Raw genomic sequence first — 121,896 nt, forward strand, 5'->3', positions numbered from 1 at the left:
TCCTCCCATCTTCTTCCCTGGGCTTGCGTGGGGCAGGTTTCCGTTCTGGGGAGCTGAGTGCACCCCATCTTAAGTAGGTCACCCTTTTGGTGTCGAGTCCGAGAACCATTCGCCTTGTCTGTGATGCGAGATTTTATTCTGTGTTGTGTTTTTGCCCTGGAAGCTTATGGCTGCAGGTTCACATTAGGTCCATTGTCTATTTTGAGTTCATCCTTGAATAGGTGTGAGGTTTGGGGGGTTTTGTTCTCTATGGGTCCAGTTCCTCCAGCATTTGTTGAGAGTCTGTCCTTCCTGCCTGGAGTTGCTTTCTCACCGTTAGCAGAAACCAGCTGGGTTTGTTTGAGTGGGTCTCGCCTCTGCTTTAGGATGAGGCGGGGAGGGGGTGGGACCTGCCCAAAGAGGGCCGGGCCGGGCGGGACACACAGGCCCCGTGGAACTAGATCCTGCATCTGGCCCTTTCTCGTCTCTCCCCTCGAACAACACAACAAAGGCACACAGACAGGATCTGTGAGCAGGGGCGCTTATGTGAGTGGGAGAGTGAGCTCACAGCGGCTGTGCCGGGGGCTCCTGGCAGCCTTCCCCCTGCGGACCGCAGTCTTTTCACTCGCGAAGCCAGTGAGCCTCGCCTCACCTGGGCCCAGATTTTCATCCCCTTTCATCTCCTCCCCACCTTTTCCCTTCTCCTTTTTCCTGGAGGTGGCATAAAATGCAAGAAATATTTAAGCTGCTGCTACACCATTCATATTTTTAATTTGACAAGAAAACTGGTGCAATTGCACGGAACATTTATCTTTTTCTGCAAAATGTTGCTCTCCTCTGTGAATAACAAGCAGGCTCTTCAGGCAGCACCACCGGCCCTGCAGCAGGCCCCTCCCCGCGTGGCAGCCCTGCCCGTGCCCTGCTCCGTCTGCTCACGTGCCCGGCACCTCCGGTTGACCCACTCACACTGCGTATGTCCCCAACCAGCAACCTGCATGCAGCGCTTTGTCCTGGAACTAGATCCTGCATCTGGGACACAAAAGTGTGGACAGATGCCAGCTCAGACCTCGGGACTCAAGACACAAGACCAGCACACGTATGGACAAAGCAGCCGCCTGCACAACGGGACATACAGACGCGGGCGCACAAACCTGACTCCTGCCCCGGCTTTGTGGGCCACCCTCGCCACTTTCGCCCCACCCTCGATGGTTGCCTATGGAATGCCCCTCATTCCTCCAGGAATTCTTCTGCCAAAAGCAACTTCTCTAAGAAATAATTGTCCAGATATTCCTGCCCATCCCCACTGACTGGTCCCCTCGCACCAGTGTTTGTGGGCCACTTCTCCTTCGCCCTGCGCTGTGTAGCGCCCCCTCCCAGTCATGACCGCAGCAGTAACAATAACAGCGCCACTCAGAGTGTGCGGCACGGGCATGTCTCATAAGTTATCTCCCCAGGCCTCACACGAATCATGCCCACTCGAGGAGGAAACTGAGGCACCTCCAGGTCAGCAGAGCAGACGGATTATTCAGAAAAAAAGCAGAATGTGAACCCACGACTGCAGAACTCAGCCTTCTCACACGGGGCTAGGCAACGCACCATGAATGGTATTATGGATAACAGAAGCAACCAATTCCATGCCCTGCATTGTAGAATATTTAAAATAAATGAAATGCATTATTCAAGTCTGCAAGCAGGGGAAAGCGTCATGTTATTCCAGGCGTAGCCAGCATCCTAATGAAATGTGCAATTAAAGGAAAGCATCCAATTCCATTTATATCAGGTTGAGCGACGCCCAGAACCGCTCCCTCCATCCCCCCCTCTGCCTCGGGAGATTACAGCTCAGGCCTTTCTGCACCACAAATGTTCAGTGTGAGCTCTTCAGTTCCACCCAGGGGGCATCAGAGCCCCCATTGTCCTTCCAAGGAGCCAAGCATCACTGGGGGCGTCTGATTCGGCTCATGGAGAATGACCCCGATGTACGCAGCCAGCGAATTCCAGGGGAGGCCTTTCCCGCCCGTCTGTCCTTAGTGACGCTTGTCTAAGAAAGACCAAGAAGATGAAGCCCTCCCAACCAGGGAGCAGCCGTGCTGGGAGAGTTACTGCAGCCACGTTTCCCTTCTCTGCTTCGTGGTTAGATAACACTGAGAAGTGAGGCCAGCTGCCCCGAGGCCCGAGAAGTCGGGATTTATCACCAGTGGCGAGACCGGAGGAAAGTGCTGGAAATGTGTGGCAACAAGTCAGTACGAGAAACTGACCAGCAAGTCTGTACCAGGCACCGCCGCGTCTGAGAAGTGAGTCCTCTGACCTGCAGCCGCCACCTGGTCCGCACATCACAGTGAGGACCTGCGCAGGAAGCCGGCCTCCTGGCGACGCCACCTGGCCGAGCTGAGGCGTCAGCACGTGAGGCATGGAGAGCCTTGTCCCAGAGAGGGTGAGGCTTCTGTCCTGAGCTGGCTCATAGATTTGTCACATAAATTAACAGCCCAGCGGCCGTGCTCACTGTGGGACCTGGGACAGCGACACCACTCTGAGACTGGGCTTCGTCATGGTGAGCTGAGCTGGAGCAGGCGAGACCTGCAGCCCGGGCCTGGCACCCCACCCCATGGCACCAGGAAGCAATGCTCTGTGTGTTCCATGCCAGGCAGTTTTTACTGGGAAACCCTTAGGTTTCTGCTCTTGTTCTCCTTGTTGGATTAAATCCCTTCCTGCCAGAGATGCCTGGAAAGGGCAGCTTGTTAGCCGTGAGGAACCCAGTGACCCAGGTCCATCGACACTCAGCGGGTATGTCGTGTCTCCTCCGTCCCTGTCGGGACGCCCTCACAGAAAGCCATGGCCGTGGAGCTGACCACCTGGGTTCATCTGGTGTTGGTTACCCCCGTGGCCTCGGCCTTCTAAACCGCTGAAGGTGGTGATGGGAGACGCTCAGGGAAAGAGTGAGGTAACGTCTGTGAAGCACCTGAAGACCCGCAAAGGAGCATCCTTATTGCTAGAAGCATGGCGACGTGAATATGATGCTGGCCCTATGCTAGGAACATGCTGTAGGGAAGATATAAGCCCTCAACCACTGGGTCACGAGGCAGGGGACAGCAGTGGCCCACGAGAAGCAAGGACAACACTGAGTATCCCAAGGGGGAAGAGGTGATGTGGTTGGAAGAGATGACAGCAGGAGGAAGGCACAGGGACAGGCGGGTCCTGGCATGGAGACCGGCCTAAGGCAAGGTGCCGGGGTCCAACCCCAGCAGGTCCAGGGGTCCCCAAAGGTGTGGACAGAGTTGGCGAAGAAGGAAGGACACGGAGACAGTGTTCAGTTGATCAGCAGCCTAGCCAGGATCTCCAGCCAGGATCTCCAGCCTAGTTCTGGTCTCGATCTCCAGAGAGGTTCTGCTGTTTATTGTCTTGTTACTTCCGTATTTATCCCAGTTGATTTTAATCCTGTCAATTTCTATTACAAAGGTTAGGGCCTTTCTTATCTCCATTCCAGGGAGTAAAGATTATGTAGCTTAAGCATGATTGTTTGTAGTGATTAACTACCCGCCTGGCACTTAGTTAAGGAGTTTCATCCCCTCCCTGACTTCAGGGAAAAATTCCTACCTGGGGAAACAACCTTTCTCGGAGAGGTGACCTTGGTTAAAAACACACAGCGCTAAGGGGAGCAAACATATTAAGAACAGTATGCTATATACGCCAGGTCCCTTGAAACATATGCTATGCAGATCTTTCTTTCCTGCAGCGACTGTGTCAAGCAGCAAGGATGGACTGGCTTCCAGCAGCAAGGCTTGGAAGACAGACGCGAGGGCAGGAGGAGCTGTCACTGGCTGAAGCAGGAACGTGAAGGCGAAGCTGTGGGGTCTGCCAGCTGGCCTGTTGCAATGCCACAAACCACGTGGAAATTTAAGGTTGTAATAACCAACTATTTGTCATGATTCTGTGGCTAGTGAGTAGGTGGCTTGGAAGACTGTGTGGCCATTCGTTGCAGACAACTACATAAAGAATATCCTAGAAGGCGAATAATGTGGTACAGTCCGTGGAAACTTTGAGAGGTGCTGAGTCGAGTTGAGCTGGGCTCCCTGCAGATGTGCATGGGGAGTGCAGGTTGGGAGAGATCAAGGCGCACCAGTCCCAGGCTGCTGCTGGAGTCCCAGCAAGGAATATGAGGGAGCCCAGAATTTCACTCTTGGGTATAAACCAGTGGTCGGCAAACTGCGGCCCCTTGAGTGTGGCTCTTCCACAAAATACCACGTGCGGGCACACACATACAGTGCGATTGAAACTCCGTGGCCACACTCAAGGGGCCAAAGAGCTGCATGTGGCTCGCAAGCTACAGCCCGCCTCCCCCGTCACCCAGCTCCATCTCCAGGAAGCCCGCCTCCCCCGTCACCCAGCTCCATCTCCAGCAGGAAGCCCGCCTCCCCCGTGACCCAGGTCCATCTCCAGGAAGCCCGCCTCCCCCGTCACCCAGCTCCATCTCCAGGAACCCCGCCTCCCCCGTCACCAGCTCCATCTACAGGAAGCCTACCTCCCCCGTCACCCAGGTCCACCTCCAGGAAGCCCACCTCCCCCGTCACCCAGCTCCATCTCCAGCAGGAAGCTCGCCTCCCCCGTCACCCAGCTCCATCTGCAGGAAGACCGCCTCCCCCGTCACCCAGCTCCATCTCCAGGAAGCCTACCTCCCCCGTCACCCAGCTCCACCTCCAGGAAGCTTACCTCCCCCGTCACCCAGCTCCATCTCCAGCAGGAAGCCCGCCTCCCCCATCACCCAGCTCCATCTCCAGCAGGAAGCCCGCCTCCCCCTTCACCCAGCTCCATCTCCAGCAGGAAGCTCGCCTCCCCCGTCACCCAGCTCCATCTCCTGCAGGAAGCCCACCTCCCCCGTCACCCAGCTCCATCTCCAGCAGGAAGCTCACCTCCCCCGTCACCCAGATCCATCTCCAGGAACCCTGCCTCCCCCGTCACCAGCTCCATCTCCAGCAGGAAGCCCGCCTCCCCCGTCACCAGCTCCATCTCCAGGAAGCCCGCCTCCCCATCACCCAGCCCTGTCTCCAGCAGTAGCCGAGCAGCCTTACTGCCAGCAGGAGGAGGAACCATGAATTATCCATGCTCTCAGGAGGAGGTGTCTGACAGGGAAAGCGGGAACGGCTGTAGACAGGTTGCAGGCAGGGGACTCGAGTGCTAATTACTTCTCACTGTCACTTAGCAAAACTGCCACATCTTCTGGGAGGAAGGGCCCTGCCTGTCTTCCTGGTGGAAATGGGAAGGGAGTCAAACAAACAGCCCGGGCTCTGCAGCACACACAGCAGCGAGGTGAGCCAGTGAGTCGCTTTAATCTCAGGGAGGAGACAGTTGTAGCCAAACTCAGACAAAATGCCTGTGAGGACATGGGGCTCCGTGGAAAGGCAGGAGGCTGGGATTCAGGGCAAGTGCCTTTTCAGTCAGCCAACCGGCAGGTTTCCTGACTGGCCTTAGTGCCTCTGCCACTGGTCTCAGCCGTCAGGCCCCACGGGGCCCTCAGTGCCTGTGATGGGGTGGGGCCCGCAGGGCAGAGCTCTCTTAGGAGCCACCACACTGCGGCTTCTGAGACATGTGAGCTTCTGGAGACCGCCCACCTGTGGCTCCAGTGTGCAGTGCCCAGTCCTGATCTCATCCCGAGTGACCAGGCACAGGGCCATCACTCCAGCCAGTGCCCTGGCTGTGGACTGGCGGCTGTTGCAGCACGTTGGCTGCACCTGGGTGGTCCTTTTCAGGTGCATGGACCACCTCGTACGACAGGAGGCGCCTGGACCACCTCATGGTGACAGGAGGCGCATGGACCACCTCATGGTGACAGGAGGCACGAGGACCACCTCATGGTGACAGGAGGCGCATGGACCACCTCATGGTGACAGGATGCACGTGGACCAACTCATGGTGACAGGAGGCACGTGGACCACCTCATGGTGACAGGAGGCGCCTGGACCACCTCATGCGACAGGAGGCGCGTGGACCACCTCATGGTGACAGGAGGCGCGTGGACCACCTCGTGGAGGCAGGAGGTGTATTTTGAGATGTAATATCGTGGCCAGATTTTCATCTCAAGACACTCAATCAGTGTGCAGCTGGAGCGGTGGTCCGGGACTCAGGAAACCCATGGGCTGCTTTATTTGTGTCTTTTGCCCGGAGAGAGATTTCCAGTCAAACAATACAGAGCAGCGTATGCAGAGAGTATCCAACCCGAAAGTATCCAAACCGCCAGGAAATTGGCCTCCAGGACTGTGCCCCTCCTGGCCTTTGAGGTGGGGAGGGCTGGCCCGTGTCTGTGCGACCAGCCGTGTACTTATCTGTCATCACAGCTGAGGTTTGTGGCGCTTTGTGAAGCCTGGGGACACTCCCATAGTCAAGGCCAAGGACGAGCTCTCAGCTGTGCCTTGCTGGTCTCCCTCCCCCAGGGCTCCACCCACATCCCGTCCCATCCTTCCCCACTTTGTCACAAGGCCCCTGGGCCCTCCCAGCTCGGTGTGCTTTTGCTCTAGTCCCTGTGGCAGCCTGTGCTGGGGTCCTGCCCCAGCAGGTCCAGGGGTCCCCAAAGGTGTGGGCGAAGAAGGAATGACACGGAGACAGCGTTCAGTTGATCAGCAGCCTAGCCAGGATCTCTAGCCGCCACGCTGACAGCCAAGTTCTGGTCTAGATCTCCAGTGAAGTTCTGGTTTGGATCTCCAGCCAGGTTCTGTGTCCATGTTCTCTTGCTAGGTTCTCCAGCCAGTTTCTGTCCAGGTTCTCCAGCCAGGTTCAGTCACCAGGTTCTAGTCAGGTTCTCTTGCCATGTTCTATCCAGGTTCTGTAGCCAGGTTCTGTCTCTAGGTTCTGAGGCCAGTTTCTGTCCAGGATCTTTTGCCATGTTCTCTCCAGCGAAGTTCTTCTGTCTCTAGGTTATGTGTAGGTTCTGTGTCTAGGTTCTGTGTGTCCTGTTCTTGTTACATCTGTATTTATACCAGTTGATTCCAATCCTATCAATCTCTATTCTAAAGGTTAGGGCGTTTCTTATCTCCATTCCAGGGAGTAAAGATTATGTAGCTTAAGCATGATTGTTCGTAGTTAAATGATTAATTACCCGCCTGGCACTTAGTTAAGGGGTTTTATTCCCTCCCTAACTTCAGGGGAAAATCCCTACGTGGGGAAACAACCTTTCTCAGAGAGATGACCTTGGTTAAAACACATAGTGCCAAGAAGGTGAGCAAACATATTAAGAACAGTATGCCATATATGCCAGGTCCCTTGAAACAGCAAGGATGGACCGGCTCCCGGCAAGCCTGAGGTTTCCCGAGGCCTTGCCTGCACTTCTTGAGAGCACAGGTGTCCACCCAAGGGATCACGGCCACTGGGTCAGCCTCAGCCAATGACTGACCCCTGTGGGCAATGTGAGCCCCAGTCTGAGAACCCCCTGGCTCCCCTGGAGGGTCCGGCTGGAGCCACCTGTGGGGACTTGCCTGGCTCCCTCGGCCTATCCTGTCCCATGGACCCACTCCCTCCCCAGAGGCTCCTCGGAATGCTCCCTGCTCACACCTGTCACAAGGCCTGGTCACTCCCCTCAGGGAGCATGTGCTGCTCCCAGCCGGTCCCCCTGCCCATCTCTGGGCAGTGAGGGTGGCCCCATTGGGTGCCCCAAAGATAACACCTCCGCTTGCTTCCCTGATCAGCAAAGCACGCCTCAGAACCACAGCGATTTCCCAGTTACAAAGGGGAGACCAGTGGGGAGTTCTCCTTGGGAGTGAGCTGACCTTTATTAATATTCTGCACCTTCCCTCACCTCCCCCGCCACTCAGCGCCCAACAGGGAAAGGCAGACCAGCTCCAGGGTTTCCTTTCAAAAACGTTGAAGTTTTGCTTCTCCTTGTGGGCTAGGGATGGGAAGGGAGGTTTTTGTTTCTTTTCAGAGTTTCCCATGATTTCAACAGGAGGGGTCCAGGAAGAGCATTTCAGAATGACAGTGGGTTATAAGAATCTGTTTCAGGATTTTTGTGAAAATAAAGAGACAGGTTCAAGTTTTTCTCCTTTTTTTTTTTTCTATGAGAATTTATAAAATATTCTCTTCTCATGACAGCTCTCAAAGCAGGGAGCCTGCTTCCCCCAGCCCTAACACTGACGCTTCCGGGGGATGAAACGCTGAAGGTGTGTCACTTGCACCTGGATGACTGTGGCTGCAGGACAAGCTCTTCCTCTTCTGAAGTCACCAGATCACCGCCAAGTGGGTCTGGTCTGTGCGGACCCAGGAAAACTGAGCCCTATGGGTGTGGGGAAGAAAAAATAATTTTCCTCCAAACTTTCTAAATTCTTCTGGCCAGACTAATCATCGAATTTGCATGAGACAGATTAACAGGAGACAATGACAAATGTATGACGTATGCACATACGGCGGGGGGGCGGGGGGAGTGGTCCGTCAGAATTTGGCCCTGAGGACAAACCAGGCAGCTGAGGGCACACTAGTACCTGGCCCTGAGCTAAGGTCGGGGGGATGCTTGTATTTTGGGGACCTCAAAGGGCAGGAAGCAATTCACATGAAGATAGAAAAGCAACCGTTTGTAAACGAACGTTTGCTGGGCCGTATGTCACAGTGGGGCTCAGAGGGAACTTGGAGCAGCGGGGTTTGCTGGGCCCCTCCCTGCCCGTCACTCCTGCTCCCCGTGAAGTAGCTCCTTCCTGGGCGGACCCCCATCGAAGCTCTTGGGCAGCTGGAGGGAAGGCCAGGGTTTCTTCCCGAATCTTTTGTTTAAGAATAATCAGCTTAAAATCATCAGTATCCCAAGAAGGCAGATTCTCGGGTGGCAAATCCTGCTTCCCCTCATGAGGTGTGAGTCACACGTTAACTAGAACAAGATCACTTTCCACCGGGCACTTTAGAAATGACCCTGAAGCCGGGAATGGCCCGCCGTCCTGACACAGGCGCAAACCTGAAGATGAAGGAACACAGCAGCCGCCCCGCAGCAGCACCCGGGCAGGCGCCGTGCCGGGCGGGGCCCGTGCTTCCCACACAGCAGCCTCCCCCAGGACCCATTTCAACCCAGAAATGCTCCCTCCCTGGACCTGCCTCTTCCGCCGGGAGCGCTGACGGTACAGCTGTTTGCAGGAGAGCGAGAGCGCTGGAACAAAACGGAAACAAAGGCAGCGTAGCAAGTGACATTATCCCAGGAGATGCCTACTTTGAGTCTATCTCCATTTTAATGTCATTTTTAAGATCTTTATCAAAATTAGTGGCACATGCTCTGTTTTTAAATGTAAGCGCATTGTTTAGAGTTTCTTTACGCAGGAGGAGGCTCCGCTCCGGTCTTCTTGCTGGTAGCTTTTCTGAATCGCCATCCATCACTTCTCCTCTTCCCTTCTTCACATGTCTGCTCTGCCCTTCAGCAGCAGCTCCTAGAAAATTCCACACAGAAACCCTTTTGACAGGCCCGTGGACAGGTTGCTTGCTTTGATCCATCCCTTGTTGCCTTTAAAAGCATCATGTCACTTTACAATCCACCTCGCGCCTCTCAGCTGTGATGTTTACCTAAAGGCCTTTGAATGCATTTTGCTGGCATCAAAAGTAATTACTCTGCAAAGTTCATTTCCGACTTCAGTGTCTCCTTTGCCACTGAATAAATATTTCATAAGCTGGAGGCTCAGAGGTGTTTGCGTCCCTCCGTTTTGCAAGCCTATTTTTTTAATTAGCCGATCAATATGCCTGCGTTATTCTTTTTCTCTAGATTTCTTCATATCATTGTACCGAATAAGATACTTTTGAAACAAGTCTGAGACTTTCCCCACAGAATAAGGATGTCGTTGCACGGGGGCACGGGCGAGCCGGGCATGTTTGCGTGAGGAAACACCACGCGTGGCGGCCTGCCGTGGAGGGCACTGGAGGCGACTGTTCACACGTTGTTCCTGGGGACGCGGCTGATTAGCTGACTTGGAAACTGAGATCTCAGGCCAAGGTGTGCAGTGCACCATTGGAAAGACTCCCAAACCCCCGACAGTAGCTGCCACCTGCTCCTGTCTGCCCGCCTGGAGGAGGAATATCTGCAGTGGCGGGGGTGATTCTGCAAAATCCCGACTTCAGATAAACACTCGGGGTCAGCGGATTCCAAACTGACAGTCCCTTCTCATTGGGCGGCAGAGGACGGCGGCTTCAGTACCAATGGAGGGCGGCACTGGGTATGGGGGGGGCGGGGGGAGCTGGGAGCCCAGGTCACCGAGGCCTGCAGGGGACATGAGCATTTTGTCTCTGGCATCTGGATTTACTGGGGCCCTCCCTGTGCCCAGGCTCAGGGCATCTCCGTGAAGGCAATCTGCCTGTGCCCAGGCTTGGAGCATCTCCATGAAGGCGATCTGCTCCCTGTGCCCAGGCTCAGGGCATCTCCATGAAGGCGATCTGCTCCCTGTGCCCAGGCTCAGGACCTCTCTGTGAAGGCGATCTGCTCCCTGTGCCCAGGCTCAGGGCATCTCCATGAAGGCGATCTGCCTGTGCCCAGGCTCAGGGCATCTCCATGAAGGCGATCTGTGCCCTGTGCCCAGGCTTGGATCATCTCCATGAAGGCGATCTGCACCCTGTGCCCAAGCTCAGGGCATCTCCGTGAAGGCCATCTGCTCCCTGTGCCCAGGCTCAGGGCATCTCCGTGAAGGCCATCTGCCTGTGCCCAGGCTCAGGGCATCTCCATGAAGGCGATCTGCCTGTGCCCAGGCTCGGGGCATCTCCGTGAAGGCGATCTGCCTGTGCCCAGGCTCAGGGCATCTCCATAAAGGCGATCTGCCTGTGCCCAGGCTCAGGGCATCTCCATGAAGGCGACTCCCTGTGCCCAGGCTCAGGGCATCTCCGTGAAGGCCATCTGCTCCCTTGAGGGACAGGCTGGCTTCTCCAACAGGGTGGGTGGGAAATCCGAAGACGGCAGGTCCCACCTGCTTGATGCCAAGCAGTGCTCTCAGCTGAGCTCTGTGCTGCAGGGGCTCCTGGTTCTGAGCTTTCCGTCCATGCTGTGAACCGGCCTCCCAACAGCCTCCGGTAGACTCCTTTGCTGCTTAAAATACCACAGGTTTCTGTCGCTTGCTGCCAAAGAAGACTAGAAAGCTCAACAGGAACCCAGCCTGGAGCCAGGATCTCCACGCAGCCCAGCACCCGCTTCTCCGCAGGCTGACCACTGCGCACTCACCAGCCTCTCTCCGCAGCCCGGGAGCCCTGGGCGGGATTGCCTGTCCTCCCGGAGTGCCCTTCAGACTCTGGCTGCTTCTTCCAATAGAGATGATGAAAAGGAGGCTCAGGTGAGGTCACGGGGTAAGGTCACAGGGGAAAGGGCACGGGGTAAGGTCATAGGGGAAAGGGCACGGAGACCTGTTTGACGACAAGGTCCTTTTACTCCTGAATTCCAAGCGTCCAGCATTAAGGAGTGAACAAATTGATTTCTCCTTCTTAAATAGTTTAAAGCCGATGTTTTAATTAACAGCTCCTCCCCCTTTGAGTTAATAACAGTCCTTTGGGGTTTCCTCTGCACAAAAATCTTTTTTGGCATCTCAAGTTACCAGATAGCAGAGGAGCGGAAGGGAGGGTGGGGTCTCTCTCTAGCCTGCAAAGGGATCTACAGCCTGCCCCCCCTCCCCCCACCTCCCAAGCCCAGTGGAAACAGTGGCAGAAACCAGCGTTCCAGGCAATTTGGCTTTTTCGTCAATTCAAACAGGACCGCAGTCTCTAACCTGGAAGTTTCTGACATGGGTCCGGAGGAGCTCAGAGCTGCGGCAGGCCTCCCGGAGCCTCTCTCCACATCCCATCAGCTCAGATGTTCCATCCCAGCCCCATCTGACCCGTGTTCCTTAACTGGGAGCTGTTCATCCCCTTCGTGCTTAGGACGCTGCAGACTCCGTGGAAGTGTGCGCTCTCTGGTGTGTCGTAAACCCTGTCTGGAACAGAGCCGCAGGGAGGTGAGTGCACCTGCGCCCGGGAGGAGGGCTGGACAGTGGCCTGGGCACAGGGTCCCCTTGGTCCCCCTCAGCCCAGCCCCGCACCGGGATGGCGCGGACAGGCGAGCCCAGCGCGGTCCATGCATGAGCTTCATTCCTGGAGTCTGTGAGCTCGTAAGGCCTGAGAGACATGGAGTACCCCACGCTTCACCGCGGGCACCCACAGCTCGCTCGGAGCGCCGCGCATCCTGGGCGCCCTGGGAGGCTGCTTCCAATGACGGCTTTTGTGGGTTTCTCTCAGGGGATGTGCATTCTATGAAGGCGCTGCTTTGGCGCTGCACCTGCTTCCATGGAGCTGAGGATTGTGTCCTGCTTCCCCAGACTCAGGCGGCTGCTTACTCCATCTTTGTGCCTCCTGCCCCCTGCCTCCTACCCCCTGCCCCCTGCCCCCTGCCCCCTGCCCCCTGCCTCCTGCCCCCTGCCCCCTACCCCCTGCCCTCTGCCCCCTGCCCCCTGCCCCCTGCCTTCGACCCCCTGCCCCCTGTCCCCTGCCTCCTACCCCCTGCCCCCTGTCCCCTGCTTCCTACCCCCTGCCCCCTGCCCCCTGCTTCCTGCCTCCGCAAATGCCAGGTGCCTGAGCTGTCTCTGGCTGCTGCCAGCTTGGTCCCCACCCCAGCAGGGGTCTGGGGCTGGCAGTGCCCTGACCTCCCCTGCGTTTTCATCAGAGCAGACGCGTCACTTTCGGAGCAGAACCACGATTCAGGGAGAAAACACGAGGCCACTCGGCAGCCACCTTGGAAAGTCAGGCTTGTAGAGCAGGTAGGTTCACTTAGACCTTCGGACCAGATCTCTCTCAGGGGTGGGGCTGGCCTGTGCATGAGGAGTGCTCTGCAGCATCCCTGGCCCCCAGCCCTACCTGCCTGTAGCACACCCCTCCCCTGCAAGGTGTGAGCCCATAATGTCCACAGACATTGCAGAAGTCCCGGGGGGGCACTCCTCAGGGACCTCGGAGCTAGCTGTCCACTTGGTTACGGTGAAGGCCACCTTTCGGGAGCTGGGTTCGGAGTCTAAGCACCAGGAACACTCGCCGGCAAGACTCTGAGACTTCATCAACGCCCACGTCTGTGGCCCAAACTCAAAGCCCATAACAAGAGGCATCGTGACCATTTTCACCCCCCAATTCCACTCAGGGCATTTGTCCAAAGAACTGAAATCGGGATATGAAGAGGCATCTGCACCCCATGCTCATCACGGCCACGTTCACGCAGCCGAGACGGGAAAACAACCCGTGTCCGAGCGCCTCCTGGAGAAGCCAGTGCTGCCGGTGTGTCGCCTGAGGGGACACGGCAGCCTTTGAAAGGAAACCCTGCCACGTGCGACCAGAGCATGAGCCCGGAGGACGTTATTTCAGTGAAATTAACCAGCCACAGAGGGCAAAGGCTGCGAGATTCCTTTTCTATGAGGGACCTGGAGCGGTCAGATTCAGAGGTTGGAAGGAGAATGGTGGAGGCCAGAGGCGGGGTGGGGAAGGGGAGCTGCTGCTGGAGGGGCAGCCCCAGGTTTCAGTTCTGCATAGTGAGCGCTCCTGCACCATGTAGCACCTGGGGTTAGCAGCACAGCCCTGTGCACGAAAAACCGGTCTGAGTGTAGATTGCACATTAATATAAGTAAAGGTCAAGCAGTGTTTCTTAATGGTTAGAGTGTCATGGTGGGGTGGGCTTTGATTCCAGGTCAAGGGCGCATACTTGGTTTGCAGGTTCAATCCCCATCCCAGTTTTGGGGGGGAGGGGCGGCAACCAATAGATGTGTCGAGGGAGGGAGGAAGGGAGGGAGGGAGGGAAGGAAAGGGACGGAGGAAGGGACGGAAGGAGGGAAGAAGGGTGAGCTGAGCTTTTTGAGTCCTAGAAGGGGAACTTGACTGTGCAAATGAAGCCCTCAGGAATCCTCAACAGCCATGACCCCTGGTGCCTCCATTTCCGTGCCCTACCATTTCTAAATAGTCAGCTGTCTAGCCTGAAATACAGGTTATATTGGGTTGTCACATGGATTCTTACGGCAATAACATTTGGAGCCTTTTACTAGGACATAAACTGTAAGCTCAAATGTCACCAGATTTTATTAGACAATCTCAGCTTAATTGCAGGTAAGTTGATGTACTCGTAAAGGCGATGTCAGACTGCTGTGGGAGCAGCCTGGGCTGGCCGCTGCGCCAGGCGGGCCTGGGGCTGACGTGACTTCCACTCCAAGCCACAGCTTGGCGCAAAGCGCAGGAGGGAAGCATGGTGTTGGCAGGAAGCAGCGTTATTAGTTAATAACAACACAGGGACCAGAGCTTGAAAGAGGTCGATGCAAACCATGTTCCAACACCATTTCCTCTGGAATAAAGAGCTCTGAGTCTCTGGTACGGCCCAGGAGACGTCACTGGAAATTAGTGATGGTCTGAATGACAATCTGCTCGCTGGGAGACGGGTTGGTTTTTGAGATGATCAACAAAAAGCATTTGTATGCAAACGTTGGTAGTCTTCTCCTTAAAATTTTTTTTCTTTAAATTTATTATTGATTTTTGAGAGAGAGAAACATCGATTTGTTGTTCCACTTATAGATGCATTCATTGGTTGATTCTTGTATGTGCACTGACCAGGGATCGAACCCACAACCTTAGTGTATGGGGACAACGCTCTAAACAACGGAGCTACCTGGCCAGAACAGCTGGCTCCCTTTTTAAGGGAGGAATATGTTTAATACTGTGAAGAGTTCGTGGTTTGGGTAAGAATCTTGTGTTTTCACCATATGGCTTCAGAAGGATTCAGCCTTAGTAACAACTGCAAGAAAGAAATTTTATGAATATCAAAATGCCCATCAATATACCTGAACAGGCCATATTTCTTAATTATTAATTTATCAGTTATTGATTGGTTTGTCCCAAATTGCAATTCTCTGCAGTTCCTGAATAAACCCATTTTGCTGGCAAAATAACTGGCTGCATTATGTTTAAGTCTGACGGTTCCAATCTTACGAATGAGAAACAGGAGGTGCAGCCAGCTGAAGGCAGTGACCATTTGACAAGACTCTAAGGCCGTGGTTCTCAACCTTGGCTGCACATTAGAATCACCTGGGAATCTTTTTAAAATCCTGATTTTTGAGCCTCATCCTCCGGAAATTCTGTTTCTTTGTTACTAATGTGCCCCCCCCCCCCCATAACAAAGAAACAGAATTTCCAGAGGATGAGGCCCAGAAATCAGCATTTTAAAAAGATTCCCAGGTGATTCTAATGTGCAGCCAAGGTTGAGAACCACTGATCTCAGAGGAAGAGCAGAGGGGAGGCTGGGTGCCTTCAGGGCCACGCCTCCAGCGTGCACACCTGCAGCCTCCCGCCACCGCCAGTGCAGGTGCGTCAGGCCACCCTCCTGCTCCTGCCTGGCCCCACGCAAATCACAGCGAGGGACTGAGGGGCATGCCGGCTTCTGCGGGAAGGAAGGTCCGAGCATGGTTGACTGATGTGGCAAACTTTTCGCCTCCGAGCCTGCGGGGGCAGTAAGCTGCTGCTGCCACAGGGTGTTTTCAGGCAGGTGCGGGCTTCTGTCCTGTGGCTGTCCTCCGTGAAGTTAGCAGCTTCCCTCCACAGGCTTGTTGGCTTAGCAAGTAACTTGGGTCAGAGCATCTCTAAATGTGGCCATTTGGTGCATACGAAGCATTTCATAGCCTCATTCGGAGGTTCCAGGAGTGTGTCGCTGAGCAAACCTATAGATCACTGGGCAATAAATTCAGAGCACTCTCCTCAGCATTTATCTAATTTGGCCATGGTTTTAATTAAGTGTTTCAGCTAATGATTTCCACTTATGCTGAATAAAATTTATAGTGTAAAAATAAGTTATCAAACCCCAATCTACTTGAGTTCTGAGAGCAGCGTGTGCTAGGAGTGACAGTTTCCACGCACCGCCTCACCGAGGCTGAGACAGGCCCTGGGCAGAGTGTGCGCTGTCGCCTTGAAAGCCGTGGACACTGAAGGGGGGAGGCGTGGTTCTGTTGCCTTTGTCTGGGGTTCTGGAGAGCAGCTACAGGGTTTGGACAGGTTCAAGCCTCAGACTAATGCAAGGGCACAGTCCTCTCATTGCCACGTGCAAGTCCCAGCTTGGAGGGCAGGGCCCTCCCAGCACAATTATAGCCAATGGCTATGGTTGTAAACTTGAACCTATGGTCCGAACACGTGGCTCCACGTGCCTGAGTGATGTGGGCTTGATAGAGTTCAGGTGCATGTAGTTGAGTAGGATTGAAACCCAGGAGAATGTTTGTAAACATCTTGACCACGTCCTTACTCTGCCTCGTGGAATCTGCTATAAAATAAAGACAGGGCTGGTAGTCCATGGCGCTGTCTCTCCATCCAGGAGCAGTGTCCCACCCAGACCCAGCTTTTATTCTCTTGTCTGTCTTTTCTCCATCCTTCACCGCCCCTCTCACGGTCACTGAACCTGGCTGAGCTGGTGTGGCACATAAGGCGCCCTGGGGCTGAGTATGCCACAGCCGTGCAGGCTCGCCACATGGGGTGACCCATCCTCTCGCAACTCCACCCCCTGCAAGCCCATGCCCTTTCAAGGCAATCTACCTTTAAATGTGTCAGGACCCCGAGAGCCTTGGGCTCTGCCACACCCCGTCCTAATGGCCAGACCTCTGGTCTTCAGGCTGCCCCCGTGCCCGGGCTGAGGGCCCCGCCCCGCCCCACCCACCACGCCCTGCCCACCCCATCCCTGGGATTGCTGCTGAGGACGGCAAGGCCACGCCCCACCCGGGAAGCCCACACCCAGTGATGGACTGAAGGCCTCTGCTCCCAACAACTCTGAAGTGACCCCCAACCTGAGGGCAGCTTCATCACAGCCTAAGGTCCCCTCAGCCTCACCTCACTGCCTCGACTTCCCCAGATGTGTGGATCCTGAGAACAGCCCACCTCAGCCATCTCAGAGTCCACTTCATGGGGACCCCAAACTGCCACACCCCACGGCCTCCTAACACTCTTGCACCCAGGCTAGATAGCCCACTGCCCGCAGGGCACATGCAAGGCCCCTGCTGTGAGCTTGTGAGGATGGCCACGCCTGCAGTCAGAGGGTGAGGTGTGCGCAGCGTGGGGTGTGTCCACAGCCCCCTCTCCTGAGCTGAGAGGAAGAGGTGCAGCTGCGAGTCGTTCCACGGAAACCCACCAGCCAGGCAGAGTTAAACAAAGTCAAAATAGACATGCACGGTGATGCCTCTTACGTCAAAATAAAACAAAAAATAGGTATCTATATGTAGACAGGTAGGTAGACAGATGCTAGATAGATGATAGATATGTGAATGCTTAGAACATTCTAGAAGACGAACGAAGTGATAACAGTGGCCACCTCTGAGAAAGGTCAGGACGGAGAATGAGTGAAGGAGGAGGGAGGGGAGATTTAATCAGAAAGGACTTCACCCTCAGCTGAAATGGTTTCTTTCTTTTTTTTTTTTTTTTTTACAAAGGAATATATTCACATATTGATAGCTAAATTAAATATTAATCCCTTTTCTGGAAGATGGGGCCATTATGATTTTCACTGAAATGGATGGATGGGACCATTTATGAGGGTGCAGAGGAGGCCAGCACATCAGAAATACGTAGATGTCATTTAAGTGTCCACCTTGCTCCTTAATTAGGGAGGATAATTGGGTTCCTTGTGAAAAGGAAGCAGACTAAGAAACTATGTCATCCACTACACCGCGCTGTTATCAATTTATAAGAATCTTCAAAAAGCATCGCCCTAAGCCTTAGGATTTTCTGATTGAGGATTTCCCATTACACTGGCGGTTGCTAAGAAGCGGATGGAGCTGGGGCGCATCCTTTCAGCTTTCTTGTTCTTGTGAACTGGGGTTTTTCCTTTTCATTCGGTGATTTTTTTATACCAACACAACGAGGCTACGTACTTTAAGAAGAGCACCACGTCCATGACCTGGACCAGGTGCAGGCTGATTTCCAGAGCCCGAGGGGGCAGACAGCGGCGCTCAGAGGTGGGAGGCAGGACTGGAGGCCGCGCTCAGTGTCGGAAAACTTCCACGCAGGCAGAAGGACTGCAGCCAGCAAGGGAGAGCACTGTTCTCGGAGAAGCTGGGGCTGTCCTAGCGGCTCTCGCAGGCCATTGCGGGGCAGGCGTGTGTTTTGCGGACGCGGCTCCATTCCCCTTTTTCCAGGAACAGCCCAGTTTTCATCTGTGACTGGCCACATGACTGATGGGTCTCCAGTGTGAAATGGAAATGTGGGGCTCTTCTGAGCGCTGGGGCAGGCCCGGGTGCACCCCATGAAACCAGTCCTGACTCCCATTCTCCTCCACAAGGTGTGAGCAGAGCCCACCTCCAGCCTAGACTGCAACATGTGACTGTCCTTGCCCTAACCCAACTCTGATCACCTTGGCCTGGCCATGCTGACTGGCTCAGGGGTGAGCATGTGACACAAATCAGAGTGGGCACCCATCGGAGGGAGCTGGGCTTGTGCTGGAAGCTCTCCTCCCACGATGTGGACTTGGGCAGGTAGCCCAGCTGCCACTGGCAGCCTCCCTGTGACCATGAGGGAAGAACCCGTCTGCCAACGAGCCAAGTACGTAGCGCCCAGCAGCGCTGAGCCTGGAGCAGAGACGCCGCTCTGACAGAGCAATGGCAGCAGATCTCCACGGCACGCTTTTGTGTAAACCATTCCGAGTTGGGCTTCCTGTCACTTCCACCCTCTCTCTTGTAAGTTCCCGCAGATCATTAAGAATATACATTTTTCACAACCTTCCCAGGGTGACAATTCGGCGATGCCAATTAATATTTAAAACGTTCGTGCCATTTGTCCCATGAATTCTACTTCTAGGAAGGAATTCATCCTGCAGAAAGCCTCGCCCAATTATGCAAGGACATGGATACATTTTTAATGGTCTTTGCAGCATGGTTCATAGCAGTGAAAAATGGAGAGCACCCAATCTCCACCGACACAGGGCTGGCTAAGCAAGCAATGGCCGTGTCATTGTTTCGAACAGCAGAGAAAAGCAAAAAAAAAGCGAGGTTGGTGTTCAGTTTCCCAGAAAAGTAGCCACAATTTGTTAAGTAAGAAGAGCAAGAGGGACAAGGAGGTTTCAGTCTGCTCTCCGTTTTGTGAAATTAGTTAACATGAGATGCTAGCATGTGTCTGTAGGAGAAAACGCTGCTGGAGGTCTGGGGGAGTCATTGGAGGGGCTTCGACTTTTACAGACACATAGAAATGCAAATGCTGCGGAAATCTAATGAGAATATATTGCTTTCACACTGAAGAAAAAAGGAAGAGGCATTTTCCATTCCAAAGTGCACATTTGTCTTGAGATATTTGGCCATTAGGATCTCTGTGACACTGGCATTAAATAAACACTGCAAGACCCACATCTGCTGCTCCTGCCCAGCAGCTCCTTCATGCAGGTTCTCTACCGGGTGAGGACTGTTTCCAGAATGTTCCAGGATGCATGCGGTGGCCATTCGGTACCATGGATTCACCTGCTGCTGCTGTTAAGACTGGGAGAGGTTGACTTCCTCTTCTGGGATCTCCTCGGGGTTGAGGTACCATTTTCCTGCCCATTTTTACGTCATCACATAACGTGTTTGAAGTGCCTCTAATCTGAGGACTGAATGGAGTGTTGTAAGGCAGGGAGACACCCTCATTTCTCAGGGGAGGAGAAGGTACTTACTGAGCAGCTGCTATGGTCCAAAGACGGAGGAAGCCATGCGAACGGTGTCGGTCCTGGAGCCCAATGCAGGAGCCTCGGGAGAGACGCTGAGCGCTGAGCCACGTGTGCGGGCTGGTGCGGCTTGTGGGGCCACGGAGGCCTCTGGGGAAGCAGTTTCCGGTGAAGCCAGGACAGGACAGGGGTCACCAAGAACATGTGAGCCCCTGGCAGAGGGACTCGCCCGTGTGAAGGCCATGAGCAGGGACAGGAGACACCTTGGGGAGCCCAGTTTGCCACCTGAGCCTGGAGAGGAAGCGCAGCAGGGCGGCCCTCACTCCTGTGGGTCTTTTGTCCTTTCTCCAAGGGAAGTGCGAGCTGAGCTAAGCCAGGGGCTTGTGGCGTACTTGCACCTGCGAGGAGACCCGGCGCTCAGAGGTGCTCGTGCGTGGGAGAGGCCGCGTGGGTCTGGGACACCCCGGAAGCCTTCGGGCAAAGGTGAGGGAGGCGGAGAGTGGAGTTCCCGGGGGAGCAGGGCGAAGCTGTCACCCACCTGGGGTCAGGCGGTAGAATCAGGCTGGCCTAGCAGTGGGCTGGTTTGGGCGGGCTGGGAACCTGGCAGGAGGAGGGGCAATTCTGAGTAAAGCCCCACCACTCACACGAGGTCAATTCCTTGATGCAGGAAGACTGCACAAGCCCTCAGGGCCCATGCACCCTCCACGACATTAGGTGCGTGACCAGAGACGCACCCCACCAGCCAGGGGCAGCAGGAGGTGGGATGCAGGGCCAGCCACAGGTTGCCACCTCCATGCAAAAGGAAAAGTGGGGCTTGTTAAAAAATACTGAGACTCAGTCCAGGACCCGAGCTTCCGCACAGCACAGGGCCCCTCGCGCCTGCGCTCACGCATCACACACACGTGTAGCTCCGGGCGCACTGCGTGGGTCGCCAGCGGTGGGCTCAGCAGCCACACGGGTTACTAGATGAGAACGAACTCACACTGATTATTAGGCACGAAGACGGTGTAACGTGCCCCTATGCGGTTCACGCCCGTGGTTCCTCCAAGCAAATTAATGGTTTCAAGCAGTCGGGGCAAGCTTTCTCCCACTTGGAAAGTAAGCCTCATCAATTTTAAAATGCTTAAAAGCCATAGAAATGCCTTCCTTCCAAGCTAGGAGTGGCTGCTCTAGCAACCTCAAGAGCTATGTCTGCCCATCAGGCTGCCTGGAGAATTCCCAGGCCCCCAGGCTGTAATCCTCTCTCCTGCTGCAGAATTCACAGGCTGTAGCCTCTCTCCCACCTGGAGAATTCCCAGGCCCCCAGGATGTAGCCTCTCTCCTGCTCCAGGGCAATGGGCGGACCTGGCAAGGCACACTCACCTTTGCTTTCATTTTTCTTTGTAACATCATCTCCATTCAGAGTGAATGCCCCCAGGACCTCCACCTCAGAGCAGGAGGCACAGGCAGGGAGTTTCAAACCCGGAGCCTTCTCTGACAAGACGCGGGACTGAACTGGTTCGTGCTTTTGTCACCGGTGCCCTGTGGAGCGTTCTGGAGGGTTTGCTCCACCTGCTCCAATGCATAGGCCTGTGCTGCTTGGAGTTGTTTGGCTTTGTTTGTTAGCACATCGCACGGGGTGTTCCAGGACTGTGTGTGGGACATTCAAGCAGATGCTTCGGTGTCTGCTTTTCGGGGTCCTCAGAGGGGCCAGACGACATCCAGGATCCGATCTTGCTCCACCTGCACGGGGAAGAGCTTGGTTCTCATAGCTCGGGCTGGGCGGCTGTCCCTGTGTCGGACACAAGGAGATGAGAGGACAGGCCCGGGTGGGAGAGGCTGGAAAGAGACGTGTTGCAGAGGGGCCACGTGGCTCCTTCGGGAACAGGGGCTGAGAGCCCTGAGGGTGTGGGAGGGAGATGGTGAGCACGAGGGAAGAGTGACTCCAAGGAGAAGGGTTCGGATCTTCAGACATCAACCCTCTGTTAAACGTAGCAACAGCCGCTGCCAAAAAGGATAGATAAATGCCAAAAACAGATAAGTGTTGGAGGGAGAACTCTGGTTGTTTGGCTCCACTGTATCTTCTACTTCCTCTTGACCATCAAGTCTTCATCATCTCACCCTCTTCTGGCTCCTGATGCTATAAGCAGGGCTCCCCTGCGGCCTCCATGCACCCCCAGGCAGCCAGGGCCTCTCCTATGAGCCTCTCCCAGCCCTCTCATTGGAGTCGTTTCTCAGGCCACTCTGTGGATCACCTCTAGGGGGCACCATGCACACCGGACAGTCCAGTGGGCGTGCCGTGAGCTGGCCTTTCTGACCTCCCTATATGAGGAGCCAGCCTCCCAGCTCTGAGTGAGCCCCTGGGGCCGCCCCCGCGCCTGGCACAGATGAGCCCTCAGGAAAGGAGTGCCAGACAGAGCCGCCAGGGCCCGGAGCTTATGCTGGGCCAGGCACCACGCCCGTCCCCTACTGCAGCCCTCCCTTCGCTCGGGCGGGGGGAGGGAGGACGGCTCTGCGCCACGTTTCAGAGGAGTGGACTAGGCTCAAAGGGACGAGTGGCCTGTCCAGGGTCTACGTCTGTGAGATGGCAACGCGGGGACGGAAGCACAGCCTGTCACGCGCCAGCCCCGCTCTCGCTGCATCTGTGGAAGTTCAGGTGCAGGCACTCACTCCCACCTTCAAGGTCAAGCTCACGGGACCAGCTGCACCCAGGGGTAGCACAGGGCCCTCGCTAGCTCAGGAACAGGCCTTGGGGCTGTGGGCCCTGAGGGGCGTCCTGGCCTTTCAAGCCCCATCCTGGTTTCTCTGGAGGCGGCTTCAGCCTCGCAGCATCCTCTCTGATGACCTGCTGTCTACACCCTCCGCCCCTCCCTGCCATCAGCCTCCACAGAATCCACCTTCTCCCTGAGCGTTACTTTCAAACAAATTTCTTTTGGATTCACAGAGGCAAGAGCAGCCCTTTGATCTCAACAAGGCACATGCCTTTTCCCTTCCCAGCGCATGGAACCATTTTAGACTAATTATTTCTGACAACTTGCAAATGTTTGTAAACTTCCTCAAGGAGGAGGAGGAAGTGGCACAGTTATGTCTTCCTCCCACACGGGAGAGGCGGCTTTCTCTGTGCCTCGTGGACTTGTCTCTCCCAGCAGAATTCCGAAGCCTTGATCTTCTAAGGCGCTCCGATTTCCGCTGAGATACAAAATTAATCAAATTGTCCTCCCAGCCCTTTGAGTTAAATTTAACCACGCAGCTGAAAGCGGTCCGCGGCCCTGGTCCTCGCTCCGCTCCGTGCCCTTTGTGTGGCTTCACCGTGTCTCCGCCATCACTGTACGGCCGGCGGTAAATAAGCCTCTTCATCAGGTAGAACCTGGATTCCTGATCAACTTCGCCATTAAAGGAAATTACCCCAAGTCAGGGCTATTTGCAGTGTGTCTGGAGCAATCGAAAATTAAAGTTCAAAACCATGTAGAATTCCAGCGCGGGGAGGGGAGGCCCAGGCTGGCGCAGCAGCAGCCCGGCGTCCCTCGCGGCCCAGCCACATGCTAATGCCCCTTTATTACTTACCTTTGCTAAGCCCAGTGTATGCACACAGGCAGGTAGAAATATTGCAGAGTAAACCGGCCCTTAATCCTAGCTAATCCCTGGTCAGCTAGCTAGATCCTTCCTTTATTAGAAGGAGAACAAAGACAAAGGCATCTGGCTCCTCTGTTAAAAGCAAAGGCCTTCCCTTCCCTTGAGCCAGGGCACCAGCCTCCAGGCCTGGTCCAGGAAGAGCCACTCTCTCCACTTCCCACAGTCTCTGCCAGCACCCGCCAGGTCTCACTCTTCCCAACGTAAATCTGTCTTGTGGTTTTGGATGAGCAATTCCTTTTCGCCCCTCTGACTATAAGACCGAACTCTTAATACTCCCCGTGAGGAGCCGGCTTCTTTCCAAAGAGGGAACAAAGCTAAACTTCGGTTTTAACTTTTAAAATGCAACCGGAAAAGACACGGACGCAACAAAAATTTCTAACATCACCTCGACACGTGGCTCCCACCTGGGCAGGTGTGCCGGGTGTCTCCAGGCGGTTGGTTTAGGTCACAGTGGTTCTCAACCTTCTGACCTTTTAAATACAGTTCCTCATGTTGTGACCCAGCCATAAAACTATTTTTGTTGCTACTTCATAACTGTAATGTTGCTACTGTTATGAATCGTAATGTAAATATTTGATATGCAGGATGGTCTTAGGCGACCCCTGTGAAAGGGTCGTTCGACCGCCAAAGGGGTTGCGACCCACAGGGTGAGAACCACTGGTTTAGGAGAAGCCCCTCAAACTGGCCTGAGGAGGAGCTTATGGTGAGGGACCTTCTGGAATCCATGAAAAATGACTGGCCAGCCTCTGACAGGTGAGGCAGGAAACAGGAGACCCCCTGCTTGGGCACCTGGACCCCGCCCGCCAGGTCAGGGCCCCACTGAGAGGAGCCAGGAGCGAGGAGCGGGACACAGCACTGGAAGTCCCCCACGCCCCGTCGCCGCAGCTGAGCCATCATTCTGTTGGTCATTCCAGAGCAGTCGTGCACTGGCATCTCAGCTGGCACAGCACCGGCACTGCCACCCTCTTCATCTCTTGTCACTAAATCTGTGATCAGTGAAACGGCTTTAAGGACAAAAGCTAGCCCTGGCGGGAGTGGCTTAGTTGGTTGGGCATTGTCCTGTGCACCGAAAGGTTGCAGGTTCGATTCCTAGTCAGGGCACATCAATATTTATATATATATATCTCTCCCCCCTCTCCCTTCCTGTCACTCTAAAAACCAATTAAAAATATTTTTTAAAAAAGCTATAGCCCCTTTGGGAGGGCAATTTGGCAGTGCCCAACAAAATTACACGCTAACGTTCCCTTGCACCTTGTAGGGAGTGCCATGCCCAGATACGCTCGTGCGTGGGTACGTTAATGTACGGATGAGTTAGTCCCAATCGCTCGGAGTCTGGCAGCAGAAGACCGGAAGCGACGTAACTGTCCACCATTGGAGATGGCTGAATGAACTACGGCATTTACACCGCGGTGTGCTGTGCAGCAGGACAAAGGACGAGGCATACACGGTAGGGCCATCACCGAGGTGTCCTGTCCTGCAGAAAGGGCGCAGACGATCGAAGCCGCTGCCATTCGTGGGGGAAACTAGTGAGGGAGAGTGGGCGCTCCCGCCTGTCATGTTGCATAATTCCTGTGAGCTGCACAGAAGGAAGAGGGTGATGAGATGTGTGTGGGGGGGAGGCAGGGTTAAGGGGCAGAGTTTTCCATGTACCCGGTTCAAGCCAGGAGACGGTCTTCTCTAGCCAAAATAAACAAATCATGAGCTAAAAGGAACTAAGTTGTAAATTTGAAGAATAATCACTCTGACATATGGGATCTGGTACCACTTTCTTTCACTAGGCAGGACCTTGAGGATAAATAAAGCCCACATAGCTGTTGTCAGCTCGTTGGCCCAGGCACCTCGGCAGCTGCCACCGTGGGCCCCTGTCAGAAAGGAGGGAACTGGGTGTGCTGTCGTGGAAGCCATCCAGCACCTGGCCTCTTCGGTGAAGTTTCCAGGTCAGTGAGGCTGAACTTGCTCATCTTATGAGACAACGTCACTCTAAGCCACGCCTGTGAGCCACCAATGCTCACCCTGCACACCCGCATCTGGGCACGCTCAAGCAGCCAGCAACTGCTGGGACCTTTCCCTCCCTCTCTCCCCAGAGGTCAAGTCGCCTCCATGCATTGCGCGCTGACCTGGCCTTTTATGAATGCTGTAGCAGCCGGACACGGCTCCTGAGCCAGGTAACAAGCAGCACGGTAAATGCACAGCAGTCTATTAAGTGTGCCACGGTCCACACTCCCCCGTGCCCTCTCCAAGGTGAACACAAGCAGTGTCAACCACTGGCTTATGGTGGTGTTTCAGAGTAGTGACATGTAAATAATTTATTTTTAGCAGAAGTTAACAATCCATATAATCAGATACAATATATGCTTTTCACAGACAGCTGCCCCTTAGCCCGTCTGACCACAGGTCCTGGGGCTGAAGATGCACAGAAGCCCAGATGTGGCAAGGGATCAGAGCGCCAGGAACCCCTAGAGCCAGAGATGATGTTGGTGGTGTTTGCTCAGAGCCCTCAGAGCAGCCGAGGAGAGCCGCCTGGGAGCCGTGTGGGGGCCGCGTGCCGAGTGGCTCTCCAGCGGGGACAGCACAGGACATTTGATGAGTGGCTCTCTGCTTCCTTTGTGATTCACCTGAAGTTACTCTTGACAAGCAGCTCCGTGAGTGTGAATCTGGAGGCGAATGTCCTACAAATGGAATATTAAACAAATGCTGTACAGCAAGGCTGCCAGGCAAGGGGACACTTGAGTGAGAAAAACAGTTGAAGGATGAATTCTTTCCAGAAGCTGACCTGCTAAAATATCAGGCAGTGTGGGGGAGGCTGCAGCATGGCGTGGCCAGGACACGTGGCTGCTGTGTGATGCTCTGGGCTGTGCACAGGCTGGCCTCCAAGACGGACAGGAGCAGCTGCAGGATCTGGTCCCACTGTGGACACAGTGCACCATTTTGAGGGAGGCACAACTCCTGTCTCTCCAATAGCATACCATAGCCTCGTGTCACTCCCAGGACCCACAAGGGGCACCTTTCCACCCTTGAACAGTCACTACAGCCTTGGGGTCACCAAAAGCTCACCTCAGAGCTGAGGGAGGCTGTCAGTCCAAGTGCACCCCTCCCAGTCACATACGCACACTTCACGAAGCACTCATCATGGGCGGTGATAAATACCACGCTGTAATTCCCGTAGGTGTTCATCACCAGCATTATCATCAGCAGCATGTTGACTGAGGACCTTGCCCGCCCTTTACTGAGAGCTCAGCATGGATGCTTGTGCTTCCCTCCCCATCAGCCCGGGGAGGAACCCGTGAAAGCGTGGCCCCGTGTGGCTAAGGTGACGTGTGAGCCCAGGCCCCACCCCAAGTGCCTGCCTCATGACTGCTTCACCCTGATAGCAACCAGAGCTCAGTTTTCCAGGGGCGTGTTATAGTTCCTCAAGGCACTCGGAACAAAGCCCGACTCTAACAGGTATTCTATATAAAAAAGAGGTGATATGCAAATTGACCCTCACTCCATCATGTTGTCACAAGATGGCTGCACCCACAGCAGAGGCGGGATTCCCGTAATGAGCCGTAACAAGCGATCAGCAGGGACCTGAGGCTGTGCCCCCCACATGGCGGGGCTTGATGGGGGACCTCAGGCCGTGCTCCCTGCCCCAGGCGGGGGGACCTGAGGCCACACCCCCTGCCCCGGAACCAGGCTGGGGGACCTGAGAGTGTGCCGGGGGACCTGAGGCTACACCCCCTGCCTGGAACTGAGCCGGGGGACCTGAGGCTGCGCCCCCCTCCTGGCAGGGCTTGACGGGGGTGGGGCCAGCCGGGTCTGGATCTCGCCCAATGGGGGTGGGGCCGGCCAGGTCTGGGTCTCACGTGATTTCAAGGTGCACATGGGTGGGTGGGGACTTGACTCTGGGTCCCATGGTGTGCCCCAGACTCTGACAGGAGGAAGATTTTCATATACATTTTACTAATTTTCTTTCATCTCTGACACTTCTATTATAGAGAAAAGGCAAATAGCAATATTAAAATATTTCCTCTAATTAATCCCCTTTTAATGTGCACAAGGGGAGGTAGGAGGAGAAGAAAGGGAGGAAGCAATTGCCCACCCTATTGTAAAACCTCTTCCCCACCCTGTGTAGTTTCCGAAGCCCATTAAGAGACTGAGAATAACAATCAGTCTGCAGGGAGAAGCAATTGCCCCACACTGTTAGAAAACCCCTGGCCACACCCTATTGACAGCCTGAGGCTAATCAAGACTGAATAACAGTCATATTGCAGGCAGAGGCAGGTCTCTGGAGGCTTTGAGTCTTTGATCTAATTTGGGAACCTGGGGCTAGGGAAAGCAGACCTTGGTGCACATTTTGGTCCTTTCCAAAAGCCACCCTGTCCCAGCAGAGGGAGCCACAAGCAGTGAATTGCTGATAGCTCCAAACAGGGTACTCAGGCCAGTCACAAACAGCATGTGAGATTTTCTGCACCAGAGATTGGGAGTCATAGCAGATCTACCTAATACATAGACACAAACCCAAACATAAAGCCAAAATGGAGAGAGAGAGAGAAAAAAAAAAAAGCCCCAAATGAAATAAAAAGAAGATTCTCCAGAAGAATAGATAAATGAAATGGAGATGAGAAATTTATCAGATATAGAGTTCAGAAAGTTCAGAATAATCATGGCAAGATGATCAACAGCATGAGAAAAGATATTGCAACTATGAAAAAAGAACAGTTGGAAATAAAGAATGACATAGCAATAATAAAGAACGCATTGGACGACATATACAGTAGACTAGGGGAAGCAGAGGATTAGATCAGTGAGTTCAAAGACAAGGTAGCCCTGACTGGTTTGGCTCAGTGGATAGAGCATCGGCCTGCGGACTGAAGGGTCCCAGGTTCGATTCCAGTCAAGGGCATGTACCTTGGTTGCAGGCATATCCCCAGTGGGGGGTGTGCAGGAGGCAGCTGATCAGTGTTTCTTTCTCATCGTTTCTACCTCTCTATTCCTCTCCCTTCCTCTCTGTACAAAAATCAATAAAATATATTTTAAATTTTTTTTTTTAAAGACAAGGTAGAGAAAGTCACTCAATCATAGAACCAAAAAGAAAAACAATTGAAAAACAGGAGGACAGCTTAGGGGAACTGAGAGACAATATGAAACATAACAATATTCACATCATAGGAGAACCAAGAGGTGAAAAAAGTGAGCAAGGATGAAATAATGGCAGAAAACTTCCCTAACCTGGTGAAGGAAAAAGTCACACAACTCCAGGAGGCACAGAGAGTCCCAAGCATAAGAACCCAAACAGGCCCACGCCCAGACACATCATAAACAAATTGCCGAAAATTAAAGACCAAGATAGAATTTAAAGGCAGCAAGAGAAAAGCAAACTGTTATCTGCAAAGGAGCTCCCATAAGGCTGACACCTGATTTTTCATCAGAAACTCTACAGGCCAGAAGGGAATGGCATGAAGTATTCAAGGTAATGAAAAGCAAGGATCTGAAACCAAGATTACTATATCCAGGAAGGCTATCATTCAAAATAGATGGTGAAATAAAGAGCTTCCCAGACAAAAAACAAAACAAAAACAAACGAAAGTAGTTTATCACCACCAAACCAGCACTATAAAAAATGCGAAAGAGACTGCTGTAATGAGAAGAAATATATATAGAGAGAAACATAGGCATAAAAATTTAAATGACAATAAATAAAAACCTATCAATAATAACCTTAAATGTAAATGGGTTAAATGCTCCAATCAAAAGGTATAGGATAGCTCAATATATATGAACACATGACCCAAATATATGCTGTCTACAAGAGACCCACCTCAGAACAAAAATAAACTCACACAGGATGAGAGTGAAGGGATGAAAAAAAATGTCCATGCAAATGGAAAAAAAAAAAAAGCTGGTATAGCAATACTCATATCTGAAAAAATAGACTTCAAAATGAAGGCCATCACAAAAGACAACAAAGGTCACTGCATAATATTAAAAGGATAAATCCAACAAGAGGTATAACCCTGGTAAACATATATACACCCAATATAGGAGCACCTAAATATATAAAAGAAACTTCTAGAGAACTTTAAGGGAGAAATAGACAACAATACATCATAGTAGGGGATTTTAACACTGCACTGACTTCACTGGATAGATCTTTCTGACAAAGAATTAACAAAGAAACAGTGTCTCTAAAGGACACACTGAATCAGATGGATTTAACTGACATTTATAGAACATTTCATTCCAAAGCTGCAGAATATACATTCTTCTCAAGTGCCCATGGGTCATTCTAAAAGATAGACCACAGGTTAGGACACAAAACAGGTCTCTACAAGTTCAAAAAGACTGAAATCATATCAAGCATTTTCTCAGATTACAATGGCATGAAACTAGAAATCAACTACAATAGAAACACTCAAAAACATTCAAACACATGGAAATTAAATAGCATGTTATTAAACAATGAATGGATTACCAAGGAGATCAAGAAAGAAATAAAAAACTTCCTTGAAACAAATGAAAATGAACACACAACAACCCAAAATCTGTGGGACACAGCAAAAGCAGTCCTGAGAGGGAAGTATATAGTACTACAGGCCTAACTAAAAAACAAAAAACAAAAATAAAACCAAGAAAAATTAATAATAAACTATTTAACCCTACAACTTAAAATAATTAGAAAAAGAACAATAAGAAAAACCCTGAGTAAGTAGAAAGAAGGAAAAAATAAAGATTAGAGCAGAAGTAAATGACATAAAAACAATACAAAAAATCTATGAAACCAAGAGCTGGTTCTTGAAAAGTTAAATAATATTGATGAATCTTTAGCCAGACTCATCAAGAAACAGAGAGCACTCAAATAAATAAAATCAGAAACAAAAGTGGTAAAGTAACAACTGACCCCACAGAAATACAAAGGATTGTAAGAAAATACTGTGAACAACTGTATGCCAACAAGCTGGACAATGTGGATGAAATGGAAAATTCCTAGAAAAATACAATCTCCCAAAACCGAATCAAGAAGAATCAGAAAACCTGAATAGGCCAGTAATAACTGATGAAATTGAGGCAGTAATTAAAAAACTCCAAGCAAACAAAAGCCTAGTCCAGAGTGCTTCACAGGGGAGTTTTAAGAAACATTCAAAGAACTAACATCTGTTCTCCTCAAACTATTCCAAAAAATCAAGAGGAAGGAACACTTCCATCCTCTTTGTATGATGCCAGCATTATCCTGATACCAAAACCAGATAAAGACACCGCAAAGAAAGAGAATTACAGGCCAATATCCCTAATAAGCATAGATGCTAAAACCCTCAACAAAATATTAGCAAGTAGGATTCATTGAGCAATATATTAAAATTATCATACACCATGACCAAGTGAGATTTATTCCAGGGATGCAAGGCTGGTACAATATCCGCAAACCAATAAACGTGATACATCACATAAACAAATCGAGAGATAAAAATCACATGATCATACCAATAGACGCAGAAAAATTCAACACCAATTTTTGATAAAAAAAAACTCTCAGCAAAGTGGGAATAGAGGGAGCATAGCTCAACATGATAAAGGCCATATATGACAAACCTACAGCCAACATCATACTCAATAGGCAAAATCTAAAACCATTTCCCCTAAGAACAGGAACAAGACAGGGATTTCTGCTTTCACCACTCTTATTCAACATAGCACTGGAAATCTAAGCTACAGCAACCAGACAATAAGAAAATATAAAAGGCATCCAAATTTGAAAGGAGGAAGTAAAACACTCATTATTCGCAGATGACATGATATTGTACATAGAAACCCCTAAAGACTCTACAAAAAAAAAAAAACTACTAGATTTCATAAATGAATTTGGCAATGTAGCAGGATACAAAATTAACAGCCAGAAATTGACAGCATTTTTATACACCGATAATGAACTCACAGAAAGAGAAACTAAACAAACAATCTTATTTACCATTGAAACAAAAAAATTAACACACTTAGGAATAAACTTAACTAAGGAGGTAAAAGACTTGCACTCCAAAAACTACAGGACATTAAAAAAAGAGATAGAGGACAGTATAAACAAGTGGAAGAATATACCACTTCATGGATTGGTAGAACTAACATAATTAAAGTGTCCATACAACCCAAAGCAATCTATAGATTCAATGCAGTGGCTATTAAAATACCAACAACATATCTCACAGATCTAGAACAAATACTCAAAAAATTTATAAGGGACCAAAAAAGACCCCGAATAGCCACAGCTATCTTGAAAAAGAGGAACAAAGTGGGAGGAATCACAACACCAGATATCAAGTTATCTACAAAGCCACTGTAATCAAAACAGCCTGTTACTAATACAAGAGCAGGCATATAGATCAATGGAACAAAACAGAGACCCCAGATATTGACGCAAGCCATTATGCGCAATTAATATTTAACAAAGGAGGCAAATGCATACAATAGAGTCAAAACTCTTCAATAAGTGGTGTTGGGAAAATTGGACAGATACATGCAAAAAAATGAAACTAAGCCACCAACTTACACCATACACAAGAATAAACTCAAAATGGATAAAAGACTTAAATGTAAGACATGAAACCATAAAATTCCTAGAAGAAATCATAGGCAGCAAAATCTCAGACATCTCTCATAGCAACATGTTTATGGATCATCTCCTAAGGCAAAGGAAACTAAGGAGAAAATAAACAAATGGGCCAACATCAAAATAAACAGCTTCTGCACAACAAATGAAACTATCAACTAAACGAAAAGGGAGCCCACTGCAACCATACATCTGATAAAGGGTTACTATCCAAAATATATAAGGAGCTCATACAACTTAACAGAAGGAAGACAAACAATCCAATTAAAAAATGGGCAAAGGACCTAAATAGACACTTCTCCAAAGTGGACATACCGATGGCTGAGAGACATATGAAAAAATGTTCAAAGTCACTGATCATCAGGGAGATGCAAATTAAAACGACAATGAGTTATCACCTCACACCTGTCAGGATGATTACCACCAACAAATCAAAAAATGACAAGTGCTGGCGAGGATGTGGAGAAAAGCGAACCCTAGTGCGCTGCTGGTGAGAATACGACTGGTGCAACAATTGTGGAAAACAGTATGGAGTTTCCTCAAAAAATTAAATATGGAACTGCCGTTTCACCCAGTGATCCCACTGCTAGGAAACCTGAAACACCATCCAGAAAGTATGTATGCACCCCTATGTTCATAGCAGCACAATTTACAATAGCTAAGATCTGGAAACAGCCCAAGTGCCCATCAGTAGATGAGTGCATAAGAAAGCTGTGGTACATTTACACCATGGAATGCTATGCAGCAGCAAAGAGAAGGATCTCTTACTCTTTGAGATAGCACAGAGGGACCTAGAGAGTATTATGCTGGGTGAAATAAGTCAGTCAGAGAAAGACAAGTATCACATAATCTCACTCATATGTGGAATCTAATGAACAAAATAAACTGATGAATGGAGTGGATCCAGAGACATGGAAGCAGGGAACAGAGTGCAGAATCTCAGAGGGAAGGGGGGGAGGGTGTGTCAGTGGGAGGTGATCAACCAAAGACCTTGTGGGCAAATATGCATGGCCCATGGACACAGACAATAGGATAGGGAAAGCCTGAGGCGAGGAGGGGGGCATGGAGATGGGCTAGAGAAGGTCAATGGTGGAAAAGGGGAACATATGTAATACTTTCAACAATAAAGATTTAAATTTTAGCCCTGACCAGTTTTCCTCAGTGGATAGAGCATCGGCCTGCAGACTGAGGGGTCCCAGGTTCGATTCCAGTCAAGGGCAAGTACCTTAGTTGTGGGCACATCCCCAGTGGGGTGTATGCAGGAGGCAGCTGATCGGTATTTCTCTCTCATTGATGTTTCTAACTCTCTATCCTTCTCCTTTCCTCTCTGTAAAATATCAATAAAATATATTTTTTAAAAAGATTTAAATTTTAAAGAGTGGTAACTATCTAAGTAAATGTAATATATGATGCTTCTCCTCTTAAGTTTTGTTTTGTTTTGTTTTGTTTTTGTCTTTTGGTTAGTCTTCACTAGATACTTTTTCCATTGATTTTTAGAGAGGGTGGAAGGGAGTGAAAAAAACATTGATGTGAGAGAGACACATTGATTGGTTACCTCCTGCATGTGCCCGACTGGGGCTGGGGATTGGACCTGCAACCCAGCTATGTGTCCTTGCCCGAGAATGGAACCCACAACCCTTCAGTGCATGGGGTGACATTCTAACCACTGAGCAATACTTACCAGGGCTCCTCTTCAATTTAAAAAATGTTTGAGGTTGAGAAATAACAATGACAACTTCTGATGGGTGTCCAGTGCATTTATATATATATATATATATATGGCTAATATATATGGCTAATATGCTCAATGTCCGTCCAACCGGTAGCTATGACACACAAGGACCACCAGGGAGCAGACGCTCAAACAGGAGCTGCGGAGCTGCAGTGAATTGACAGCAGTGATTCTCGGGTGATGCACCCCAAAACTAAAGAGGAGGGAGCCCGATTCCTCATGGGGCAGAGCAATTCCACCTTCGACAATGGGATATGTTGTTGCTGGGGCACTGTTGGCCCAGAATCTGGCTTACTGCAACTTGCATGTGCATTCCACACCCTGTGCAACAGCAACTTTGCAGAGTGCCCTCTTGCACTCTGGGACCCCTTGGGGAATGTCTGAGAGCCGGTTTCAGACTGATCCCCGCAGGCCAGGCCATGCCAAGGGATCCCTCCTGCAGGAGGGATCCCGCTCACTCCACAGACACCCTTCGAACTACGGTGTCACCCCAGGTGTGGCCGGCTGGAGAGAGACTGCAGGAGGTTGGCTCCAGGGGGTGTCTGGCCTGTCTGGCCCAGTCCCACCCCGCCAGCCACTTTCTAATTAATTTCCTTTCAATGTGCACAAATCCATGCACTGGGTCACTAGTAATATACAAAACAACTGGGCGGGGTAAGGAAACCCAGACAATCTTCTGAAGTGTGAGCACGTCACCTGTTCAGCAATGGCTCACCCAAGTATGTAGTAAAGACATTCTACTGCAGGCACGCTGTGCCCCGCCAAAGCCCCATGCTAGGGAACGGGGAAACTGAGGAACCCACAGACGGGTCTGTGAAGGCTCAGAGACCCATCCCTGATGCTGGCCCAGATCCTCCCTGAGGGCATAAAGCCAGTGCTTCCTGATTGGAGCCCTGGGTTTTGGAAGGAATGGCTTTGCCTCTCCCTTTCTCCTACGCACCTTCCCCTAAAACAGCGGTTCTCAACCTGTGGGTCGCGACCCCTTTGGCGGTCGAACGACCCTTTCACAGGGTCACCTAAGACCATCCTGCATACCAGATATTTACATTATGATTCATAACAGTAGCAACATGACAGTTATGAAGTAGCAACGAAAAAAATTTTATGGTTGGGTCACAACATGAGAAACTGTATTTAAAGGGCCAGAAGGTTGAGAACCACGGCCCTAAAAGCAAGCTTGCAGAGCCCTGATGTCACAGGAAGGGTGGGAAGCAGTCATTTTGTTTATGTAGCCCATGGTGTTTTAGCTTTATAGATTCTTGGTCAGAGAGCTTTCCATCTCCCACTCCACATCTCAGACTGATTGATGAGCAAAACATATATAGATAGAGCACACACACACACATAAATACATACACACATGCACGTACACATATACACAGAGACACACACACACTCACACTCACGGCTTGCTGGCACTCATTAGTTTCTCTCCCAGGCTAATGTCGCTGGCACAGCCATCTGGTCCCCCGGAGCCCTGGGACCAAAGTGTTGCACTCACAGCCAGAGCCTCTGCCTCTCTCTCCTGGGGGATTTCTCGCTGAGCCAGCACCAGCAATAAATGATCCGGTTTGCAATCTGTCCCTTTGCTCTTGAGACCATAAGATGCAAAGGGCTGAGCTGTCCCTGGCCTCCCAGCAAGCAGCTGCCGAAGGCTGTAATGCCACCCTCTCCCTCCCATTAAAAGGCAGTTGAAAGTGAACCGAGGAGAAGGAGGGCTGCCTGCAGCCCCAGGACCCTTGAACGCCCTGGTGAGGGGCAGCTGGTGGCCCAAAGGGCCTGTGCTAAAGGACCGGGAGAAAAGAAACCATTTGCAGAATAACAAGCTTGCAGTGACAACAGCTGCAGCCACAATGACAAGCCGTTGAGGGACATTTGTGGGGCATGGGCTCTGTGCTGGGGGCCGCAGGCTCATGACCCGTTGTTCCCGTGAGACCTATTTGCAGTGGGAGAATCCGGCTGAGGTCTAGTGAGTCCCAGTTGGTAAGGCAGGAACCAGGAGATGAGTTGGCTCTCCCCGACTCTAAAGCTTATGCTCAAAACTGCTGTGTCCCTACCGGCGGAGCCTGCAGGGGCCAGAGAGTCACCTGGCATTCCCTTCTTAAGGTGCACAAGGAGCCCAGTTCCTGCTCGTCATCAGCCGGCACCTGCTCCCCTGTCAGCAGGGGACCGTGTCCTCTCCACCACTCCTGCCGGCCGGGCCTCCGGGCCGCCCCTCAGGTCCCACAGATGCTGTCCAGGGAACTCACACCCAGAGCAAGCTCACCGCAGGTGGGGATGCACGCGGGACGGGGGACTCCAGGCAGGGGCAGCTGCAGGGACGAGGGGGGGCAGGGACTGAGGAGCGCACTGACACCCAGAGTCAGACGCAGGAAACGTTAGCAGAGTTGCCAACACTTACAGACTCAGATACATCTCATGTTGCAACCGTGAAGCAGAGGAGAATTTTTTTAAATCAGCAAAAATATCCGAGAATAGCTCAATGAGTGAGAACACAGGTCCAGTCTGCACATGGCTGCCCCAACCTTTCCCTCTGCTCCGAGGAACTCAGCTGGCGAGACTCTCGCCTGTGAATCGAGGGTAAGTACCCACACAGCTCGGTGCATGTTGTGAGGAGTCGACAAAAAGTGGACATAAAATGCCCTGGCCAGGTGGCTCAGTTGGTTGAGTGATGTCTGGTACACCAAAAAGTTGCAGGTTTGATCCCTGGTCAGAGTGCATATGGAAGGCAACTGATTGTTTCTTTCTCCTCTCTCTCTCTCTCTCTCTCAACAATCAATAAAAGCATAGCCTCGGGTGAGGATCTTTAAAAACTGCACATAAAGTGTTCAACACAGGAAATGGGAGGCTTGTGCAGCACCATGAACTCTAGTGGCCCATTCTGGCACCTTCCCCTTTCCTCGCGTCCCAGGCTGGTGAGACGCAGCCCGGTGTCTTGTCCCTAAGGCGGGCGGCCCTGGTGAACTAGTTCACTGTAAGATGCGCATAGCCAGAGGCGACAGGCCGCAGCTGTCTCGCTGAGGCCGCTGAGAAGAGCAGTGTAGACTGCAGAGCCGTGAGCCCAGCAGCCTTCCCCACAGTTCCCCTCGCAGGTGCGCGGTTCGGAAAGAAAGCCACCCACCCTGTTCAGGGCAGAGAGCTGAGGCCCAGGGCGCTGCTTGCTCAAGGTCCCCTAACAAATGCATGGGAGAGGACTGACTACTGGTGCCAGCTGAGGTCCGCCCACCTCATCCCGTTGCCTGGGCGACCCCATTTGTGTTAAGGGAGACTTATCTGTTAAGACTCTTTCTGTTGCAAGTGACAAAACCCAACCTAGACTGGCTTGAGTTTGAAAGAGAAGAACCTGGTGTGCGTTCAGCAAAGTCCAGGAGACCTATCATCAGGACCAGCCGGCTCAGGTGATGCAGCGGGGACACGGCTTGAGGCAGCCCCTGGCAGGACACCGAGGAGAGGACAGAGGCAGCTCCCCGAGATTCAGCAAAAGACAGAATTCGATCCCATTGCTTCTGAGCGGCTTCCGAAGTCACGTGTCCTTCCTGGGCCAGCCATCGTCGCTGCGAGGGGGGGACGGGGGGAGCTCTTGACCGACAGGCTGGGGCATGGCTCAGCCTGTGGATGGTCAGGGTCAGTTCCGGGAAAGCAGCAGCCTGGGTCTTCCTTGCACCTGGCTTCAGGGCAGGCCCTGTGGAGGGGCAGCAGCCTCTGCTGTTTCTCTGAGTCGCTCCTCATGCTCCGGCTCCGCTGCTCTTTCATCACCGGGGAAAAGCCCCGGGACTAAGGAGGTGGCATTGCCCCGACTCCCACCAAGGCCACCTGCTGAGAGGGCGAGAGGAGAGGGTGCGCCCCCCCCCCCCATTCCCGGGTGCCTTTGGCTGGGAAATGGAGCTCCTACTGATGCCGGTGAGAGCCAGGAGGGAAGTGGATCTAAGAGCAAGCGGGCAGGTGGATAGCCCGACAGGGTGGGGTGTGGGTGAGTGGGTCCCCCAAATAAACTGGGGCCCAGCCTAGAGCCAGGAAGCCTGGGCATGGCCTCCTGGTCACACAGAGACCGGAGGCTTGGGAAGGTCCCGGAGCAGGTTCACTGGTGCGCAGAACAGTCAGGGGTCAGCCAGCCCCCGACCTCCAGTGCCGCCAGGGGCGGAAGACTCCTCTCCAAAGCCACCTCTGGAGACACAACCTGAGGTGCCACTTGGGAGCCAAGCGGCCTGAACTCCACCCAAAGACACAGGTGGCCTTGGCGTCCCTCCTGTGGCTTGTCCCACCAGGTTCCGCGCCTCCCCCTCTTGCCTCATTGCGGAGATGATTGAAAGAATGACAGCACAGGTTTCAGTTTGTCATCTGTCTCGCTGATGAAAGGGCACGGTGCTCCATGAACGTCAGTCTGCTGCCAGCGTGGCGATGCCCGCCCACCTCAGAGTCTGACCCAACACCCTGGGCCTCACTGCGCCGGACATATGGCTCCCACCTCCCACGCAGCAGAGCGAGCCTGGCCCTGCAGCTCGGCCTGCCTCCCCTGGCTCCTCTGAGCTCCGGCTCACCCCGCACGCGCATCAGAAAAGCAGCCACATCCAGCTGCGGGCTCCCTGCAGCTGTGCCCGTGCCCGGCCTCCCTTCATCCCTGCAGCCAGCGCACAGGGCTGAGTCGCCACCATGAAAGTCCCCGGGAGAGGGCCCTCCACAGTCCAGAGCACAGGCCTGGCGCCCGAAGGCCCAGGGTCCAGCACCCTCTGTCACCTCCCAGTACGGGGCAAGCCCGGAGACAGCCCGGCCTCCGAGTCCTCTGTACGCTGGCGGGGGTTCCTGCCGCTTGGGGGGCCACCCGAGACCATCGCTATGAGCTCTTAGCTCGGTGCCCCAACAGAGAGCCATCCCTCCGAACAGACTGTCCGGGGAGGTCCCGAGAGCCCCCTGTGCCCGCAGTGAGGCAACCTCATCCAAAAAGTGCCCGACGGCAGACATGAGCACCCACTGGCTGTCGTGCCCCGCCCCGCACACCGGGTGCAGAAGTGGCCTCGGGGCAGCACAAGAGCCAGCCCAGCCTCACAGCTGGTCCCGGCGATCCATCTCACGGCTCACAGCCAGCCCTCCTTGTTTTATTTGGTTAGAGGCCTTGTGAGAGCGCAGTATCGCTCCCCCAGGCCCCCCCCCCGCGCCCAGGCACATGCATGAGTTGCGTGTCCTGATGAGAGGTTCCTCGGGCGACCTCTGCTCGGCCAGTGCTCTTCATTATCGAGTTAGAGTCTCCTGTGAAGCCGAGCCCCTCAAAGGTGAATGGGCATCTAACCCACAGGCCAAGTGCCCTCTGCTGGGGAGCCGGAGCGAGGGTGGTGCCGGGCACTGGCCTCACCTGAGAAGAAGGGTCCCTGCAGGGACATTCCCTGTCCCGTCCTGGCCACGTGGAACCCTGAGGGAGAAATGGGGACGCAGCTGGGTCGGGAGGCTTGGAACTGGAAGGCGCACAGCTCCTGGGTGAGCAGGGCCTGCCACCACGGTGCCAGCACCTGCTGTGTCCCAAGCCTACAGCGGCACCGGGTTCCGGAGATGGGCAAACGTCAGGGATCCCCAACCGGCGCCCAGGAGCCCCAGTCTACCCTCACATGCAGAATAGCTGACTGCTCCCCAGGCCTCGTGGCTGAGCCCGAAGAGCCTGAGAGACTTTCCCCACCCCCCTCCTATCCTGACAGCCCATGCGGGTGCCCGCAGCCCTGGCGCTCGGCTTCTACCCTCAGCCGCTGGGAAGAGGGCGGCTACTAAAAATCACGAGTGCCGCTGAGTCCTGACTTCTCAACCCCCTCGCTGAGTCACGGGGAGGGAAGAATTTGGGCCAGAGGACGAAGTCATCTTCAGTGCGTGAAGGGCCCATCAAGGAGGGAATCTGAGAAGGCTCAGCCCCAATCAGTCTTATCTCGTCACCAGCCCTTCATTCCACATGTGCTCTTTGCAACCCTCAGCGCCTGGTTCCACCCAGACACCCAGAGGACAGTGGCCCACACCTCTGTCTGCCCGACCAGCCAGACCTGCTCTGGAGCCACGGCTGCCACTGCCTCTGTGTCACAGCTCACCATGGCAGGCTGTTGGGTGGGGCCGGTGTCTGCGGGCAGGAGCTGTGGGCACCTCTGCCTCCACCTGGTGAAGTTCCAGACCAAGAGCATCCCCAAAGGACTTCATTTTAATTTATTTTAACAGCCTCAAACGTGTTCTCTAGTTTCTCGAAGACTTGCATTTGATTAGGGCAGAGGAACATGAAAGATGGCTTCTCCCAGGACCTCAGGACCGTACAGGTTAATGAGCTTGGCCCTTGGCTCAGACAGACATGTGCTCCTTCCCTTGCACCTTGAGGGACCGTGGGCAGCTGCGGCTCCCATGCTTCTGGTCCCTCTGCCGTGAGATGGAGATGAGGCAGGGGAGCTTGTGAGGGGCTGAGAATCCTCTTGGACAGGGGGGCCCATCAGTGGAAGCCAGCACCCATGATCCCCTCCTGGGTGGGGGGCATGAGAGCAAATCGCATTTTCTTGTGAGCAATAACCCCTCCTGCTCCTGGCACCCAGCTCAAAACTTAGACCCAGCAGCCGTTCACACGCCTGTGTCTCCCCCACAGCCCCTCCCACCTGCCCAATTCCCATGTGCCATGTGCTACAGTCTCTCGAAGGGTCAAGAAAGTCTTTTTTCTCCCAATCAAATGGGGGGATTCTGATATCTTACGTCTGGACGCCGCCTTGAGAGGTCACCTGCTGTCCATCCTTGACACTTTTCACTGAACCAGACAAACGGGCTTTCTCTCCACATTTGCTTAACGAGGATGTGCCTTTCTCTTTCTTTCTGTGATTTAGAAAGAGCCTGATTTTAACACATCAGAGGAGATATTTAAAGGACGAGCCATGCACAGTCAAAGGTGCCCGTTGCAGCTGCGTGTAACTCATGGTGAGTGGGCCGCATGTACAGGCGACCATCTGGGCCGTGTCTTCACGGATCATAAGGGTCAGCCTTTCTTGTTCTCGATTTTCTAAGTCGGACGCTGATATTCTACGCACGCAGACAGGAACCTGAAGGCGTGGTGGAAGAGATTCGTTAAATGGATCTGTACATGATAATTCTAGGAAAAGGTCTGGGCATTATGGCTTCCTCATCAAAAGCCCGTCACCTGGGCAGCGAGTCCCCCTTCTGCGGATGGCGACCTAAACCCGCGCAGAGCTTTGATCTCATTCCGTGAGTCTCTTTAAAACTCACCCAGTTAAGGGACGCGGCAGCACTGGAGCAGCCAGCCAACAGGAGAGGAGCATTGGCCGAGGTCTGGCACCTGCTTCGAAGGGAGCCCTTTGACCTCTGAGCTGAGGGCCTTGGGGCTCTCAAAAGAGTGATGGACATGACAGGTGAGCTGTCCCCACAGTCAGGACCTCCTGCCCCTGAAAACAGTGCTTAGAAAGGGCTGGTGCTCAGACCTGACTCTGAGACCGAGGGGGGGGCTGTCCACCAGCCGGACCCCCAGCAGCTGAGGGGCATCTGTGGTGGGGTCAGCAGGGCCTTCCAAAGGCCCCTTCCTTTGCCTCAGGTCTTTAGGCCTCTCCTGGGCTGCCCTCTCTGATCTCCGACTGTGGGCTGAACGGCCTGGCTCTCGTCTGCAGTCTCAGCCGGGGCAGTTTGGACGTCCGGGGGACATATGGTTAGTCTGGGGGCATTTTGGGTTAGTCTGGGGACATATGGTTAGTCTCGAGGGTTGCTTCTGGCATCCAGTGGCTAGAGGCCAGGCTGCTGCCCGTAAACACCCCATGATCTCCAGGGTGGCCCCACCGCAGAGAACTACCCAGCCACAATGTCACTAGGGCTGAGGAATCCTGACCTGGGCCTGGGAGCCACCTCCTCCCGGGCTCCCTGCAGTGACGGGCCGGTGGCTGGAACTTGGCACCAGCTGTGAATGGACAGAGCAGTGAGCAGAGAAGGGAGATGGCCAGGCCTTCTGCTCCCACCACAGGGACCCGGAATCCCACAGGGCAGCAGCAGGGATACAGCTGCTGGGCTGGGACCGGAGACTTTCTAGCCCCCAGGCTGAGACAGCTCTCTCTCTCTCTCTCTCTCTCTCTCTCTCTCTCTCTCTCTCTCTCTCTCCATTCATCTGGAATGGAATGAAGTGGATGGATGTGAGCCCTGTGGGACAGGGGAGAGTATGATCGAGGCAGGCAGGAGTACTCCCAGGCACGGGTGAAAGCAAGCCTCCAGCGCCACAGCCCATACCACCCACTGGCCTTGCTCCAGCGCCGTAGGGAAGGCTGGCGCCTCCAGGCCTCAAGGAAATGTTTCCTGGTGGCAGCCAGGTCACCAGGGCCCACGCGGGTTTGAAACACGGCTGGAGGCACAGAGGTTGCAAAAGCATTTGAGTGAGGAAAACTGAAGCGATGGAAGGTTCTGTGAATCCATCCATCGCTCCCAGCCCCTGGCTGCCAGCAGCTCTGTGTGGGGGCCTGGGAGGGAGCGGGCAGTGAGGGGGAGCCCCTGCGAGGGCGAGGCCATGCCTGAGGGGCAGCTAAACTCCGAGTGTCTTACCTTCGCATTGAGGAGCCTTTTCATTCCTCTGGTCATGGAAGTGCCTCTGTCCTCTGAGTTTTCCGAACCGGAACTGCAGGTCAGCACATCGGGCTCTCAGGTGGCTGCTGATGTTCGGCCCTGCTCCCACAGTGGCCATGACCCCTGCCCTGCACCCGCAGAGGGTTAAGGCCAGCCACAGCCTGGCTCCCGCAGGACGGCACCCAGGCGGCCATCTGCAGCCTCGCGGGAATTAGCCACCGCTCACCTGGCCACCTAAGTGGTGTTGCCATTCCCTTTGCGGACGAGGGGCTGAGGCCCAGAGAGGGTAAGGCTTGCCCAGGGTCACGCTGCCAAGGCCACCAGTGGGCCCAGCAGTCTCGAGCCTGGCGCCATGAAAGCCTAAGCTTTGGAGACTGTGTGTGAAGCTCACTCGCTCATTCACTGGACACACCCCTGCGAGCGCATCCTGGGAGGCGGGTGCTGGATGCGGGAGCGAGACAAGACCTGTTCTTGGCTGCGAGGCTACACTCCGTGCGAGCGAGAGGACGGCCCAGCAGGAAGCGTCGCAGAGAGGAGCTGAGGCCCTGGGGGGGAGCCACCAGGAGGCTGCGGGGGGCGGGGGGGGGGCAGGGGGGAATGAGCCTGAGGCGGAAGCCGAGTTGAGCAGCCCAGCGCAGGAGGAACGTTTCAGCGGGAGCAGCAGCAGCCCGGGAACGTGTCAGAAATAGACTGTGGCCACCCAAGGCCGCCCGTGGCTGGCACACCCGCCAAGTCCCGTCCTCTCCTGCAGGAACAGTGAGGAGCACAGGGAGGAGGGCACTGGGCAGGGCTGCAGAGCCGGCAGGCGAGGAGCGGAGGGTGGCAGGGAGGTCGGCACCTCCGTGGCTTAGAACAGAGGCCTCAGCGAGCACACCCCACATCTTCAGAGGCGCCATTTCCACCCACGCCCGGAAATGGCCACAGTCCAAGGGGCGCACCCAGGGGGTGGCTTTCCACCCAGGCAGGTGGAGCAGACATTTGGGGGGACGGGTACAGAGCCAAAGTGCCGATGCTGAAACACCATCTAGCATTTATTGAACACCTACTGCGTGCCGAGCACTGGGTTGTCCAACTCCAAGTACAGAAAGAATAGCCGTCGTCACTGTCCACCTCCTCTCCAAGTCTGAGAAGAGGGTAAACGGGAGAAATGAGGAGACACACAGGCGCCGTGGAAGGCTGTCCTCCATCCGGAAACCAGGTGAAAACCAACAAGGGGCAAAGGGCGTGGTGAGTAAGGCCTTGGAGGAAGTGCGGTCACTGTCACCGATACCCACGTCCCGTCATCAGCCTCAAAAGACACCTCGCTTTCTCTTAGTTTCTAATGAAAACCATGTACGGCTCCCTTAGGTGTGGTGAATAAATGCTGCCAGGACATCTGAAGCTCTTAGCTTCTCGCCCCTCCCCAGGGGAAATCGGCTCTTCAAGGGGGTGAGTATCCCTCCCTCCCTTTTCTATTTTGGATAATACATGTGCAGCTAAAAGTCACAGACAGCATTGTTTCCTGTCTTATTTTTGTACAAATTGTATCAAAGTGTTGTTTCTTCATTTTCTTCTTCTCCTCCCCAACATTTAGTTTTGAGAATTTTCCAGGCCGGCAGAGGGAGCTCTGACTCAATCACTTCACGTTCCACAATTAGTCTACTGTGCGAATTACCTTACCCAGTCTCTTCCTTAAGAACATTTAGGTCCTTTCCAATTTGTTAACCAAAACAGCAACCGCGTTGGAAATTCTGGAACACGCCTCCTCATGCGCACAAGAGAGCTCCTCTCGGGGACGGATGAGGGAGTGGGCTCGTGGGATTACAGGGCATAAATGTTTCCGACTTAGCTAGATATTAACAAATTACTTTCCAACGTGGCTGACACAATTCACCGCCCAGGAGTGGGTACGGATTGCTGCTGCCAGCGCCTTTCCTCGCAGCTTTGAGGAACTGAGCACGCCTGCACCACTTACACCATTCCAGCCCTTCCGGGAAGACAGAGTCCCTAGGCGGCATTCATGAGGCCGGCATAACTGGATGCCAGGGCCTGAGACAGAATACCACAGTAAAGGCAGCCAGAGAAGATGTGTGCAAAAAGCTCAAAGCATCAGCAGATAGAAGCAAATAAGCCATGATCGTGAGTGACCGAATCCCTCAATCTAAGAACTGTTCAGTTTGGGAAACTTTAAAAATGCCTTTATTATATTAACAGGACAATAAAAAGGGAATATATAATCTTTCTTCTTATAAAATATGTGTCATAAAATTTAATATCCACTTCTGATACTTGAAATGGAAATGGTGAATGCCTCCTTATAAAGATTTTTAACAATATGCATTTCAATCCAAAAATGCTATCATCATTACTTTGTAGAATCCCAGGAGAATTCCACGGGAGCCCTGGCAGGTGCTGGACAGAGCAGTGAGACAGGAATGGAAAAGCAGTGGCGATCCTGAGAAAGGGCAAAGCAATCAGTATATAGAAGATAAGGCTGTACTCCTGAAAAAAGTCAAAATAATAGAAAAAGTATTAAAATAATAAAAACACAGCAGTGCAATCAGTTATAATATAGAACAATCAATATAATTTACAGTCTCATCTAAAGTTATACGAAGTTAGAAATTCACTTGCAATAGAACCCAAGCCCTAAAACACGTTAGAAATAAATTTAACGAGACATGTATGAAGCAAAAAAAAAAGTTTCTAATGAAAACCATTAAAAAATTTTCAATATATGGAAATTCACATGTTTTTTATTGGGTAAGAAGACTCATTATAATAAAGATATAATTATCCTAAATTAGTCTTTAAGTTCAATATGATCCCAATGTGGGATATATTTTAACTTGAAAAAAACTAATTATGAAGTTTATCTGGAAGAATTATGAGATGTTTGATAAGATATTTATCGTATAATAACCAGAAAAATCCTTTAAAAGGGTGGTATTGAGGAACCTGTCCTGCCAGATAGTAAAAGCGTATTAAGTGGTGACAGGTGAGTGTCGTCTGACAATGGAGTGAAACGAGAGCGACGGGAGCAGCGATCCCCGGGCCGGCATCCTGGGGCTTCTCAGCGCGAGAAGGTAGAACTGCGACAGCTGAACGGCCACGTAGAACACGTAAAACTGGGACCCAAACGTATCCTTACCATAAGGCGAATTCTTAAAAAGAAAAGGGTTTACATTAAAAGAAAATAATAAAAGAAGCCAAAACATGCTAGAAGAAAATAGAGGGCTGCTGCGAAGGTGACAAGGCCGGGGACGCACCCCCAGCGCCTTCCCGCAGGCGCGCGGGGCCGACCAGCTCCGGGACGGTCTGGGCTGCTGCTCACCTGAGTCTGGCTCACGTGTTCACAGAGCACAGTGCGCTGGCTCCCACCTCGCCCTGCGGAACGTGCGTGTGTGCTGTAGCCAAGAAGTCTCACCAAGGAACGCCGTGCCTGGGCCTCGCACCCAGAGCCCATCGCTCTGCCCACACAGCCTCCTGGCACGCCAGCCCGCCCCGCGCCAGCCCCTGCAGGGGCAGGGCTCATGAGAACCTCCACCAGCCAGGAGCGGGTCCTCCCCTCTCCCTGCAGAAAGGTTTTCATTTGTTAACGGGAGCTCATTACTTTAAACCCCTCCAGTGGGTTCTGCACGTTTCGCTGGCGTTCTTTGCGAGACCAGAAAAAATGTAATTTCTTTCTTGAGGAAGGTGGGATTTCATGTGCGCTGACTGTCTCTGGGTAACACAGCCTCGGCCGTGTAATGAAATCACCACCATCCACAGCCTCCAACTAGACATGAGATGCTCAGGACTGACGGGGGCAGGGGGGGGGGGGTGAGGCCCTGGGCTGGTTCTGCCCCCAATCCTCCTCAGGGGGAACAGGGTGCCCTGAAGCAAGCCAGAGGCCGCCTGGGCCCACTTGCTCGTTTATTTCCCAGGGCGACCTGTCCTCCAAGGTGCTCCATGGCGCCTTAGGCAGTCAGGCCAGTGGCGGGAGTCCTGCGGCCCTGCGACCAACCAGCACGCCGCGGCGGGAGGAGGCACGGCCACTCCATCACCCGCGGGCGCTCATGCGGAAGGAAATGGGATTTGTCCTGAGTCCTCGCCCGCGGCTCCCGTGAGCATCAGTTCCCAGAAGTGAGTGCGCGGGGAAAATCTAAGGGGAGCTGCGGGCTGGCTTCGGGGCGTGGCCCTCCTCTCCCCGCCACCGTGGACTTCCAGCTGCTCTGGCTTCTCTCCTCCACGCGCCCGCTGGTGCTCAGCCAGCTCCCCGCCCCTCCTCTGGCCCAGACCCCTCCGCAGTCGAAGCCGGATGTTTGGGGCCAACGGGCCATGAACAGACGCGGCGTGTGTGGCTTTCGGCTGTTGAAAGGCAGGTGCCTGGTTTTTCTCCTGACTCCTCCTTGGCAAACCTTGCCCTCCACGTGGTCCAGACGGGCAGCAGGACCCCGTCAGCTGGAGTGTGGACAGCATAGGTGCCCACCGTCCTCACTGAGTGGGTCACGTGGTCGGAGCAAACCTTCCTGAGCGAGGCCATCCATTCTTTCAGGCAGCGCCATCTACTCACAGCCTGTGTGTCCATGTCCAGGAGGCGTTTCCATAGCAACTGCCCTCGCCCCACCCCAGCCTCTGGCTTTAGGCTTTAAATGGCTAAATGAAGGAGAAAGGATGAAATGTGGTGTTTCGTAGACCAAGACCAGGATGGAGGACCTAAACAGCTCCTACTGGAGGCGTCTCCCGCAGGCCGGTGGGAAGGGTAATTCCACACATTAGCTCGGAAGCCTGAGGAGTTGCCTCCCTGGAGCAGGCTGCACCCTCCCCTGGAGCAGGCTCTCCTCCCCACCCCCCCAAGCAGGCTCCCTCCCCTGGAGCAGGCTCCCCCCCAGGAGGCTCCCCCCCCCCTGGAGCAGGCTCCCCCCCAGGAGGCTCCCCCCCCTGGAGCAGGCTCCCCCCCCCCAGGAGGCTCCCCCCTCCCCTGGAGCAGGCTCCCTCCCCTGGAGCAGGCTCCCCCCCCAGGAGGCTCCCCCCTCCCCTGGAGCAGGCTCCCCCTCCCCTGGAGCAGGCTCCCCCCCCTGGAGCAGGCTCCCTCCCCTGGAGCAGGCTCCCTCCCCTGGAGCAGGCTCCCTCCCCTGGAGCAGGCTCCCTCCCCTGGAGCAGGCTCCCTCCCCTGGAGCAGGCTCCCTGGGCAGCAGAGGGCCTGGGCTGCACCACTAAATCTGCTTTCTGTGCTCCGGGTCACAGCCCCCCAACTCAGGGCCTTTTCAAATCACTCAGTTTGTCTTCTCGAAGCAGCCAGCTCCGCAGGCCTGCGATGGTGCCAGCTCCAAAAAGCCCTCAGCATTCAGGGCAGGGACATGGGCCAGCAAGCACAGTAACGGGAATCCTCCGTGTGACTATGGATTCCAGATACAGCCACTCCCCATCACTGCACGGCTTCCGGTGAATTGCCAGCTGACAGGGGCTGCGGCTGCGGGGCTCTGCGCAGAGGCCCCATAGGCTGCACGCAGATGCCTGCTCAGCAGGTTCCAGAGCAGCTACTCAACAGTTCTGGATTCTTCCGCAAAGTCTGGCTGTCCCCTCCTTCTCCAGCCCCAGCCCCCCGGGGTGGGCGCCGATCCATGGTCAAGGCCAGGCCCCGCTCCCACTCTGCCTCCAGGCTCCGCGCTAAGTGGGTTAAATAAGCCCACTTGAGTCATTTAGCCTTGCAGCTTTCCCGGCCGGGGTGGCCCCGTGAGCACCTCCAGAATACGATTTCTGTTAGGGAACAGGACTGGAAATTTTGACCTGGTCCTGTCCCCGAGTGCCAGGCGTCATTAACAGTGCCACTGAGTCTGCCCCTGGCTGGTGGGGGGGAGGCCCGGGAGGCCAAGGAGCGGAGCCAAGCGCCTGCTGTTCACAGGAGCCCCTCCTATGCGTGCCCGCATCTCAGACAAAATGCCTGATGCAGCTTTCAGGCCGGAGCAGATTCCGGCGGAAACTGGTCCTGCCCCCAAAGCACCGGGAGGGCCAGGCTGTCCCGTTTGCTGCGGGTGAGGCTGCAGCGAAATTCCGGCCACAGCGGCTCCCAGGTGAGCCAGGTGGCGCTTTGGCAGGACAGACCCACCGGGGCCCGGCGCCCAGCTGTAACGCCAGTCTTGAGAACAGCAAGCCATGGCCGCTCTCACTGGTCACAGGCCCCCGAGAGGCAGAGCATGTGCTGGCAGGTGAGGCCTCGGCCATGGGGCTGCCACCACATAGCTGTCAGGGGGACCTAAGAGAGGGCTCCATCAGCCACTCATCAGGCAGCTTCTTGGGGGCGTCCTTCATTCCTCTGGCTAATGACAAGAGGAGGCAGACTCCTGTCAGCCTGCCCTCTCCCTGCTCCCCGTCTGCTTGGCGCTGACCCCTCCACCAGCTGTTATATCACGTGGTGGGCGGACACCAGTATCCACACGCTGTCCGTCCCTGGAAAGGCTTGGAGAGCACATTCTAGAATGTGATGCGATGATGTGATGAAGAGGTGGCTTAAAGACAGGCCAAGTTAGATCCAGGCGGGGATGCGGCCAGCGCCTGGGGGAGGGGGGGCAGGGTGCAGTGGAGGGCTGACCCTGTGGGGAGGGGGGGGAGGGTAGCCCCTGAACAGCCCGGACGGTGTGGCCTGATGGCAGGAGAGCAGCAGGTCTCTGCAGCGTGAGCCCAGCCTCACTGCCACCCTGGGGCCTGGTGCTGGCTTCTTTGGGACGTCCACACAGATACGTTAGGGGACATTTTTATTCTATGAGTAAATTTGGATAAAATTTTGACAAGCATTTATATATGGACATGTATACGTGTATAATTATGTATGGACGTGTGTATATGTGTGTAGGTCTATGTGTGCACATGCGTATATGCATGTCTATGTGTCTATGTGCATACATATGTGTGTACCTATATACCTATATGTGTTTCTGTGTGTAAATAGGTTCCCGTTTCCTCCGAGGCTGCCGGGACCTTCCGTGCTTCCCATGCCCCAGGAGGACAGGAGGAGCAGCCCCGGAGGCCAGGCCTGGGAACAGAAGCTGCACCACAGCCGCTCGGTGGCAGGAACAAGGGCCGCTGGAAAGAAATGAAATCCCCTCACTTAACAGCCTAATAGGGATTTGAACTTGCGTCTGTGGGGAACTGTCAGTTTAACTGTTTTCTCAGATGTGAAGAGCATGTGTCTGCTCTCAAGCACCCGGGGGAGAAGCTGCGACCAGCGGGAGACGGGAGGTGGAAGCCTCCGGCACTGGCCCGCCCGGCCTCGGTGTCTGAGAGGCCCCAGAACCAGCGCCCTGGGGTGGGCCTTGGGGGAGCCGGGCGCGCACAGGAAGCAGAGCCTGCTGGGGACATGACGTCAGTGGCGCAGCTAGGAGTGGGCTTGAAGAGGTGGCCAGCTGCGTGGGCAACCTGATGTTGGGGGGCGGGGGGGTCAGGGTGTCTGTGAAGCTCATGATCCACATCCTCAAGGACACACGTCCGCGGTCAGGTTGAACCATGTGACATTGCTGCTTTGGCCACTGGGGTAATCTACATTCTCCACCACATGGAATCCCAACCCCTGACCCTGCTCAGTGCCCGGCCCTGGCACCCGCCCTCCCTCCCCGTGTATTCTGCCCAGCCCCATGGCCTCCCTCTTAGTTCTTCAGTACTGGCACCCGCCACTCCCTCTGCATGATGCCTCTCCCTCCCCATGCCACGCAGGCCCCTCCTTCTGCTCATTCTGGTCCCAGGCTTCCCTGAGGTGCCCCTCGAGTCCCCATGCCACCCTCTTCCCACGGCCCCTCTGGTTTTCTCTCCTGCACCTGGCACCGTCCTCCTCTAACTTCACTCCTTCCCAGACGTTTTCTTTCTCTCCCGCTGACACATGAGCTCCCTGGAGGCTACAGTGCGTGCCATGCCTGCTGCACCCTCAGTCTGGAAGAGCCCGGGCAGATGGCCGAAGCCCCCTAAACGCTCCCACCCCCGGGACTGGCATTGTCAGGAATCCCTTACTCAGTGGCAGGGACGCCTGTCTCCACGTCCATCCCTGGGCCTTGAGCAGCCCTGGGGCAGAGAGAAGCGGCAGCCTCCCTGCCAGCCGCCGACTTGTGGGAACAGGTGGGCACCGGTGCCCGCTGGGCGCCAGTGGGAGCCCCTGGAGGCCTGTGCCAGCCACAGGGCCAATGCTGAGTTTGTTGAGTGTCCTGCCTGGAATGAAGGTTGGCTCTTACACTGCTGATCTCCTGATACAACCACCAGCACAGGCACTGTCACCACACCCAGATGTGGTCCCGGCTCCAGTTCCTGGCTCACGTCTGCCATCTTCTGGCCACTCGTTAAAATGCATCGGAGAAGAGTTATTTTCCAGTCCAGCACATGCTTTTGTTTCCTTCTGCGGACTCATTGCCATCTTTACTGGTCTCTTGGCAAGAGCTGCCTGGCTGACCCCATCCTTAACTGGGGCAGACTCTAGACCCCAAGGGTTAGGGAAAGGCATTTGGCCTTATCTTATGTGTCTCCTGCACTTTATATAATTAACTCTATTAACACTCGATATGAAATATGAAAGGGACAATTTTCATCACTATTTACACATGAATACATTAAGGCACAGAGAGGTTAAGTAAGTTGTTCAAAGTTGCACAGCACAGGGGGTGGAGCCACAATTTGAACCCAAGCAGGAAGGCACCCGAGGGCACGTTCTACCAACAACTGTGCTAAATGGTCTGGGTGCCCCCTCAGCTCTGCTTGGGATGCATCACACCCCTGCCCAGGGGCCACCAGAGCACCCGGGAGAAATATTGGAAGACCGGGTCCGGTGCAAAGCTTGGCGTGTGGCAGCTCAGAGTAAGTGCCTAGTAAATGCCAGCTGTCGCTATAACCGCACTAACGGCTCTGAGAAGCCCGCAGGAAAGAGCCTGCTGGACTTCAGCTCATCTTTCTCCAACCTGGCTGTTGCCGAGCCCCTGGCCCCGCTCAGTCTAAACTGCTCCCTCGGAGGGATAAGAGCTCAGGGCCCACCGAGGCAGACTGAGGGCGTGAACCCAAGGGCGAGTGGCCCAGCGCTCAGCTATCTGCTCTGACTTCCACAACTTCTCTCTACCGAAAAGCAGCTCTTTTTTCAAAAATATTTTTTATTGATTTCAGAGAGAAATGGAAACATCAATGATGAGAGAGAGTCATTGGTTGGCTGCCTCCTGCACACCCCCAACTGGGGATCGAGCCCACAACCCAGGCATGTGCCCTGACCGGGAATTGAACCGTGCTGGTTCATAGGTCAATGCTCACCACTGAGCCACGCTGGCTGGGCCAAAAAGCAGCTCTTGCCACCGATAAAGAAGAACATTGGAGCTATTCTGGCTCCTGGGACTAAATACCACATTTGAATTCTGTGGTGCTAATTTGTCAGCTCTACAGACCAGAGGCAATGAAGTCTGAGACCAGGAAGACTGTTTTAATATTCTGTCATTATTCTCCATTTTCAACACCACCACACATGGAAATCCCATTTCCATTTTCTTTAAAGGAGCTAAATGGCTTCACACTGTGTTGTGAACACTTACATCAGCCTGGTGGTTGCAAAACAGGCTTGGTCTCCAGGCCCTGGGCCGTGGCAGCAGCTGGGCAATGCCTCTCCATGTTTCATTCCCAGCACAAGCGTCTTGGTCACTGAGAACTTCTGGGCAGTGGTGCTGTGTGTTGCCATTCACCGAGATTGCACAAGCCCTGGGCATAGTGATTCAGCCGGGCCGATGCCCCACAGGAAGTGAACAGGAAACCAGGCTTTCCTGCTGGGTCAACACCCCAGAAACTGATGGAGAAACCGGTGACCTGACAGCGAGCAGAGTTGAGAGGGGAAGTGAGTCGGCATCTGAGGTGGTGGCTGTAAGAAAGGCACACTGAGAAGGCAAGGTCAAGGAGGCCAGGCCCCGGAGGCCACTGCGGGAGCCATTTCTTTTCAGGGCATTGAAGCTCTGGGGCCAAAACCCAGAGCTTTTACAAGGGGCCAACATCTGGGAAAGTCACCAATGGGATAGGAATCCAAGTATTTAGGTGGATGAATGAATGAATGAATGAATGAATGAACCAATGAACAGTGAGTGAATGAATGAATGAATGAATGAGCAGTCTGACAAAGAAGGAGCAAATGGGCTAGACTCGCAGGGCCAACCCTGCAGCCGCCTTCAGAAGCAATTTCCGTGTCTCAGCCAGTGTTCCCGTCACTCACCCAGTTCTTCCAGAAGCAGAATGTGCAGGAAACAGGGCTAGTTTGTGCTGGCGCGGTGTGTGTTTGCCTTTAGGATCACAGAGTTGACTCATTAAGAAATAGAGTGAAAGGAGGCAGCACCTCTATTTGGTGACAAAACAAAGTGAAGAGAGGGAGGATGGCCAGGGCACCTCATTCCTGCTCACAGTCTTAAAGAAATGGCTGGTTTTCCTCTGATGATTTTTTTTCTCTTTTCACTCTTGCCTCTGTAGACACAGGACATGGCTGATGTCCTCTGGAGTGGCAGTGAACTTCCCGGCCATGTCCCTCTTTGCCCCCCTGAGTCTGTGCGGGTGCGTCTGCAGCTAACTTGGTGGAGACTGATATGAATTTATTTAACCCTCAGGACACGCCTTCGAAGTTGGAATTTTTATTGTCCATCTTACCCAGACGGGGAAGCTGAGACCCAGAGAGGTGATACACGCTGCTCAGGGTCACACAGCCATCAGTGGCAGAGCCTGGATTTAAACCTGGCAGCCAACTCCATAGCCTTGACCACCAGTTAGTCCTCTAATGTCAACGTGCTTACATCTGAAGAAATTTCAGCACTTTCCTGCCATACGTATTGCACCTGCTATTTCCAGGGGTATAAGTGCCTTTAATTTAGTGAAACCTGTTATTGGAGAAAATATAGCAAGATCATTGATTCCGGAAATGAGGAGAATAAGACCGCAATCACAGAATTGCTTGTATCAGGGGTTGGCCTGCCTGGAAGTGGGGATGCTAGTGAGTGGAGGCTCCGAGAAGAGAAGGAGCTACAGAGGATGGCAGTTTGAGGCTGCAGTGGGCCTGGGATTAAGGCATGCAGATGTGCAGATGTACAGGAGTGCAGATGTGCAGGCATGCAAGTATGCAGGTATGCAAGTGTGCACGTGTGCTGTGTGCAGATGTGCAGGCGTGCAGGTGTGCAGGCATGCAAGTGTGCAGGCATGCACGTGTGCTTGTATGCAGATGTGCAGGCATGCAGGTGTACACGTGTGCAAGTGTGCAGGCATGCAGATGTGTAGGCATGCAGGTGTACAAGTGTGCAGATGTGCAGGTGTGCAGATGTGCAGGTGTGCAGATGTGCAGGCATGCAAGTGTGCAGGCATGCACATGTGCTTGTATGCAGATGTGCAGGCATGCAGGTGTACAAGTGTGCAGATGTGCAGGCGTGCAGGTGTACAGGTGTGCAGGTGTGCAGATGTGCAGGCATGCAGGCATGCAGGTGTACAAGTGTGCAGATGTGCAGGCGTGCAGGCGTGCAGGCATGCACGTGTGCTTGTATGCAGATGTGCAGGCATGCAGGTGTACAAGTGTGCAGATGTGCAGGCATGCAGGCGTGCAGGCATGCACGTGTGCTTGTATGCAGATGTGCGGGCATGCAGGTGTACAAGTGTGCAGATGTGCAGGTGTGCAGGTGTACAGGTGTGCAGATGTGCAGGTGTGCAGATATGCAGGCATGCAGGTGTACAAGTGTGCAGATGTGCAGGCGTGCAGGCGTGCAGGCATGCACGTGTGCTTGTATGCAGATGTGCAGGCATGCAGGTGTACAAGTGTGCAGATGTGCAGGTGTGCAGGTGTACAAGTGTGCAGATGTGCAGGCGTGCTGGTGTCGGGTGGGTCCAGGACTTCTGCAGACAGAGGGTTCAGTGAGCCTGTGCCTGTGGGCTATGACCTCACCACTGTTTCTCAGTCCTTTCCTCCCTGCTCAGGTGGGACAAGAAGGGTAGAGGGGCTGGAGTTGGGTGTTTCCCTTCCCAGTGAGGCTCTGATGGCCCAGCAGGTCAGGCTCAGGTTCACCAGTGTCCGCTGAGGGCACGCCTTAAGAGCAGAGCGCTCTGGGGCGGTTCAGAGTACTCACGGGGCAAACCTGCCCAAGCTCCTGCAGGTAAATTCACAGAAGTGTCAGGGCCTTGGTGACTGGTCCTCCCGGAGCTTTTGTTTCTTGGGCTTGTCCCCCTGAGCCTCCAGCCCGGGCATGGGGTGCGGCTGGGTTCTCTGCACAGGCACTGGTTCCCATAGAGATGTCTGCTTCGTCGGTTGTGATTCTCTGCACTTGTGTGTTGGGCTCTCTAACTGGGGGGCTGTGATGGGTCTAAGAGAGTGGCATCTCCCAGCTTCCTGCGTGCCTGGCCGGCAACCACACGTCTCTAGTTATATTCTTCACGGTTTCCGCCCATTCGTAGCATGTGTTACTAGGTTTCCATTTACAAGACAGCTGGGAGGGTATTGATTATATTTAAATACATTGATTTTAAGAAAATAAATAAATTGGTTTGTTTTAATGAAGTAATTAAGAGGACCAGCATTCCACAAACATGGCAAAAATCTTGAAAGTGGTTTGAGTGACAACAGTTGGGGAAGCAGAGACAATAGCTGTCAGGAGGGAGAGGCATGGTGAGTGCCTGTCAATCAGCCCATCATTATTCTCAGGAACCCGTTAGCGGCCCAGTGTGAGCAAAGGGCCCATTGTGCTAACTGACCTCCAATAGGTATCCTTGACCTCCAGCAGGCACCCTCAACCTCCAGCAGGCACCCTGGGCCTCCAGCAGGCACCCTTGACCTCCCGCAGGCACCCTGGGCCTCCAGCAGGCACCCTGAGCCTCCAGCAGGCACCCTCGGCCTCCAGCAGGCACCCTCGACCTCCAGCAGGCACCCTCGACCTCCAGCAGGCACCCTGGGCCTCCAGCAGGCACCCTCGACCTCCAGCAGTCACCCTGGGCCTCCAGCAGGCACCCTGGACCTCCAGCAGGCACCCTCGACTTCCAGCAGGCACCCTGGACCTCCAGCAGGCACCCTTCGGAAGAGAGACCAAGAGAGCTGCTCTGACGCAGTGGGGATAATTACACGGGACCCATGCTGCTCTATCTGGCGACTAATCACCTGCTCTCCTAAAGCTTCCAAACCACCCCCGCTGAGGGTCGTAATCAAACCCCTCAAGTGGGGCTTCCTTCCAGCCACAAAGAGTGCTCCTTGTGGTTCAAATAATGCCCCTTGGGATTCAGACTGAGGTGAATTAATGGCCTAATACATCCAGCTCCTCCGAAGAGAATACTTCAATCCGATCAGCAGCCCAAACTACCCCCTGGCAGATAAGACCATCCACTGCTCATGAGAGCCCAGGAGGCAAATGACATCCTTTGCCTGTGATTGTTGAGTGGAACCCTGGGTGCCAGACCCTGACGGGGAGCAGGCTGAGCTCAGGCCCAGCCCCATCTCCAGGGCTCAGTGCCAGCCAGGTAAGCCCTGCAGCCCTCAGCCAAGTCAGCACAGGCAGGAGCTAGACACCATATTCAAAGCAGAGCTGAGCAGGGGATCCACAAGGCTGGTTCTCATGACACTGGAAACAAAATGGTTTTATCTAAGTCAGCGGTTCTCAACCTGTGGGTCCCAACCCCTTTGGGGGTCAAATGACGCTTTCACAGGGGTCGCCTAAGACCATCGGAAAACACATATATAATTACATGTTGTTTTTGTGATTAATCACTATGCTTTAATTATGTTCAATTTGTAACAATGAAAATACATCCTGCATATCAGATATTTACATGATGATTCATAACAGTAGCAAAATTACAGTTATGAAGTAGCAACGAAAATAATTTTATGGTTGGGGGTCACCACAGCATGAGGAACTGTATTAAAGGGTAGCGGCTTTAGGAAGGTTGAGAACCACTGATCTAAATGGCAAACACGAGTGGGGCAAAAGCCAGCAAGGTGAGGTGGCCTTGGTGTGAGCGGAGGGATGTTTAATCCAGTGCACAATGTAACATCACTGCTACTCCAGCTGCGCCCAAGGGGGCTGTATGCTGGGACTCGTGAAAGGGCTTTTCTTAAGATGTTTAAATGGTCCAGCGTTCAGTATCTCAGTCATAGGAGGATGTCACTGAAGCAATGAATGGACAGAAATATAAACACAAAACTGGGATCCAGGCTGGGGATGAGAAAAGCGGGTACTCCAGGTGAGAGAAGGCAGCCCTAGAGGGGTGAAGGGAGGTAGCGGGCAGGGGAGGAGGAAGGAGAGGACCCTTTTGATTGGAAGTGACAAAAACAAACTAAACTGGGTTAACAAGAATTAGAGGAACATCAACGCATGACATGGAGAAAGCACGAGAGGTACAGGCTCCAGGCGAAGCGGGATGCCTGCGTCTCTCCATCTCTCCACTCCGTGTCTCCGGTAGGCACCCTGGGCTGGCACCACCCGCCCATGGGCCTGTCACCCACAGGGACCAGGAAGGAGAGACCAGGCATCCCTACCAGCCTCTCAAACAACTCACTGGCTCGCTGGGGGCATGTGCTCACCCCAGGCCATCCATGGGTCATGGAACAATGGGGTAGGTACTCTGGCCAAGTTGGACCAACTGATTAGCAGTCCCGCCAAAAACATGGAGAGGAGAGAAGCTAAGTTCCCAAAATCAATAAGGGCTTTGAAATACTCCCCCCCCCAATTTAATCCATATAATCCCACCAAGTAGGCGTTTTATTCTCATTTTGACATTAACTCCATGTCAAACTTTGCCTCCTTCAGCTTTTCAGACAAGTCAGTTTCTGAGATGGGACAGCTGTGGATGGATCCATGAGGTCTCCACCCTCCACCGTTGCCCAGGACTAGTCCTGGTCATGAGCCCATCTGGGCTGCTGGTCGGGTCAGGCAGCACCCCTGCTTCCCGGGGGCCCCAGGCCCTGCCTTAAATCTTCTATTTCGGGGACCTTCCCCCATGACTGTGTTCAGGAGCCACTGCCCAGAAGACTGGGGAGTGTGGCTGTAGTGGGAGATTTCCGCGCCAGAGAGAGAAAGCCGTTTCACACTGGAGTGGCTTTCTTTGCCAAAATGTCCCCGTTCCAGGCAACGCCCTGTACTTTGCCTCTGGTGACAAACAAGCCCAACAAATGTTTCCTTAGACAGAAAGCCGTTTGGGGGGCAGTGAGCTCTCTTCCCACTCCCTGGGGCACCAGCAGGCGTTCCCTGCAGTTCTACGCGGGCCTGTTCCTGTCCCGCCACACGGCCCTGCGGCCCAGCGCTCTGGCCTGTCACGTCGGAGCATTTCGGCGACCGCAGGCTGGTCTTTCTCTGGGAGACTGCCCAAGAGGCTGCTAATCCCCTTGACCTCGGTCACACATCCGTCATCTCCTAGGCTGTCCTTCTTGGCTGATATTCAACATGTGCTCAGTTTTAAAGCCACGTTCCCTTTGGTGTCCTGTGCTGTGGGTGCGCTGGGCTGCATCAGACACCAGCAGGTGAGGCGGTTTGTTTTCTGTCTCTGCTGCCATTCAAATAAGGCTTTGAAACCTGTCCCCGAAGTAGAGAAAAAACTCCTACGTGTGTTACACCTGTGACCCACAGCGATGTGGCTGGGTGTCAGGTGAGCTGTGGTCCTTGTCCTAACACATGGCATAACCTCGAAGTTCACCAGATCACCACCCCAGGGAGAGAAAGCTGCGAGACGACGGCACAGTGAGATCGAGCACAGCCAGCGGCCGCCTTGAACAGGAAGAGCATGGTGTCCTAGTGGAGGCCACGCTCCCCGCTCCCCACGAAGTCCCCATTCACCCAGGGGACTGAAGTCAGGCCCCGCTGCCACCAGGCTTGGCCCCTGGACGGAGGACCAGCCTCCTGAGGACCAGCGAGGGGCTGTGCTCCCTGGTCTGTCACTAACACACTGGCGAAGCATCTGCCTGGTGCCAGGTAGCGTGTAAGTGCAGAGGCCACAGAAAAGGATAAGAAAACTTGCCCCCGAAGGGCTCGCCTACAGCTGGAGGGGAGGCAGAGGCCAGGGGGAGGTACACTTGCCCAGCGCCACGCCAGGGGGCATGGGAGGAGCTCTGGGGGTCAGAGGAGAAGCTGACCTGGGCCTGGATGCTGGCCGAGGCCACCCCAGCTGCACCTGCAGGTGGCGGAAGAGGGAGCCCGGGAAAGCTCAGCATGACTGGGAGACACAGGTTCTTCCCACGGAGAACACACAACCTCCCTGTTGGGCTCTTGGGAAATGGGTGTGAGTTGCCCACCTCCTGTGAACAAGGGGCAAGCTGCCCTGGGAGGCGCTGGAATAGCACCCACTCTTCAGAACCGGGGTGAATATCCATCTGAAGACAGTTGGCAATAAAATAGTCTTCACCCTTATTGAGAGTTCGCCCCAATCCTGCTGAGCCCGCGCTTGATTTAAAACCCTTCCATCTGGAATTATTAGTTAAGGGCAGTTTCCCAGAGAAGACGGATGGGGCAAGCGATCTCACTGCTGGCTTTCGGGGAACCGTGGCATACCCCTACCACGCAGCAAAAGTTCTTTAATCATGGTTGATTGACGATTAGAGGCCTTGAATTATTAGCGAATGGCATCTCTGCAAAGGAATGATTTATTGGGCCAGCAGACTTTGCAAAGGAACGCAGATCCTGAATTGAAAGGCACCTCCTTTGACTATCTGTCTTCACAGTGGAAACTAAACCCGAAGCAGAGGCTAACATTTAGCCTTGATTTCCGATCTCTGCGCATTGGCCATGGTAAGGAGACAGAAGCCGGCACGGGAGAGTGCCCCCATTTGCAGGTTGGCCTACATCCTGGGGAGCTCCCACGCTCAGGCCTCACCACCTCGGAGCGGCCTCCGCGTTCCGGATCCCCGTGAGGAGGAAGCGAGCTTGCAGCAGCCTTCACAAGGGGCCTGCCCTGAAACAACGGACAGGCCAGCGCCACTCACCGGCCCGGGGCCCGCTGCCACCCTCGCAGTTCATTTGCTTGAGAGCACATTGTATTGGCTCCAAGGGAAAAGAATGTGCTGGTTTTGTGACTGACATGCCCCACTTCTTCCCTTCCTGCTTCCCTGGTTCAGCCTCCAATGCTCTGAAGGGCAAGGTCAAGGGGGAGCAGCATGCTGTGAACATGGTCAGCCCGCTCCCTGGCCTCTTGGGCCCATGGGAGGCACCGAGCTCACTCCTGCCCTGCTGGGCTCCGTGCCTGGGGTGCTGCCTCCCTCCTGGTCACCATCATACTCACGCTCAGCTCCGACATCACGCACTGGGGCTGCCCCGACCCCAGACAAGGTCATCCCCCTTTCCTGTCAGCACCTCCTTTCCCCCTCACTCACAAAGCAATTTCCTCTTATTTTTTGTTGTTTGTTTTTTGTTAATCCTCAGGTGAGAATATATTTTCCTTTGGTTTTTACAGAGAGTGGAAGGGAGGAAGGGAAGGAGAGAAAGAGAGAGAGAGAGAGAGAGAGAGAGAGAGAGAGAGAGATCAGTGTGAGAGAGACACATCAATTGGTTGCCTCCCTCATATGTCCCAACCAGGGCTAGGGTTCGAGCCTGCAACCTAGGTACATGCCCTAGACCGAGAATCAAACCGAAGACCCCTCCGTGTGTGGGCTGGACTTTAACCACTGAGCACCACCGGCCAGAGCGTCATGTCCCCTTAAAAGCATAAAGGAAATGACTAATATATATATGACGACACGATATTTTACATTTCACATGGAAGAGAGTGTCAGGGAAAGATACTTCTAATGCGTGGCTGACAGAGCAACACCCTCACATATAAAGCGCTCTTACAAACAAATAGAAACGGGCGAAGGACACGCACAGGCTGGTCACATGGAAACAAATGGCTCAGAAACAGACGCTCCTGTGCTCGATTCATTCCATTTTTACGGGCAGACATGGAAGTGAAAACTACAATTACAAACCCTTTAATTTTCTTTTTTACTTAGGCTGGCAAAAATTAAAATATTGGTAATGAACACTATCGATGGAGTGTTGGAGGACAATTGTTGGTCTAGGAAATTCACTTTGAAAAAAAATCTAAAATCTATTTCACCCTAAAGTACGAATGATTCGCACCAGGACAAGAACAATGGCCGCATTTCAGGCACCGGTATCAGGCCGGAGAGAGGCAAGGGGCGGAAGAAGCTGTCTGCCGCTCTCACGTCTCACTGGAGAGTCCAGCTGCCCACCTCCCTCGAGAGGCAGGACGGCGGGGCAGGAGTGGAGAGCTCAGGGAAGCCCACCTGTCCGCACTATTGGGGTCACAGAAGGACAGCCTGCTCCGGGGGAGGGAGGGTCGCGGTCACTCACAGCGGCACGACTGGCAGGCTGAGTGGCTGGCCAGCTTCACCGCGCCGAGCTGAGACACGTGCACCGTGCACCAGGTCCTGAGACAAGCCTCCCCGCGCCCCACCCCCCGTCCACCTGGAGCCCCTCGCCTGGACCCACCGAAACCTGGGCTGTCGGTGCTGCTGTTCTCAGGGGTGGAGGGAAAGGAAGTGAGGGGGAACCTGTCACCTCTCTGGCTGTGGTTCCCCGCCTTCCTGGGTGTCGGCACCCTCAGGAGGGCTTGCTGGGGACCACCCCACAGTCTCTGAGTCTGTAGCTCTGGGGCGGGGCCTGAGAATGTGCACTGTAACGAGTCCCCGTGGGGTGCTGACGCTGCGAACCACAGCACCCGCGGGAGAACTACCCGGGTGGGTGAGTCAGAGGCTTCTGATCTGGGGCAAAGGGCACCAGGGGCCCTGGATGCAGCCCCACGGGGATCACAGGTGCAGCTTCTATTTCAGCCGCAGGACCCTGGCCAGATCCTACCCTGAAAATAACCAATCCAGGTCATGACTTGGCCTTTGAATGGTGGCCCAGAGAGCAGGTGCCATGTGGTCACCAGCCCAGTGCCCAGGGCTGCCTCCTGCCAGTCTGGGAGCCTCCACCCTGGCAGGGCAGCAGAGTCCTGGGGCCCAGTCCCCACTCTCCTGACCTACTGTGTGCGCGCCAGCAGCTCCTCTGCCCCAGCTTCAGGCCCTGGTCAGAGAGCGCAGGCAGCTCCGGGGCCTGGACAGAGAGCGCAGGCAGCTCCGGGGCCTGGACAGAGCGCGCAGGCAGCTCCGGGGCCTGGACAGAGAGCGCAGGCAGCTCCGGGGCCTGGACAGAGAGCGCAGGCAGCTCCGGGGCCTGGACAGAGAACGCAGGCAGCTCCGGGGCCTGGACAGAGAACGCAGGCAGCTCCGGGGCCTGGACAGAGAGCGCAGGCAGCTCCGGGGCCTGGACAGAGCGCGCAGGCAGCTCCGGGGCCTGGACAGAGAGCGCAGGCAGCGTGCTCCTGCCGCAGGGATCGAACAGAAGGCGCTTGGACTCCGTGTGCGGTGCCCAGCGGGGTGCAAGCTCAGGAAGAGTAGTGCCACGAGCGACAAGAGAAAGGGCTGCTACCGTTCTGCCCTTAGGCAGCTGATCAATGATTCTCTCTCATCATTGATGTTTCTATCTCTCTCCCTCTCCCTTCCTCTCTGAAATCAATAAGAATATATTTTTAGAAAAAGAAGTGATGGTTTCCTGCTCACATCTGCCCTTCCTCAGAAGCAGGGACACGAAGCATGAGCTCTCCTTGGACGCACGGAGATTGAGGGTGGAGCTGGCCCTGACCTCGCTGAGGGCAGGACTGGGGCCCCTGGGTCCGAGCCCGGCCCTCCACGCCGGCGGTCAGCGGCTGCCCGCCCAGCACAGACCTGCTGTTAGGACAGGGGACAGAGAAGGGCCGCGGGGCTCTGGAAACCTCGAACGCAGAGAAGCTGGAAGTAGCCTTTCACTCGTGCCTATGCACTGGGGCATAGCTCAGATCTCCAGGTCTGGGTCCAGACCCCCATTGACCCACTGGATCCGGCTGGCTGACCTTCGCAGCCTGCGGCCGGCCGGGTGCCCACATTCCCGCCGGCAACCCCCAGACGGCCTCTGCAAGCGGCTGACCACATGTGAGCCCTGGCCCGGGACCAAGGCATCGTTAGCCTCTCCGTGTGGCCACAGCGCAGAGGTGGCCATGACTCGGACGGAGGCTCTGAGCAGGGGCATCGCGGCAGCGCCAGAGAAGGTCCCTCCTCGGGGTTGCACGGTGTCCACAGCTCACTTGGCACTTCACGGCTTCCTCATGACCGTGTCTCCAGACTCTTCCTGACCAGCGCGGTTTCATGAATTTTAAGTCAGTAGCTGACGCTCCAGGAGGCTGTATTTTAAATATGTGTTTTTATTGATTTCAGAGAGAAGGGAGAAGGGGAGAGGGACAGAAACAATGGTGAGAGAGAATCATTGATCGGCCGCCTCCTGCACTCCCCACACTGGGGATCAAGCTCGAAACCAGGGCTAGTACCCTGACCAGAAATCGAACCATGACCTCCTGGTTCATAGGTCGATCCTCAACCACTGAGCCACACTGGCCGGCAGGAAGGCTGTATTTTAAAGCTTCACTCCATTTGCCAGTGTTTCAATCAGGGCGACTTGAGCCCGGGGACCCCGAGCAATGCGTGTGTGGAGACATCTGTGGGTGTGACACCTGGGGGAGGGTGCCCCTGGCATGAGTGGGTGGAGGCCAGGGATGGCACCCACAGGGCACGGGAGGGTCTCCACCACAGAGAGTGATACAGCCCAGAGGGTCCTAGTGCTGAGGGGAGACCCCCATAGACCCACTCACCCACTCGGAAACCTGCTCAGAGGCCAAGAGGCTCCTGACCTCTGCTTACAGACCTGCCCTCCGCTGGCGAGGGCCGCAGTCCCAAGCAGTGGGGTAGCCTGTGCCTCTGGAGGCCAGGGCCACGCTATCCCGCGTGCCCGGCCTGCCCACCACCGATTCTGGGTGACACTGCCCTTTGGGGCACTGCTGAGCTCATGCAGGGCTGAGAAAGGAATGAGGGTGACTACAGAGGAGTTGCTTGCCTCCTCACAGTGGATGGAGTAGACAGAACCCAGCACGATGCCCCTTAGTGGGGAGCAGCAAGTCTCTCCAGGACACAGCGTTTGCAGAGCCCAGAGCAGGCACGTGCCCAAAAGAGGGTCCGTCCTGATGCAGAGCCCAAAGAGAAATGCCTCCTCCCCGCCTGCCCGAGCTTCTTATCGCCCTGGGTTTACTGAGTGTTTCCCTGTGGGAGGCAGGACCCTAAAGGTGTCCCCAAGACCAGTCTACTCAGACACACTCTAACCTGGCACTGCTTGGGGGTCCGACAACCTGTAAACTGGTTAATAAGTTCCCGGTCCCCTACACCCCCACAGGGTAGATGTGTGGGAGCAGCATGCCTGCTACAAACACTCCTGCTCCCATAAACTCATCACCAAGGTCCGCACTTGCCCACGTGAGCAAAGCGGGGGGACCAGAGAAGTCTGAGGTGGCCCTCACGGCCTGCCTGCGCCCTGCCCTCCCCGCGCCTGGCGGACGCGGCATCACAGGCGCCCGCGCTGGTTGCACTCCATCTCCCAGGTTGGCGGTTCCAGGGATGGCTCTGGGGTTGGGCAACCACAGGCTTTCTCAGGACAGGCGGTGGTTTCATAGGAAGAACAATTTTTTTTTTTTTCCCAAAACGTAGACTTCTGATCCATCTGTGTGCAGTGGCCTGAGTCCATCGCTCTCTGAGGACTGTGCTGCGAGCGGCGAGCAGCAGTAACGCGTGTCTACCTTACGCAGTTCCTCCCTCATCCTTGCTCAGCGCATGCGCGCCTCTCAGAAGCACAGGCGGCCTTGTTACCAAGGCTTTGTCTGCATGAGAAGGGTCACCGGTCCTCTGGCCACGGCACGTGGCGCCACGGATTGAGCCCACACCACGCTGCAGTTCTGCTACTTGAGGCTTGTTTCTCTTGTTCCTTCATTTTGTATCAGCTAAGATTAGATTTGGCCACAAGTGACAGAAAATCCGAAATAGCAGTGACTTAAACAAGACATAGTGAATTCTCCTTCATTTTGAGACTAGAGTAAGGTGGTCCAGGAATGGGCCCGCGGGCTCCTTGGTGTCAGAGACCTACCCCCTTTCTGTCCTGTTGATGCACCCACATCCAGAATGGCTGCCACAGTGCCAGCCATTGCATCTTCATTCCAGCCAGCAGACCTCGGAGACGGGGAAGAGACAGACCCATCTCCACCCTTCAAGGACACTTCCTGGAAGTTACCTTCCATTGGCCAGGACTCGGTCACTTGGCCATACCTGCCTGCAGGGGAGGATGGGAAATGTCACTCGAGTTCCTGATGGCTGACAGGGGTTCTGTTTTTGAGGAAGGAGAGGCAGCCGATATTGAGATGATTCGCAGTCCCTGCCACCTCATATCCCTGTCGGGTTCCAGTACCAGAGTCCGTGCTGGGAAAGGTAGAGAAGTGTCTTTGCTGCTGCCTCAGGAGTCTTTATCCTCCTTCTCCTTCTTACGGCAGATTTGTTTGGCCTCTGACACACACATTTCGGAGGCGACGGTGACTAAACAATGTCTGGGGTCCTCTGCCCACGCGCCTTTGAGGGGACCGTGACTACACCTGCTGGGCAGGGACACACAGGGAGGTTCCCTGTGCGAGTGCCACTTGGGTGTTATCTGTGTTCACAACATCTGTGTTCAGCAAATCACAAGAGTAAGCAGGGCAGGCACCTCTGATGAGAAGCTCCGTGCAACGAATGAGATTGTTGAAGCGAACGGAAAACCACAATTGATGAAACACCAAATACATACTTAACCTGGGAGACCGCAGCTATCCTTAGACAGCTAAGCAATTGGGAGACTAATGTTCTTAATACAATCAGTTTCCTTGAAGACACTCTTCGGTTATACTGCATAATAGACCCGGTGTAGTTCACAGGTAAGCCCCACTGGCGGCTTAGGCTTTCACCAGTGGTTTCCCACGGAAACCTTTTAAGCGTGTGGATAGACGTGGGAAAGGACTTGTAGGAGATGCAGCCACATCATGAATGCTCAGTGCAGATATCAGCCGGGGAAGGCGATGCTGTGTCACACAGACTGGCATCCACAGGAACGCCTGACGTCTCCTACGCCAGGGGAGCTTCAGAAACATGCCCACAGGGCCCCTTTACCCCCAGGACACGGCCATCCCTCTGAGGCCTGTGAAATTAGCCAGGGGCTGAACTTGTTTACATATTGGCTCCAAAACACACAAAGGCTGCAACATTGATTAATAAAAATTAATCAATGTCTAATTCAGTGTCCACAAAATGTAACATTTTGTTCTCCTTGTGAATTATTAACTTGGGCATCATTGACTTTTTCCTGAGTATTTTATTACTTTTGAAAACAGTCGGTTGGAGAGAGTGTCCTATGGCAGGAATTCACCAACATGCACAGCAGCCAGGATTCACCACCCATCAGCTGCCCGCGGCCAAAGCCAACTTCCTCCTAACCTTCCCATCTGCATGGCGTGGGTCTGTCTGTAACGCAGAGCTGTGGACCCGTCTGCACCTGTTGATCCCATGGGAGGTTTCCAAAGAGAATGCCTTCAGCAAGGGCCGGCACTCTTTTTTCTGTGAAGAGCCGGAAAGGAAACCGGTCTGGCTTTGTGGGAACAGAGGGTCTGTGTTGTGACTAACAGCCCTGCTGTGACAGCACCGAGCAGTCATCGGTGGCACATAAATGGTACACGAGCATGGCTGGGCGCCAATAAAACTTTATTCACAAAACAGATGGGGGAGGGGGCGGCAGATCACTCTCTGCCCCTTGCCTCAGATCCAGGAAGGCCTAAGACCGTCTACCGATCCCTGCCGACACTTCACACTCAAAAACTACACTTTTCAGAAAAGCACTTTTATCACGAATAACCCCGAAATGTCTTCGATTCTCCTGGCAGCCCCCGGTGTTCGCACAGCGGCTCTAGGGCCAGATGGGCGATCCAGGGCCCCAGGTGAGGAGACCGTGTACAAACCCCGAGGCTTTGCAGTAAACGTTTCCACCCCTTCCTCATAAGAAAGAGGAGGTTTTAACCCCGAGTCTGCTAAAACGACGTTTAATAGATTTCACCCGTTCATCCCAGGGTGCCGGAGGGCACTCACAGGTCACGCTCATCAGTCGTGTAAGGTTTCCCGATTCCCTGGCGCCTTTTAGGTCTGCAATGTGGGCCTGCGAGTGTCCTGATAGCATTTAGCATTTTGCTGAGCCAGACTCTCACCTATTGCTCAGACCAGGAAACTCACTTTGTAGAGCTCATGTCCTACTGTTAACCCTTCTTAACCTTTTTAAAAGAAGTCATCCTCTCCCCAACACTTATCCTAGCCGTAAGTGGACAAGTAAAAAAATCAATTAGGCTTGTGATTTTGTTTAAAGGTACAATGTAATTGGAGTAACATGAAATGTCTTCTTTAAGAAAAAGAAGAAATAAAGATAAAACATATGAACAATAAAATGGCAATAAATACATATCAACAATTGAATCTAAAAGTCAAAATAAATGAACAAGCAGAACAGAAAGAGACTCATAGATGCAGAGAACATTTTGACAGTTGCCAGATGGGAAGGGGTGGGGGATGGGTGAGAAAGGTGAAGGGGTTTAGAAGTACAAGTGAGAAGTGCTTGTGTAGCCATGGGGGTGTAGGGTACAGCAGGGGGAGTACAGTCAGTGATATTCTAATTCCTAGGTATGGTGTCAGGTGGGTGTGAGTATTGAGGGGACTGGGGTGTACACCTGAAACAAATACAGTATTGTATGTCCACTGTAATTGAAAAATAAAAATCAATTTTTAAAAAGATACAATCTAATTGGAATTTATTCATTAAAGGCTACTAAATGATTTTGCTTACATAATCCATGCAAGTTAAATTATGTCTGTTCATTTTTAAAGTATGCACTGCTTATACAGTTGTAAGCATAATCATTTCTTTCATAATATTTTATTTATGCATACTAAAAAACTGGAAAGGATTACTATTTATTTTTTTAATCACTAAAAATACTGAGCACTAATCTTCTAGAAAATATTACCCTATTTACCTGTTTTTTCACTTAACCTGAAATAGAATCATAGTTACAGAAATATGTATAATCACTAAAATGAATTTTCATTTCACCCCCAATATTACCTGTTATTAACAAATTGCTGGTTAACCTATCGATTATATTTCATCTTCGTCCTGAGCTGGGCTGCTAATGGAAGCAAGAAATTACATTCAAGTTTAATTTAAAAGCGTCTCTGGAAAATCTATCTGACGAATCAAATTTTTAAAAAAGCATAACCTGCTATTTTGGTTCAAGATGTGTGGCCTGAGAATATCAAAGCATCTAATCTGAACTCAGAGTTTATCCTGAGTCTAAGACTAGGAGGAAAGAAGAAAGAAAGAGAGGGAAGGAGGAAGGAAGGAAGGAAGGAAGGAAGGAAGGAAAAGAAAAGGAAAGGAAAGGAAAGGAAAGGAAAGGGAAGGGAAGGGAAGGGAAGGGAAGGGAAGGGAAGGGAAGGGAAGGAAGGGAAGGGAAGGGAAGGGAAGGGAAGGGAAGGGAAGGAAGGGAAGGGAAGGGAAGGGAAGGGAAGGGAAGGGAAGAAAGAAAGAAAGAAAGAAAGAAAGAAAGAAAGAAAGAAAGGAGGGAGGGAGGGAGGGGGAGGGGGAGGGAGGGAGGGAGAATTATTTCAATGGACCATAATGTCTTGCACTTTTAGGAGATGCTCTGGGATGCATTTCTTCAGGCCTGGGCCCCAGCCAGTCCAGCAGGTTGGGCAGTGACGGTGTGTGCTCTGAGAAGGCAAGTGAGCTCAGACTTTCTGCCCCTTCCAGCTCCCCCTCCTCCATGTAGATGTGAGGCAGGGACCCGGGGTCTGCGGCCAGCGCATGGAGCCCACAGAGCTTCTGGAGAAAAGCCAGGGAAAGAGGAAGTGAAGGCCAGGTTCTTCCCCACAGGGCTCGTTCCTGCAGCTCCATGAGGGACACCTCAGCTCCAGGTTATGAGGATACGGTGGGCTGCCCCTCTGTCCCCAGCCGTAACAGACGGTGCTGCGGACTCAGCGGTGGCAGCCAACTGAGGGGAAGGAGCACCGTCACACTTTCCAGCTAAGTCCTGGGAGGACGTATGACGGCCCTCGGCAGTGCCCCGCCCTCTAGTGGGTTCATTTTGGGGGTTCATCTCTCCACCACCTGTGCCCCGACACCTGCTGTCCCCTTCCCAAATGACCATGCCCAACTGCCAGCCTCCACTCAGCAAACTCCAGCTCCTACAAGCCCACGCCATCGCTCTGTGAAGACTTTTCTGCGTTTTTCTGGTCTGAGTGACTCCATAAATGTTTGTTGGGTGGAAGGACCAACGGCCGAGGTTAAAGGGCTTCCCCCATGTACCTTCAGACACCTCTGGGAGGGGCTGGTGCAAATCTGAGCCAGTTATTGCATCTCAGTTGCAATGGGTCAGCAAGGACCTCTGACCATCACTAGCTAACAGTGGCCCGCGGGGTGAGCTCACCCAGGGCCTGAAGACACTCCGAATCAAACATCTCAGAGCTGGAGGAGGCAGGCGGCGGGGCAAGGCCTGGAAAGAGGAGGCCGAGAAGCCCGGAGCCCATGGAGCTCTCAGCCGTGCCCTCCCCTCGATCGGCTGCCGGCTGTCCCCACCTTCCGCTGGCTGCAGGAGCCACTCCAAGGCTCCCTGTTTAACTGGAAACACCATGGCCCTGTGGTTACTGGTGCCCACAGGTGAACATGGGAACCTCCCCCCTGCATCTGCCCGTTGCCTGGGTCCTCTCATTCGGGGACTGAGGCCACTGCGGCATGTACCCGAGGGGGTGGGGCAGGAGAGGCAGCTCTGGCCAGTGGCCAATGGGTGCCCGCACCCCGGCCCATCCTTGGTGCAGCGAGTGGATCACTAATGACGAGGCTGGGTCCAGAGCCAGACACGCCACAGCGGCTGTGCCGGGCCGATCCCAGCTCAGCATCCTGGCTGATGACAGCGCTGGTTTCTGCACCGAGTCAGCAATTTTAGAGTCCCCCTAAGATCAATAATTCATCATAAACCTCCAACGAAGTAGAAAGCTCCCAAGGGGAGAACCAGGCCTCTCCTCTGTTCTGTGCCAGCCTTGCCTGCTGCAGCCTCTCCTTCCCTGGGCGGGCCCCGCTCCTGAGCCACCAGGCCACCCGGCTTAGCTGTTTGGGGGCGCACAGGCGCAGGGAGGGGCAACCCAGATGCCCTGTGACAGTGACGTGCTGTGCTTATGCGGCTACCTCACACCCGTGTGCACAGAATCGCCCCTGATGCAGGGGGGCTGTCCCCACCCTCCTTTACAGATGGGAGCTGAGGACCAGGGGCTGCCCGACGCTGCGGCGGGATCAGGCAGGCAGGTCTGCAGGGCCCGGGCTCTCTGGGTTCAGGGTTGCTTCTGGACTTGGGGACAGTGGTTTTTTGAACCGCCACTCAGCACTGTCCACTCTGCAGGACTTGGGAGCAGGTGCTTGGAGGGACCAAGTCCACACCGACCTCAGGGTTGTCACTGAGGCACAGAGCGCCCCCCCCCACCCCCAGGCACCAGGACAGGCCCAGGAGGAGGTGACATGGGGGCTCTCTACCCTGCCACCATCTGCATCTCACTCCCTCAAGCTGTACCACCTGGCACCTGTCTGCCACCCACTCTGACAGCCATGGGAAGGGTCGTTGGATTTCACAAAACGGGGTCTCAGGACCTCAGGTCAGACACTGTGCTGAGCACCCAGACCCACAAATGCAGGGTCTGCAGAGTTGGGGCCTGGGAGCAATGCTCTTGAACAAGCTCCCCAAGTGCCCACACCCGGGAGCCAGGGCCCCTGCATTTGACCCCATTTCTACCACGTTCTATGTCTGTGACCTTGGACATGTCACTTAATTTCTCCGTCCCCGGTTTCCACCTTTTATAGGTGAGGAACAGGATAGCTCCAGCCTAGGCGGGCTGATGCGAAGACTGAATGAGTTAGTATCTTTCAATCCCTTAGAGATGCTTGCCAACTAAGTCCGTCTCGGCAGATGGGCCCACTAACCTTGACAGACTCCTCTGCACTTCTGCTACCACGGGGCTGAGCCCCAGCTTTCCTGCAACAACACATGGAGCCCCTGGGAGTCAGAAGTCGCATCTGCTGCGTCTGTGCGCTCCCCGCCATCCCCAAGTGGGGAGCGCACAGAGCTCACCCTCAGTGACACAGCTCTCCGGCTCTCCTCGGGCTCCTCCCGCTGGAATCACCCATGGCTTTGCCCAACTGCCCAACTGCCTGTGCTGGGGAGCTTCCAGGAGAGAGCTAATGTTATCACCAACAATCCCTAAGCCTCGTCAACCACGTGGTTCATGATTCCCCAGAAAGAGACCTTTCACTCTTGTCTTGGGTCATGCTCTGTGGAAACAGGCCCTGGAACTCGATCCCATGAAAGTGCTTGCCCTGGACCAAAGCGTGCCTCCCAAAGTCCCACACTGGAGCCCCGCCCACCCTGGGATGGTATTTGGAGGTGGGGCCTTTGGGAGATAATTAGGTTTGGATGAGGTCATGAGGGTGGGGTCCTTGTGATAGGATTAGTGCCCCTGAAGAAGAGACCGGTGTCTCTCTGCCACGTGAGGACACAGGAAGAAAGTGACCGTCTGTGGAGCAGGAAGACTCTTACAGCACCCGCCCCTGCTGGCCCCCGATCTCAGGCCCCAGGCCCAGGACTGTGAGAAGCAGGCCTGTGTAAGCCTCGGTGTGTTGTGGCTGCAGCCCCAGCTGACAGCGACAGCGGTTTAGGGGAAGCACCCCCAGCTGGGCCCGGATGGGGACGCCGACACGAGGAAGCCTCTACCTGATGCAGGATCTCCGCCATCACTCCTGCCCTCACTTCCAAGGGTTGTCTGGACACCCGGGTACCCAGGTAAACCTGCAAAGCAAAGGGGCAGAGCCTTAACCCCTCTGAGGAGCCCTCCTCGAACTCCCCATCAACGGCCTCTGCTGGCCAGAAGATGGGGGCACCGTCCAGTGGAGGGTGGCCAGAGCTCTCCTTGAGGGAGAGTAGGATCGAGGGCAGCCTGGTCACGCATCACCTGCGTGTGGTGGAAGAGAGAGGAGATCCTGCAAGCACATCACTAGAAATCCTTACAATCACATTGCCTTTTCTTTCTGCACAAAATATATGGAAGTTATAAAGATCGTGTAGGCCGTCCTGGCAAAGATCCATGGGCAAGCTTGACAGCTGCTTTACGGGGATGGAGCATGGGAATGTGATTTGCAAGCCCTGTTTTGGGTCCACAAAAGCTTAGTAAGACTCCTTGTGCCATGGGCATGGCCTCAGCATTTGTGAATGAGGCGCATCCACCCCTAGGGACAAGATCAGCTACATAATTTGCAGGACCCAGTACAACGTGAGAATGTGGGGCCCATTGTCCCAATATTAACAAGTTCAAGATAATGACAGTAGAGCATTAAGCCAAGAACAGGGTCCTTCTGAGCTCAGGGCCTGTGCTATTGACCAGGTTCCACGCCCAGAACACCTGTCCCACCAGGACCAGAGGGACACACCTCTCAATGCACAACCCTTGAAGGGTGGGTTAGAGGCATCATCTCGTGCAAAACAGAACAGTACATTTCTATCTTAGCTCAAACACAGGCTGAGAAATGATAATGAAATTATAGAGGGCTTGAATTCTTTTTTTAGAAGCTTTCCATCATAAAAACTGTGAATACCTTTTCTAGTTTTTGTCAGAAGAAGTATTTTTTTGTTGTTGTTAAAGTAATACTTAGATACACTAGTGAAGTTGGAGGTCTGTGTTTGAGACCTGCATGAAGAGTGTGGTGCCCATGTCAGCAATCTGGGTTTGGTAATGTACTGTGGTTATGTGAGAGGCTTCCCTGTGGGCAGGTTGCACAGGAACTCTCTGGACTGTGTTTATAAGTTCTTGTGAGTCTGAAAATTATTTCCGAAAAATCATTTTACAAAGAAAAGCAATTGTTCTAGAATTTGTACATAGACTACATAAGGACATGGGGCTAGGGGACCCAGGGCTCATTTTGGCAGGAGGTGTGAAGTCACTGGGCTAGACTTGGGTCAGGCTCAAAGCCATGAGCTCTGACTCTTAGAGATGATCCCTGGCGCCCTTGGGTGGACACAAGAAAACATACTCATTTGTGAGTGTCCTTAAAGGTGCCACATTGGATCAGGACTACCAAATAACTCTTAACAACATTCAACAATGACAATAGCTAGTTGGATAGATGAGAAGGTCTTTACTGACTATGTGTTCATTCCACCAGTATCACAGAATCTTCTAGAAAGGCCGCTTATAAGGGAACATTCAATCATTAGTGAGATGACCACAGCAGGGAGTGAACTTCTGTAACTCACTGGAGTCCCAGGACAAAATGTGCTTGGTCTGATGCATGTGCTGGAGGTGGCAGCACTTCATTTATGTCCTAGGGGGGGAACGACGGCTTACCCAAAAGACAATGCATCTCCCTCTTGTTGGAAACAAAGCAGCTGTGTGTCCTTCAGCATGCTCCCCTTGCTCACACTCTCATAAGCAAACAAAAATGAGCATTATGATAAGGGGCAGGGGGAGAACGTAGGAGTGAAAAAGGAAAGGTGGAGAGGTGCAAGAAAAAAAGGCTATAGCGAAATGGCAGTGTGTGACCTAATATGACTTGGAGATGCAGGTTCTAACTTCTAACAATGATGACAGAGGTACCCACGAGTTGAATATGCACGTGGACAAGGTCTAGAAGGTGACAGACAAATGAAGCTGTTTCAGTTTAGGGATGTGAGGCTTTTGCTTGAGGTTTCTATTATTTTCATAAAGGCCCTTCAATAATGAAATAAAATTTCAAAGAAAATAAAGCAGGCAATGGACCCTAGCAATGGTGTTATCTAAGATAGCTTGTGCTCTGCAGCCGATTATAAGGTGCCAGTTGCCCAATAAATCATAAGGACAGTGTAATTTAGGGAAGGTGTGTGAATGCTGTTTAGTTAACCTGTCACCACAGGCGCAAATACTCTTTGCAGGACGCCATGAAGGGGACCCAGGGACACAGGCCTGTGTTTCTGCCTCTGTAAGTGGAGAAACGAGGTGTCCGCCCTGACAGGTTCTGGTAAAAATTCTGCAGATTTGAGCTTGTAGAGTGCACACAAGGGCATGGTCGGCAAATCAGAGCAAGTACGGTGCTACAGGGGCAGCTGCTGGCCTCGGGATGCGTGCGGATGGTTAAAGAGAAAGGAGAGAGAAGACCACCACCAGCCCATATGACGTCTGCACATGGATGAGGAAGGGCAGCCCTGCGCACCCCTAGCCAAGCACCTGCCCCATCGTTTATGGCAGCCCTGCACTCATGTGCTGTTCCACGGGCAGGATCATCCGCCACTTAGAGAGGGAGAGTTAGCCAGGGTTTTAAGTGACATGGAATCTTCTGGTGAGAATATAATTCCCTTTCCAATTCTTTATCCATTCTCCTAGGGACGTCAACAGAAAGTCTCTGTTTGGGGCCAGCATGGATTTGATGCCTCCCTTTCCACAGAGAGAGACCCTTTGGTGGGCAGCATTTTCTACCTGGAATTATTGGCTCCTATTCCTATTGCATCTATTTTCCACTCCACACACACACAAAAAAATGGGTTTTCATTGACAATTGAAACATACCAGTTCCTATCTACAAGAAATGTACTTTATTTGGACACCAGTCCATTTAAAGAAAAATATTTAAAAGTACATTAGTACCAGCAGCAGAAGCACGTGGCAAAAAGTCACGAAGGTGGCACTGGGCAGGTGTGGCGTGGCCTTGCGGTGGGGAGCGACTGCACTAGGGTGGGAGAACAGCCAGGCAGTTCCTGCCACGGAAACCATCTGCGAAGCCACCTTAAACCCAAGCAGCCCAGCAGCCACGCTTACCTTAGCACCCAGCGCGGCGCCTTCCTCCGCTGTGTGGGTGGGCAGGGCTGGCTTCTGATTCCTGACCTCTGAGCCAATCTGTGAGGCACAGGGCTGAAATAATGATGGCAAGCATAAGGCACACAGCAAGGAATAACATCTCCCCCAACACGAACACAGGCCATCCCAGAAAACATCCAACGGTTGTCCTGCAGGTAAAGCGCAGTCATTTAGGGAAGGGGCTCCTGTAACTGGCGGGGGGAAGCGGGGTTTCTGGCTCAGTGTTTCACGGTAAGCAATGCTAGAAACCCTCGTTTCAACAGCGTCTCGTTATCTACAAGGCAGTCCTCTGAGGCTTGCCACGGTGGCTCTGGCCGTGCAGCATGCACCATCTCCGTCATTCCTCATCCAACAACTACTCGCTGAGGGGCTCAGATGTTGACGGCGGCTGCATTTCTCTCCTGAGAATTCACCGGCTTCCCCTTAGAAATGGGAAGCATCACACAATCTTACAGACCTTCCTCATGCGCGTCCAGAGGCCAATGGAGACCCTGACCAGGCGGGAATCGGGCGGGCCGGTGTGGGCGGGAGAACTGTGGGAGGCACTCTTATCATAACATTGGCCCGCACCTTTGCTTCCACATTCTCTTCCTCCTTCTCCGTCTCAGGGCCTCACAGGCAAGGCTCGCCAGGTCCGCGCTGTGGGGTCCTAATCCTTTCTTTTTCCTTTTTCCTGATGGAATACATGACCAACTTTTGTTTGTGGTCGACAGTGGGTGGAATCAACGGTAGGCATCTCGGATGAGGCGAGTCCTCCCAGGAGCACAGAAGGCCCCAGGTGAGTGTGCGCAGGTGTAGGCAGGTGCATTCAGGTGAGATGATCATGGAGAAGGGTGCACTCACGGAGATGTAACCAGTGGTTACAAAGACATAATTAGTAATTGCTGTCAATAAGTCTAATATTGGCAGTCACTGTTGCTTGCATGTCTGCCAATACCCTAGTCTGTGCTAAAAACTTCACATGTGTATTTTGGTTAAATTGTCCAATAAAGTTAAGTCAGAGAGAACATTATTAATCTCACTTTATATGTGCAAGTCGGGGGTCACTTAGATTATGTATCCACAGTTTTGTGATCTAAACCCAGGTTTGCTGTGTGCCCTGTTCTCAGAGCCCTAAGGGTACCTTGGCAGAAATGGGGCATAAAGCCAACGTTAATCAGAGGACACCTGAGCTGACAGAGATGAGAGGGAGGATGTCGTGGGACTAGACGAGGACAGACGAGGACAGAGAACCCTTGTCCTGCATGCGCTCCTCCCTCCGACAGCTGATTCTTGACCAGTGCCCTTGGCCACCAGACTCCCTCCACCTGCCTGGCCTCCGCGCTGCGATGACAAGCTGCACACGCCCTGCTTCTGTGGCTGCTTCCTCTTTCCAGGAGAGCACCACCGAGCCGCTGGCCAACAGGAACAGCACCGGGGCACCGCCATTACCCCTTCCCCCTGAACGGTGTCGGCAGCCAGTGCGTGGGGAGACCAGTTCCCCCAACTCCTCCAAGCTCAGCAGCCCCAGCTCCACCCCACCAAGCAGGAGACTAAGCACAGCCCTGGCAGGCGGGGAGCCATTTCCATTGTCCTGGAGCGTTGGCTTCAGAGCAGAGTGGAACTGCCCGAGGCGGGGTGGTTTCGCTCTTACACAAAGCACTGTGGGTTGTCAAGAGAGTTTCCTTCTTCAAATGACACAAACTGGGGAACTGCTGCTTTTACTGCTGGGAGAGCGGGGGCGGACCCAGCTACATGGAGAGTTTGGACCATGCTTCCTGCCGTCTCCTCTCTGTACCAGGAAGGGCTCAGTGGGCCTGAGTGCAGGTGCAGGCATGCACATACATCTGCAGCGTGACCCAAGGCTGTTACTCTCCCTTGCTGCATGCCAGCAGGGAAGAGAACGAGGGGAAGAATCCAAGGAGTCTTGGCAGACCACCAGCTTCTCCAACCCCCAGTCACTTTGCGGAGTGTCTCCCTATTCACTCGCGCATGAAGCCAACACCCATCAGCAGGCCTTTTCCCAAGAGCATGTCGTGTTGCAACCGCTCTCCTCCCAGGAGAACACCGTGGGTGAGGTCTAAGGCCACAGAAGGTGGGCCACCTGCGGCCGCTGTGAGCGAGAGGTGTTGCCTTTCGATATTTGGCTTTTATTTTTTAGATCAGCCACCTTAGTTCTTAATGAAAACAGACAGGGGCGTTCACAATGCTTTCATCTCATGGCAAGCTCCAGCCGAGGGTGGCTGTGAGGACAGCTGAGATATGGCAGGCTGGTGCCAGGCGACTGTGGGTGCTTCCAGGGCATGGTCTTCTTTGATCCCCAAGAAATCCGTGGGGTTGATTTTTACCCTGATTCACAGAGGAGGATGTGGGGTTAAGTGATGTGCTCAATATGGCACAACTAATAAGATGCAAAGCCCGGTCTTGTCCCTTTGAGGCCAGCAAGTGGTGCCCAGCCTCTGCCCTTGGGGAAGGGGGGCGGCTCTGCCTTACTTCAGGCCACAGCCAAGAAGCTGTGGACTCATTTGATTAGTAAGCCCCGCACATTGTCCATTGAGAAAACCACCCGGTCAGCCATTTTCTCCTAAACAAGGTTTCTCAGCCTCGGCACTACAGACGCTGGGGCACACACTGCTCTGTTGCGGGGCCACGCTGGGCGCTGGAGGGTGTTTAGAGTATCCCTGGGCTCCACCTACTAGGTACCAAAAGCATCCTCTCCGCCCCCCACCCCCCGCACCCCCCAGCCGAGTGCGACCATCAAAATTGTCTCCAGATGTTGCCAAATGTCCCCTGGGGGGCAAAACCACCCCCCATCGAGAAACAGGGACCTAAAGCAATAAATCAATTTAGTTAAGTTGGACAACATTGGGGATGTTTCCCTTTTGCTACTCAAATTAGAGTGAAGACGGGCGAGGCGGGCACAGTGAGTGGGAAAAAGGTAGATTTATTATCGACGTCATTGTCACCAAACACAAAGTGCTGTTTCCTTACCTGGCCTGCGATGGCTCTGCTCTCGTCATTGTACATGATCAGGGTCTGCAGGCCCTCTTGGTGCAGGGCGGGGCAGCTGTGCCTCTTGGCTCCAGACACACAATCGCATCGCAGCAGGAGAAGCAGAGCAGCTGCGATGAGACAAAGGGAGCGAGGTAAACAAGCCCGTCTGTATCAGAGGCTTCACCGGGGCCGTCTGTTAACTTGTACCTCAGTCGTGAATGACGGGGTCATGAATGACAGGGTCGGATGTGCCTTAATCGTCTTAGTAACTGCAGAGCTTTGCACAGCCTGGGGCACAGGTGCCAGGTAACTGTTTGTTGACTTGGTTGACTAATGCCATGTAACCGGAAATATGGTGTTTATTTGAAAATCTAGTTTCCTTATTTGCCTTCCCCAAGCCCAGGAGCCCAGACAGACATCTGTGTATTGCTGCCCCGTTTACAAACCTCAGGTCGCCCTGTGGCTCCTCTGCTGTAGATTGCTGCTCACTGAATAGAAGCTGCTTTTGCCAGACAGACAGCATGTCTGACCAGGTCAGCCACCTCTGATCTGAGCCTGGGACTCGATGAGCCTCCAGGTCATTCTCCCAGCATCCCACTGCTGTCTGCCATCACCTGCTCCCCACCCCAGAGGGCTCCATTCTCCCGGCTTACGGCCTGCACCGCTGACCTGCCAGAGCCAGGAACACCACGCAGAGAGGAGCAAGGACCCCCACAGGGAGCTCTGGTCCGGCAGCTAATGGCTCCGCCGCACACGTGGCTCCGCCAGGACAGGAACAGACCCTCACGTGGACAGTCTGCTTCTGGGAAAGGCCCTGTCCGTCTCCGATGGAAAGCGGCACTGAGTAATCGCCAGGATGCAGGCTTCTCAGCATTAAAAGTTCAACCGACCGACCTGCAAGGGAAGGGGGTCATGAATGCAGGGACTCGCACGTTTTCTTGCTGCTCCACAGATGTTTACAAAGGCCTCCAGGAGCCAGGGCTCTATACGGGAGTTAGCCAGATGCAGAGTTAGAGGGGCCGTTGCCAACACCACCCTCACTTCCAACAGCAGCTGCAAATTCAGGGCTCGCATGCCGGCCAGCCGAGGGCAGAAGCACGCAGGGCAGAGCCCAAAAACATGGAGCCAGGACACCAATGAGTGACAATACATATGGACCGTTGTCAACCAGGGAAGCCCCTGAGCCTGGCATCCTGAGTCTCTATTGGCCTCGGTCGTATAAGCCTGGTTGGCTGTCCATGTGACACAAAGCCCCACCTGAGACACTCTGTTCTGTGGACTGACACAAACCCCCAGGCAAACCCTCTTATCGGGCAGGACATTCCCAGGGCTTGAGGATGTGCTCCCGGGAGCCAAGGCCAGGCCAGACCTCTTGTAAGGAGAGGTTCAGGGCTCTGCCACACACTGGGTCAGGGAACTGTACACGGGAACTCAACTGAAAAAGCAAGCTCCACTCCACATGTCCATTCGTAAAGCACAGAGGAGGGTGCTGTTGGCAGATGCCAGTGGTTCCTCCTGGTAAGAGCATCCCCATTCCCCTTTGGAGAAGCCCACATTCCTGAGCCCCCAGCCCCTGTGAGTCAGGAGAGGCTAAGGCCAGATCCCAGCCCGCTCCAGGCGTGGGCTCAGGACCAGCCAGAAAGCGGGCTCCTCCCCACTGCGGCCCACAGGGATCGGCAGGACAGGTGGCCCACGCCATGCGGGGAGGTAAGTGCTCTCTCCAGGTGCTGGCATGAGCCTCCAGGACTTCTGGGACCACCCTTCGGCCCCGAGAGGAGAACCTTCCGAATGAAGGGACCCAGAGAGCAGCTGTGCCGAGGGAGGGACGGGCAGCGCCAGGGACGGCTCGGGTACCTGGACATGGCCCAGTGGGGCACAGGCTGCCTGGCCTCTCAGTCACAGAAGCCAGGAAATCCCTTTGGGCCCAATTCTGAGTCCGGTTTCTGTCACCGCGATCCTTTACCCCGGCCCGTGCACTCACCCCGATTTTCCCCCAGTTTCCACGTGTCTCCTGCATGTCCCTGCATGTCCAGTTCAAAAGTAAACGGGTCCGAGGAGGGCTCCAGGTCGCCGTCCTCGGCCTCAATGAGGAGGGGCTCGGGCTCCGAGGACTCGCAGACCTCCAGGTACCGAGAGCGCGGGTGCAGACTCGGGGCGTTGGCATTGATGTCGGACAGGAGGAGCGTCAGGGTCCCTGTCCCCGTCTGCGGCGGGTGGCCTGGGGGTTCCAGAAGGGTTGCTTATCAATGAAAGAGCCGGCAGTGCCCACAGTCCCTGGCGAAGGAGAACGCAGCCTCGGAGGGAAAAAGCTGCCCCACAGAGCTACCGAGGCCGTTCCCTCTCCTCTCGGAGGCTGGTTGGAGGCAGACTTACTGTTTTCCTAACCAGCACCTGCTGATCAGTTATTCCAAACACGATGCACAGCTATGCACCCCTCGGAACTGGGGTGTGAATTCACAGATGCCCTAAATACAAGTCCCGAAGGTATTTGGAAGTTGCTTTTTATTCAGCTTCACGTCCTGGCAGGTTTAAAACCTCAGCCTTGGGGGGTCACAGAGAGACACACTCTCAAAACCAACCCTGGGTTCACGACACAGCGGTGAAAGGTTTGCCTTCTTCCCGTTTGTGCTGAGACCCTCCCCACGGTGTTTTCCCTCAGGAGCAAGGACACCTTCCCCTGCTCTGGGGCGAGCACTCACCCTCATCAACAGCGTGTGCGATGACGACATACACGCCGTGGTTCACGTGCGGGGACCCTCGGTCCAGCCGCTGCCTGGTGACCACCGCTCCCGAGCGCTCGTCCACGGTGACCCAGCTAGCGGGATCGTGAGCCAGCTCGTACCTCAAGGAAGGAGACGCGTGACATCTTTAAAACCGCAGCTATGTCAGAAGTCAACTCCCGTACCTCACGCCGACACCAGTCCCATCACAAGCCACGTGGGGATTCTGAGGACCGTGACGTGGGGGCTGGGTCGGCACTCGCTGCGGATTGAGTGTGGGGTCCGCCTCAGGGAAAAGTTGATGCCTGCTAAGCAGCACCTCCGCGTCCTCCCACCCGCCCCTGCAGCCATGATCTGCTTTCTCTCTTTACGATTTGGTCCCTGATGCGGACTGTGGCGAGCACCTCCTCTAAGGGGAATCACGCAGCGTTTGTCTTTTCGTGACTGGCTTATGTCACTTACGTCGTCGTCAATTATTCACAAAATGTGGAAGCTGTCTACGTGTCATCAGGCAACAGGTGAGTGGATAAGTGAAATGTCTATCCGTGCAGTGGATACAGGTGAGGCAAAAGCAGGTCTACAGTTGTTCATATGGAAAGTGAGACGATAATTAATAAGTAATAATCATGCAAGAATAAACTCTTGTGTGCTCACACCCGTAAGCCTGCTTTTGCCCCACTCTGCATTGTTCAACCTTCAAAAGAAAGGAGACCTGCCACATGCTGCATCATGGGCAACCCGAGGGCATCAGGCACCATCACATAAGCCAATCACAGAAGGGCAAGCTCAGGGGGGTCGTCAGATTCGTGGAAACAGAGTGGAGTGGTGGGGGCAGGGGCTGGGGGGTGGTGGGGAGAGAATGGGGGTTATTTTTAATGGGGACAGCGTTCCAGTTTTACAAGATGAGAGGAATTCTGGGATGGGGTGGTGATGGTCATATAACACTGTGAATGTGCTCAATGCCACTGAACTGTCACTGGACAACACTTGAAATGGTAAACCTTATGTCATGTACATTTTACCACAGTTTCTAAAAAAACAACACTCTGTTGTCCAGAAGCCAGAGGCCGGCCAATTCACACCCTTTGGTAAAGAGGGGGACAGAAACACAGGAGCAATTACTCTAAGATGAGAAAAGGACTATAAAAGAGTATATTCTAGCCCTGGCCAGCATGGCTCAGTGGTAGAGCGTCCGCCTGCGCACTGGTTTCAATTACTAGTCAAGGGCACGTACCTGGGTTGCAGGTTTGTTCCCAGGCCCCAGTCAAGGCAAGTGCAGGAGGCAACCAGTCAGTTGTGTCTCACATCGATGTTTCCCTCCCTCTCTCCTTCCCACTCCCCCCTCCGCCGCCCCCCGTCTCTAAATATCATTCCCTCCCACTCTCTCTAAAAGTCAATGGAAAGATATGCTCAGGTGAGGACTAACAACAACAGAAAAGAGTATATTCTAGGTGCAAAGGGAATGAGCAAGTGAGCTCCCCCTGGTGGGTCAGAGAATGCTGTGGAAGGAAGAAGGCATGGATCCTGGGCCAGGGACCTTTTGGGGGCTTCTGGAATTTTCATAACAGACAGTCACCCCAGCATCGCACCAGAGAAACTGGTTTTCCGACAGGACTGTTCCAAGCTGCATGGCTGTTCTGCTTCAACAGCCTCCCTTCTCCTTCCTCTTCTCACCTTATCTGGCTGCCGCTTCCGTCTGGGTCTGTAGCGTTAAACCTTCCCAAGTGCGTCCCGGGCCTGGCGCCTTCCACCTCGCTGACGACGAAGCTCCTGGGGTGGAAGGCTGGCGGGTCGTTGGCGTCTGTCACCTGCACGAGCACCATGGCGCTGGCTGCAGTCTTCCTCCTGGGCTTCTGCAGCTCGCCGGCCTCGCAGGGGACCAGCAGCTCCTCGTTTTCCACGGCAATGACCAGGCTGCATGCGGGATGCGTTTCGTAATCCAAAGCCTGCAGCCGGCAGAGGGGGTCTCGTTAGCTAGCACCTGCTGCTCCTGGCTCAGCCGGGGGCCCTGGCGAGCTCTGGCTCTGCAGGCCACTTACTATTTCCCTTGTCTTTGATAATGATCAAGACAGTCGTCAGCTCACTGTCAGATCATTTATGCAGTTCCTCCCCCGCCCCATGCTGGTTGGAAAGAGCCACCATCCGTCAGTGGGTAATGAAAAATACAACAAAAACTGTAACCTAATGAAACATTAATGTGACAACCCTGGTGCAAAATCAATCAGCAGGCCTGGAAGGAATATACATATTAATGACCATGGTTATTCGGGGCACAAGGTGGTCAGTGACTTTAAGGACTGAGAGGCTGGGGTAAGTAGGCAGTCCAGCCCGGGCGTGTGGTGTCTCACCTGGGAGCCTGTCACACTGACAGCAGGAGGTCAGGCTCTAGCCCCAGCCCCACCCAGCCTGACCCCCGGGGCGGGGGGGCGGGGGGGGGGGGCTCACCTGCCCTGCGCTAGAGGCGCTGGTCACGCTGGGGTCCAGATGAGAGTGATTCAGACTAAAGGCCTGGAGCCAGACTGCCCCAGCAGAACCCTCCTCTAGCTGTGTGACTTCCCAAGAATGGCCCAACCTCTCTGGGCTCTGGTGTCCTTGTCAGTAGAGACAGTGACACTTCACTGCAGGGCCAGTTCTCTGTTAGGCACAGCAGGCCCCCTGGCAGCGCCTCCGACGCTCTCAGGGGCTTGTGGAAATGTTCTTATTCATTTAGACTCAGAAGGAAACACATGAATTCAGGGCTCGAGAAAATGTTTCAGATATTTTTACCAGAAAGAAAACATTTAAGGCCTATGTAAGTCTATTAAATTTTGCCTAAAAATATTAAATGTCAAAGTCTTAAAGTTTTATCAAAAATAACTTTTAATATGGATATTAATTTGGCAGAAGGAGCGGGGAAGGCAAAGGCCCACTTCAGAAGGCCTGGGCCAGCCCGGCCCCCCGGCTGGGTGCCTCGAGGGCTCCAGACACTGAGAGGTCCCGAGACCAGCTCCCGCTCCGCACCCTCGGCCCCCGGCCCGTGTGCGTTCTGTGCAGCTTTACCTTGATAACATTTAGTATCCCTTCGTTGGTCTCAGGGTCCGTCGAAATGTCAAAATGTCCCCCTTCGTTGCCATTGGATATGTTGAACTTTGCCCTCCAAGCTGACGTGAATGGCGAGTCATCGTCCTGGACCGGGAGACGCAGCACGTCCGGGCTGACTCGGCCTTCGGGAACCTGAATCTTGTACTGAGAGAGGCAGTCACCATTCCATGTCATGGAGGTGAAGAAACACAGTTGAAAAAGAAAGCAGGAAAGGAGATGTCAGCCTCACACTACCATCTGGATGTTTCTCTTGCTGTTGAACTTAACCTCAAGGGATTTGAAACTGCCTGATGCAGCCAAAGAGCAGCTCGCCCTCCTTCCTGTGCCTGGTCCTCCTGCCGATGCAGCGAAGGGGCTTTGCAAGTGCACGCTCTTCAGCCCAGCGCACGCACCACTTGTCTAAGAATTTTTAAAATGACAACACATCCCAGTTTATGCTGCCCCCAAATCCTGGCTCTCTCCTAAAACAGAACTCCTTGGTTACATAGGCCCTTTCTAATGCAGACCTTGGAGTAATTGCTATTTAACACTTCAGGGACAAGAAACTGCTGCAGGCAAGCCCACCCCAATGTCAGGGTTTGTTGCTGTAGCCTTACTTTTGGAAGCACAGCTTCCACCAAGCCAGAGAAGAACTTGGAAGCAAGGCTCACATGTGAGCAATATGATTTTTCCATTTTTCTGTACTATTTGGTGAGGTGCTTTCATTAAAAACATGTCAGCCCTAGTTCATACAATTTTTCAATTTTTTTAAGTGGCATGTTTTTAAAGTTAACTTGTAGCATTTTTTTCTGTACCAGATTCTGTTTTAGGTGCTATGAGCAAGATGAACAAAAACCCCATCCCCAGGGAACAGAAGATTGGGGGAGGGGGGTTCCTTGGGGGTGCAGGTGGGGGCTGGGGGAGAGGCCAGAAGAAAGATAGAGATACAATGGATATTTTCCTTTAAAAATTCATATGGAAGAGTAAGAAATGGGGACGAAAGGCAAGCAGATCCTGGTAGTTATCACTTCTCTCCTGGAGTCCCGCCTGCAGTGGTGCTGCATTTCCACAGGGCACAGCCTGGGGACGGTGTCGCATGTGACATTCTACAGGGAGCACCAGTGATAAACCAGGTGACTGAGGCCGGGCTTAGCACACCTGCCCATCTTTCTTCTACAGCCTGAACACTTGGGGAAAGCCCAGGCTTAGACTTCTCACCAGGGGCAGTTCTCCCCTCCACGGGACAGGTGACAATATCTGCAGACATTTTTGGTTCCCATGACTTGGGGGGGACTGCTGGCATCTAGTGGGTAGAGGGCAGGGTTGCTGCTAAACATCCTACAATACACTGGGCAGCCTCCTCTCGCAATGAAAACTTCCCACCCCCAAAAGTCAATAGTGTGGAGCTTGGGAAACCCTGGGGTACAGTGAGTGTGGCATCTCTAACCTCCCTGGAGGCCTTGGTGTCTGCATGTGTGGAACAGAAATCACGGGTAGTTCCAGCAGTTAAGAATGAAATTATGCACGAAAAAGTTCTGAGCAGTTTCTCACACAAAGTAGTAAAACATGCCAGCTCATTTGACTAAATCAAACGAGTCTCTAATCACGTGGTCACTTGTCGACTCTAGTTTCCGTTACTTTGGAAAACTACAGGATGCAGGGTGATATGGGGACACCCTCAGGGACTGAGCCTAGGACTCGGGCCGTCATGTCGGGACTGGGACCGGGGGCAGCCGGGTCTTACGTTCTCCTGGATGAACGTGGGCCTGTGGTTGTTGCCTTCCTGCACGCTGATGTGAACCGTGGCCGTGGCCGACAGCGGTGGCTCCCCGCAGTCCCTCGCTCTGATTAGTAGTGTAAACCGAGGAGCAGTCTATATGGAGAGGAAAGGAAAGTCAAGCTCCGATGCGGGAAAGGGGAAGGATGTCAATAAAGGAACATCCCATTTTAGAATTTCAGTAGCAAGCCAGCCAAAGGGTTTCCCAGTGCCACACCAATCCTGTGCCCAAGGTCAGAGACACAGCCATTTCATTGTTTTAAAATAAAATCCACATAACCTCATAATCTAAGCATCCCAAGAGTCGGATTTCTCCACTATCACGGTCGATCTCAAAGCCACTTTCCTTCAGTAACGGCTTTTGTGAAACGAGGAAGTAAAGGACTCGAGAATTTGGAGTATTTTCTTCATCCAAATCAACCGTTAACAGCTGAAGAACAGGCTGACCTGGAAGAATTTTTAAATTGTTACTATTGGCCAAAGGCAGCCTATTGGACCTGTAGGAAGGTGGCACTTTGCTGACTGGCATTGGGGCATGCACCAGAATAGCTGAAATATTTGCATATAAAATCAAACTGTAGGTGGAGCAGACAAAACAAAAAGGGGTAGTCACATCATCATATGACCATGATTGCAAATGCAGAAGACTTAAAGGGCAGAATTGATAGATGGGCTTTTAACTGCATGGATACAAAAGCTTCAGACAAAATTTAAAAAGAATGATAAACCAGAAGGACATATTTGAAATATACATGGCAGACATATACATTCTTAAAAAAAAATTATTGATTCCAGAGAGGAAGGGAGAGAAAGAGAGAGAAAGAAACATCAAAGATCAGAGAAAATCATTGATCGGCTGCCTCCTGCATGCCCCATACTAGGGATCAAGCCCACAACCCGGGCATGTGCCCTGACCAGGAATCAAATCTCAAATCCTGACCTCCTGGTTCATAGATCAATGCTCAACCACTGAACCATGCCAGCTGGGCGACATAGACATTCTTAAAACAGAATGAGGAGGTTAAAATCAAGAAGAAAAATGAGAAGCACACTAATGGAAATGGACAAAGAAAGGAACAGGCAAGGGGAAGAAGAAATGGAAAGAACCAAGAAGCTTACAAAGCATGCAAGCACCTAATGTGAACCATCCACTCGCATAGATGGTGTGGAGAAGTAAATTGGAACACAAACTGTGGGTGCATTTCCCACCACGTGAGAAATTACGGTGACATTCAGGAACTCACTGCCCAGCTCTGTCTTTCTCCCTCATTGCATTTGGCTTTATTTTAGACTAGTGTCTGGGAGCACAGATTAGTGCACATTAAAAGGAAATTAATTAGAAGAAATATTTTAGTATCGCTATGTACCCTCTCTCTATGATAGAAGTGTCAACCACCTTCACAACCAACAATGACAGGTCGAAACATGCATGCAATTGGCATCAGCAAGAGTTTTATATGTTTCACGAATGTGCAAGTCAACTTAGCCTTTTATAGATATAGAAGAGACTTGCTTAATTCCACCTGCTTTCTGATGTAGCTAAACTTTCTCCAGCCTAGTGAAGCACCCTGACTTCTCTTTCAGGTAATTGTCAGCAACACAGCAGTAAATATCAACGTGAAGCAGATTATTATTGTAGATCACCCAGGGAGAACAAAGGGTAAAATATTTCACTGCAGCAGTGTTTGACTACATTCTGTGCAGTGAGAAAACCTGAAGTCATTTTCAGTGGCCACCATTTCTTACTTCTTTTCAGTTGGGTCAAGTTTCTAAACTTTCTAAATCTCTGTTTTGTGGCTAATGAAAAGAAACTTAGGATTCTACTGAGTCTCCTATCTACCTACTCCAGGACTTCTGTGAGAATCAAATGAGATGAGGCACAGGAAAACACTTCACACACATTTGGTTAAAGTGTAAAATGTTTGCACCTGGCTATAAAGCAAGTTGTGCTCCTGGGCTGAAGAAACTCCAAGGAGGCTAGTCGCTAGGGAGAGGAAGCTGGGTGTTGCTACATGATGTCATTACCCGGTACCCACAGCGACCGTTTCTGGGCTGGGCTAGGCTGTGGGCCACATTTTGCGTCATGGGGTCTTGGCAGCTTTGGCTGCGATTTGGTTGGGTGTCGCTCCAGTGTGGTGGTGGGGAAGCCAAGTATTGGTTTGTCGGTGCCAGGCCGTGGTGCCGTTTATTTTTAAATGGCCAGCGTGCATCATGGCAGCTCCTGTGTTGAGCATCTTCCCCCTGGTCATCAGTGAGCATCATAGCTACTGGTTGGATGGACACTTAGCCTTTTATATATATTCTAGAGGCCCGGTACATGAATTTGTGCACAGGTGGGGTCCCTCAGGATGGCCTGGGGAGATCAGGCCCCAGCTCACGTCCCCAGCCTTGCAGCTCCACAACCCCATTTTGCACCTCACCTTGGCCTGGTGCTGCCCCCTCACCTGTTCCACCATCCTGCCTGCAGGGCAATCTATTGGGGCCAGGCCCTCCATCCGGCTCCCTCAGTGCCTGTGAGCCAGGCGGTGGCCCTGCTGCTGCCACTGGTCACCATCTGCAGGGCGATCAGTGGGGCAATTGGGCCCCACTCACACCTGCCTTGGCCTGGCGCTGCCCACTCACCTGCTCCACCATTCCACCACAGTCCCACTCTCATTGGAGCCCATCGGTGCCAGCAGCACCTCCACTGCTGCCCACTGCCAGCGCCACTTTGCCAACACCTGCCATGTTCCCTGCCACCCCTTGGTGGTCAGCGTATGTCATAGCGAGCAGTTGAACTCCCAGTCTCCAAACTCCCAGTTTCCAGGCCGAATGACCGCCCGAGGGGGCAATTGCATATTAAACTTTTATTATATACAATATTGGTATTTACATATTGACTCTGCCAGAGGACTCAACATTGCATTGCCAACAAAAACAGGCTGCAGACCTCAAGCATTCGCTCTGATCCAGAGCCTGGGCCCTCTGGATGTGGCCAGTGAACTGCCTCCCTGCGGACAACTGCAAGCAAGTGCCCCAAGTGTCGGCAGGAGAACCTTCAGGGGACAGAAAGGGCAGCCCACAGCCCAGCACACACACCTGCTGCGTGGCTCTCTCTCACACTGACATTGAATTCATTCTTGGGGAACTGGGGTGCATGGTCATTCACATCAGTGATCCTGATGTTGAAGATCAAGGAGTTGTCCACATACTCTCCTGTCAAACGGTTCACAACATCGAAGTAAACCTGGGAAGCAGAGAACCTTGTTAATGTGGAAGAACCCCTGGCTTGGTGACGCTAATCACATTACCGTCAGAATCACAATGGAGAAAGGAGACATCAGGGATCATTCCTGCATGTGGAAAGGGCTTTAGCCTTGTGTTGTAGCTGGAAGACTGCCATCCTCGGAGAAACAAACCATAGTGCATTGGCATAGTGGTGGATTGGCATATGGCTATTTAAAATTACACATGCAAGGTCTATGCTCTTAGACACAAATGAGCAAGAAGACACATCCTATGTGCCAAACACATATAACATCACTTCTATGCAGAGATCGTAAGTGGGTCAAGATAACTGTTGGGATGAAGAGCAACAAAAAGTTATTTTGAGGAATATGAAAGGATGGATTTTTTTTTTAGTGTATTTGCATCCTATGAAATTGAGCATGTTTTGATATGAATAGATAGGATTTCTGCACAGAAAAAAAAGACCTTTTCCCTTTTCAACTCCATCTTAAATCTTACAGAAGTTCTAACTTGGTGTCACTGCTTCTCTAACAAGAAGTTAGCCCCCTCCCCCCCATCCCACACCTAGATCCTGCCACCTCCCAAACACAACTGAGCAGTGTTGAGGCTGGTTCGGGTGACTCCTTCACTGTCTGGTGCCACGAGAAAGGTCTTTTTGCCACTGCATTGGGCTTACTTAGTATTTAATAGTACCTGTCATTGTGGACAATGATCAGCATTCTTCCACCGAGGCAGGTGGTTGAGCCCAAACGCTCAATTTGTATAGTGCTCCCGTGACACTTGGCTCTCCCACTTTTTTTATCTTTATTGTTGAGAGTATTATAGATGTCCCCCCCCCTTCTTCCCCTCATTGCCCCCATCACCTAGATCAGCCGTGGGCAAACTACGGCCCGCGGGCCAGATCTGGCCCGTTTGAAATGAATAAAACTAAAAAAAAATAAGACCGTACCCTTTTATGTAATGATGTTTACTTTGAATTTGTATTAGTTTACACAAACACTCAATCCATGCTTTTGTTCTGGCCCTCCAGTCCAGTTTAAGAACCCATTGTGGCCCTCGAGTCAAAAAGTTTGCCCACCCCTAACCTAGATCCTGCCCCACCCAATGCTTTCACCATCCTATTATCTATGTCCATAGGGTATGCATATATACATATGAGTTATTTGGTGGATCTTTTCCCACCACCTATCCCCACTTCCCTCTGAGATTCTTCAGTCTGTTCCATGTTTCCATGCTTCTGGTTCTATTTTATTCATCAGTTTATTTTGTTCATTAGATTCCTTGTTCATTTATTTTAATTTTTATATTCAACTGTGGATACATATTTATTGCCTTTTTCTTTTTTTCTTCTTCTGCTTAAAGAAGACCCTTTAACATTTCTTGTAATACTGGTTTGGTGGTGATGAACTCCTTTAGCTTTTTCTTGTCTGTGAAGCTCTTTATCTGACCTTCAAATCTAAATGTTAGCTTCTCTGGGTAGAATAATCTTGGTTATAGGTCCTTGCTTTTCTCATCACTTTGAATATTTCTTGCCACTCCCTTCTGACCCAGAAAGTTCCTGCTGAGTAATCAACTGACAGTCATATGGGTGCTCCCTTATAGGTAACCTTTGTCATTTTAATTATGATGTGTCTTGGTGTGGACCTCTTTTGGTTCCTGTTGTTTGAGACTCTCTGAGCTTCCTGGACTTGTATGTCTATTTCTTTCACCAGGAAAGGGAAGCTTTCTGTCATTATTTTTTTTCAAATAAGTTTTAAACTTCTTGCTCTCTCTCTTCTCCTTCCAGCACCTCTGTAATGGGAATGTTGGTACACTTGAAGTCCCCCCACTATCTTAATTTTCTTTCTTTTTTTTAAATTCTTTTTTATTTTTGCTGGTCTGATTCGGTGTTTTTTGCTTCCTCATATTCCAAATCGCTGATATGATTCTTGGCATCCTCTACTCTACTATTGACTCCTTGTAAATTATTCTTCATTTCAGTTAGTGTATGCTTCCTTTCTGACTGGTCCTTCTTTATGTCATTGATGTTCTAAATTCCTTGCAGTTGTCACTAAGTTCCTTGATCATCCTCATAACTGTTTTGAACTCTGTACTGGTAGTTTGCTTGCTTCCTTTTCATTTAGTTTTTTCTGCAGATTTCTTCTGTTCTTTCATTTGTGACGTTTCTTTGTCTCTGCATTTTGGCCATTTCAAAACGTTTGTTTCTATGTATTAGGTAGAGCTGCTATGTCTCCTGGAATTGATAGAGTGGCCTTATGTAGTAGGTGTCCTGTGGGGCCAGTGGCTCAGCTCCCCAGTCACCTGAGCTGGGCACTCTAAGGGCACCCCTGTGTGGCCTGTTGTAGTTGAGCCTTGCTTGCTGTTGGCATCACTTGGAAGGATTGACCCCCAGGCCAATCAGATATGTGGACAACCTGTGCGTACAGCTTAGCTGCTATGCAGGAGTTGCCCCTGTGGTGCAGGACTTGCTTCAGTGGGGCTTTGGTGCTCACTGAGTCTGGCCCTTGAGTGTGTCACTCCTTGATGTGGCAGGATTGTAATTTGGCATGGTCTAAAGCTGATCACCAGGTCCCCTGGCTCTGAGGTCCCCCAGGAGTTGCAAAGTCAGCTACTTCCTGTGCCCTGCCTGGGGCCACCCAGCACAGGCTACAGCGTGATCTGCAGTTGGCTGCTATTTGTGTTGGGCTTGGCGGTGCCCAGGAGAGGCCAAACTGTGGGCCAAGTCAGGCTGCTGCTAGTGCTGGGCCTGGGGCCTTCTCTTGAGAGATACAGGGCATTCTGAGGCCAGCTGCTGCTTGTTTGAGAGATTTTAGAAAAGTCTGAAGCCTGAGCCAGGACAGTCTATTCATATGGAAAGATCACTACACACAGCTTGAGTGGGGCTGCAAATTGGGTGGTGCAGGGCTTCAGGAAGTTACCAGGGTGGGGCACACACTGTGAGCCAGGTTGATGGAAACTCAGACATGGTGCCCGCCAGTCAGCATTGTGGTGTGGGAGGTCTCAGCATAGGAACAGTGACCTCTGCCAGCATTTTTGTCTGGGAAAAAGCTGCCTCTTAGTTCTTTGCTCTTATGCCAGACAATTTAGTTCCTCCCCATATATCCCTGGCTCCTTTCAAGCTGCTAGAGCTCAGAGGGAGTAAGTCCAAGTAAGTCTCTGTGCTGGACCTTTAAGAGGAACAACTGGGACTTCAGTAGCCTCTGTGTCACTCAGCCACAATTCCCACCTGAAGTTACAGGAACTTCTCTTCCCGGCACTGAATCCCTGGGCAGAGGGGCCTGGTATGGGGCTGGGACCCCGTGCTCCTCACATAAACCTTTGTAGACAAGATATCCCTCCTAATTAAGAAAACAACATAGGTGGGTGTTGGGCCAGCCTGTTCTGCATCTCTGTCCTTCCTACCAGTCTCATTATGCTTTCTTCTTTAATTCTCTAGTTGTAGGATTTCCGGTAAGCCAAATTTCATGTGGTTCTGAATGATGGTTGTTCTGTGCTTTAGTTGTAATTTTGATGTGGTTGTGGGAATGTGTGAGCACTGCGTTTATGGACACTGCCACCTTGACCAGAAGTCTCTCAGCTGTCCCACTTCTGAAGGTTGGCATCTTCCTTGTCAGCCACGTCACATCTTCTAACCCCTATGGGTTCATTTCCTATGACTGCTGGAACAATGGACTACAAACTGCGTGGCTTACAACAAAAACTCAATCTTTCACAGAACCGAATTGAGGTATGGGCAGGGCTGGTTCCTGCTGGAGGCTCTGAGGGAGACACTGTCTCCCGGTTTGTGGTGGTTGCCAGCAGTCCTTGGTCTACAGGTGCATCACTGCAGTCTCTGTGCCGAGCTTTACATGGCCTTTCCCCCTGTCACCCTCTGCGTCCAAATCTCCCTCCTCTCATGAGGATGCCAGTCACTGGGTTAGGACCCACACACAACAGTAACCCAGAATGACCTCGTCTTAATTTATTAACATCTATGAAGAATCTATATCCAAGTAAGCTTACATTTACAGTACCAGGGGTCAGGACCTTAACCCATCTTTTTGGAAGACACAGTTCAACCCACAACACCCTGCAAGGCAGAGTCTACATTTTTCTGTGTGCATTTATTCATTCAACATGATTAACTGAGGACCTACGATGTACAGGGCCCTCTTCTTGATGCTGGGGTCATGGCAATGAACAAGACAGTGTCTCACCGTTCTTAGAACCTACATTCTAATGGAGATTGACCTTCAAAAGGCACTCAAACACAGAAGTACACATTCATGGAATGCAGAGAACTGGGGAGAAAAACCAGAGTAGTGTGACAGAGAGCCATGGGGGTTGGGGGGTGGGGGCGGAGTACACCTCATAGTTCCCACCTGTATCTTCCTTCCTGCAGGTTTGCAGTCAAATAAGAGGACCAACTAGCCAACTGTTGCAGAAATCCCTGTGAAAGGACACCTGTGAGCAGTGCTTTGGGGATGGGTAAATGGGTTTGATGAAGCCGGGGAGGTGCAAGCACAGGGCCTGGAAATCTCGATGGGAAGAACCATGGGGATGTCTGTCGTGTCCCCACATGTTCCCTTTCTGACCTAAATGGTGCCTGGGACCCATCTGTGACATGCCAAGCTTTTCCATCTGGACCTTAAGTTTCAGAAAACAACCCTTAAGACTTCACGGAAGATGTTAAAAACAAACAACACCCAGAAAAGAAAAACCACGGGCACTAAATGTTTGCTCTGCCCTTGCACAGGTCACTGTGATTGTCATGTTCTAGGTCCTCCGTCCTCAGTGTCTAGAGACACATCTCCTGGGGAGAGCCTACTGGCCCAGCGTCTGCATTTAACCAGCCCCCTGGTGATCTGCACTAATTAAAGACCAGAACGCACCGTCCCAGGGTCCCCCGTGACCTCTGTTTTTCTTCTCTTACCAGACTATGCAGGTTCTGTGGACAGGACAGGGTTTATGTGGATGGGACAGGGTTTATGTGGATGGGACAGGGTTTGTGTGGAGTCGTTTTTGCATGTCCTTCAGAATTTGGGGATACTTTCTGCCTCTTTATAAGTTAGAGATGCAGAACCTGTCAGTGAGTTAAGGCAATATATTTTCTTATGTATATAAAAATGTTGAGGTCACTGAAGAAAAGCTACTTACATCCCTTCTCTCTGATGTTAACACCTTCCCACCCCAAAGGTGTAAATGTATAGCCAGTCAGGCAGAGGACCAAGTCCAGTTTCTAGCAGAAGGCAAAACAGAACAAAAGCCAACTTGCTATGATTCTCCTAGAACAGGGGTGGGCAAACTTTTTGACTCAAGGGCCACAATGGGTTCTTAAACTGGACCGGAGGGCCGGAACAAAAGCATGGATGGAGTGTTTGTGTGAACTAATATAAATTCAAAGTAAACATCGTTACATAAAAGGGTACTGTCTTTTTTTTTTTTTTTTTTTAGTTTTATTTATTTCAAACGGGCCGGATCCAGCCTGCAGGCTGTAGTTTGCCCACGGCTGTCCTAGAAGGTTAGGCAGCAATGTGATCCACCCCCCTGTGCTTCAGGCATTTCCCTTTCCCATTGCCTTTCCTGGTTTAGAACCTGAATTTCAAGTTCACAGTGCACAATGGACCGTGGTGTTGGGGTGGTGAGACCATAAAGAGCACCTGGATTCCCACTAAGAAACTGTTGCCGGGTGTGCAGTTGCTCACTCATCAGTTATTAGGCAACCCAGGGGTCTGTCTATGCCTCTCTCCATAGATTTCAACTGTGACTCTTCAGAGGATAAATTTGCTCATTTAATGCTGTGGAATCCTGATCTGTTGGGATACTGGTCAGTAAAAGGCAGGAGGGTAGCAGTTCACATAGACACAGAAATCGTTACACAGCCAATGTCCAGACTAAAGATTACAACATTCACCTCTGGGTCCCATGCACACTTTTAAAGCCTCCGAGATGCATAATAACACATCCACCTCCCATAACCTGACACACAGCTCAGATAATGCTACCACATACACAATTCCAGCCAGAGATTTACAGTATCGAATTTTAGGTACCGTAAAAGATGGCGTCGTCTCTCGGTCAACAGGGCGGTGAACATAGATTTTTCCATTCTCATGATCTTCTATAGAAAACAAGCCAATCTCTGGATATTTATCCACACCTGGTCCACTGATTAAATACATCAGTGCCATGTTAACTGACATATTATTGAACAGCTGGAAGGAGGAAAAATTAAGAAAAACAGAATGAGCATAAACCACTTTGCATGTCATTTACCAAGGCCGAGACTCAGAGGCATCGGTGAAGAACCATACCCAGCAAGAGTGCATGGGAGGACTTGTCCTAAAGAAATCAGCAGATCAGCAAAGGTGCAGGAACAAGGAACAAGCTGACTGTTAATAGTGAGAAGTCACAAGCAACATCAATGTGCAACCACATGGAAAGAATCATGTGGCCTGGACGTCCATGCTCCTCCCCAGAAATGGGTATGGCCCAGGGTTAGGCAGAAGCTACATGCGGAACAGCAAGCAGAGTGTGACCCATCTGCTAACACAGATTCCCGTGGTGAAGTTGTAGGGAAGTATCTGAAAGCATGCATACCCGATTGTGAATTTCAGTTGTGCGACCAGGGAAAGACAAGTAATAGCCACACAGCTGACATTTAGGAGAGCTCAGAGTGAGCCCGCGCACTGTATGCCTCACTCGTCCTGACCTACTGTAGAACAGCCCTTAACGGAAGCAGGCTATTGATGAGGAAGCAATGAGGGTCTCTAATAGAGGGAGCGTGTGGTACGTCTGGAACATGTGCTCCAACCCTTGGGAGTCTACACTTTTAACCACTGGGCCTTGAAAACTCTCTGTAGGCCTTGAAAATGTCCTGTAGGTTTTTTATAGTAGGCATATGCTGTTTTTATAAACATTGTGAAAATGAGTTATTCTTAATTATTTTCTAGGAATCAGGCACAGTGGACTCAAGCACTCTGTGTAACTCAGAAGCCCATCACGGCCAGGAAGGTGGTGGAATACACAGCCCGGGCCATGTGTAAGAATTCTGGGGTTCTGACAGCACCGGATGTCTTCTTTGGTGCCTCAGTTGATCCTCAACCTCAGAGTGAGGGAGACAGTAGGGAGTGGTGGGGACTGTGGCATTCTGAGTATCTCAAACCCCATCTCATTGTTGCCATGTGAGAATGGCTCCATGTGGTCAGGTTTTACAATTTTTAAAAAGCTTCGTGGTCAGGTTTTACAATTTTTAAAAAGCTTCTAGAAGACAGAACTTTTAATACAGTCTCCCTATTTTTTCTAATGTTTTTATTGTGCTAAAATAACAACATAAATTTACTCTCTTAACTGTTTTTCAGTGCGCAGTTCAGTGATGTTAAGTACATTCATGTCATTATGCTGCCATCAGCACCATCATCTTCAGAACATTTTCATCTTGCAAAAGTGACTGTCCCAATTAAACACTCTCCCGTGACACCCGCCCACCACCCCTGGCACCCACAGTTCTACTTTCCTTTTTTACTTTAATCTCACTTTTACCCCCACCCTTCCCCCACAGCTTCTGGTAACCACAATCTCCTTATTTTTAAACTAGTGGTCTGGTGCATGAAATTCATGAACATTAAAAGGGAATTAATTAGAGAAAATACTTTAATATTGCTATTTGCCCTTTCTTTATAATGGAAGTGTCAGAGATGAAAGAATATTAGTAAAATGTATATGAAATCTCTCTCCTGTGCGAGGGCACAACAACCATTTGCATATTAGCTCTCTATTATATAGGATAATGAATTTTTTAAAAAGACTCCACATGGGTTAAATAAATCAGGCCTGCAGACTGGAATTAACCAGCCCATTGACATATGTGACCCCCACTTTCTCGGCGACACTCCCGTGGAGAAGTCACCACTCAGGCAGAGGCAGGCATGGGAAGCACAGTCCAGGGTCTCTCTGAGCACCACCCCCTGGCCTCACACCCACCTGACTGCCATGACTTCATCCTCCTGTCCGGGGCCCTACTGATCGGGGGCCAATGTGGCCTTTCCCAGAGGGGGAGCAGTTGCCTTACCTCTCCAACGAATTTGGGAAAGGGTCCGGTGTCTTCCTCCTGCAGCTCCAAGGTGGTGACAACCCATCTCCTCTTGTATCGCCGTAGAGGCCGGTGGATCTCCGCCTGGAGACGCAGTGACAGTGCTTAGGAGCAAGGCAGTGATGCGGGCAGGTGCTGGCTGGCCCTCCACACATCCTTCCTCATCCTCACAACAGCTTCTGATGCTTAGAAATGAAACACACCTGTTCTCTTACCAACCTTGAAGTCCTTCCTAAACTGCGAGGCACGGCCACTAGTGATTCCCAGGGTCCATGAGGTCATTTTAGGGGCAGAGCCTGGGAGACCACTGCCTATTGTGTGCCTACACCTGGCCTGGGGCAGACACGCAAACAGAATGAGCGGGAACGTTGCTCCTGCTCTGTCTGAAATCACTGAGGCAGAAGCCTCCATCCAGAGCTGATGGGTCTTGACCACCTCTCTCTCTTCTGATCCCCCTGGGAACCCAGAGAGAGCAAGACGTAGGTACAGCATTAGGGTCAGAGAATTCTCAGGCAAGAGAATACAGGTAGAACTTAACATTACAGTTACTGTCTACTTATGTCACATGAACCTAGTTTATTGCCACATTAATTTTTATGCAGAAAAATGTACTTTTTAAAAATCCTCACTCAAGGATATTTTTCCATTGCTTTTTAAGTGGAAGGGTAGCGGGAGTGAGAGGGAGAGAGAAACATTGAGGTAGGAGAGACACAGCGATTGGTTGCCTCCCAATGTGCCCCTACGAGGCCATGGATGCAGCTTGCAACCAAGGTACGTACATGCCCTTGACCAGGAATCAAACCTGGGCCAAACGCTCTAATCACTGTGTAAAATTGTCCAGGGCCAGAAAAATGTACTTAAAAAAAAAAAAAAGGCCTCATTAGAAAGTGAGTTGATCATGAGAACAAGAGGAGGGACATGATCCTGAGGTGGCCTGAGCATTGGGGTGAGCGCCTGTCTGCAGCCTGTGTGCCACCCCCCTGCTGGGAACATTCAGTCCCCTCTGTGTACATTCCACAGAGAAGATGGCGTGGATCGCCTCTGCTGATCTCTGATGCTCACAGCTTGCTCGTATTCTAATCAGACATCAAGGCCCCATCTGAGACCCTTTGGCAGTCCGATTCTGAAAGTCCACACCGGGTTACGAACTCATTTCTGCCAACCAAACAGCACTTGGGCACCAGCAGCGCAAACCGCGCTGCCTCCCAGGCCAGAGGAGCCGGGTGGGTCCGTAACGGTGCTGACTTCCAGGCCCACCTGCGTTTGCTTAGCCAGGTCCTTGGTTTCTTGTCGGAGGCTGTTGATGAGGCCGACCTTAGAAATGAAAATGACATTGATTAGTAGGGAACATACTGATCGGAATCAGGTAGAAAGGCTAATCATGAAGAATTAGGGGGGGGGGGGAAAGAACTGCTTTTAGTTGATAAATATAATTTCTTGCTCATGACATCTCAATTTACAATTACCACCTTCCTTATGTAATTACAGGAGAACTGACCAAAGACTTCTGCCCTCCTGTCACCCACGCTGGGGACATGTACCGCCATGAAATGAACAAAGGGGCCACATTGTGTGCTGAGGCCGGGCAGGCGCACTGACATGTGCACGTGTGCAATACACCAAGTGTTAATGGGCGGTGGGATTCCCGGGGGCTTCTTTCTGTTTTTTTCCCCCTTTTTTTTCCCTTTCTTTTTGGATTTTATCTTACAATCGATAATAATAAAAGCAGAATATGCTAATTAGACTAGACAACCTTCCAGACAAAGCTGGGGCTACAAGGGAAGCCTGGGCCCCAGGTGCCAGAGGGAAACTGGTGCCGGCAGCCTGGGGAAAATAAGGCCTGCTTGTGCACGAATTTCATGCATTGGGCCTCTAGTCCTATCTAAGAAAGAGGCACTATGCTAATTGACCTTCACACCATTACAAAGATAGCAGTGCCCACAGCCAATAAGGAGGAAATATGCTAATTGACTGCCCTCCCCTCAAAGATGGCAGTGCCCACAGCCACAAGATGGCGGTGCCCAGGCCCCTGAGCCCTGTCGGGGTGGCAGGCATGCAGCAAGGCTGGGCCCACCCCCAGGCTGACCTGGCTGCTCCACGTGCCTGCCTCTGGAGTCCCCCAGTCTCCTCAGCCCCCCAGCTGCCCAGGGCCGGCTGAGGCTTGCGCTGTCAACAGTGGCAGCAGCAGGGGTGTGATGGGGCGTCGCCTTCCCCTGATCGCAGGGTCGCCTCCCTCCCCTGAGGGTTCCTGGACTGTGAGAGGGGGCAGGCCGGGCTGAGGGACCCCCACTCCAGTGCATGAATTTTCATGCACCGGGCCTCTAGTAATCAATAAAATAATAGAACTTGGTACTTTATGTTTACATAATGATTTACATTGAGGATTACGTATTATCCATTCCCTCAAGAAAAACGCATGTATACAGTGAAACTGTTGAAATGAAAGACATCTCTGCAGTGTCTGTGAAAACCAACACTAAACGTATGTGTGCATGTGTGTGCGAGTGTGTGTATGCATGTGGGTGTGTGTGCAGGTGTGAGTGTGTGTGCAGGCATGTGCACATGTATGCATGTGTGCACATTATGTGTGTGTATAATGGTGTGTGTGTGCATGTGTGCACATTATATGTGTGTGTGTATAATGGTGTGTGTGTGTGCATGTGTGTGCTGACACCTCTGGTTCCAGGCCACCCATTCTCACTGCTGTACGGCAGTCCCCAGGGAACATGGGCGAGTTGTTTATCTGTTCTCCTGGACATTTAGGTTATTTCCAGTTGTTACCAAAAAACAGCCGTGGCGATAAACATCCGCATCCTCTGCAGCAGCCGTTTCCAAAGGCTCACCCACCGGCTGTCTTATCAGAGGCCTCGGGCCAACGGCTCAGAACGACACTGGGTACTTGCATACCGTCCTGCCTGACGTTGGCGCTGCGGGCACAAGGACGCATCTGTGGAAGCCGCTGGAGCCTTGGCCCCAGGGAAGGCAAAGGCCCCAGACTCCGCTAGCTGTCGTGAATCCTCCATCCCCATGCACGGCAGGAGAGAGACAGACAGATGGAAAAGAATTCCAGTGTCGTTGAGGAATAAAGCCATTGGTGCATTCACTTAACTATTGAAATCACTAGAGAAACAATCAAGCTGGGAAAATTATAGCTTCTTGCATTGCAGCTCTGGAGTGGACGTCTTATAAGCACCCGTGGCAGGTGAGGAGTTTGCACAAAGCAGGACTCTTCCTGTGGGCGTGGGCTGCGTCGGGGGGCAGCCCAGGGTGATGGTTAGTGTGGCTGACAAGGCCCCTGTGTCTGTGGAACAGCAGCTTACTTGACAGAATGAGGGGCTGTGGCTGTTCAGGTGGGTGTCTGGTAGGCAGGGAGCAGACTGAGCCCGTCACTAAAGAAAAACAATGGGCAGTATCATGTTGCTAATAATAAAATGTAAGCTTTCAAGGAAAAAACGGGATTTTGGAAAACGTGTGTCTGCTATTATGAACTTGACAGCTTGCCCCATACTTAACAGTTTGTCTGATATATCCATGGAGACATTAATAAATGTGATTTTTAATTGATTTGAGGCACAGAGAGAAAGGAGAGAGAGAGAAACATCGCTTTGTTGTTCCACTTATTTATGTACTCACTGGTTGCATCTTGTATGTGCCCTGACCAGGGATCGAACCCACAACCTTGGCATATCGGGATGACACTCTAACCAACTGAGCTACCTGGCCAGGGCAGCGAGTGATTTTGTTAACCTTGTGGAATGTATTATGTCCACCTTTGGAAGATCTGCCTGATTCAGTAGCCAAGAGTTTCCTAGTGATGGACACATCATGTTCCAAAACCCTGCCAGGGCAGTCATCCAGAGTTAAGAGGCCACTGGTGTCACTGTCACAGTCAGTGCATTCAGATGCATTCATGTCACATTGCAGCGAGGGGAAAGGAACCACTGTCGCTGGCCCGTGCGGCTCAGTGGGCTGGGCATCATCCTGTGCACCTGCAGGTCACGGTTTGATTCCCGGTCAGGGCACGTGCCTGGGGTTGGGTTGCAGGCTCAATCCCCAGGCAGGGGCACGCAGGAGGCAGCCGATTGATGCTTCTCTTTCAACAATGTTTCTCTCCCCCACCCCCCCTTCTTCTCTCTCTAAAGATCAATTGTAAAAAAAACTAAAAAAAAAACAAAAACTACAAAACTTGTCAAGTTCAAGGCTATTAAACATTCTTCCCTTTGCAGGTACATAGCTGAGTGAGCCAGAATTTCCTCACGTGCTCTCACCAGCCACATTTCCCGAGGCCAAATGCAGAGTCAAGAGAGCCCGTCATCTGCTCCTACGCCGGACATTCAAGAAATTTGCAAAATAGGAAACAGGGCCACTACTCAAAGTAGATGGAATTTTTTAAAATAGGGTTATTTTTCATAAAATATGTGCTTTATATTGACATGTAATCGGTTTAATTTTTTTTTTTTTTTTTATGAACTGAGAAGTGTGTTTACAATTCCCCGGTGAGGACTGCCACTCAAGCAGAAGCCCTCGGTTTTGTTCTCAGGAGCCTCCCGAGTGCAATGCAGACCTGACCGGGAGCCACAGCTGCGGCCCTCGCTTCCTGCCGGAGCGACAGGCCGGGGCGTGGGGCTCCGGGGAATATGGTCGCAGACGCGGCAGCTCTCTGCTGAGTGGGTCCCAGTTCCCAACGTGGAGACCAGAGGGGGCAGTGGAAAGCAACGGTGGCCGAGCGCAGTTTCGGGAAGAGCACTCACACTCGCATGCAAAAGGCGGCCAAGAGGATTCTCCCAGCGCCACGCAACTTATGCTGAACAAGGCAGCCCTTTCAAGTCCAGTTCCACTGGTGAGTGCCAGAGGGGGGCTTTTCCCGTTTCGTTTACAGTTACATCCCAGTGCTTCCAGAGCAAGTATCCAGTAAGCAGTTGTGGCGCAGATACGGAATAAACGTCGCCAGCTGTGCCCCTGTGGCTAGGAAAACAGACATGGAGACGTACGGGCACCGCCAAGCCAGCGCCGGGCCCCGCCCTTCCGTGCGTTTCCTCGGTCACTCCCACAGCCTCAGGTCGGGCAAATTCTGATAACATCTCCCTTTTCAAGGTGAAGAAGATGAGGCTGAACAAGGCTACATTCAAACCCTCCCTGATGCCCGGGCCACACCCCATATCAGCTCTTGCTGGGGATGGCACTGGGAGTTTTACAGCTCCCTGGAAGAGTCCAATCTAGGCCAAGGTGAGGACCAAGGTCAAGTAATTAACCCAGTTCTGCAGCCAGTCGTGGATGAGCCAGGTAAGGACGGGGAGCAACCCCGTCCAGCCCCACAATCTTTGCCCCCGATGACTGCGTGGCTGCCTGCCCTCCGTTGGTGCCATAAGGGAGAATTCAACAGCAGTAGCCTGGTCACTCTTCCTCCCTCTACAGAAAGCAGAGTAAGCAAGTCACCGCCCAGCAGGCCTGCGCAGCGCTGACCCACCCGCTAGGTACAAATGGAACAGCCTGCTTGCCCGACGTTCATCTCACCATTTGTATTGCACTATTTGTATTTATTTTCATTTGAGCAGTAGTAATGGGGGGGGGGGGGGCGCGGTTGACCTCCACTCCCCACGGTTTGCTCAAATTGTCACACTCAAACAAGAGACAACAGGCCCAGAATGGAGTCATCTGTGCTCAGTCCTACATCACCAAATGAAGGCTCAATACCGTAATGCCTGCAACACTTACTTACAGCCTCTCCCAGGAGCGGACCCTCACATGCTGGTCCGGACCCTGAGGCCGGCTGCCTGCCATCCCCGGCCCCTAGAGGAAGGACCCTTGCCTCAGTCAGCCCTTTGCCAGCATAACTCCCCTGCTGCTCCTCTGCCTGTAACAGTTCTCCCTCCTGCTCAGCTCCCCGGAGCTCCTGGGAGACGGGTGATGCCGGTCCAGGAATTGCTCCATAAAACCACTAACACCTTTAAAAGGTGCCCATTTGACTTTTGTTCTTTAACAACCTACACAGTTGAGATGGTCGCCGTCTCGAGTAAAGCGGGGGCAGAAGCATCGTTGGAAAACTTTTGTGTTGTTATAAATGTAAATAAAGTGGTGTGTGCAGTACAACCCAGTTTTGAATGGAGCCCCCTTAGCCTGGCCCACCATCCTTCAAACAGATCATGACCTGAGCCCGGCTAGATCTCTGCAGCCCGCTCCTGCCCGCCTCGCCAGCTCACACCCAGGCTGGTCCCTGACCCAGCACAGAGATCCTAGCAGGCGCCTGCGGGTCCCAGCCACTCACCTGCAGCAGCAGCAGTGACAGCAGCAGCTGAAGGAGCAGCAGGGAGGTAGGGGCCCTGGAGCTCATGGCAGCAGGGGATGCCGGGACTCCTGAGCCTGAGCCTGCTGGTGGTAGCAAGTCCTCCTGGGCTGTGGTCTCACCCAGCCAGGTACGGTCCTCCCAGCAGAGCCTTCTCTCCAGTCACTGGGTCACTTGGTCCCGGACACTCCCTCATCTCAGGCATCTCAGCCCTCCCCTCCTGGTCCCTGGCCACTCTTGTTGTATCAGGGTGAGGCTGGCTGAGCCTTGACCTCACAAGCAGCTAGCAGATTTCCTCGGAAGGGTGTGGAGGAGAAAGAAATTGCCATGGCCACATGCCACACGCCAACGCTGCTCCGGACTCAGTCAGAGAAAGTGAAACCTGGGGACCGGGGGCATTTGCTTCTGTTGGTGTTAAGTTTCCTAGTCAATGCCCCACAATTGACCCCTTTCTTGTAGCGGGATATTTTAAAGACTAATTCCTATAGCCCCTCTCCTTTGTAACAAAAGAACTAGGAAAAACTTCAAGAAAGAATAACTTTATTTAGAGGAGAAGAAAAAAAATAAAGGACAAGAGAAGGAAAGAAAGGAAGAGAGAGAGAGAGAGAGAGAGAGAGAGAGAAAGAAAGATTTTTCTTTCCTGAAGCACTAACCAGCTTCATCCTAACCATGTCTCTGGGCTCTGAGGTTTACACGCATTTTCTACCAAAATCTTTTTTAAGCTTAGAGGGATCTGCCTTTCAGAGTTTGGTATTGAAGACTGAGGGAGGAGAGATGAGAGAGAGACTCCCTGTGGGAGGGTGAGCCCTTGCGTCTTGCATGGGATTCTGGAAAACAGGAGAGTCGGGAATTCTACTGCATCGCTACTTAAGATTGCAGTGGCCGAGCTTGAAAGAAAATCTGAGGTCCATTCACCCTGATTCTCGGAGCATATCACCCTGTTATCACCTGGCCTCATTTAAAATAGCAAACAGTTCTTGAGCAGGTGAAACAGGAGGTAAATTCTCCTACTGTACATCCTTACCTCTGTGAGGTGCTGCCAAACACTGCAATTTGAATAGTTTATTATCTTAGTCCAAATTGATAGCTTATTATTGAAAAGAGTAACCAATGCCATTTTAAGGTCTGTGAATATTTCCTATGCATAAAGAGAAACAGACAAATAATTACTGAATTTATGACTTTCTGCTTATTTTAAAAGTGTATATTTTTATTCCATGGTAGTTTATTAGGAAACTTGATTGAGAATCACAGATGCAGAATGTATAGATCAGGTAAGCTAAGCCATGTTGAATGTTTATGGGGGAATACGATGAAGAGGATGGTAATACTGAGCAAGAGAGACTGTGTGTTAACTCCAGAGATGGGGGCACTGGGGAATGCTAGTGAAGGATTCCACTTGTACATTTGCTATAAGTGGAAAGAAAGTGGTATATTAAATACAACCAAGCCCGGCCGTTGTTGCTCAGTGGTTGAGTGTCAATCCATGAACCAGGAGGTCACGGTTCGATTCCCAGTCAGGGCACATACCCGGGTTTCGGGCTCAATCCCCAGTGTGGGGCATGCAGGAGGCAGCCAAACAATGATTCTCTCATATCATGTTACTCTCTCTCTCTCCCTCTCCCTTCCTCTTTGAACAAATAAAAAATTTTAAAATAATAATTTTTAAAAACCACCAAATCGCCCTGACCTGTTTTTCTCAGTGGTTAGAGCGTTGGCCCACAGACTGAAGGGTCCTGGGTTTGATTCTGGTCAAGGGCAATTACCTTGGTTGCAGGCTCGATCCCCAGCCCAGGTCGGGCGTGTATGGGAGGCAGCCAATCAATGTGTCTCTCTCACATTGATGTTTCTCTCTGTGTGTCTCTCCCTCTCTCTTCCACTCTCTCTAAAGATCAATGGGAAAAGATCCTCAGGTGAGGATTAACAACAAAAATTAACAAACAAAAAAAACCCACCAAATTTTCAACATCCTTAAAAATTAACTGAGCAAGAAGCAGTTTCCCACAAGCATCCCTCTCATTTGGACTGTGACCCCTGCAGGTGACTCTGGCTTCCCCTGCCCCACGTCTCAGGTGAGAGTGAACTGGAGGCGGCCAGGGGTCCCTTTCTGCCTGGAACCTGCCATTCCCCGAGGCTGCCTCTGGTCGGTCGGCAGAGGTGCAGTAATGCGCTGCGGCCACCAGGTGGCGGCGCCCGGCTCAGGGTGAGCGGATGGTGGAGACGCGCTGCTGGGAGACGCTTCCAGACTCGCATTCTCAGCTTGGCTGGCGAGGGGTGCCCGGCCGCCCGCGAGGTCTCTGTGTTTTTTACGATGGTAAACGAGTCGGGCTGAGGAAGGGTGAGTTTTGTCCTGAATATCCATGTTGACCAAGGTCCTCCCAAACCGCAGGGACTCGCTGACTTTATTTTTCACGGCTGTTGGTCAACACAACGGGAACAGGTTCATTTGCCGTCTTTTCAGGGGAAAACGTTTCCTGGAAGGCAGGGGTCTTAGAATGAAGAAGCATTCAAGTCACGACAGCCTAAAAAGAAACACACCAGACTCCTCGGGACTCCCCCAAATATGGCAGCACGGATCCTGTGCCCCAAACCTGCATGGAGCCCCATCCCAGCCTCCCTTCTCCCACCGCCACCTGGGGCAGGGCCCGGAGGGCAGGGGGCGCCACCTCCTGGGCAGCAAGGGCTGGTTTCCGCCCCGCCCCGCCCGCCTCCCCCGACCCCCCCCCCACCCCCCCCCCCCACCCCTCGCCCCGCCACCCCCTGCACTGGGGACACATGGCAACTTCCTTTCCCTGGGGGAGAGCCCTGCCACAGGACAGGAACCTCGAGGGAAGCCCTGGTGAGAAAGGGCGCAGTGCGACCTGCCGCCTGGCTGCCTGGGCCCGCCCCGCCCTGCCTGGCTGGGGGGGGGGGGGGGGGGCGGGCAGCGGGACCCCAGGCAGGATGACCGGGAAGAGCCTGTCGCGCCCTCCTGGCCTGGCGAGGAGACACCATTCTCATGGGTCTCAACTACACGTCAAAGAAGAAAACCGCGGCTTGTGCCTTCTTCTGCCTCGGAGGGCGCAGGGTGCTGCAGGGGGGTGGGGGGCGCTGCGGGGGTGCAGAGGGCACGGGTGCTGCGGGGTGGGGGCGGGACCGCGGGAGGGGGGGCGCTGCGGGGGCGAGAAGGCCAGGTTCAAATTTGGGCGCCTGTGTCCCACGTGGCCACAGTGGCAGCCTCAGTGGGAGCCCACAGTGGCCTGTTACAAGGGCGTGCGCTTTCCTCTCTTTTCTTCCTTCCTTCTTCCTTCCTTCCTGCCTTCTTCCTTCCTTCCTCCCTTCCTTCCTTCCTTCCTTCCTTCCTTCCTTCCTTCCTCTCTTCCTTCTTCCTTCCTCCCTTCCTGCCTTCCTTCCTTCCTGCCTTCCTTCTTCCCTCCTTCCTCCCCACCCTGGAAGAAGGGAGCCAGGGAGGGAGCAGGGGTGTCCTGGTGGCACAGCAGGGGTGGCTGGGCCCTCTCACCCTCACCTAGGACCAGGGACAGCAGCCCTGAGAGGAACTGGGAAGTGATTTAAATGGGGCGGACACTGGTAGTTTAACCGGATGGTTTCCCTGGCACAAGGAAAGGCCTGGAAATGGCCGACGGGGCAGCAGGTGGGTGCGCCCGGCAGAACCCAATTAGGAAAATGACGTGGCTCAGGTCACACCTGCCCTGGGTGGAGACCTCACATGTATGTCTGCTCAAAACCCATCTCCCAAATAACCTGAAGACAGGTCCCCGGTCTTCATAGTCACAAGGGTGAGGGGTCATTCTGAGAAATGAGCAAAGGAAGAGAACCCCAGGGAGGCGGTGCTGGCCGGAGGAGGGAGGTGGTGGCCACTAGTGGCCCTGCCACACCAGGGGAGGCCCTGCGGGACCAGAGGCCGGTGGGTGGACAGACAGGCCGAGACAGCCAGCACATGGATATTCACGATGCAATTCTTTCAACTTCTCTGCATGTCTGAAACGTTTTATAACAGGTGTTGGGGAAATGAGAAAAGTGGACCTGACTCCAGCGGTGAGGCTGCAAGTCACTGCTGGCCGTGGCACCCGGTGTCTGACATGTGTCAGAGCTGAAGGCGATTGGCTCACGTGACAATACAACGACTCCTCTCACCTCCAGGCTTACTCTCAGTGACTGAGACTCTCTCATTCTGACGCTCAGTGATCACGTCGTTTGATCAGAAAGTGGGGTTCCTTATGGTTTAGCATTTTGAGTCAGCCACCAAGAGTTGGCCAGAAATTGTCCTGTAAGAGATTTTAATTTTTTTTAAGATTTTTAATTGATTTTTAGAGCAAGCAGGGAGAGGGAGAGAAACATCGAAGCATCGGTGTGAAAGCAGAACATTAACATCGATCGGCTGCCTTCTGCACGCTCCCCACCAGGGATCGAGCCGCAACCCAGGCAAACGCTGACCGAGAATGGAACTGGCAACCCTGCAGTGCAAGGGCGACACCCAACCAAGTGAGCCACACCAGCCGGGACAAGACTGTAACCTCTTGCCCCTATGAACTCAACTAATTATTGTAAGTGAGCAATTAGGAGGGAATGCTGCCAAATATAACAGATCAGTGCTTTTCACTTTTGGTAGGTGTGGTATCGGGCCAATAATATTGACAAGAGAATCACCAACCTCATTCTTCAGTCTTTCGTGTTTCTGAGTGGTTTTGTGCTCAAGGGAAGGAGAGGGAAGGGAAGGAGGAAAGAGAGAGAGGTGAGGCTGTTTCAGTGTGTGAGACCCGAGGCCAGAGTGGAGAACAGGTGGAGGCGGCGCCGCAAGGCTGGCTGCAGGCAGCGCCCGTGTGGTGGAGCTGGCAGCCTGGTTCAGCCCAAATGGCTGGGGCATGAGAACAGACTTCATTTTCCTTGAATGAGCCTAGGGCCGTGGTCGGCACTGCGGCTCGCAAGCCACATGCGGCTCTTCGGCCCCTTGAGTGTGGCTCTTCCACAAAATACCATGTGCGGGCGCACGTACAGTGCGATTGAAACTTTGTGGCCCATGCGCAGAAGTCGGTTTTCGGCCTGGGCGAGTCTACTTTGAAGAAGTGCTGTTGATATTTGGCTCTGTTGACTAATGAGTTTGCCGACCACTGGCCTAGGGACTCACACCTCTGAAGTCATCAGTGGCACAGCCATGCCTGGAGCTATAGAAATCCCCTTGGGTAACCCTCAGAAGGACCCAGAGGAGAACGCTCATGAGTTCAGACCCGCGACACCCACCATCTAGGCCCCTGACACCCACCATCCAGGCCCCCGACACCCACCATCCAGGCCAGTGCACACCTGGTCTCTAAAAACTAAAAGCGTGAATGTTAAAGACAATGGTGGACCTGAGAACCCTCCACTCACAGCACTCACTGCAGCAGAGTATCAGAGCACCCTGTTCTGGAGCCTGAGCCAGAGGATGCCTCAGGCGGAGAAGACAGCACAGATAAGCCAGGCTGTTAGTGGCAGAGGTCAGTGAGGGTGACAAGCTGTCAAAGCAGCGGGTGCGAACTTGCAGACCTGGAGTGCCAGAAAAGCAGGTTTCTCAACATTCAGCCCCAGGATCCTATGAAGTTGCATTTAGGTCCTGCAGGGATGGAAAACTCCCTTTCCTGTGGGGAGGTGATTTTCCTTCCACCTCTGGGCTCTTGGCTGAGAACCGCACCCCTGTCATAAAAGCCAGGCGAGCAGGAGAAAAGCAAACAGGAGTTAATAACCTGCGCTCCTGGGCGAGACCGGGACACTGAGGAGCCCGGGAAGTGGCCCAAGCTCCACCTGGAGGAATGGGGAGTCTTGTTGCTTTCATGGCGTCTGAACAGAGGCAGCTGTGGGAGACTAAACCATGTGGTGAGGCGAGAGAAAGACAAGGACGCTTTTAAAATAAAATCTGTGTGGACTTCTCCTGGGCCCAGCTCCTCAGCCCTGGTGCTAAGGATGCTACTTTCTTTCTGGGGATGCCTTTCACATAGAGTTTTCACCTGCTTTTAAGAAAATAAAAAGGTTAAGAGTGTGTTTCTTGTATTTACTGCTTTTCAAGTGCCTTTACCTGAAAACTGTCATATGCCAGCGTAGCGGACGGACGTGGCCATTGGTTCTGAACTGACCTCCCCTTGTGGGGCCGGAGCCAGGCTTGCAGTCTGAGCAGCGCAGCATGAGACTGTGTGAGCTGAAGAGAGGCTGAAGGTGCACATGCAGCCTTCATTTCCTCTAGAACATCACTCACATGAGAAGAGGTATATTCATGACTGCCCACTTTTAAAATCCCATGTGTATTTTCCAGTGTGATCACAGTTAATTTCTTAAGCAAGGGCTCTATGAAGAGTTTCAGAAGTTAGTGATTTATGTTGTGTTCCTTCACTGAGCATTGTTCTGTGCTACAGAGTTTTGTGGTGCTAAAGCAATCTTAGGAGGAGGCGCTGACTGGCGGGGTTCCAATGCCAGGCCAGCCTAGTAAGCACCCCATAGCGCAGCCCAATGCCTGCAGGGTCAGCGGGCAGCCAGTCTCAGGCAGCCAACAAGGCTTTCCCAACAAGGCAGCCACAGGAGCTGGCCCCAGTCAAGGACTTTCCTCGTCTCTATGAAATCCTGGCCCCACCTCCTACCTGAGGAGGCTCCTAACCACTTAGTTTTGGTGCTGCCCCATCTGAACCAATTTTTTCTCAAGTAAACTTAAAATGTTTAATATGCCTCAGTTTAACTGTTAACAATGGTATGGGGTGTTCAGCACCTGCTGGCACTGAACCAACCATTTAATTCTCTGATGCAGAGTGACACTAAATGAAGAACACGCTTTGGAACCGAAATCAAACATTTTCTTGCCCGTTTCATTTTGGTTACAATCAAAATCTTTTCCTTTGATTAGAAGGTATTAACAGAACAAATTCAATGCTATTGAACAGGTTTAATCGCCACCTTGTGGAGAATAAAATAGCAACATCCAATAATTACCATTTTCTATACACACTAATGATTTAAAACCTTTAATATGGTAAGTTTTCAAACGATCAAAAAAAAGGTTTTTTAAAACCATGGTTAAAAATAAGTCAGCAGGTCTAAAATGGAGTTGCTCTTGCTGAGCCCCAACTTCATTGACACTTAATTACAGTTTCTGCTCCCCCAGAAATGGCATCTTCAACCAGCCAATTGGGAGTCACCTGATCAGCACTGGCAGATCATCTGCCTGACAGACCCCGTGGGTGACCTAGCAACCACCAACCACGGAGCTGCGCAGTGTAACGCCCTTGTTTCCGCCCCTCCTGCCTACAGGTCTTTCCTTCTGCACAGTTGCTCCAAGCTCCCTTCCACCTGCGAGAAGGGATGCTACCCAATTCATGAATCATTGAAGAAAGCCAATAAGGTCTTTAAAAATTACTCCGTTGAATTTTGTTTAACACCCCCAAAGCCATGAGCAGCCACTGTTTGGTAGACTCAGAAGCATACATCTCATGGTCAGAGGCGAGCTGAGAAGAGGAGCAAAGGGCCTCTCAGAGGACTGGCGTGGTAGCTGCTCAAAACTGCCATCCCCGCCCAGCCGCCTGGCTCCGGATTTGAACGTCAACCACGAACCAGGAGGTCACGGCACATTCCTGGTCGGGGCACATGCTCAGGTTGCAGGCTGGATCCCCAGGAGGGGCGTGCAGGAGGCAGCCGATGGGTGTTTCTGTCTCATCACTGAAAGGCACAGCCCGCCCTGCTGTTGTGGATGCTGCTTCATGGTAGAAAGGAGCTGGGCCGACAGTTTCTCCTCGGCACCTCTTTGATGTAGCCGAGGAGAGATGAGGCAAGCCCTGCAGGAAAACTGCATTGAAAGCAAAGCAAAACCATCTCAGGAAAGTCCAGACAGTATTTTTCTACTGCCCCTCTGGTCTTGGGGGAAGGAAAATGCAGATTCACGGAGACTTAAGTATCGGTTTTATTGTGTACAAAAGCCAGCACACAGTAATGATCCTAACATCAAGCAACACATGCTGAATGTTTTCAGGCTGCTTGGAATGATGCTCTGTCCATGTAATGAATAAATAATACTGCTTCTCTGTTACATGAAATACAGTACCACCAAGAGTTTTATATTTTAATGTAGCTGATCAAGCAAGTGCGCATATAGGAAAGCATTAATGGGCAACGTTTATATCGTGGACGGTAGGAAGTCTTACGTCTTTTCGGAAACTAACAGCCCTGGGGACCATTCCGAACATCTTCCTGTAGCTGTTAGCCATCATAAGGCCCACAACAGCCTCGCCCCCATCTTTTTGTCTTCAGCCCCCAATGTCACCCAAACTTTACTGACTAAACCTTCAGCCAATTTCGTCAGTAAAGTTTTAAGAAACCATCTAAACGTAAACAATTGTAGATAATACTGGTATATTTTTGTAGTTCATTTTTATACGTTTTTAAAACTTTCCCCACTGACTGATTCTAAGCCTAAGTCATTCTTCTTAACACTCTCTCAACTTTTTGGTTACTTTGTTTCCCTGTGGGTTGTTTTAATTTGTTTAAATGCAACTTGTATGTAAACAACTCCCCAGAAATAAGAGGCACTTCTTAGAAACACGGTGACTTCACTAGATGAGCAGGAAACTCGGCGGCTTCGACATGCACTAAATGAGCTCATACCTACACTCTCCCACGCCGCTTGAGGACCACGGCGTTCATCTGCAGCATTTGGTGCATTCCGATATGTTAGATTTGTGATCAGAAATCAAAAAACCAGCCCAGCTGGTGTGGCTCAGTGGTTGAGCACTGACCCATGGGCCAAGAGGTTGCTAGTTCGATTCCCAGTCCGGGGACATGCCCAGGTTGTGGGCTCCATCCCCAGTGAGTGGCATGCAGAAGGCAGCCGGCTGATGCTTCTCTCTCACCGATGTTTCTATCTCTCTATCTTTCTCCCTTCCTTTCTCTCTAAAAATCAATAAAGACATATTTGTAAAAAAAGAAATCATAAAACCAGAAGTGTGCTCATCGCTAATCACCTGCACTATTCATCAGGATCTCTGACCCCATCACAACAACAACGGTTAAAATAAACCATCAACCTGAGGCAAAAGAGGAAGCAAGCTAAGCCACTTTGTCAGTCTTTAAAAACCATCCTGTCATGTGACGTTATGACTGCTCCCCGAATTAAGTAACCACCTTCAATGCAAAGAACAAATGTAACATCCGCGGTGTCACCTCTGAATTTCTTAAGTGTGATGGTCCTCCGCTCAGACCACAGGAAGCCAGCAAAGTGAAGCAGCTTGGCCTCTCCCTGCAGGTGCCCCAAGAGCACCCACATGGGATGGACACCGTGCCTGGATAGGCAGAAGCTCTGCGGGAACCCTTCCGTGTTAGCATCAGGAGCACACGTGTGTGTAATGGGCTTACAACGATTTACTGGCCAGAAACTCCTAAAAAACTGTGTGAAAACCTGGCAGAGAAGGAATCGTGAGCGCCTGCCAGTGTGTTTAAAGGGCCCACCTGTCACGCTCACAAAGAGCAGGGCAGCCAGCGATGCATGGGGTGACTCAGGAAGCCCAGAAAGAAAAGAAGAGTCTCTATGTTTTCAAAACACAGCACATAGACTGGGAACAAAAGAATACTCTAGTGAGGACTAGGGAAGCAATGCGCATGCGATGTCCAGCTTCCGTCTGTGTAAAAAGGTGTAAGATCTCGGGGTAAGAGCTTGCTTTCTCCGGGCGGGGGCGGGGGTGGGAGGGTTATTAAGGAAGGGGGGGGGGGTGATGGGAGGTGAAAAATGTAAGAAAGGATCTGTAAATATGTGAAAATAAAGTCTGGGAAGAAAAAGACTACCATAAAAATTTTATGTTATCTAGTATGACTGAAATCAGATTTAAAACAGGATCTTAATATTTAACATTTGCCTATTATTTTAATTATGTGTATCTTGTCCTTATGCTGCTAACTTAGAAAGCACCTTGGATGCCATTGACTGCTGAGGGAAAAGTCTGCAAGCTATTAGATATTTTCAAATGAGAGAGCCACGTTTTTCATCTGCCCCAAAGGTGAACACATAGAAACATGTAAACGGAATACTCTTTTAAAGGGTTAAAATCAGCTACCATCATTAAACATACCTGGGGAGTATTAGACTAAGTGAAATAAGCCAATCAGAGAAAGACAAATACCATACGATCTCACTCATATGTGGAATCTAATGAGCAAGATGAACTGGCAAACAAAATAGAAACAGAGGCATGGATGCATGGAACAGACTGACAGCTGTTGCCGGGGGGAGGAGGAAGAGGGACTGGATAAAAGACGGTGAAGGGATTAGCCAAAGAACGTATATGCATAACTCAGACACAGACAACAGTGCAGTGATGGCCAGAGGGAAGTGGGGGCTGGGGCAGGGTGGAAGTAGGCAAAGGATGAGGGGAATGGGGACAGCTGTAATAGTGTCAACAATAAAAATAAGATAAATTTAAAAACATACTGTACAGCAAAAAGTAGTCAAACAAAGGTTTCAGAGCTATTCCCACAGAATCTCACGGCACAGCCCCAGGGACACTTAGATGTGGCGTAACTGCAGTGCAGCAGGAAGCCTCCGGAGTCCGCAGCCGCGGGGCCTAGCAAGTCTGCCAGGAAGACATGCAGCACCTTCATCCCCATCCACGGCCCACTCTGCCCCCCCGAGCCAGATTCTGAACTCCTGCTCTTGTAAACTAAAAAGATCATTATTCTGACCTCCGACAGCAGGCTCTGGGTCCCAAATCAGGAATGTAATAGCTGTTCCATTCCAAGTGGTTCCATGTGTTTCTAGCTCAGAGGCCCTTCGTCCACAAACTCTATACGGTGGCTCCTCTTCAGGGCTGGGGGCCACGTATTCCATGCTGGCCCTCCTGACAGCACGTCACGCTCACCCACTGACTTCCCACCCTCAGCTTAGAGAACACAAATCTAAGATGCTGCTTCTTTTTAACCAACATCCAGGAAAATGTATGAAAACACTAGATTCTGTGGTCTCTGTGTAGCAGGTGGCTTTGTGATAAATGATTTTGCTCAAAATCCATGCTCCCCAGTTTGACAAGGAGCCAGAACTTCTAGGGCTGAATAGGACAGCTTCTGCTTGGAGGGCTCATGATGGGGACAAAAGAGAGAGTCCTGACCGCCTCGGACACTGGCATCCGGCACCGGCTGTCTTGGACGCAGGTGACCGGCACTGTGAAACTGTGGGCGCTGTTCTCGTGAAGGGAAAGTGGAGCTCACCCTCCAAGTTCTGTTCTCCACAGCCGCCCACCGGCTCAGTTAACTCTTGCCCGGGGAGTTGTCACTCTGTTCCTTTACCTGGTACAGACCTTGGTTAATTATTACCCAATGGCTGTCATTTCTTAAGACTGTCAACATGAAGAAAGACTTCCCAGCATCCTTTTGTTGAAAATACCTGGTGTGGGGACTGAAGAGCCAGGCAGCCCCAAAGTGGCAGTAATCATAACGCTTCTTGACATTCGAATCTTGTCACTATCGGGGGCCTCATATTTAGGGTTCTGCTGGTCTTCACAGCTCACCATTTCGGATGTTATTTGAATTTACGTGGGTACTGCTTTCCTCCATTCGTTCTGAGTTTTTTCTCACTGGCTACGGAGGACTGACCACAGTTATCTGCGTTTCCCTTTTTCCTCGGATTTGCATGTGCTTGCGTTCTGGAGGTCTTGGGGGGGTCTGCTGCGTCCAGGTTCCCGGGGGGCGCCGGGCCGCGGAGGTTACTGCTGCTCTCCATCCTGCGGCTGCTGTCGCTGCCGGCCAGGTCCCGGCGCGGCCGAGGGCTCCTGCGGCCCTTCTCCTCGGCCCACGCGCCCTGGACATGCTTCTGAGAGCACAGCCTGCTGGTGCTGAGCCCATCCAGGGGCTTAGCGGACGTCTCCAACCAGCAGTGGGGCGGGTGGCCTTCGCGGGGAGCGCCTTTCTTCCGCGAAGGGCCCGACTTGGGGGCGCTGTCCTGGTGGGGCCTGGACCCAGCGCTGGCCGGAGCCTTGCTTCTCCCCGGGCTCTTCAGAGGCCCCGCGGGCCCCGGCAAGGTCCCAGGCGCGGGGGGCGGCCGGGCTTTGGCCGCCGCCTTTGCTCTCTCGCCCTGGACAGTCAGGATTTGCAGCCACTCGAGCTGCACCAGCCGGTCCACGTACTTCCCCAGAAGCCCTCCTGCTCGTGGCGCGGGGGCCGGCCTGGGCTCCGTGTTGGCGAGCAGAGCCATGTCCCGCAAGTCCCAGGAGCTACAAGGCGGCGGGAGGAAGTCGGGGTAGCAGTATCCGGGTCTGGCGTGGCCCTGACCTGGTTGAAGGTCAAGGTCGAAGCAGACCGGGTCGATCTCCTCGGCTCGCAGACGCAGGTCTGGGGGTGTGCGCGGGGACGGGGGGCAGGGGGCGCGCTCCGAGTCGGAGAGGTCGCTGGCGCTGTCCTCCTCGGAGTCCTCTTTCATGAGCCTCAGGGACTGGAAGTCCAGCAGCAGCTTGTTCCCCGAGGCCCCCGGACATCCGGGCCCCAGCGGACTCCTTTTGGCTTTACCTTCTGGGAAAATGCTTCCTCCAAGCTCCTCCCCAGCCGGAGGGGAGACGCGGAGGAGGCTGCCCTTTGGCCTGGAAGGAACAGGAAGGCCTCCGGACTCGCTCTGCCTTTTCCCTGAAGCGTCCTTCCAACGTGGCACTTTATTCCAAGACCGGCCGGCATCCATGCTGCTGTGAGAAACAAAACTGCGCTTCTTAGTACCCAGTACCCGGGACAGACACTGTCTGCTGCCCCTCGCCCACAGAACCACCTGGCCAGGGCTAGGGGCCAAAGGCAGGCCTCGCAGCTCCCGGAGCAAGCAGGTCTAGAGACAACCCAGAACTGGTTCTGGAAACGCCATACAACCAACACAGGTGCCAGACATGCCTGCACAGATTCTACTTTATATCATTTACCAGCATTTCTTAAGAGCTCAGGTTATTATCCTAGGCCACTGTGTATACTTTGAAAACCGCTGGTTTGGAAAGAGTCTGTTGGAGAACTCTCAACCTGTTCTGTTAGCGATGAGCAGTGTTTAATAACATTCAGGAGGAAATCCGCGGCTTCCTCTTATATGCCTGTGTTAAATGAAGTGTAAACAAGATGTAAAAGGCATGTTTTATAGAACTTACTAGCTGGTGGGGATCCTGAGCCAACTAAAATCTATAATAATAAAAGTGTAATATGCTAATTAGATCGGACAGCCAAACGACCTTCTGGGTGTCATTCCGGATGTCCTTCCGGACAAAGCTGTGGCAGCAGGGGCCGAGGCAGATGCGGTTAGAGGTGATCAGGCAGGCAGGCAAGTGGTTAGGGGCAATCAGGCAGGCAGGCAGGCCAGCAGTTAGGAGCCAGTGGTCCTGGATTTCGAGAGGGATGTCCAACTGCCAGTTTAGGCCCAATCCCACATCAGGCCTAGACTGGCATTCAGACATCACCTGAGGCAGTGGTTTTCAACCTGTGGGTCGCAACCCCTTTGGCGGTCAAACAACCCTTTCACAGGGGTCGCCTAAGACCATCCTGCATATCAGATATTTACATTACGATTCATAACAGTAGCAACGTTACAGTTATGAAGTAGCAACGAAAATAATTTTATGATTGGGTCACAACATGAGGAACTGTACTTAAAGGGCCAGAAGGTTGAGAACCATTGCCCTGAGGGGTCCCAGATTGTGAGGGGATGCAGGCCAGGCTGAGGGACCCTCCCGAGTGCACAAATTTCGTGTGCTGGGCCTTTAGTCGTATATAATAAAAGGCTAATATGCAAATAGACCCAATGGCAGAACAACCGAACAAACAAACAACTGTTCACTATGATGTGCGCTGACCACCAGGGGGCATGTGCTGGAACATGGTGGGCGTTGGCCATGGCAGGATGATAGAGCAGGTGAGTGGGGGCGCCAGACCAAGGCAGGGCACCAGTCACTGTCATTGGGGAGAGGCTCTGGTGGTTACTGAAAATTCTTTGCTCCCGTGCGCTGTGGTCCCACCTGACACTTGCACCTGCTGCCAGCACCGGTCCTGCTCACACCTGCTGCCAGTGCCGTGGCTGCTGCTCGCACCCACTGCCAGCGCCCAGCACCAGCCCTGACTGTTCAGCGCCGTCAGCAGGTGCAAGCAGCAGCTGCTGGACCCAATTGCCCCTCAGGGCTTCTCCATCTCCCCCTGCTCCTGAGGGGAGATAGGGGCCGGCAGCCGCCTCTTGCACCCACTGCCAGTGCTGGCCCTGCTCGCACCCACAGCCAACGCCAGAGCTGCTACTTGTACCCACTGCCAGTGCCCAGAGCCAGTCCTGATTGCTTGGCACCGTCAGTGGGTGTGAGTGGCAGCTGCTGGCCCTAATCGTCCCTCAGGGCTTCTCCACCTCCCCATGCGATCAGGGCAGCAGCTGCCGCTCACACCTGCTGACGGTGCCGGCTCCAATCGCTTCACACCTTCAGCGGGTGCCAGCGGGGCTGATGCCGTCAGCGCATGAGAGCAGCAGCAGGGCTGTTGGTAGACAGCTGACCAGAGTCCACAGCGGGAGGGTCCAGGCAAAGGCGCTAAGGATGGGTCGAGACCCACCCCTATGCCTACCGCAGCCTCGCGGCCCACAGGTCCTTTCAAGGTGCACGGATCTGTGCACTGGGCCCCTAGTCTTAATATGAAGAAGTGTAGCATATACAACCTATACCTTCAATCAAAAGCTCATTAGCATTTTGAATAGGAAACAGGAACTCTGTATTTAAAAGGACAGAGTTGCATGGTGTCTTAAGACACAATAAGAATGGAAAACTGGTTAGTGTTAGTGCTGTCTGGTGTGTGGTGGATAGAGGGAACTTCTGAACACAGTGTGCTTGGCTAGAAGAGCACCCAATTCTTCCTGGGGTAATTCATTCTGAGGCAGGACCCCATATCCGCATTGGCAATATTTTCTTTTCAATTTACTTACCAAGGACATAGCATTTCACTAAGAATAATACTTCTCAGCACCATATGTCAGAAGGGGCAAAAAACAAAATGGGTGGTGGACATGCAACTAGTCATGTTTAAAGCCACTCGCTCACTCATTTCTGCTAGATAAAAATACAGGTGCATGTTTCTTATCCACAGACATATTATTTTCTTTCCCCAACCACACACAGTCCATCTGGAGGATCGAGATAGCGCAATTTTACAAGATACAGCAGTTATAGGAAAACCGTTTACCTGCTCTTCTGATGAGATTCACTCACCCTACTCCCTTTCTTGAAAAAATCACAGGGCTGGTCATCATCTAGGGCTGGACGCGATGCCTAAAAAACCAGACATGCGGTGATGAATCCCATGAACACACAAGAAACAGGCAGAAACCAGAATAGATCTAAGTATGATCCTCCATCGGGCATCACCTTCTCTGTTGTGCTTGAAATATTCTTGTGCAGTCTGTTAGAGGACGGTGAAAGGTGGGGAGGTAGCTTCTTTATTCCTCTTATATTTTGAAAAGACTCCTTACCACTGGAACTATAAGCAACAGAAATCAGTCAATAAGTACTTTTTAAATTCATTTTTCAATTATAGTTGACATACATATTGTATTAGTGTCAGGCATACGACATAGTGATTAGACATTTATATAACTTATCAAGTGATCAGCCCAGTAAGTCCAGTACCCATCTGACACCAGACATGGTCATTAGGATATTGTTGACTATATTCCCGATGCTGTACATAAGGGCCTAATTTTATAACTTGCAGCTTGTACTTCTTAATTTCTTCCCCCTTTCACCCATCCCCCCCCCCCCACTCCCTTCCCATCTGGCAACCATCAATTCTCTGTATCAACAAGTTTGTTTCTAAAAATATGGAACTCTTCACAAATTTCAAAATTTGCATATGATCCTTGCCCAGGGTCCATGCTAAGCCTCTCTGCATCAGTCCGTTTGGGGATGTTGTTGCCAAAGCCAGCACAGTCCATGAGTATGTATTGTACATGGTCCTGTATCCAGAGTTGGGCTGGTTCTCACTAGCTTGTTTTTAAAACTTTGTATAGTATTAAAATATTGGTGGGAGAGATTGCCTTATGTTTACAGTTTAATTTTTTCTACTTTATTTTCACAGTGGATATTGGGTACGAGATCACACTGCTATAAATGCTGCGAATGGACTCACACACACACACACCATCTCTTTGGAAATAACATACTGAGGACATCTGTGAGGCCAAGGTCAGGTGTCACTCCAAAGCTCCCATATCCAATCATTCGTTCATTCACAAATAATTACAGAAGTGCCTAGAAAATGACAGGATTGTGGCAATGTCTCACCTCCCATGGAGCTTAACTCTATTGGGGAAGCTCCCTTTCAAATCCCACTATCACATCAACCCATTAAAAGATTATCAATATATTAACACAATATCATATCGTCTTATCTCTTTGTGCAATTCTGTTGACTCAGACCACACAGTGCTGCTACTGCCTCTTGTTTTGAGTGGCCTAACAGTGCCCTGGTTGAAAGTGAATGCCCTCTTTAATAACAGCCGCCTGCCTGGAAGGAGGTGGGTTATAGGTCTTCATTGTCTTCCTGGGACTTCGCTGTATTACTTTTCACAATAAGCATATATGCCTTTTTGGTCAGTTTACATGTGATGGTAATAAAAATCCCATCTGGGCTCTCACAATTAATGAGGTATGCCAAAATCCACAGGCTTGATTTTAGATATACAGGATGTTCTTTACCAACCCTCTTTCATTAGTTTGGTGTTCTTTCTGCTCTGGACAGTAATAAGGAACCCTCTAGAATTCCTGGCCCCAAGCTGCTCCAGGCTTCTGTGTTTTTTTGCACAAAGTTAAGGAGACACATACCCGAAGGCCCTGAGGATGCGGAAAACAAGCTCAGGTTGGTGCAGGCTTGCCTCAGAACAAAGCTAAAAGTCCAAGATTTTGGCTGCAAAAACGCTTCCCAATAAGGATAGCTGTATCACAGGGTATTAACTCTTGTTCCCACAACTTCCTCTAGGGCAGCGGTTCTCAACCTGTGGGTCGCGACCCCTTTGGGGTCGAACGACCCTTTCACAGGGGTCACCTAAGACCATCGGAAAACACATGTATAATTACCTATTGCTTTTGTGATTAATCACTATGCTTTAATTATGTTCAATTTGTAACAAAAATACATCCTGCATATCAGATATTTACATTACGATTCAGAACAGTAGCAAAATTAGTTATGAAGTAGCAATGAAAATAATTTTATGGTTGGGGGTCACCACAGCATGAGGAACTGTATTAAAGGGTCGCGGCATTAGGAAGGTTGAGAACCACTGCTAGGGGCTTGGCACCTAGAGAGGAACAGCAGCAGCACCGCCCCGCCCCCCAGGAATTGGCTGGCGGTCCTGGGTGGCAAAGCATTGTGGGTGACGTGTGGACCAGACGCTTATCTGTGCAGCGAGGCTCCCTTGGTCCAGCCGAGGGTCCAGGCAGCAGGGCATAAGTACAAAGAGCTGGCCAGCCTAGAGGCTTGAAATGAGCTTGGGGGCCAGCTCCTGGAAAGGCCAGTTTTTGCAACCCCTCCCTCCCTGCCACCAGTAACCCATAAATCCAAGGACCCACAGCATGCGTTTTCCTTGTCTTCCGTTTGTGCAGACACGGATCTATGATCTATAGGCGCGCGGGCCTGGCAGACGCGGACAGAAATTGATCAGACCTGTTTCTCGATCGCCGAGGATACGTGACGAGGCCGCCAGCCTTCCTTCCCAGCGCCCTAGCCGGGAAGCCGTTCTGCTGTGCACCGCGGCAGGGGCGGGCCGGGGGCGGCGCGGCGGCGCGCAGCTCGGCGGCTCCCCGGCGGCGCTCTGGCCCGCGGGAGCCCGCGCGAGGGCGGCGTCACGAGGGGCGGGGCGGGGCGCTGGCTCGCAGGGAGGTTGCGCCCAGACCAGTTGCAGCCATGTAAGTCAAGTCGCGGACCGGGAAGGTGGGCGGGGCCGCTCCACCCACGCAGCCTTCCTCTACTGGTAAGAACCTTCCAGGAGGCAGAGCCCCGGTGCATGCGCTCCCCGGTGGCCCCGAAAAGCTTGCCCCGGAGACAGCATTCGTCTCTTGGGAAACAAGCCCTGTTTTCGCTGCAACTAACGGAAGACCTGGGAGAGGACTCGAGGGGCGAGGCGGCAGAGGGGAGGCGCAGCGGGTCCAGGGTTCCCTCGGGCTGCAGTTCCAGCGGACACTGGGGACTTCTGAGCACGGCTGGGGACGCCGCGAGGTATTGGAGGCGGGGTCGGGAGGCTGCCCCTCCGATTGTACCCCCATCGCCGGGGGGCCTGCTGGGCCATGTCCAGAAGCTCGGGCCCCGCGGTCCTGCCCCGCGCCTTGGGGTCCCGGAAGTCCGCCCCGCGGAGCCTTAGCTGCCTCTCGGACCTGGAGAGCAGGGCGACCCCGGAGGAGCGGCCTTGCCGACCCCACCGGAGCTTGGGTCGCGCGCCGCCGCCGCCATCCGCACCATCAGGCTGCGACCCCAGCCTGCGACCCATCATCGTGCGGCGGGCGCACTCGCTGCCCAGCTCTCCCGAGCGCCGCCAGAAGGCCACGGGCGGCCCTGGCGCGGCGTGCCGGCCGGACTGCAGCCGGCAGCACCGTGTGCGCTTCGCCGACGCACTGGGCCTGGAGCTGACGCAGGTCAAGGTGTTCAACGCGGGCGACGACCCCTCGGTGCCCCTGCACGTGCTGTCGCGGCTCGCCATCAACTCGGACCTGTGCTGCAGCCGCCAGGACCTGGAGTTCACCCTGCAGTGTCTGGTGCCTGACTTCCTGCCGCCCATCGAGGCAGCCGACTTCGGTGAGCGCCTGGGGCGGCAGGTCGTGTGCCTGGAGCGGGTCACCTGCTCGGACCTGGGCATCAGCGGCACCGTGCGCGTGCGCAACGTGGCCTTCGAGAAGCAGGTGGCGGTGCGCTACACCTTTTCCGACTGGCGCAGCACCCACGAGGCTGTGGCCAGGTGGCGGGGCCCCGCGGGTTCTGAGGGCACTGAGGACGTCTTCGCCTTTGGCTTCCCAGTGCCACCCTTCCTGCTGGCGCGAGGCTCCCGCGTGCACTTCGCAGTGCGCTACCGCGTGGCCGGCGCTGAGTACTGGGACAACAACGATGGTCGAGACTACAGCCTCACCTGCCGCAACCACGAGCTGCACATGCCCCGAGGGGAGTGCGAGGAGAGCTGGATCCACTTCATCTGAGCCTCGGGCCAGGGACCTGGCGCTCCTGCTCCCAAGCCAACCTGCGGTCACTTCTTAGCTGGGCGCTCACAGAAGAGGCAGCTGCTCTTCCCTGCACTCCGTCCCCACACCTAAATCTGACCTCACGTCCTGCTGCAAGGACCCCTGGCAGTGGCCATCCTGCCATCTACTTGAAACGTCTGTGCCAGCTGTAAAATGTAGCCTCCGGTGGCCAGAGGCCTAGTGTGTACCATGCTGGGGACGTGCTGGGTGGGTAGGTGCAGGAGTGCTGGGCTCTCTGAAAGGGTTCTGACTGGGTTTCTGGGAAAGGCCTGCATCCTCCCGCTAGGAAGGCCTGATTGCTTTTGCATGTGTCCTGATTGGGTCTCTGTAAACATAGGTGTTATTTATTATTGTGATGCTGGGACCTTTGATCCCTAGTGGTTGCCTTCCCGGGAGCATTCTGGATTTAATAAGCTAAAAGAGAAACCAGTTTGTGTATTTGTGCCCCAGTGTGACCCCCATCATGGTTCCTTGAGGCATTCCTGCCCTGGGACAAGGAAAACCCCAGCTTGCCAATGTTTGTGGACTTCTCACCGTGGAAAACTATTAATAGGCAAGCAGTGTATGCCCCATCAGTCATCACAACCATTCCTGGGAATCCAGGCTGCCCTGGTGAAGCTGTGTCTCCTACATCACAGCTGAGAACGAGGAAAAGCTTAAAATGTTAGCAAAACAGCCTCAGTGTCTCTTCTCACATCTCGCACTTCACTTGCACCTATTTGATAATTACATATCCACA

The 121,896-nt window shown here is 52.7% G+C and overlaps 3 protein-coding genes across 3 annotated transcripts; 1 reads left to right on the plus strand and 2 right to left on the minus strand.

Annotated features, from left to right (window-relative positions):
- Positions 1 to 67,574: 67,574 nt before the first annotated feature.
- CDH26 (cadherin 26) lies at positions 67,575 to 101,997 on the minus strand (the record flags this gene model as incomplete). The annotated part of the gene is made up of 16 exons (XM_081097842.1): positions 67,575 to 67,796; positions 70,729 to 70,803; positions 73,799 to 73,876; positions 76,808 to 76,938; positions 77,480 to 77,704; positions 78,792 to 79,028; positions 79,510 to 79,652; positions 81,205 to 81,476; positions 82,570 to 82,755; positions 84,335 to 84,463; positions 84,648 to 84,814; positions 87,446 to 87,593; positions 93,628 to 93,789; positions 95,646 to 95,750; positions 96,924 to 96,980; positions 101,932 to 101,997. The coding sequence occupies 16 exons, from the start codon at positions 101,995 to 101,997 to the stop codon at positions 67,575 to 67,577; spliced, it is 2,403 nt and encodes an 800-aa protein (XP_080953968.1).
- Positions 101,998 to 113,464: 11,467 nt separating this feature from the next.
- On the minus strand, positions 113,465 to 114,628 carry FAM217B (family with sequence similarity 217 member B; the record flags this gene model as incomplete). The annotated part of the gene is made up of 1 exon (XM_081097844.1): positions 113,465 to 114,628. Exon 1 carries the CDS (start codon positions 114,611 to 114,613, stop codon positions 113,465 to 113,467), a length of 1,149 nt encoding a protein of 382 aa, XP_080953970.1. The 5' UTR covers positions 114,614 to 114,628.
- Positions 114,629 to 120,215: 5,587 nt separating this feature from the next.
- On the plus strand, positions 120,216 to 121,115 carry PPP1R3D (protein phosphatase 1 regulatory subunit 3D; the record flags this gene model as incomplete). The annotated part of the gene is made up of 1 exon (XM_081097524.1): positions 120,216 to 121,115. One exon carries the CDS (start codon positions 120,216 to 120,218, stop codon positions 121,113 to 121,115), a length of 900 nt encoding a protein of 299 aa, XP_080953650.1.
- Positions 121,116 to 121,896: the final 781 nt, after the last annotated feature.

This window comes from Myotis nattereri (assembly GCF_964212035.1).
Source record: "Myotis nattereri genome assembly, chromosome: 8".
NCBI lineage: Eukaryota > Metazoa > Chordata > Mammalia > Chiroptera > Vespertilionidae > Myotis > Myotis nattereri.